This window comes from Stenella coeruleoalba, assembly GCF_951394435.1.
Source record: "Stenella coeruleoalba genome assembly, chromosome: 15".
Taxonomy (NCBI): Eukaryota; Metazoa; Chordata; class Mammalia; order Artiodactyla; family Delphinidae; genus Stenella; species Stenella coeruleoalba.
This window is the reverse complement of record NC_137161.1, coordinates 1,105,095-1,221,210: the sequence shown is the minus strand read 5'-3', so window position 1 is coordinate 1,221,210 and position 116,116 is coordinate 1,105,095. Positions and strand designations below refer to the sequence as shown.

The following is a 116,116-nucleotide window of genomic DNA, read 5'->3' as shown; positions in this document are numbered from 1 at the left end:
TTGGAGGGTGTGGCCAAGCCTGACGAGCAGCCCACAGCTGAACCCAACGGGGAGGGGAGGTTTTAACTGTTTCGGTTAGCTGCATGCTCCCTCCTGGGCTAATTCCCGTCATCTCAAAAGTTCTGAGCTCTCACCTGCAGAAACGAAGCTCATCCTAAAGCAGCGTTTCCCAGGGAGTCCTAAAGCCTCAGACGCCTGAGGCGGGGCTGGGATTCCGGGCATTCAGTGGCTCTGCAGGTGACCTGGATGTTTGAGTGTCCCCGGGGGCTGCCCTTTACCCCGCTGTCCCCATGCGCTCCCGGGGTGAAGCAGAGCGTGCCCAATCTGGCAACCGCTGGGCTGCCAAGGCTTGTGAGAAACGGGAACGGCCCACGCCCGCCTCAGGGCTCCTGCTCGGGCCTCAGGACCACGGTGGGCCTTCCTTCCTCTCTGCAGGGCCCCCGCTTGGCTCTCGGGGGCGGGGCCGGGTGAGAGTCCGGCCTTTGCCACTGCTGGTTCACATGAATGGACCACTCAGTACAGTTAAAGTTTGGGGAGAGGGCCCTGTGGGCAGCGTTCCAGCCTAGCAGGCATGGCCCTAGAGTCTCTTCTGCCCACGGCAGGGCCCCGGAGTGGGAACCGGGGCCGCGGTGGGCCCTGTCTCACCCCTGGCACAGGCGTGTTCACCCTCTCTGGGGGTCTTCCTGGGCCTTGGGCAGCCTGGGTCCCTCTCCGGACCCTGGGGAGGAGTATGGGACTCACCCACCCCGCTGACAGGACTGCCCCTTCTCCAAAGGAGCCCTTCAACGTGGGATTCTCCCTCTCCACACCCTGGTCGAGGACCAAGGGGAGAAAAGAGCCTCTTTCTTGCTTGCTAAAAGGTGCATGTGTGTACCTCACCAGTCCCAGGGTAATTTTAACTCAGAGGCTGGCCAAAAAAACGCCACTGGGTTTCTTTTCTTCCCCGACTGTCTCGGCAGGGAGGCGCGGGGCAGCGCAGAAGCCCCCGCCCACCCAGGTGGGCCCAGCTGAATGGGGGGCTTGTGTGAGGGCCAGTGGGGCGGGAACTGGCGTCCAGCCCACCGGCAGCCCCGCCCGCCGAGCCGAGCTCAGGCCGCTGCCACCCCGCCGGCTCCGCTCAGAGCGTGTGTGCAGCCATGGCCGGAGCCCCCGCTCTGGCCCTGCTCCTGCTTGGGCAGCTGCTGGCCGCCACCGTGACCGTGACCGGGGCGCAGGTGAGCGCGGGACCCCGGTGCGCTGGGTTCGCCTTGGAAGGCGGCTGGGGTGGGGGTCCGTGGCTCTGAGGTCTGCGTTGAGCAGCGCAGCCAGGGGATAAGCTCCCCGCCTCACCCCCGGGGGCAGCGAGGGAGCCGGGGAGCCCGGGGCCCCGGGGACAGCGGGCACAGTCCTGTCGCCCCATAGCTTCCTCGCCATCCCCCGGCTAGCCTCCACGGACGCCAGGACACCTCGGAGATGCGCGCAGGGCCTGCCCCTCCTCACCAGGCAGGGTCCGGTGCCAGCGCTGTGTCTCCACCAGAGAGATACAATGTGGCCTTTGTTGCTTGCGGGGCTCAGCCCCGACGCAGCCCCTCCTGCCCAGGCGAGGTGGCAGGGGACACTGCCAAGGCCCTGGACAGGCCCTAGCTCTCCTCCAACCAGGGGGGACCCCCCCCCCCGCCAGCGGGAGAGGGTGGGGATGCAGCTGCCTGATGACATTTCTCCATTTCAGAAAGTGGGACCTCGAGGCCCCCCCGGCCCCCGAGGACCACCTGGGAAGCCAGGCAAGGACGGCATTGATGTGAGTGTGTGGGCGGGGATGGCCGGGGAGCTTCTGCGGGGTTCTCGCTGCCGCCCCAACCTCCCTGAGCCCCGGTCCTGATGGAGAGAAAGCTAACTGCACCTCCCAGGGCTGGGGCGATGAGCCAGCGCCCCTGTGGGGAGTGAAACGGGACAAAGACGATCCTTGTTCCTTCTCGGGGGTGGACCCCCCGGGGACTGCCTCCCCAGGACGGGGGCGGGTGGCTCCATGGTGCTCTTGGGGCTGGAGGTGTGGGCACTGGGTGTGTGTCTCTGGGTCCCCAGAGGGGTCTGCACTCCTCGTTTCTGGGGGTAAAGGCTGTCCCTCTGGGTGGGTCTCGTTGGCGGCTACTAGAGGCTGGAGCCAGCCTTGGACGGGGCTGGGGCTTGGCTCTGCCCCAGAAGTGGCCTCCTCCAAGGGCGCCCCCGCCTAGGCGTGGCCGAAGCTCTATGGGAGGCAGATGAGACCCTGAAGGCTGCCCCCAGGACCCGGCGGGCTGAGAGCCCCCGACTCAGCCACGTCCGTGAGAGTCAGGGCCCTGCAGGCCTCTCCTCACCAGTATTGTTCCCTGGGTAGAACCTGCCTCCTTCTGGGTCCCCAGGGCCCTGCCTGGCCCTTGATGGTCCTGAGTCTCCCTCCCGCCACCCCAGCCGCAGGGCCGTCGCTCAGTGTGGCTGTATTGGGCCCTGGACCCAGGTGGCCTCCCCTCCTGGTGGGGCTGGGCACTTGGCGCCCCAGGGCTCCCCAGTCGTTCCCTCTGGGGACGTTTCCACTTAAAGCCTGGCCTGAAAGCCTCGGGTGAAAGATGTCAGAGCCAGTGGCCGTCAGGGTGGAGAGGGTGCCAGGGTGCCTTCCCGGTCCTCTGTGTGTCTGGAGGCTGCCACCTCCGACCGGGTTTCTGGAGTTTCTCAGGCAGGCGGAGAGGTGGGGCTTCATGACGCCTCCCACCGTTCCTGGGGTGTCCCTGTGCCCTCAAAGTGGGCTCAAATCCCCAGTCTGTCCAGCTCACCCCTCTCCCCACCACCTGCCTCTGCACCTGGCCCTAGAGGGGAGGTGCCTACAGGTGTGGATGATGGGGTGAGGGGCTCCATCCTGCCTCCTGGGGCCTCCTCTGGGGCCCAGCTCTGCTCCCCTGGGCGGAGCTTCCAGAGGACCCTTGGTCACGTGTGGGCGTCTCCCTCTCTGCAGGGAGAAGTTGGTCCTCCAGGGCTGCCTGGGCCCTTGGTGAGTGTCCTGGCTGCGGGGTGTGGGGGGAGGTGGGGGGAGGAGGCCTCCTTCTAGTCTGGAGGGGACGGGTGGGCCTAGAGCAGGGGGGTCATTGACACCCCTTCCCACCATGCTGGGCCCCGGGTTGCCATAGGGCGGCCTTGGAGCAGGGGCAGAGCGGGAAGAGGTGGGAGGGGTGTGGGTGGGACCCAGTGAGTCTCCGGGCAAGTGCCGGCAGGTCAGGGAAGAGGTCCGTACAGACCTGCACATCCAGCCCGCCAGAGGTCCCACAAGTGAGCCGTCCTAGAGCCGTTCAGGCCCTGGACTTGAGGGTCCCGGGCTCACGGAGGGGCCCACAGAGGGGCCCACTGGCCCTTAGCTGGGGAGGCCAAAGCGTCTGGGTGAGTGTCCTCCAGATGTGACCGAAGGAGAGGAGAGGGGCAGCTGGAGGGGTAAGGCCTCCTGGGGCCAGCAAGGGGAGGGCAGGGCAGCAGGAGGGCTGGGGCTCTGGTGAAGAGGGGCCCATCCAGGGCTGCTAGGTCGTGCCCCGCTGGAGGACACTCTTCTCCTTGGTCAAGGCCAAGGCTCTGGCTGGAGCTTCGCTCACACCTCTGCCCTTTCCCTCCACAGGGACCGAAAGGGGCCCCGGGGAAGCCAGGGAAACCAGGAGAAGCCGGGATGCCGGGACTGCCTGGTGTGGATGTGAGTGTGCCGGCCCCTCCTTCTCCTCCCACGAGCCCCCCACTCCCCTCCCAGCCTGGACGGGTTCCATCCCAGCGCCCAGGAGTCAGATTTAATTGCTGTTTTCCAACTGGGCCAGCTCAAGCAGGAAAGCCAGGCCCAAGAGTGTCTCCGGATGTCCCCCGGCAGGGTCCCTTGGCCTTCATCCCATGCCTGTTAGTGTCTGGCCCCGTCTGCCAGACGCCAGCGCCAGCGCACAGGCGAGGTGAAAGTCCCGCCAGCTCTGGCTTCTCTGGGAACAAAGGCCCATTATCCAGACCCCTCCGAGCCCCAGGGTGCCTGCGTCAGGGGCTCCTCGGGAGCTTAAGGCCTGGCCCCAGGCCTGGGGGCTTCGCACACACTGGAGGGGATGTCAGAGGGGAACTCTCCTGCCCGTTGGGCTTGCCCACTCCGGCAGGTGCTCCAGCCGCTGGCTTCCCACCAGGTGGGTGGTGGGTGGGGCCAGAGGGGAAGGTGCCCGGCCCGAGGGTCTTTCTGGCCTCTCTCAACAGGCTTTAGTTAGGGCGGAGCCCACGCCTGCTTCTTCCCCGAGAGGGCACGTCCTTCCCATGTGACCCCTCCATCCCTCCTTCCACCTCCCTCCCCAGGGTCTGACCGGGCACGATGGACCCCCTGGACCCAAGGGCGCCCCCGGAGAACGGGTAAGGCAGGCACCGCGTCCAGTGGCTTCAGCTCAGGGGCGAGGTCCCAGCCAGGGGCAGCCAGGCTGAGCACCAGCTGTCCACAGGCTGTGGGGTTCTGAGGGCAGCTGCTGTGACTGCACTGGCTGGGCCCCGCCCCTGCCGTGGGGTGGAAGGGGGCTGGAGGGCATGAGGACACAGGGTGATGAGTGCCCCCTCGCCCCCTCTCGTCAGAGCTGTCCCAGCCCTCAGACCGTGCTGCGGGGGCTGGTATGGTTGGGGCGTGAGCGGCCCCACATGCCCTCCTCCTCCTCTGGTGAGCTGCTGCCCCTCTCTCTGTGCCCACCCTAGGGGCCCACGGTCACCCAGCCTGTCCCCCGAGTCTGACCATTGTTCACCAAAACCCCCTTTCTGACCAACCAACTCCTCTCGTGGCTCCAAGTGCAAAGCTGAGACCGACAACTCCCTCCCTGTCCCCCCTTCGAGAAGTGACTGTCCCCCAGCCCTGGGGTGCAGAGGGCAGGGGGGCTGTGATGGGGGGAGGGCGCCAGGACGCAGCCCTGCCTTTGGGAACTGGGCTGTAGGAGTGTTCTGAGTGGGAAACAAGGAAGAGAGTGGCTGCTTTGATGTTTCCAAGGACGTTGGGGGAGTGGGGGAAAGTGGGGGAAGGGAGGAGGGGGGACTAGCTCCAGGCTTTCTGCAGGGAGCCTGGGGCACAGGAGGGGAAGGGCCTCCTGAACAAGGGCCCCATCCTTGGGATGCAAGGCAGCAAGAGGACCAGGAGGGTGCTGGGCGGACGGGCAGGCCACCAGCTGCTGGAGGTTTGGGGCTTCCTACTGTGGACCAAGGAGTCTGGAGGGTTTCCTGGAGGAGCCGGGCATCAGGCTATGCTGTGTGGCTCAGGTCACACCTGGCATGTGCCTTCCTGGTGGCCTGCAGTAGGAGGCTTTTCCTCAGGACTGCTGGTAAAGGACCAGTCCCAGGCCCCTGGGACATCAGAGGTCCCCCCGACCCCCTGTCGGTCTTCTATAAAACAAGAACCCCCTCCTCAGGGGAGATGGACTTGAGAGGGAAGGGGACAGGTTTGCAAACATAGGCGACGGTGCCTGGGCCCAGCCCACCCCTGATGCCCCCTTTCGTTCCGCAGGGAAGTCTGGGACCCCCAGGGCCACCTGGGCTGGGGGTGAGTACTGTCTTCTCCTCCTGGTGGGAGTTTGAGGGACCCCAAAATGCCACGTGTGCTGCCCCTCTGCAGCTTCTCCTGGGGGTTGGCCCCTGGGCTGGGGGCCTGGGTGCTATCTGGGCTGTGCCTTCTCATCCCCAGCAACTCACCTGACAGCTCAGGGGGACGGGGTGGGTGCTGGGCGACCTCCTCCCGTCCCAAGCAAGCTCTGACCCCGTGCTTGGCATTGCAGGGCAAAGGCCTCCCTGGACCCCCCGTGAGTACTGATAACCCTCGTGCCCCCCCCCCCACCCCCGAGCATGCCCGCCACACCCCGAGCCAACATGGCGACCAGGTCCCAGACCAGGACTGGGGCAGGGGGGAGAGGGCAGGCTGGCCCTGTGTAGGGATATGGGAGCCTGGTCTGGACTCCCCGGGGATCCTCAGAGCTCCTTGGGTGCAGACCCCCAACTCTCACTTCTTACCTCCCCCAGGGAGAGGCAGGGGTGAGCGGCGTCCCAGGCGGAATTGGCCTCCGGGGCCCCCCGGTGAGTGTCTGCCAGGACTCCCCAAATGCAACCATGGGGGGGGCCTCCCCGCTTTCCTTCCCTTTTCCCTCCCCTGTCACCGCCTCCCTGTGCCCCTCCTCTCCCTCCCCCTCGCCCTCTTTCTTTTTTAAAATTTATTTATTTATTTCTGGCTGCATTGGGTCTTCGTTGGCTGCGCGCGGCCTTTCTCTAGTTGCGGGGAGCGGGGGCTACTCTTCGTTGCGGTGCGCGGGCTTCTGGCTGCAGTGGCTTCTCTTGTTGCAGAGCACAGGCTCTAGGCGCACAGGCCCAGTAGTTGTGGCGCACGGGCTTTGTTGCTCCGCGGCATGTGGGATCTTCCCGGACCAGGGTTTGAACCCGTGTCCCCCGCATTGGCAGGCGGAGTCTTAACCACTGTGCCAGGGAAGCCCCCCTCGCCCTCTTTCTTGGTGGGCCTTCGTGGCTGACACCCAGGACAGGGCAGCGCAGACCTCAGGACGCGCAGGGCTGGGGCGGGCCAGCACGGCAGCACTGGGGGTGCCCCCATAGGGGCATCTTCTCTCTGGAAGTCGCGGGGCCCCTCACTCAGGTCGGGGCTGGCCCTGCTCCGTCTAAGCCATCATCCCCCCCACAGGGACCCTCTGGACTTCCAGGCCTCCCTGGCCCCCCGGGACCTCCCGGCCCCCCTGTGAGTACTGGGCAGGGTTCTAGAGCCTCTCAGGAGGAGTCCCAGGCATGACGACTGCTTGGTGGGCTTGCCTTCCTGTCCCCAGGGTGCCCGTCCTCGGGCCCCCCATGCCCCCAGCCCCAGCTCCCATGTCCACGTCGAGAGTCCTGGCCACACCCCAGACGTGAGCCAAGTCCAGGCCGGATCCATGTGCCTCAGCTGACCCAGGGCTAGTGAGGCTCAGGCCTAGTGGCCACCCCGCCCCAAGGGCAGGTGGTTTCTGTCATTGTCACATGCCCTGCAAGGGGGGGGACCAGCAGTACCTGGCACTGGCCACGGAGGGATGAAGGGCCCCTGAGTCCCCAGGAGGTCTTGAGTGGGTGGGGGGAGGGAAGGGGGGGCCACGTCAAAACTGGCGTCTCTCTGTTCCAGGGTCGCCCAGGGGTCCTTCCCGAAGGCGTTACTGACCTTCAGGTGGGCACGTGCTGTCTTTGTGAAGCCCTTTGTCGGGGTGCCTGTCTTGGTGGGAGGGGCCCGTCTGGAGAGCACAGGGAGGCAGGGACGGGGGCCCCTAGGGACGGGTTCAGTGCCGGTGGCACCAGCTTTGGGTACAGTTCCCCCGAGCTGCCCCTCCCCGCCTCACCGGTCTACCCCGGCATGCGCAGCAGCACGAACTGAAGTCAATTTAAGCAGAATCACGTGTCGCCCCGCCCCGCCCCTCGGCACGGAGCGTGGCTGCGCTGGGGGCGCGGACGGGAGGTTTCCCCGTCACAAAAGCTTCCAGCCCGGAGTCTGGGGCCCGCTTTTGGTTGTTGAGCTGTGTCTCCCGTCAGAAGAAAACAGCGACTTTGGAGGCCTGGGGCCTGTGGGCTTCGTTTGCACAGCTGTTCGTGGGCCAGGCCAGCACCCGGCCTCCTCCTCGGAGCGGCTGGAAGTTATTAAAGGGAGAGCCTGGCCCAGCCCGTTTGCCCACTGGGGCCCCTGCTGCCCTTCTCTCCCCAGCCCGTGTCCCGAGTGCTTGACGGTTGGCGTTCTGAGGGAGGGTTTGGGGGTCCTCTGGAAAGAGGAGGACAGCTGGGGGAGGTGGATGGCACTGGCTCTGTGCCAGAGCAGCTGTGGAATGATCCAGACACCCCCATGCCGCCCCGGGCTCGCCGAGCCCCCAGGTGTGGAGCATGCGGCCTGTGCCCGAGGACCACGTGTCCCTCCCGGAGGCACCTCTGGCGCCGAGGGGACCCCCGAGCAGAGCTGGCTGCAGAGCCGGGCGCGTGATAAAGGCCCCTTTGTGCAGCCGGCGGCCATGACGCTGAATAGCTGCTTTGAACCTGCGCTGGGGCTGAGACATCGGAGCCGGCTATGAGGGGCCGGCGGCCGCGCTCTGGCTCTGCGGCCCCTCACCGCGCCCCACGGTGGCCCTGAATGAGGCCCTGTCTGGGCTCCCCAGGAGGCCCCCATGTGGCCCGAGCTCCCCTTCACCCACCCCAAATGGCCCATCTCCAGGCCCCTGGGTTCTGACCTCAGCACTGCCCCAGGTTTACTGGGAGGGGTCTGACCATTCTGTTTCCCAACAGTGCCCGGCCATCTGCCCGCCAGGCCCACCGGGGCCCCCAGGAATGCCAGGGTTCAAGGTGAGCGGCCACTGAGGGTTGACTCAGACCCCAGCTCACCTTCACACCCCTAGGAGGCGGCGGGGCCCCCGTGTGGGCGGAGGTCCGGGGGGAGGTGGGCGTCCAGAAAGCCTGCCCTGGTTGCAGGATTGTTGCAGGAAGCAAGGCGGGCTGGCCCCTGCCCTGCTGGGGGACCTCGCTCTGTCCCTGTCCCCCTTCACCGCGGTGACCCGCTGGGGACTGGGGGGGGCATTGAGAGAGGGCATGGGGGAAGGCTGGCCTCAGGCCCCCAGCCCCCTTCCCTGGCCCAGCCCTTCTCCTCCCAACCGGGCCTCTGTTCCCCAGCTGGGCCGGTGGGCCAGGCAGGCCTTAACTGGCTCAGGGCCGCTTGTGGGGTCTGTACCGTCCACCCGCCGCTGTCTTTCAGGGACCCACCGGCTACAAAGGGGAGCAAGGAGAAGTCGGCAAGGATGGCGAGAAGGTGAAGGCGGCTGGCGGCTGGGTGGCGCCCGGGGGTGGCTGGGAGGCACAGGCACTTGGGGGCGTGGGGGCTGGGTCTCGGGCAGGGCTGGGGGTGTGTGAGGACGTGCTGGCGGCATCTCGGTGCCCTCTGACGGAGCAGCTTCTGTGCACGCCTCCCCTCGGGGCCCGGCTCTTAGAGGCGGGTGATTTGGGGCAGGGTCTCTGCACAGAGCCCGCAACACCTGGCCTCACACGGAAGCTCCCTGAGCTTGGGCGGGCCCGCTGCGGGCTGGAGAAGGTGGGCCTCAGCCCGGAGTGGCCCCCAGTAGTCCCTGCCACTGCCCTGGAGGGCATCTGGGCATCCTCACCCACAGGCTGCGGGCGAGGCTGGGTGCCCTCTAGCGCGGCGCGAGCCGCCAGACTGCCGTGTGAGCAGCAGAGGGGCTGGCCGCCGCCAGGAGGAGGTGTCTGGGGAGGGCGGGGGAGGACACGGGGCCACCCCTCTGGGCCTTGGGGGCTCAGCTCTGAAGTGGGGCGACGCCCCGCATGGCAAGGGCTCTGGCAGCGGGGTGGGGCCGTGGGCTCGGAGAGGTGGGGGAGAGCTCGGGGCTGATGCCACCCTCCTCTCCTGCAGGGTGACCCCGGCCCCCCCGGGCCCCCTGGCATCCCAGGCACCGTGGGGCTGCAGGTGAGTAAGGGGAGGTGTTGGACAGGTGAGGATGTGGGGTGGGGACAGTCCACCAACTCCCAGGACGGGAATCGGGTGCGGGTCCTGAGGCAGGGTTTTGGGGGATATACCAGAGCCCTTCAGCAGCTCCTGGGAGGTGTGCGGTCCCGGGGGCTGCCGGCCCAGGCCCTGCAGCTCCAGCTCTCTCCCTGCAGGGTCCACGGGGCCTACAAGGGTTTCCAGGGCCACTCGGACCCCCCGGGGACCGGGTAAGTCCACCAGCGCCCCGCTGCCTGGCCCTTGAGGGGCTGTGGGCCAGCCCGAGGTCAAGAGGTGGCTGGGGGCCACCTCCAGACGTTAGATGGGCCCCTTGAGCGTGGGTCCTCACCAGTGGCCACAGGTGGCCTGTGTGACCGCAGCCCTCTGGGCCTCCACTCACTGGATGTTTCCCAAAACCGGGGCCTGTGAAGGCTTTTGTGGCTTGGGCCCAAAGGGAATGGGAGAGGCAAACGGGACAGCAGGGGAGGCCTTGGCAAATGTGGGAGGGGGAGGGGCTTGGGGACCACTGGGGGGATGACGGGGGAGGGGCCTGCTGGGGGGCTGGGGTGGGGGGCTCCCGGCGGGCCTCTCCAGATGGAGCCGGGTGCTGGGGGATGCTGCCCAGGCTTCAGAGGAGAGGCTCAGGTGCCCCTTCTCCTCCACAGGGTCCCATCGGATTCCGAGGGCCCCCCGGGATCCCAGGAGCCCCTGGGAAAGTGGTACGTGTGTCTGGGGGTGGGGGGTGGTCCCGTGCAGGCCCAGGCTCTCTTCTCTCTTGCTCACTCTGACGCCTCCCCCAGCCCCACTGGGCTGCCCATCCCGTGGGCACACCTGGGGGGAATCACATGTGGCACACCTGGGCAGGTACCAGTGGACACACCTGGGGGGAGGGGGCGAGTCCAGAGTCAGCCCGTCCTTCGTGGGAGATTTGCGTTCTCTCTTTCCAGACATGAGGTGAGGTGCGGTGAGTGTCCCTCTGACCTCTGTGACCCTCAGCATCGTCACCCTGCTCTCCCACCTTCTTGAGCTAACTCTCTCCCCGTCCCCCCTTGTCATTGCAGGGTGACAGAGGCGAGAGGGGCCCAGAGGGGTTGCGCGGCCCCAAGGGCGACCTCGTAAGTGAGAGAGCCTGTGTTCTCTGGGTCCTTCCTTGGGAGAACCTGATCCACAGGGCGGGTGGGTGGTGGGGGATGGACGGTAAGTCCAGGGAGGCGAGGGGCAGCTGCCCTCTCCTGCGGGTGGGGGGGAGCCGCTGGACAGTGCCAAGCTGGGCCTGGGGGTCCCAGCCCTCCCCCTGCCCAGGCAGCTCCCCCAGGAGTCCCCCGGCCTTGTTGCCCCCGTGGCTCCTTGAAGCTACTGTCACCTCGGCAACCCCTCTCCGGAGCAGCAGGGCAGGGTCCGGAGGACCACACTTCTGAGTGCGCACCCTGGCCCCTGGCATCCGTCAAGAGGCCCCGGGCGGTGGGGCCTGACCTTGGGCCGAGGATGCCCAGCTGTGAGATGCAGTAACAGAGCCAACGACTCTCGGGTTGAGCAGAACATAAGTGAAGCCGAGAGATAATTCAGCATCTCACGGAATGAAGTGACCGTCTCTGAACCATCCCATCTTCCCCCCGCCTGAGCCTAGCGGCCGGAGGTCCAGGAGGCGGCCATGTGATGCTGCCGCATCCACGGGACCCTCAGCTCCCGGGGTGACGGGCCTTTTCCCCTGGGGGTCGGACCCGGCCGACACAGCTGTCCCCGGCCCAAGCTCAACACCTAGAAAGTGGGGCGCACGGCGCGTCTAAGGCTCCCGGCCTACCTCCCCCGCCCCCCTCCCCTGGACCTAGTGAGGTATCTGGAAGGAGCAGTCCCGATGGGCCTAACTGCGGTCCCTTGCCTGTCTTTCAGGGCAGGCCTGGTCCTAAAGGCGTCCCTGGCATGTCCGGGCTGGTCGGAGAGCCGGTGAGTGCCCGTGGATGCCAGCATAGGGGCGGAGGGGGCTCTGCCGGCCCCTTGCTCCCTGCCCTTTGCACCCGCTTCCCCGGGAGAGTCGTTCTCCTCCCACGGCCCTGGGCTATACTTGGGCCAGCTGCGCGGGCCACCGGCCCTCCCTCGTTTCGCTCTGCTGTCGCCTTCTGGAAATGCCTAATTTGTGGGTGAAGGGCCCGCACACTTGCGTTTTGCCGGAGGCCACGGAATCTTTTGCCGTCTAGACCACACAGAGGTAGAGGGTCTCGGGCTGAGCTCATCTGCATTCCAGGGGCACGTGAGGGTGGTGGGGGACCGGGTGGCACAGGTGGGGGGCATTCTGAGGGTCCTGAGTACTGGCCCTCCCCACCTGTGCCCCCTCATCCCTGCTATGTGCCCATACCCAGCCCAGACCCCCACTTCCTCCTGGCCCCCTCCCCATCCTGGCCCTAGAGGATGGGCCCCTGGGAGGCCACCTGGGGTAGCACAGCCTGGCAGTGGGAGGCTGAAGGAGGGGAGGGAGGGACCCCAGCTGCTCTCCTGGCACCTTCCCAGCACACGGCTGTGTCTGAGATTCCAAAATTAGTCAAGCCTCTAGGATTCGGCAGGCCTGAGCCCAAATCCTGGCTCCCAAGCCTCAGTTTCCCCGTCCGTAAAGTGGGCACAGCAGAACTTCCCTGGGGCGCATGAAGAGTCTGGGCGGACGCGGGACGCGGGGGGCAGCGTGTGGTCTGGGTGCATCCTCACCGCCCTCATCTGTGCGATCGGAGGGCAGCACAGGTTACTACCTGCCCCCTGCGCCCAGGAGGGCAGACCTAGTGCAGGGGGCTGGGGAAGGGAGGGGCTGGGGAAGGGGGGGGCTGGTGGGCGTGGTCTGGAGGGTGACCAGGCTGATTGCCCACTGGGCCTCACACCATCCGCTGTCCCCAGGGCATGCCGGGCAAGGATGGCCGGGACGGTGTGCTGGGACTCGATGGCGAGAAGGTTGGTACTGGCTGGCGCTCTGCAGGGGAGGAGGGGTCTGCAGGGAGTTCAGCCTCCAGGGCCTCAGCACCCCATGTCCCCCCAAACTCCCACAGGGAGAAGCTGGTCGCAATGGTGCCCCGGGAGAGAAGGGTCCCAATGGGCTGCCGGTGAGTGCATGGGGCTCCTGCCATGGCCCCAGGGACAATGCCAGTGGTCTCCTCCCGTGGGTTCCTGAGTGGGGGCGCCTGCAGGGGGCTGTGCATCAAGGCCGGGGAGGCTGCAGGAGCCCCTCACCCTTGGGGGGTGCTCTGCCTCTGGTCTTGTATGCTGACCTCTGACCTCTGACCTGCAGGGTCTCCCTGGACGAGCAGGGTCCAAGGGTGAGAAAGGAGAACCGGTAGGTGGCTTCTTTCTTCTGGGGAGGGGAGCGGGGAGGGGAGGGGAGCGGGGAGGGGAGGGGAGGGGGAGGGGGAAAGGGGGAAGCGGGTAGGCCGCAGCCTGGATCCTGGGCAGAGGGATGTGGGCAGAGCTCACGCAGGGCTCCCCCCTCCCCTGCAGGGCAGAGCTGGAGAGCTGGGCGAGGCTGGCCCCTCAGGAGAGCCCGGTGTCCCCGTGAGTATCTGCAGCCCTCACCCCCCACCCAAGTGTGCGCGGACCCCGCTGACACCCTCTGTCCCCCTCCCCGAGTGTAGGGAGACGTTGGCGTGCCCGGGGAGCGTGGCGAGGCTGGCCACAGGGGCTCAGCGGTGAGTCGGGGGAATGAAGCCTGGGGTGGGGGTGGGCCTGGAGCCACAGCCGAGGGGCCCCCTTTTCTGTGTGGGCTGCGGTGGCATTCTGGGTGCATGAAGGGGCTGAGCCTGTGAAAGCTGGGACACGGTGGTGGCCAGGCTCGAGCTGTCCTGTCCTTGAGACCTCTGTGCTGAGGAAGCAAAGTCCCAGCACCCAGCCGGCCGAGGGAGCACCCACCTGGGGCCTGGGAGGTGTGGTGGAAGCACCCCGCCTCTCAGCCCCACCATAGACCAAGATAAGGAAGACATCGGCATCGGTGCCCCACGCCAAGTCCGACTGACGCACGGGGCCCGAGGGCATGCCTGACCTCTGCGACCCCCAGCTGCCCCCCAGGATCCCTCCCACCTCTTTCCCCAGTAACTGGGCCAGATGGCTGGGGACCAGCTCCTGTGTCTGCCCAGCCCCTGCGGGGGAGGCGGAGCTGGATTCACACTCTCTGTCTGTCTTTCAGGGGGCTCTGGGCCCGCAAGGCCCCCCCGGAGCCCCTGGTGTCCGCGGTTTCCAGGTGGGTGAGGTCTGCGCCCAGGGAGCCCAGGTGGGCCAGCCGGGCTGGGGAGGGGCCTCCACTGGGCTCCCTGTGGGGGCTGACGCGCTGCGTCCTTGTCTGTAGGGCCGGAAGGGCAGCATGGGAGACCCTGGCCTGCCCGGCCCCCAAGGCCTCCGAGGTGGCATGGGCGACCGGGTAAGTGGCTGTCCTAGCAGGGGTGTCCTGCTCCTGCACCCCACCCACAGTCCCACGGGACACACAGCGGCGCCACGTCAGCGGCCCCCAGAGGCACCTCACACCATGGGTGCGCAGTAGTCGGGCACTGTGGGTGTCCCTATTGTCCCATGATATTTGGGACACAGAGGGCCCCAGTCTGGGTGACCGGGGGCCCCGGGAGGAGGCTGTGGGCTGTGTCTGGGCTCCGGCCTAGCCGCGCTACACCAGGTCCCAGGGGAACCTCAGGTGCCTTCCTTGGCCGTCCGTCCACCTGCTGGCAGTGACAGGACCCAGGAGCTGCCATCTCTGGCGCCCCTTCATCCCGGGCTTGGTGGGCCACAGAAACCACGGCCTGGGGCTGGGACAGTGGGCCCTTCCTCAGCCTTCAGGCCAGAAACGCCAGGGGTCAGGGGCATGCCAAGGGCACCAGGGCCTCCAAGAGGTAGCGAGAGAGGCCCTGGACACTGCGCCCGTCCCCGTGGGGGCGAGGGGCCGGTTACTGTATCCCCTGCCACCCCGGTCACCCTCGCCTGCACTTTGAGGTCACAGGGAAGTTTCCCTCTCTGGACCCTTTGGGCGGGTTCTTCCTCGCGCTGCCATCTGCGCCGATGGACAGTTTTTATTTTAGCATTTTAGGGGCGATTGTGGCAGTTCCCAGACAGGCCCCGATCCCGCAGCCCCCCGGGAAGGTGATCCCCGATCCCGCAGCCCCCCGGGAAGGTGATACCTAACCTGCAGTCCCCCGGGAAGGTGATCCCCAATCCCGCAGCCCCCCGGGAAGGTGATCTCCGATCCCGCAGCCCCCCGGGAAGGTAATCCCCGATCCCGCAGCCCCCCGGGAAGGTGATCCCCGATCCCGCAGCCCCCCGGGAAGGGGATCCCCGATCCCGCAGCCCCCCGGGAAGGTGATCCCCGATCCCGCAGCCCCCCTGGGAAGGTGATCCCCGATCCCGCAGCCCCCCGGGAAGGTGATACCTAACCTGCAGTCCCCCGGGAAGGTGATCCCCGATCCCGCAGCCCCCCGGGAAGGTGATCCCTAACCCGCAGTCCCCCGGGAAGGTGATCCCTAACCCGCAGTCCCCCGGGAAGGTGATCCCTAACCCGCAGCCCCCCGGGAAGGTGATCCCTAACCCGCAGCCCCCCGGGAAGGTGATCCCCGATCCCGCAGCCCCCCGGGAAGGTGATCCCCGATCCCGCAGCCCCCCTGGGAAGGTGATCCCTGATCCCGCAGCCCCCCGGGAAGGTGATCCCCGATCCCGCAGCCCCCCGGGAAGGTGATCCCCGATCCCGCAGCCCCCCGGGAAGGTGATCCCCGATCCCGCAGCCCCTGGGAAGGTGATCCCTAACCCGCAGCCCCCCGGGAAGGTGATCCCCAATCCGGCAGCCCCCCGGGAAGGTGATCCCCGATCCCGCAGCCCCCCTGGGAAGGTGATCCCCAATCCCGCAGTCCCCCGGGAAGGGGATCCACACGAGCTTGGGCTCTGACTCGGCAGCTCGCGGCGGGAAGCTGCCCTGGGATCGTGTGAGTGCAAACACCGCACGATCCAATATTCTCCGGTGGCGCCGAGCCCAGAGGCCTTGCTGTCCGGCAGCAGGGCCCGTGAAACAAGCGTGCACCCCACGTGGGGCGAGGCTTCGAGCCCCTAAAAAGATGAGGGCTCCACAGGAGGATCCAGCACACGTAGGGGCCAGGATGCCAAACGTCCGGGAAGGAGGCTGTTTCCACAGCAGCCCGGGTGCCCCCAGCTCGTCCTGGCTCCACAGCGGGTACGGGTCGCCCAGGGATCCCTGTGGTTTCTTTAACGCTGAGCCTTTCTCTGCCCAGGGCTCGGGAGGAGCTGCAGGCCCGAAGGGCGACCAGGTGAGCGACCGGTGGTCAGGTCAGCTGTGGGCTGCCCGCTGTCTTCAGGGCTGGGGGGCATCCTTCTCATCTCTCCCATCTCCCTCCCTCTCCCGCCGCGCCCCCCAGGCTGACAACTCTGGGCACCCAGCCGGACCCGGGACCAGTTGGCTCCTGGGTACAACGGGGGACGCCTGTGGCCTGGGCGGCTCCTCTGGGACCCTCAGAGTGGGGCGTGTTCCCTGCTGGCCATCTGGGTTCCAGGAGCAGATTAGAAGTGTTTGTTCTCCAGGCGGCACCTTCTCTCTGGGGGGCCCAGGAGCAGGGGCGGGGGCGGTGGCGCAGCTCTGCTTCTGACCCCCCGGGAGCAGCAGGAGGACCTAGAAGAGGCTAAACCCACCCGAGGCTCTGCTGACTGTCTGCTTGGTGCCTGGGCCGGGGTCGGGGTCTTGGGCACCGGCTCCCACCACGGTTGGAGGACGGCAGCGTGGACAGTTCTGCAGCCTTGAGCTGTGTCGTTTCAGGGCATCGCGGGCGCCGACGGCCTTCCTGGGGATAAAGGAGAACTGGTGAGTATGACTAAGTCGGCCTCACTTTCGACGACAGAACTCACCACGTTCGGGGTGGGGGCTGGGCAAGGGAAGCGTCTGCAGGTCCAGGCTGGGGTGGGCCGAGCTGAGGACCGAGGCGCAGGGGACGTCCTGGCTGCTGACTGGCCCCTAAGGCAGGAGGTGGCCCCAGGCCCGGCTCTGGGGTTTTCTACCCCCTCCTGTGCTCCATCTGTGTCTCCAGCATGAACTAGCCAGCGTTGAGACTGAGCTACAGAAAACGCTGCTTCCACAGAGCTAAACCTCAGGTCGAGTTTAGAATAAAAGCCTGACGGAGTTCGTCGACAGAGCCACACCTCGGGGGCTGAATGAAACGGAACAGTCAGGGGGTTTGGGGATGAAGATCTTCGTGGCTCCCAGTGGTGAGGGTCTCCAGTTCTGTGACTGAGCCCTCCTCTGAGTCTAGAGGAGACGGAAAGGGCTCAGCCCCAGGGACCCTCGTCTCCAGCACAACCTTGTAGCCCAGAGCCAACTTTTCCCAGCTTGAGCTGAGACGGTCTCAGTCGTGTGCGCGAGTGTCCTTCATCTGGTGAATTCCTAGATGACCTTGACACACGGGACCCTGGGAACAGCCCCCCGACCTGCTCCATCCCTGCCTGCGAGGCGGGCAGTGCCCCTCACACTGTGCTCTCAGCGACTTACCACTCAGGCTGTCTGAGCTGAAAAGCCTGGCCCCTCCATCTCCCTCCGGCTTCGAGGGGGGCCACCAGCTGTGGCCTGGGCGGAGGCCGGTGGCATGGATGGATGAGTGGTCCTGGGCCGTCTGCTGTCTGGTTGGGGCCCAGTCCCTGTCCCCGTCCTGCCAGGCAGCCTCTTGAGGTCACAGCTGGAGAAGGGGAGCCTTAGGCACAGAGACCCTCAGCTCTGCAGGAGGGAGGAGATATGGGGACATATGTGTATGTATAACTGATTCACTTTGTTATAAAGCAGAGACTAACACACCACTGTAAAGCAATTATACCCCAATAAAGATGTTAAAAAAGATAAAGAATGGGAACAAAGTACACATGGATGAGAAAAAGGACTATGCCGCTGGAGCGCCCTTTAGGGAAAATAAGGTTAAAAACTCAGTAGCTATAATACAACCTCAGCCACATAAAACGAAACCGAGAATAAGAGGAGTGACCACTGTGGCCATCGTGACACCATCAGAGGCAGCTCCAGGGAATGACTTGCTTTTCTCTTCCGTCCCCAACTAATAACCGGCTAGGCTGGTTCCTGGGGAAGTAATTCCCACCAACTAACAACACGCAAGTAATTAAAACGCACATCTTCCCTTCTGCTCTTTTGCAGGGTCCCAGTGGCCCTGTCGGACCCAAAGGAGAGGTGAGTGCCCGGTAGAGGCTGGCTCCTCGGGGCCCCCGGGCCAGCCCCGGGGCCCTGACGGCCGTGCAGATCTCAGAGGCCTGCTCTGGTCAGAAGTCAGGAAACTGTCGGCCCTTCTTCTCCCAGAGGGAGAAGCCCATGCCCTGACCCACCCCTTCCTGCTGTTTCCCTCTAGTCCGGCAGTCGAGGGGAGCTGGGTCCCAAGGGCATCCAGGGCCCCAATGGCACCGGCGGCATAGACGGCGTCCCGGGCCACCCTGGCCCCATGGGCCTCCAGGGCGTGCGAGGAGTGCCCGGCATCACTGGGAAACCCGGAGTCCCGGTACGTGTCCCTCTCTGGGGCCAGCACTCACTGGTGTCGGGCTTTTCCTGGATTTAGATCAACTCTCTTCTAGATGATCAAGGTTACTTTGCAGAGTGTGATAGTGGGGGTGCCTCAAGGAGATGCCAGCGTGCCCCCAATACGATGATGGATTTTGGGGTGAATTCCAGGGCAAAGAAGCCAGCGAGCAGCACATCAGAGAGCTGTGTGTGGGGATGGTCAGCGGTGAGTGCCCTCTGTCCCGTCCCATCCCGCCCACGGCCCCGCCCCTGGAGCTGCAGCCCCTCCCACCCCCAGCCCCATCCTCGCCTTCACCCCATCCCCACACAGCCTCACCCTCCACCACCTTCCAGCCAAGCCACGCTCCGGGCTGGCCTACCGCCCGCGGTCCTCGGGGTCTGCACTGGAGGGGGGCCCCTCCCCGCAGGGTTCACCGCGGTGCCTGGTGCACGGGGCATGGTCTAAATGTCTGCTCAATGAAGTGGTCACAAGGGTCAAATAATCGTGCCCTTTCAGCTCTTTTGGCCTCTCCGAGTCATGAGCTCTTTAAGGAGCTCTAGGGCTGTGATTCACTCTTTGGGTCACCGAGGACTGGACAGCATTTAACATGTCTCCAAAGCGGTTAAAGCCCTTTTCAATCCATGAACAAACTTCCTTTGAAAGGCAGTATATTCGCGCTTTACGTAACACCCTTCTGATGAACAGATGTCTGATCTCTGTTTTCCAAAAGAGCAAATCGCACAGCTAGCCGCGCACTTGAGGAAGCCCTTAGCACCAGGGTCCATCGGTCGGCCGGGTCCCGCTGGCCCCCCCGGCCCCCCGGGGCCCCCAGGCTCCATTGGTCACCCCGGGGCTCGAGGGCCCCCTGGATACCGCGGTCCCACCGGAGAGCTGGGAGACCCCGGACCCAGAGGTGAGTGCAGTCCACCCACCACGCGGCCACATGCCAGAGCCCCCAGCCAGTACCCCAACCATGAAATCTACCCCCACCACGCAGAGAGGCTCCCCTGCGGGGACAGGGCGGGGGAAGAGACCCAGAGGGGAAATGGGCCCAGAGTCACCTGGCCTTCAGCCAGGGTCCTTCTGGCCTTGCCGATCCATGTCTGACACACACGTCTGAGCTGCCTGGGGGGGGCCCACTCCCCTCGCCTCCCCTCCCCTCCCTCTGGGTCCACGGGCTCATCTAGAAAAGCCCTGGGAGGTTGAGCCGTTGCTAGAAGCCGCCTCGGGTACAGCCCTTCATGCTTTCAGGCCCAGCTCAGTTAATTCCTTATTAAACCCACGGGTGTGACAACGTTTTTCAAAAAGTGATGGTTTTCTCAAATACCGTTAGAATAACATTTGGGGGAGGAGGGTTGAGAAGAATGTGAGGAATGAACGCACAGGAGCCCCATTTGTACGTAACAGCACTTCCCTTCATGAAAACTGGCATGTGTGACCATTTCTGTGGCAAAAGGCAAAAATTATAAATCAAAAATCCATTTTAAGGACTGTAACGAACTCGGGACGAGTTGAAACGAGGTGAGAATCTTGATCCCACGCAGGGGTGCCATTGTAGGGCTGCCTGGTGCCCAGACAGGGAGCTGTTGGCCACTAACCTTTTCCAACAAGGCCTTTAACACTTAGTTCATTTTACATTCTAACCGTTTGCCCCTGCAGCCGGCCTGCCCCCAGGCAGCTAGCCTCACGGCCCCCATTCAGGATTTAAAGTTCGCGATTGCAATTTGTTCCAAACTTATTGACCAAATAATTTTCTGTTTCTGAAAAACAGCTTAAGAGAAAAGTTTCCAAGGGAAACTTACTTCTGTGAGCTCCTTTTGTCCTCTGTGAGGTTAAGTTAAAATACCTCAGCAGACGAAAATGCTTCCAGAATTAGAGGTATCATTTCATTACTGTTAAGACGCCGGGAGATTGAATAGTTTCAACACTAGAGGGCAAACGTGTCCAAGGCACCTTCTCACCCCGTCCCAAGTTTACCATCAGACATCTCCCTGTTGTCTTGGAGACGTGTCTGAGTTCTGCCCGTCCCTGGGCCATCTACGCCAGTACAGTCTGCGGGGGGGACGGCTGTCCTCAGAGAAAGACCAAACAAGGTTTTCCCTAAATAGGGATCTGAATGCCTTTAAGACTTTTGAAAATAAAATTCAAAAATAGCATTGATCACTTTAGGGGGTCTCAGAAAAACGGCCCAGAATTCAGGGGAGGCCACCGCACGGCGCGGGGTCAGCGTGTTCCCTGGGGCGCCTGCCTCGGGGTGGGGATGACCGAAGGTTATTGTTTGAATTAAACGAGAATATATACTGTAGGTCTTCAGGCAGAAGCCACTGTCAGGGCTGGGCTTCCATCTCCCCCCGGGGACCCAGCAGATGGGGGACCTGCTCTGGAGGCTAGGAAAGCCCAGGCCCCACGGGAGGCCCCGACTGCCCGGCCCGGGGGCTCCTGATCCTTTGTAGAAGGTGTGTTACCCTCTGCGATGGGAAAAGTGACAAACACCAACGGAAAGGAAACTGGTGTCACTGCTTTTACCATCAGGCAGGACAGACCGCGCCCAACAGTGCTGCTCGCCTCACTGAGCGTCACTATGTTGACAAGAGGCTCAATTTTCCAAGAACATCACTCAGGATAAGCTGTCTGCGGCCAGCATCACACAAAGCACAGGCCGACAAGCGGGCCCTCGTAGCAGGGCCTCGGCTCCCCTCCCAGAGACCAAAACCAGCTGCAGGTGGAGGAGGAGAGAACACAATTCAGGGGACGTTTCAAAACACCTTAGATAATTTGTCAAAAATCACGTTGAACATAGGGCTACAGGACAAACACTCAGCTGTTTCACAGGCATAAATATTGTGAACAAACTAAAGGTCCAAAAGTGCAGCTCTGAGGCTGGCGAGTCACGCGGGTGGGTGCACTCTGTCAAATCCATCCAGCCCGACGCTGCTGGGTGTCCTTTTCTCAACGTTTTTGATCCGGTAGACAGCTTAGGAAGCAGGCGCCCAGCTTGCAGAAAGGCAGGACCGCACACTCGCCGGCAGCGGAAGTCTGTCTCTGAACCTGAATCGGGGCTTCCAAGCAAATGCGTGTGTCACTTGCCCTTGACAGGAAACCAGGGGGACAGAGGAGACAAAGGCCCAGCTGGCGAGGGCCTGGACGGGCCTGACGGAGACCAAGGGCTCCAAGGTATGAGGCCGCTGTCACCTATGTTACACAGGCACCTCTGGGTGCCGAGCACGTCTCCCCTCTTCTGAGGGAACTTTTCTCCTGACGATGCACCCTTAAAGGCCAGGTTAGGGACTGTTTTAACGACCCTTTAATCAGATCGCCCTGTGTCTGTTTTAGTTCAGGAGTTTCAGTTAAATTCTATCCAACTAAAGCCATCGAGTATCTATTTCAGTTAAATTCGAACAGAATTTTCTCTTAAGTGACCCACACGTACCCTGGATATTGGCACTTTTCATGCTGAATATAAACACTTTGCCGAGAGGGAGGACGGCAGCCCCAGCCGCGTTCCATCCCGAGCCTTCTCGGGGGCTGCCCCGGGGCCGCCGCATCCGCACACACGTCCCGGGAGCAAACACACACCTGTCGGCACAGCTCCTCGCTCACTCCACCCCTCCCCGCACCCCCAGCTCCTGGTTTCTCCTCTGCCGTCCACCTGCCCAGGTGCCCACCACCTGGGGGGGCGGGGCTTTCTGTCTCACACCTAGTCCATTCCCACGCTTACCACCAGCACCGTCAGCATCCCCCTCACTCACCCCAGACCCATTCCTCACATGGCGCCAGCTGACTCTTCTCAAGTCTGAGCTGCCCTGCTTAGGACAGAACCCAGACTCCTGCGCCCTGGCCTCTGCCCTCGTCCTTCTCCGGCCTGAGCGCGCCTCCCCTGGGCCCCTCCCAGAGTTAAGAAACGAGCTACAGAAACACAAGACTTGGGTTGGCTGAACGGACACACCACTGATGTCCTCTCTCTGTGTCTCCACTCACCTTCCTGGTGTGTCTCAAGGACCGCAAGGCGTGCCCGGTGTTGGCAAAGATGGCCGCGACGGGGCCCACGGAGAGCCTGGGCTCCCTGGCGATCCTGGCCTTCCCGGTGCTGTTGGCGCTCAGGGGACCCCCGGCATTTGCGACACCTCCGCCTGCCAAGGAGCCGTGATGGGAGGGGGCGGGGAAAAATCAGGTTCCAGGAGCTCCTAAAACACAACTTCAGGAAGCGAGTGAGGAAGCGATGCCGACTGAAGCAGCCAGCTGTGCCAGGGCCCCGCGGGGAGCAGCAGTGTCCTGGCATCAATGGTCGGAGACCGCCGTGCCGTCCAGCGAGGCCTGCCCCTCCTGTCCTCAGCGGCAGCGACTGGACACTTGGTCCCCGAGAGCGTCCTTCATCGAGCTGCTGTCAAAGCGTTCTGTCTCTACGTGTATTTACAATGGTCCATTCGGCTGTAACATCATACCTCAGACCCAGGCCTATGTAATAAAATCATCAACCCAACGTTTCAGACGGATCTCGGGTGCACATAGAGAAAGGTTTGTGCAATTTCACGAGAGAAAAAAATACTCAGCAACTTGTTTACATGGCATTTGTGTAAAGGCTAAGATATCATTTCAATAAAATGATATACGAAATCTTCAGATTAATGACTGGCCACAGTATTACAAAAAAAATAAAGAATTTAATGTACAGTATCCCTTCCATACAAAGGTCTCGTCTGACTTACCCGCCTCCTTCGTGTACAAACGTTTAACTATCTCCCATTGACAGTATTTATTGCAAGTGACTGTACTGCGCTAAGGTCTATTGGTTTATCTATTGTAACAAATAAAGCCACTCATTTGAAAACCTCAGTTCCAAACACTACAGTTTATTACACAGAAAGTAATGACTCTCAATACGAAAATGAGGGCATTGAAGCAGTCTAATATCCAGCAAGTATTTCATTTACGGACACAAGTACCTTTAAAGGAGATCTCTGGAAAATTTCTAGCAAAAAGGTTTAAAATAGGACTGCATTTTGCAATACAGTTCTATGCAGCTAGAAATCATTACAAGGGGAAGCGACAGACAAATGAAATAAAATGTCTTACTTACAGTTAAGAACAATTTAACTTGTTCTAGTTGCTAAGGGGGCATATTTAAAATGTAAATAAAATAAGTAAAAAGCAATGTACCTTCTAAGACTAAAGAAATTACAAAGGATGTTAATTTTTCAAGTTATCATGTTAAGAAAACATGATGGAATCAGACAGATAATTGAAAAATTACTTACTAATTGTCAAGATGTCTTCATCCCCAAATGGTCTAAGAGGACGTTAATCGGTAAGCATTTTGTTTTAGATAAATATTTTTACAGAATGTGCTTTCAAAGTCCCCATTGGAGTCCCATCAGCTGAATCATGTCCCTTTAGAGTCAGACTATCAGAGCTGAGTTCCAGGGTCCTAGGAAATGTTTATGGGTCACGAAGGAACAGCCGTTTGCTTCCCAGACATCAGTGCTCACATCCCACAGTCACTTGGTCTCCATAGCTGGGCTACTCTGTACTCTCCTGTGTGGGACACGTCACCAAGGAGTCTGGTCTGGTCAACTTTAGCCTTCTGCCAGTTTTACCGCAAAACACACTCTCAAATTCCTAAAGTTGAGAAATGACCATTAACGTACAATATACACAGACATGAAAACTGTTATCTTCAAAAACACAAATGAAAAAAAAAAACAAAAAAATCCACAAATGGTTGAAATTAAGAGCTAAACCACCTCAAAATATATAGTTAAGGTGTCACTCACAAACGTATGTCACATCCTGTAAGGGGATACAGATGATAAAAATGGGGATTCAAACATTTGTCTCAAATAGTTACCTTTACGTGTATTTTTATTTAGTTTTCCAATAGATTCTCAAAATGCCTGACCATATTGTAAACCCTTCTGATATTTTTTTAGAAGCAGCCATATTTTTTTGTTATTTTCGTTGTGGTAACACAGACATAAACTTTACCATTTTGCCCATTTGTAAGTTTGCAATTCAGTGGCATTAAGTATGTTCACACTCTTGTGCAACCATCACCACCATCCATTTCCAGAGCTTTCCACCACCCCACACAGACACGCTGTACCGTGACACACCCCTCCTGCCATGGGCATTTGCTGTCCCCTGCGCCTGCCCCACTGACTGCTCGTGTTAGGCGTGGCAACGGGGCCAGACCAAGAGCTAACTCCCCAACACCCTGCCGGCCGCGGGTCAAGTTCATGGCACTACGCCTCTAGACACTTTGTGAAAGGCCTCAATTTTAATGGCTGAGTCAGTCTCAAGCTCACAGAAAGAGAAGGCAGGTGCACTCAAACCACCCGAAGCTCATCGGCCTCCAGGAAACAAAAGACACGGGTCTGCAAGATGCAGAAGGTGGGATGTCCTGCAGGACACAGTAGTCACGTTACTGACCCCAGCTTGGGTCCGCTCGCCCACGTGCAGCATTACATGTCATGATTAGTTATACTCCGTGACAACTTCAGCAGAGAAGTTTTTTCCATATAATGTTTTTTGTGTCATTTAATATACTACATAATCTTCATTAGTTTAATATTTCTCTCTGAGATGCCTCAGGAGCCCTTTGGAAAACTCAAAGTCAGCTAGAGAAGGAAACTTACAACTGTTGTCGAAAGCAGCTCAATATACCAGGAAAACTTTGCTGTCTTAACGGAGAGAGAAAACCACTTCCAGTCTGCACCAGCTTACTTTTAATAGCGAAGTTCATTTAGTTAATTAAATTCAATCTAATATGAGCCAGTCTTGACCCCATGCAAAACTCTTTCCTTAAGGTTCCTTTTCCACAAACCTCCCATCACTTTCTGTATGCATATTAGTTTGTCCCTTATTTTTTCCCTAGCCAGAAACAACCAGCTCTGGGACAAAATTAGTCTCCCTTTTTCCCTTTAACAAAGATATTTCCATTCTTTTTTGGCTACACCACACGACATGCGGGATCTTAGTTCCCTGACCAGGGACCAAACCCTTGCCCCCTGCAGTGGAAGCGCAGAGTCTTAACCACTGGACCGCTGGGGAAGCCCCTAGCCCACTTTCTTTACACACTGAAATTCTTCCCTTATTACTTTTAGTAACTTAATTACATATGTATTACAATTTTTAATCCTTAAAAACTTTAATCTCTATTGAAAACCAAGAAGCAAGTAATTGAACTGTTCTTTATTCAGCATGTTTTGATTGGCAAACTTATGAGCACATTCTGTAACCTCTAGAAGCACACGTTTTCCTATAGTACAATTTTTCTCTTTAATGTGGTACAAGACATGTATCTAATGAGCCCAAACATCTTTAGTTTTTTCTCTCTCATAAGCAGACAAGAGAAGATAAACTTAGACTTCTCCAGCAATCAATGTTCCAGTATTTTACCTTAATGAAAAATGACTTAGACCTTTAATGAATTTCCGTCATATAACTTAATTTAGCAAAACTAAAGTTTCAAGTTACCAAAAATCCGGAAAAACTAATACACGACTATTCCTAAAGAGTTCACCTGAAAGCTTTCATCCCATTTATCTCTATTTTATTACTTATGACAATATTATATAAAGACATCCATCCATCCATCCATCCGGAGATCTCATAGCTTATATTTCAATAAAGAACTTATTAGTTTATAAATTTGATCCCATTTTCCCTCTCTATTGTAAAACAGCCCTAACTGCATAATAGTAGCATAATTTAAGGATCCATTAACAGGCCACTTTTTTCCTGAATCTATGGAGTATCATGGCCAGGCCATGTTACAAAGGAAAATCATTTTTTTACATTTTATTTGTTTGTGACTGAAAGTGGTCCAGTTCTGGAGAATGCACCCCAAGGGGCTGCATTCAGGAAATAAGCTTGCGTTTCCCATACCAGCACATTTACACACGAGACACATGCGCGTGCACGCACACACACGCACACACACGCACACACACGCATGAAGAACAAAATCTATTTCCTGCAGGACAAAAACAAAGAGTGAAGTCCAACAATTCCCTCAAGTTCCCAAATGAGGGTTCCTGTTTTAATAACAAACAAAATGCAAATGAAAAGATAGGAAATCATGACCTCACGTGTCATGGCAACTCACCCAGCAAACGTAAAACTTTGTCACAGTTGGAACAAGTTAAATTTACCTACTTGAGTTTAAAAAGCCTCTTTCCCTTTTTCTCCTTTTGATTTGAAGTTCTACTAATTAACCCAGGCTGAAGTCTCAGGCAATGTGGGTTGTGTTTGCATTTCAAAGACATGGTAAGAGTTATGGCTTCAAGCTTTCTCCTAGAAATATTTTTGTTCTCTGAGGGTCAGAATTCTGAGAAAATATTTAAGCCAGCTTTCTCAAACTGCATAGGCAAAAAAGAACCAGGTTTGGAATTTCAAAAGAGTCTCATCTTAACCAATTTTCTCCAGAGTCTGAAGAAAGTTGTGGCCATGTGGTGTCAGAAAAAACATTTTTCTTTTTATAGGAGCACAGCTGAACATTTACCAGTTTAGTAAAATATACCCTAGACTACAAGATGGAACAGAGCTCTGATCACTCATTTCTTAGTTATTCATGGCCGCTGTTGTCAAATATCAAGCAAACAAACCAACCGATGCAATGGAAAACAGTCCCTCAGGGTCGAGGTTCCCTAGTCCCGAAAAGGGAAACTCCCAACCAATGCCCCATCAGAGACAAAGCCAAGTCACCAGGCTTCCCTGGTGGTTAAGAATCTGCCTGCCAATACAAGGGACACGGGTTCAAGCCCTGGTCTGGGAAGATCCCACAGGCCGCGGAGCAGCTAAGCCCATGTGCCACAACTACTGAGCCTGCGCTCTAGAGCCCGCGAGCCACAACTACTGAGCCCACATGCCACAACTTCTGAAGCCCACGTGCCTAAAGCCCGAGCTCCTCAACGAGAGAAGCCGCTGCAACGAGAAGCTCGCGCACCACAACGAAGAGCAGCCCCCGCTCACCGCAACTAGAGAAAGCCACGTGCAGCAATGAAGACCCAATGCAGCCAAAAATAAATAAATAAATTTGTTTTAAAAAAAAAAAAAGCCAAATGACCAAGCCTTAGTCCAAAAGGGAAAATCCCAACCAATATTCTGCTATAGAAGTCAATGTGATAGGGAAGAACACTCTGGTGTCACCACACGTGAGTTCCATTACTTACCAAAGACATCTCAACCTGCCAGTGCAAGTGCCTTGTTTCTTTTATCACAAAAATCAAAAGCGCTGTGGGCCGAGGATGGCTGGTTGGCGGCAAGGTCTTGGGGCTGCCCCTGAGACAAAGGTGCTCAGACAGCTGCTGAACAGGACCCACCTCAATCAACAACACTGTCCCTAAACCAGATTGGGTCCACTCGCCACACACAGTAAAGACAACCTGCTGACGCCAGGTTGTGGTGAAGGAAAGTGCGACGTTTATTGCAGGCACCAAACAAGGAGTTCAGGTCTTTTGCGCGTTAACACCGATTACTAGACAAGTCTAAGTTCACCTCCTGCCTTCTTATGAGAGAGAAAAACAGCTAGAGATGTTTGAGTTTATTAGATACATGTCTTGTACTACATTAAAGAGAAAAACTGTGCTATAGGAAAACGTATGTTTTTAGAGGTGTGTTCATAAGTTTGCCAATCAAAACATGCTGATATAAAGAAAAGTCCAATTACTCGCTTCTTGGTTTTCAGTAAAGATTAAAGTTTTTAAGGGTTAAAAATTGTAATACGTGTGTAATTAAACTACTAAAAGTAATAAGGGAAGCATTTCAGTGTGTACAGAAAGTAGGATATACATCGCCAGTGCGAGAAGGTATAAAGAATGGAAATATCTCTGTTAAGGGAAAAAAGGGAGAATAATTTCGTCCCAGGGCTGGTTGTTTCTGGATAGGGAAAAAATAATGGACAAACTAATACAGATACAGAAAGTGATGAAAGGTTTGTGGAAAAGGAACTTTAAGGAAAGAGTTTTGCATGGGGTCAAGACTGGCTCATATTAGATTGAATTTCATTAACTAAATGAACTTCGCTATTAAAAGTAAGCTGGTGCAGACTGGAAGTGGTTTTCTCTCTCCGTTAAGACAGCAAAGTTTTCCTGGAATATCGAGCTGCTTTCGACAACAGTTGTAAGTTTCCTTCTCTAGCTGACTTTGAGTTTTCCAAAGGGCTCCTGAGGCATCTCAGAGAGAAATATTAAACTAATGAAGATTATGTAGTATATTAAATGACACAAAAAACATTATATGGAAAAAACTTCTCTGCTGAAGTCGTCACAGAGTATAGCTAATCATGATGTGTAATACTGTGCGTGGGCGAGCGGACCCAAGTTCAGTTCAGTAACAATTTTTGGCATCCCAGATGGGCTGGAAATCCCATCTGGGTCACCAAAAATTGTTACTGAACTGAATTTGGGTCCGCTCACCCGCGCACAGTAAGGCCAATCTACTGACCCTGGGTTGCAGTGAAAGAAAGTGCAGCGTTGATTGCGGGTGCCAAACAAGAAGTTCAGGTCTTTTGAGCATTAGCTGCCCAGACTCCTTGTTTGGCACCTGCAGTAAACGCTGCACTTGTTTTCACCGCAACTGGTGTCAGCAAAGCTGGTGTCAGCTTTACTGTGTGCAGGCAAGTGGACCCAAATTTGGTTCAGTAACGTTCAGCCTCATCAATAAACAAACAGCAAGGAAAACAGGAAAGGGGAGCCAGAACAGATTAAAAGGTGCATAAGAGCTACGAACCAAACGCAGTGTTCGGATACCGATTTAAGTAAGTCGACAGTAAAAAGACAGTTGTGAGCCAATCAGAGAAACCTGGACAGGGAGGGAGATTAAGGAAGCTGATGATGACGTGGTTGTGCTTTTAAACAGCCCTTTTCTTTTTAGAGATACATTTGTGAATGAAAATGATATGACAATTGGTAGTGCTTTAAAATAATTCAGTGACGGTGGGAGGATGGGGATGTATAGGTGAAACAAAGTTATGCCTGAAGCTGAGTTACTGGACACGGGCGTTCATTATTCTAGTCTCTCCGTTTTTGTGCGTGTATACATTTCTGTAAGTTTTTTTTTTTTAAAGCATAGCATTCTTACACAATTAGGTCTAAATGTTTTTATTGTGGTAAAATATACATAACATAAAATTTGCCATTTTTTACCATTTGTAAGTGTACAATTCAGTGGCTTAAGTACGTTCACAATGTTGTGTAAACATCACCGTTATCTATTTGCAGCACTTTCTCATCTCCCCAAACTGAACCTCTGTCCCTGTTAAACATGTACCCTCCATCCAACCACCTCCCCCAGTCTCTGGCACCCGTCATTCTACTTTTTGACTTTATGAATCTGATGACTCTAGGTACTTCATGTAAGTGGAATCATACGGTACTTGTCTTTTTGTGTCTGCCTTTTCCCGGTCAGCATCCTGTTTTGGAGGTCCATCCATATTGTGAGGCATGTGTCAGAACTTCATTCCTTTTCATGGCTGACTAGTAATCCATTGGCTGTACAGACATTCTGCTTCTCCATTCGTCTGTTGATTGGATTGTTTCCACCACTTGGATTGTTTCCACCTTTTGGTGACTGTGAATAATGCGGCTATGAACACTGGTATACAAATATCTGTTTAAGTCCCTGCTTTCTATTCTTTTGGGTAACTGTTTAACTTTTTTTTTTTTTTTTTTGGTGGTACATGGACCTCTCACTGCTGTGGCCTCTCCCGTTGCGGAGCACAGGCTCCGGACATGCAGCCTCAGCAGCCAAGGCTCACGGGCCCAGCTGTTCCGTGGCATGTGGGATCCTCCCGGACCGGGGCATGAACCCGCGTCCCCTGTATCGGCAGGCGGACTCCCAACCACTGCGCCACCAGGGAAGCCCCTATGTTTAACTTTTTGAGGAACCACCAGCTGCACCATTTTACATTCCCACCAGCAATCCCAAGGGTTGCAATTTCTCCACATCCTCACCAACACTTGTTATTTTGTTTTGCAATAGCCACAGCTAATGGGTGTGAACTGGTATCTCACATCCATTAAAGTGCTTTTGATTTGCATTTCCCTGATCATTAGTGATGTTGAGCATCTTTAAATGTGCTTATTGGCCATTTGCTTATCTTCTGTGGACAAACGTCTATTCAAGTCCTTTGCCCATTTTTGAATTGTGCTGTCTCTTTGTTGCTGGACTATAATAGGTTTCTATTTAATTTGTGTCCAGGAAGGGAAGTATAAGCGCTCTCTCTGCTGCCACTGCTCTGACTTTTGAGTCATCTGGAACGGCTGGCGCCCTCCACCTGTCCACACGCTACGTGGCATCCCAGCCACGGCCATCTGCCATTTGCAACAACTGTCTATGCTCAGAAGCTATATCTGCACAGAAACACATTCTAATTTCCTTCCCAAAGTTTAAAAGGTTTTCAACGGGTCTTAATGCAATGTAAGATGAACCATGGTTTGATACATTGGTTTCTATATTCTGACACCCAAAGCCCAGCTATAAAATATTTGCCTGTACTTGAGAAGGCAGAATTGACCTTTGAGAATACCTAAGTAGAAGTCAGAGGAAGAAAACAATCACCTCTCAGATGCAAGAAAGTACTTCAAGAGATTTTTCTAAACAATCATCATAAAATGAGGAGCCCTGGGCACCCGTCTTTATTTTGAATAGTTCTGCCAGCAGTGGGGTTAAGGTGTAGCTCGATCTAGACTCTCACGAGGTCCCTGGGACTCAGTTCATGGGAACTTGGGGTGACCGTGAAAGAGGGAGACAAGTGGACACCTCCCGCCCTTGACTGCGTCAAAGGTAAGCTAGTAATTGTTACCCTGCTCTCTCAATTAGCGTCTATTTCAATGAAACTTAAGTGAAATAGCTGAGTTTTAAGGGATTTTTACAACTCATCAGACACCTTGAGATGACGTCTGGTCAAAGTTGGATATTCACATTAAATTTGTAAATAGGAGAAGGCCAATAATAAAAACTATTTTTAGTGGGAAAAAGAAAGATCGTTCCAATTACATGTCGAGAAATTATACCAAGAAGTCAGGAAGAGGAAGAAGACAGGTGTCATCTGTACAGAGAGACGAGAGAATTAAAGGAAAAGGGTTAATGAAACCAAGAGGGGTGACAGACCTGGGGCCCAGGTGGGAGGGTGCGCCCCCGACACTTAGCCACGCTGAGAGCCCCACAGAGATGGGACGAGGCCAGTCACGGTGGGAGATGCCACGGGGGCTCTGAGAACAACAGGTCTGACAGACAAGAGAGGACAGGAAAGGCCTGAACCACAATTCGTAACCTCAACCTAATAAACATACAGAATTCGCCGAACCGAGAATGCACGTCCTTTCCAAATAAACACAGGATTTTAAAAAACTGACCACATAAGAGGTCACAATGGAAAAGCCCCAACACGTTTTTAAAACTGCCATCTGCACTGATCAGAACGTGAGAAATAAATGTGAGAAACAGATAAAATGCTGTGTCTTATCTACAAAACAGAAACAGACTCGCAGACAGAGAACAGACTGGTGGGTGCCAAGGGGGTGGGGGTGGGGCATTGATGGAGTGGGAGCTTGGGGTGAGCAGATGCAAACTATTATATACAGGATGGACACACAAGGTCCTAACCCTGTAGAGCGTTACAGTTCCCTGTGCAGCACAGGGAACCATGCTCAGTATCCTGTGATAAACCATAATGGAAAAGAATATGAAAAAGAATGTATGTATATATATACGTGTGTGTGTGTATATATATATATATATATATATATGTACACACACACACACACAACTGAGTCACTTGGCTCTACACCAGAAACTAACACAACACTGTAAATCAACCACACTGCAATAAACTAAATTTAAAATAAAAAGGACAGAATTCCTACTGCACAGGAAAGGGAGAAGTAACAGTACGGCTGCACCTGATAACTGGGGCTGGTGCGCAAGGACACGTGGGTGCGGGCCGGGCCCCCAGCCCAACTTCAGGTGGAGGAGGGAAGACAAAGCAGGGGGGCAGCGCCACCGTCCTGCCCAACGACTGTGATGGTGACAGGACAGAGGAGAGGGAAGCACAGGGTGACAGACTGCCCCGCAGCCCCAGAGCCTGGCTAGGGTTCAAGGTCACGACCCCAAAATGTCACCTCACAACAACTGCGTCACCAGCGATCCTGGATTGGGGCTGGACCGGGGAAAATGGTGTAGAGGATGTTATTGGGACAAGAGGCAAAATTTGAATTAGATAAGAGTATTACACCAATGTTAAGTGTCCTGATTTTGGCCATTGTATTCTGGTTATGTAAGATAATGTAATATTCGTTAAAAGCACCGATTGAAGTGTTTGGGTATCAAGGCACATGGTGCCCACAGTTTACCATCAAATGGTTTAGACTGCAAGAGACAGAACAAATGGGGCAAAATGTGAACAACTGGGGGTTCTGGGTAAACCTGGGTGGGCACACAAGGAGCTCTTAGCACTCACCTTGGAACTTTCCTGCAAGTTTAAAATTATATAAAAATTTTTAATGACCATAAATAAATACAACGAATCATCTAAATCCAGGGTTCTACAGGCACCTGTCTGGCCCGATCTCTTCAAAATCTCAGTGCCGTAATAGAAACTGGGGGGTAGGGAGGACTGCTATAGCTCAGAGACAGAAAAACGTCACTGAATGCAACACAGAAGCATGGCTGGGTGCTGGTTTGGGAAAAAATGCAGCCATAAAAGTCACCTTTAGAACATCTGGGGGACATGAGAATACGGACTGGGTAGTAGATGGTAGAAGAGAATGACTATCGACCTTGTGAGGTGTGAAAACGGCACTGGCGTTACATGGGAGACACAGGCGTAAATATTTAGAGGTGAAGGGTCATGATACGTCATTGTCTTTGAAATTGTGCTCTGCGTGTGCACGTGTGTGTTAAACATGGTAAATGTTGACGGCTCAGACTAGGTGAGGGGAGGGCAGGTGTTCAGTGAACTCTGTGCTCAGTAGAAAAATAAAACAAAGGGAACCACCTGCTTGCAGACTCATTTACCTTCTCAACGCCTCCACCTGACGCCTCCTGGGCACTGAAAACCTAGCCCGTCGGACACAGAACGTGGATTCCGCCCCACCCCATCCTGCTTCTCCACACGTCTTCCCATCTCAGGAAACAGCGCCACCCGCCCAGCTGCTCCAGCCAGACACCCCACCGTGGACCCCAATTCCTCTGCCCAGCAGCCCTACATCCAGCACCGCGGGCCCTGGCCAGTCTCAGCAGAGCCGCTGCGGCCTCTGACCAGGGTCTGTGTCTCCACTCCTGCCCACCCCTAATCTCTCCTCCTGGAGTCCAGTCTCCCTGCTGCGCAGCAGGGAGAGTCATCTTTGCAGCATGTCAACCAGACCCCACACCGGGATGGAGGTGGTCCATTCACCCTCAACCTGTTAGCCGCTTCCCTCCAGCCCACGGGGTCTCTGTCTTATTCAAGGTGCCCCCAGTGTCTCGGACAGAAGCCTGGTTAGAGTCGGAACAGACCTGTGGGATGAGATGTGTACTGAAATAATTTAGGAAAATCACTGAAGACTTTCGTGTATCACATCTTTCAAAATGCAAAATGTTCATGCAAGTAAGAGGGGGAAAGTCACTGAGGAAACAGGAAGGACACAAGGGTTTAAGCTGCCTACATTCTAATTCCCCCCAAATTGCTACTGACGTCACTTCGGCCTGTTTCTTCATGGGTCTTGTAATCCGACCCAGAAACAATCTACAAATTCAATGTAACTACATTTCAGAAATATTCAGGAAGCCTAATATACATAAAAATTAATGTCCATAAGTTTCTAACCTATTTAATCTTTGAGTACAGATAGTGACAGTTAAGTTTTTTTATTGTTGCAAACACCTTCATCATATTTGAATGGATCATATAAATAATAATTTACCACTATTAGGTACACAGAGCCAACCATTAAATCATTTTTTTAAATATAAAAGCTTTATTTTATTACAATAAACCAAGTCTATCGCTAAAAAATAATGTTAAAGAGTAACCACATTATAAATAACCATAAATGATCCAATCAGCACAAACTTGACGCAGGTATTGCTTTAAAAGGCAATTAAATATACAATGAAAATAAGGAACTTGACGGAATTACGAAACACACAAGATGGAAATGCACGTGGGCACAGAAAAGGGAAACGGAGAAGACAAACTCTTAGCACTCAGCCCAAGGGGCCTCATTCCAGGCAGCCTGGGGCGCTCGGCCGGCCGCTCCCCCAGGATCTAGATACGGAAGGCTCTTTTTCAAAACGCTGCACGTTTATAGTGCCAACCTCAGCTCGGTTCTCTAATCAGACCCGTGCTGCCGTCAACGGCAGCGACTACACGACAGCAGGGACCAGCAGCAAAACCAGGCCGCTCTTCACTAAGGCCTCATCCCACGCGCCCTGATCCCCAGAGAAATGAGGCCGGTACCTGGACCCAAGGTCCCCCCAAGGCAGAGCACAGAAGCCAATGCAGGGAATGTTCTCTCATCTGAACCCCCAAGGAGGGGGCAGGTGGGACCCTCACTCACACCCAGCATCCGCTCCCACCTGGAGGGCTTGCAGGGAATCAATGGCTCCTCGGCCCAGACAGACAGGGTCAAGGTCGAGCTGGCTGCCCTAAGGAACGGAGATGCTCGAGCCCCTGAGCGCCCACCCCGATCCCCCAGGCCACAGTGTTTCTCTTCTCTGCCTTCTGAACATGTTTGAAATCCAGATTATTTATTTGACATTTAATTGCCTCTTTTTTTTTCCTATTTGTGCTTTATCCCTTTCACAACATCTTCTGAGGGGGAAAAAAAAAATCATACCCTACAGGCAGGTCTCTGAAACCCCTTTAAGCCCCCAAACAATCCACTGCACAGAGCAGGGGCCTAACTGCCAGCTGACCACACATCCAGGCTGTGGCTAGCACCTTGGTAAGTGACGAGCAGGGCATTATTCACACTGGACTCAGCATCGGACGTTTGGTTCCAGGAAACAAAGGACAGTTTGGGACATCTTAGAGGAAAAAGGATAAATAACAACACTGATACATTTACAGGATTCTGAAAATATCCTGGCCTAGATACTAACCTTTTTGAAAGAATCCCCATGTCTTTCTTGAATATACTTCAGGAACGCTGTGGTCCACTGCAGCGTCGTCGCCTTATCCGTCTCGGCGTTGCAGAACGGGACTAAAAGATTCAACTCATCACAACAAATGCGGATTCTGCGCCTACAGTCAAAACCCAAAGTGATCACATAGAGAAGCTGAAGCAGAACAAAGGAATAAAGCAGGTGTCTGTATGTCTTGAGGAATCAGCTCGCGGCCTGGCCACTGAGAGCGTAGGAAGGGCAGGCCCTCACCTCGGGGCTCCCCTCTACAGCGGCCAGCCCACCCTCAGCTGCCCACTAAGCCCAGCCACGCTCCCTGGAAAGTTTCCCGTTTACTTCTCCTGGGCCAGGAGCAAGGACCAGGTCCAAGTCTCTAGACCAAGGATGGACCCAAACCCCCTGAAACTGGAAGCAAAATTGTGTGTGTGTTTCTTCTGGGCAGGACATTCTTTCACTCACCTGCCCCCCAGGTGCCAAGGAAGTCACAGAAGCTAGGATTCACAGCTTTGATTCTCCAAGGCGCCCCGGTTCATAAAGGACCACAGACCACCAGCCTGTGAATATCCCCAAATCCAGTCCTTTTAGGGATGACTTACATCCCACCTGGAGTCTTAGACCATTTTTAACTTTCACGTATTACATTCAGGTAATACGGCCCTTGTTCCTATTTCCCCACCTGTACACTCAGAACTCCAGAGCAACTTTGTAAGGTAACAACAACAGCAGGAACTCACTAGATGCTCTGCAACTGCAGGCACTGAGCCAGACACTACATTCCAGCTCGTTTAATTCCTGTGTCCCGTCTACGCAGTAGGTGATATGCCTATTTTATAGATGAGAGACTCAGGTGGAGAGGTAAAGAGTGTGTAGGAAGTTGTTAAACTAGGAAATGGCAGAGTAAGGATGAAAACTTTTACCGTCAACACGTAGTACGTATAAGGCTTTTTTTCAGATGGTAGGTATTCAGTAAATGTTTATTAAATAAATATAAACAATGCCCATTATAATTCGCGGTGAGCTCAGCGATGCCCATCGCTTGGCCTGTATGTGCGGACACATTCTTAGGAAAGGTATCTAGCTGCCTAGCTTTCATATATCCCTTTAAATAAATAAATTTCCACTGCTCAACACTGTAGGTTCAGAGATGAATATCTGTCTTGCTCAATGCTCTATTTCCTGAGCCTAAAACAGAAACTGGTACAAAGCACTCAACAGATGACGAAGTTAGGGATTCATCCCATACCCAGCTATAACAGAAAAATTAACCACCTTTTGCTTCTCCACAGAGCAGCACAAATAAAATCCACAGATAAAACAACTTACATAAGCTGTACCTTCCTCCTTCTTCAATATCCTTAAAAGAGCCAAGCAAAACTGAGTAGGCCAGTACGCAGGCGGCCCCCCTCCCAGGAAGGCTGCCCCGGTCAGCACCTGGGAACTTAGATTTCGGGGGGGTTCCCACCACCGTTGGCCACTGGCTTATAAACACCAGCTTTCCTTCTGGGTGTCTGGGACTTGGCCGCGTGCCAGGTAGGGAATGCCCCCCCCCCACCCCGACCAGCCCCCAGTAGGATCCAGGGCCCTGAGTCTCTAAGGAGCTTTGCTGTCCGGGAACATGTCACCAGTGCTGGGGGGTGACAGGCATCCTGAGTGGCTCCGCTGAGAGGTGTTCTGGGGAGCTGGCGCCTGGGGCCCCTAGACCTCTCCCCATGCGCCTCTGCCGACTTTGCTGGGTTCTTCGTCCAAAATAAATCAAAGCCATGAGTCCTCCTAATGAATCATCAGACCTGGGGGTGGTCTCGGGTACCCCCATCCACCTAGCAAAGCACGGTGACCACTGACTCTAGCCAGCTTTCCCTCCCTTGAACACAGAAATGGCTACACCATTGTTTTCCACAAAAAGGCGCCCGTCACCACCACCGACTGTCATCAGCTCGGCGTCTAAGACAACTGCACGCCACCGACGCCACGCATTACCTTCTGTCTCTTTCCATGCGGTTGTGCCTCTCCCTGCGCTGGGACCGGCCCCGCTGGGGCCCGCTCTGGGTCTGCTCCCCGAAGGTGGCCTGGGACAACTCCACCGACTGCCAGGCACCCTGCGCTGCTGCGGAGCCTTCACCCACATTCTGGAGCTCTCCCAGGGCTCTTCGTTCTAGGTTTGTGTCCAGCTGACGTATCCTACTCCGACTTCTCTTGCTTATTGCTTGCTTACACAGCGCTTCTTCTTTGCAAAAGAAGGAAAAAGTGGTATTTTCATTTTTCTGTTCTTCTAAACCTACCCTCGTGAATGCTGAATATATTTTTTGGTATTTTCGATCCAAGATATAAACACCCCAGGTATTCCGTAATCAATACAGCTTATACAGCAATACAGTCAAAAGTCCCCCTTTTAAATCAACAGGCATTTTAACTGTCATCTATGAATAAAAAAACCAAGAAGTTGTTTGATTTTTCTGATATTCAGAATGGGGAAAAAAACACTTGAAATATTTTCTCCAAGAGATTTTCTTGATGTGCAATTATCCTAATAGACAACTGATATTCTAACTGCAATGCTCAGAAGAGGACAAAACCTAAGTGGTTTAGGATTAAACATGCCCTCACCTTACAAGTGAGATTCCCCCCCACAAAAGGAGTAATCACATCATAGCTTTGACCTGTGCTACAGAAATATGTCAAATTTCTATCAAAGTACAGCAGGCGTCTAATTAGTACCTGCGGTGATGTGCATTCCCCAGGTACCGTACAAAGCCAAACCCTCTACGGTGAAAGAACCCCTTAACACACATTTCAGAATGGTGAGAACTTTTCAAAAGACATAGAGAGGAATTCGCAAGTATCGGTAATACTCTTCAGCTGAGTAGTCAGTACAGGGACTATTTTAACATTAACCTTTCTACCTTACAAATGTTAACGTATACTTTCCCGAGCAATGTCATAAGAACAATGGAAAACTAATCACTGGCGTGGGAGAAAGAAGGAGAGCTGCATCCCTACCCTGTCTTTATCAGCTCTCGAAGAGCTGAGTGTAAGCTGTGTTATTGTTGGATAGCTCGAAAAAGAATGTTTTCCAGGAAAAACGGATTGAGGGTTAACGTCAGGGGTAAGCAAAGTTTGCCTTCAGAAGTTTATTTCTAAAACTTTCTGTATCACCTTATGGCCTCTCGCTCCCAACTCAATCCTCTGCCCATCTGCAGATCGTCCTCTAAAGGTCTGAGCGGATTTCAGACTCCTGCCTCACTCATGAAGTATGAAATAAGAGAAAAAAAAAAAAACCTGGAAGTGCTGTCAGTAACTTGAAGGTAACGAAAATGTACCTAAGTCTATCATTTTTCTGTTTAAGGAGGTTACTGTTAAGAAAAAGCAGCCCCTAAACTCAACGTTTCCAGGCCAAGTATAAACGTGATGTTCAAAATTCGCAAGGATGTTCAAAGTGAGGTGACTGGGCAGAGGGACGGAAGGATTTCTAAGATGCAAGCAGGCTTCCGAGATCATTTCATTTGTTTATAAACCACCTCTCTCCCCTCTCCCACCCATGGCCAAAAAAAAAAGGGGGGGCAAAGACATCAGGCAGGAGGAGAAAGCACCTGCCAGCTTCTGTTTTATCGCTTACCTCCTACTTTAATCCAAACCTGCTCAGGCAAAGCTTTGTTTCTACTACCCAAAGTCTGTTTAGTGGATTCAATTTCTTGCTGATAGCAGAAAGAAAATGCTCTCGGCAATCCAATATCCTGATGCTTGGTAGCTTCAAGTACAGAACATGAGTTACTAGAACTCTGGAAAAAAATGAAGCAACAGGAACTTTATCAACAGGTGACAATCTCCTCTCTACGTACAAATAAAATGCACTTTAATAGAAGTAACGTCAAAGCTATTCACATGAACTTGAAGAACTTTAGGTGCACTAAGGATTTTTAAATATCCCCGAACCACATAAATACTCTCGATTTAAAAAAGTTATTGAGCTCAATGAAAGAAAAAAAAATCCTTGGGGCCTAACTAAAATACAATTTATCCATTTAATACAGAAGAGCAAAGCTTCGCAAATCATTTTCCCTACCTGTGTTTGTGAAAGATTAGAATTTCCACTAGCAGAGCAACTATTTGCAGTAAACAGAGGGTATGTAAATTGCAGAGCAGTGGCTGCAGCAGCAGTTTTATTTTTCACTAATGTTGTACATTTGTTTTGTTGCTGATGGAGAGGAACATTCATTAATTCGGATGGATGGCGAATAAGAGTTACCAAACTGCCAAGACAAAAGAAACCCAGAAACACATGAAGAGCATGTGGCAGGTAAGTTTCCTGAAACACCACAATCACTAACTATCACACTCTAAAGGCTAACATTTGATTTTCTAGATAGGAACTTGAATCTGTTACCATGAATGCCCCCCATCATGGAAATCTCTACAGACAATTATCAGCTAGTGTTGTAGGGGACAAGTTCAAACTTTCTTCCTCACATTGGAAGGTGTGGCTGTGTGTCATCTTTTAGTTACACCTCCCTTCCCATCACACTTCTGACACCAATCTGTTTTTTTGGCCATCCTCCAAAATCTGACGACTATGGGCAAAATGGGGAAAACTACAGGGTGGGGACAGACAGGAAGCTGAGGAGACACCCTAGCAGACAGGCGACTCCTCTCCGATAGTTGTTGCTGCGAGATCACTTATGGGCTGGCAGTCTGGCTGAAGGATGAAGCTGCATTTTACACTCAGAACCTCACAACATGACGTCTTTCCTCCCAGGGGATGCATCTGTGCAAGATGAGGTCAGCCTCAACCTGAGTCAACAGAGGGGGAAGCAGAGGTCTCTCCTGACATTTAGGTGAGTGATTTGGGGACAAAACCTTTGTTCCTCAGGAACATGTGTGCACTTATCTCAACTCATCTCTCTTCCGCATGCAGATGCTGAGTGCACACTGCAAAGGTGATGCTGCAGGCTGTGTACTTAATATCTGCTTGCTGTGCTTCACAGACCACACAAACTTTCAGCTCAGCCTCCAGACCCACTGAGGTCTGCTCCCTGTTAAGATGCGAGCTGCAGTGAGGCCGCTGGCCTCTGCAGAGAACCCTGGTCTACGTCCAGACCCAGGCTGGTGCTTCTCTGCACAGGACCCTGGTCTACACCCGGACCCAGGCTAGTGCCTCCCTGCAGAGGACCCTGGTTACACCCGGATCCAGGCTGGTGGCCTCTGCAGAGGACCCTGGTCTATACCCGGACCCAGCCTGGTGCTTCCCTGCACAGAACCCTGGTTTACACCCGGACCCAGGCTGGTGCCTCTCTGCAGAGGACCCTAGTTACACCCGGCCCGCTCCCTGGGGGATGCACCCACTTGTTGAGCGCCATGCCGGGCTCGGGGGGATCCGCGCCGCGCGGGGCTGGCGGGGACTCGGCTGGGATGCTGTTGAAGCGGTCCTCCAGGCGGACGCGCACGGCCGACTTGGCCCGCGCCTCGGGCGCGCCCTCCACGTTCTCCTTGCCGGCGCCGTCGGGCGCCTTGGGCCGGGGTGCGCCGGCGCCCGGGCCGTCGGCGCACGGCGTCTTCTCGGCGGCGGGGGGCGCGCCCGCCTCGCCCAGCAGCATCATGCGCAGCTCCTGGAAGTCAATGTGACCCAGGCACTGGTTGGCGCCCGCGAAGCCGCCATCGGCCAGCGCAGGCGGGCACAGCATCGGGTACACGGGCGGCGCGCCCCCCGCCGCCGCGCCCCCGGCCGCCGCGAAGCCCCCCGCCGCCGCGCCCGGCGCCGCCGCCGCCAGGAAGGCCGAGTTGAGGCGCGTCTCGAGCTCGCCGTCGGCCGCCGCCGCCTCCATGTGCGAGTAGAGGATGTGCTGCAGCTGCGTGTACTCGATCTCGGTCATCTCCACAAGGCTCAGGTCGGTGGTCGTGAAACTCAGCCCCGCCTCGCCCAGCGCCGCGTCCGCGCCCTCGGGGCCCGCCGGCCCGCCCGCCTGAGGCGGCTCCGGTTGCCCGGGGCCCGACATGCCGGCGCCAACGGCGTAGGGTGCGCGGGCAGGCCGGCGGGGCCAGGCCGGGCGGGCGGGGTCGCGGAAACCGCCGGCCGCAGCGCGCCTGCGCCGCCCGCCCGCAACGGCAGCCCCTCCCCGGCGCGGCCCTGCCCCCGCCCCGCGGCCCCGCCCCACGGCCCGGCCACACCAACCGCCCGCCGCGCCTCCGCCGCGGCGCCCAGTCCCAAGCTACGCGCGCAGGTCTGGGGCGTGGGGTTCGGGCGGCGAGGCTGCGGCGCGCGGGGCCAGGCCGTCCAAGTCCAGTGCCTGAGGGGCCAGACCACCCGGGTCGAGTGTCCGCAGGGCCGGGCCGCCCGGATCCCAATGTCCAAGGGGCCAAACGCCCGAGTCCGGTGTCCGAGGGTCAGACACCTGGGTCGAGTGTCCGCGGGGCCTCCCAGGGCCTGGCCGGGTATCAGGGCGCATGCAAGAGGCGCCTCTCCAGGTAACGCTTCACCACGAGTCCACGTATCCACGGGGTGCCGCGCGGTCCCCCCCTTCTCGGGACACGAGGCCTACAGTAAGCCCGAACAGTAGACAGGTGAGACAGCGCCCCCAAATACAGGTGTGACAAGGCAGGCTGTACGTAGGTGAAAACTCAGTCAGATAAATAAATACACGTGGTGCACCGTTCCTCCTAGAACCGGCAGGGCTCGTGTAATCAATGCACTCGACAAACACTGGCCAGTGATGAGCTAGAATGCACATGCCGTGTGGGTTCATCCTTTTCAAGTGTGCTCTTCAGTGGTAGTGTATTCACATCCTATCACCACAATCAGTTTTCGAACATTTTCATCACCCCAAGGAACCCCATACCCATTAGCACTCCCTACCCACTAACCTTCTTTCTGTCCCTATGGGTTTGCCAACCCTGGGTACGTCCTAGAAATGGTATCATAGAATAGGTGGTCTTTAGAAGAATTATTTTTGCGGGCTCAAAATAATTACTGTACCCACCTCTCACCCTTACCCCCATCTCAACCAGTGGTTGTTTTCTGTATAGGAACCACGTGGTTTAAAGAAAGGCCTGTGATTTAGGCAGTTTTCTTCCATCAGGCTCTGAATTGCTCATTCTGTCAGAGCTCAGACATCTATGGAGTGCTAGTCATTTCTTCTGCAGTATCTTTTCTTTGAACAATATAAGATCATCCTGCACTTCCCTGGAGGTCCAGTGGTTAAGACTCCGTGCTTCCGCTTCAGGGGGTGCAGGTTCAATCCCTGGTAGGGGAACGAAGATCCCACGTGCCACGTGGCACAGCCAAAAAACTTTAAAAAAAAAGTAAAAAAAAAAAAATATATATATATATATATTTGCTTTTCTTTTTGTCCACTTAATATGTCCCCAGTAGGAAAATGATGGACCGCTTACTCAATAAAATGTATCAGATGTGGGGGAAAAAACAAGAGCACTTTTTCTCACACCTAACATAAAAATTAGTTTCAGATCATCAAAATACCTAAATTTAAAAAGAAAATTATATAACTACTAAATATATAGGATGATATCGATAAAATCTTTGAGAAGATTCTAAGCGTGACATCAACACAGACCATAATGTGCACAGGCTCGCCCTGGGGATCTTGTTTAAAAGCAGATTCTAATTCAACAGGCCTAGGTGGGACCCGGAATGCCACCTTTCTAAGGAGCCCGCAGCTGATGTGTGTGCCGCTGATCAGTTGACCCCACTTTGAGCAGCAAAATCACGGAGTATGGTGAAATTTACAATGTTTAAAAAAGAAAATAAAATCAAGATTATATGCGACTTGGTTTTTCGCTTATTGGAAATAAAGACCATTGACACCTACGTTGTTTTTTGTGTTTCTTGATTTGGGCGGGTTCCTTGCAGATAACAGTTTTGAGCCCTCTTTTATTTAGACATGAAACGTGAGAATGATCTGGCTTTAGTGGGACTTATTTTATAAATAAAATGTGAAGAAAATAGAAAACATGTTTTTTTCAAACTCTAAACGTGGCTCCAAGTGGTTCTGGTCTAGGCCTCCAGGGATAGCCCTCCTCAGCTGAGGACCCTAGCTGAAGAGTCAGGCAGAGCCCGGCGGAGCAGGTCAGGGTGGGAGAAAGGCCCCACCTGGGCTCCCCTGAGCTAAGAAGTAAACATGCAAAAAGATAAATAAATGAATAAGTAAACAGCATCATGGACCGATGCGAAGGGCTGGCTTTCGAGAACAGGAGGAGCTGCTCTGTGGACAGGCCATCGTGCAGGGGGAGACCCCCGGTGGGTGGCAGAGTCAGTTTAGTGGCTCCGGACTAACGGCCGGAGACCCAAGCACAGCATCCACATGAGCCTCAAGGAACGCGGGCGAGCATCGGACGTGACGCCGTTGTACAAACATATGGATTCGGTGAAAGCAGCAGGGCTGGAGAGCAAAACCAGCAGGGCTGGGTAGCAAAATGCAGACATTACAGGAAAAGAAAACTACAGAGCAATACTGGACAGGAACAGATAGGCAGACATTCTTAACAAAAGCTTAGCAAATTGAATCCAACAAGATTTTTTAAAAAGAATAACTCATCGTAACCAAGTAGTGTTTTTTCCAGGGATGCAAGTTTTGTTTACATTTGAAAATCAACCAATGTAAATTACTATATTCATAGAGCAAAGTGAAAAGCCATATGATTACCTCAAAAATGCAAAAAAAAAAAAAAGTGGCTGGCAAATCTAACATCCATTCCCAATCAAAATTCGGCACCAAGCACAGAGGGCAAGTTCCTCGACCTGATAAAGGGCGTGTATGAAACGACCACACTTCACATCATACTTAAATGGCAAAAGACGGAATGCTTTCCCTCTCGATGAGGAAAAAGGAAAGATGCCCACTGTCGCCACTTCTGTTCAGCATGTGCTGGAGGGTCTACTCGGCGTGACAGGGCAAGAGAAAGGAGCGTGCAGGTGGGAGGGCGAGAGGTGGAACTGTCTTCTTTCTCCCTAGGCAGCACGATGACCTAGGGAGAAAATCCTACAGAACCTACAAAAAAGCCAGTGAGTTCAGCGAGGTCGGAGAACACAACAACATACTAATACCAGTCGCGTTCCTATACCCTAGCGGTGGACATGCAGGCCCCGCAATTAGAGTACACTAGCGCCTAAATCACTCAGCACACACCGAGGTGTGAGTTCAACAGGATACGTGTGGGACATGCATGTTGAATAGCATACAGGGTGGTTTCACTGCCCTAAAAGTCCCCTGTGCTCTGCCTACCCATCCCTCTGCCCCTTTGCCCCCTGGCAGCTGCCCATCCTCTTACTGTCTCCATAGTTCTGCCTTTTCCAGGGTGTCATAGAGGTGGCTTCATACAGCCTTTTCTGATGGCTTCTTTCACTAGTTTAATGCATTTCAGGTTCCTCTGTGTCTTTTCACGGTTTGATAGCTCATTTCAGTTAGTGCTGAATAATATTCCATTGTCTGTGTGGGACACCGTTTATTTATCCGTCACCTGCTGATGGGCATCCTGGTTGCTTCCAAGTTTCAGCAACTATGAATACAGCTGCTGTAAACACCCGTGTGCAGGCTTTTGTGTGGACCTGAGTTTTCAGCTCCTTTGGGTGAGTACCAAGGAGTGTGCTCCTGGAGCGTATGGTAAGCGGATGCTTAGTTTTGTAGGAAATAATCAAACCATCTTCCAAAGTGGCTGCGCCACATTCTGAATTCCCACTGGCGTGAGCGAGAGCTCCTGTCACCCCACATCCTCAGCCCCATCTGCTGTTGTCGGCGTTGCATGCTTTGGGCAGTCTAAGAGGTGTGCTTGACGGCCTTCTGAAGACTCAGTTACCGTGCCAGCTAGGTGGCAACCCCACGCGGGGCAGGGCGGGGGCGATGTCTCCCGGGACACGGTCTGGGCTCCGCAACCCGCGTTGCTCTCGCTCCAGGATTGCTGGATCTGGAATCAAGGGGTGCGAATGGGGTGGCCCCTCTCCCTATTACCTCTCGTGATGCCCCGCAGAGTCTGTGCTTCCCGTTCTGTGACTCTCGGTTCTAGAGGGCTCAGTCCCGAGGGGAAGAGAGCTTCCTCGCGGGGACGCAGTGAGGCTTCCTGGGGCCGTCGGTGGAGGCTGTGGCCTGGCCACTTGGGACTCTTCAGGCCCAAAGCAGGGGTGGCAGAGCCCGACTCTCACGGGTGAGGAACTAGAGAACCCAGGTCCTCTTCGTCCTCCAAGCCGGTGGACAGCCACAGCAATGCCCTCGGGCCCGACGGCTGAGGCTCAGACCAGGCAGGAGCGAAGGTTTGGGTCACCCACCAGGCCACGAACCCCCAGCAGCTGCTCGAGGGCCCAGGGAGCGTGGACGGGGTCATGGAGGAGGGTCTTTGTCGGTACCAGCGCCGCGGCTGCCACCAGGAGTGACGGCTGTGACAGCCGCGCCTCGTCCTGCTTTTGATGGAAACGTGCCTGCGTGTTTATCCACCGCACGCTTCTGTTTTCTCCTCCTTGCTCGTCCCTGATCGCGTAGGATGCGACGAGAATGGCCGGCCTTATTCCCATGGTCTGCAGGACCGGGAAGCCCTCCCAGAAGCGACGGGAGGTCCGGTCCCCTCTCCTGGGGGCGGGGACAGTGGCGATGGGGGCGTCGTGTTGGGCGGGAGGTGAGTTTGTGCCTGTCTTCCTTTGGGAATTTGGCTCAAAGGGCGGCTGTAAGCAAGGCATGGAGGCGCGCAGGGGGCCGAGATGATGGGCAGGGGGTAGCTAGCCAGGCCCTTTTTCTTAGAAGCCCCTCTGCTGCGTGTTCGCGGTTGAGGGGATCAGCAGAGACAGTTCTGCATGACATCTGGAGACCAGAAGAGAAGCGACAGCCGCACTGATTTTTCAACCCAGAGGTCGACCTGGGGTCACGTGCGGGGCTGTCGCCTTGTTGGGGGCAGTGTCCCCACTGGCCACGCCGCCTCCCGGGATCCCTCGGGCCAGGTGTGCCTCTAACCTTTATGACAAAGTGCGCCAGCTTCTCAGGCCGGATGTCCGCACCGTCCAGGCTGGAGGTAGAGAGAAACACGTGAGAGAGGCTAGTCCATCCTCGTGGGGCCCGGCCTGGCCTCACCTCGCCCTCCACACCCTCCCGTCTGCCCGTCCTTCCCGTCCAGCTCTGGCCGCAGCAGCTCCCACAGCCGGGGCTAAGCCTGCAGACCAAGCCCTGATGCATCCCCCATCCCTGTCTCCCTCTTCTCTCCCTCCCGCCCTCTCTGTCTCTCTCTGACCCAGATAACGAAGAGACGGTGAGACCCACGGCGCCGGCGTCTGTCAACCATTTGCTGAGCATCTCATTGCTGTGATTTGTGAGTTTTGTTCGCTCCTTAAGGAGTAAAAGAATCGGAGAAGCCTTTGTTAGAGATGTGATTTCAACCAGCGGCTTAGGGGCATTCGGTTAAGTACCTTTGTGACCGATTTCTAAATATTTGGAAAAACTGTTCAGTATTTAATTTGGTGTTTAAGTGTTTGATATTGTGTTTAAATATCTCTAAAAATATTGTTTAATAGATGAGAAATAGGACATTGAAGAAAATACGAGTTTCCTTCTGCTTGCTCGAAAGTTCCTCAGCTATTAAAGTATTGATTAATCACACACGCACACGCACACGCACACGCACACGCACGCACAGAAGGAAAGACAAACCAAAGGAAAGTTTAAGGCAACTGCTTTTGAACTTCCAAGGAAATGAACGTGAGTTTGAACTCGCGGGGTCAAGAGATGAACACTCGAGTGACGAGGGGCAGGGCGGCAGGAGTCAGAGGCCAGCAGAGGCGGGGAAGGGCCGAGTCTTCAGTTAAAACCGCAAAATCACAACACAGTAAAAGCAGCAAGTGGTGGACCCGGTGCTGGAGAGAATCGGGTCCGAATACCCAGCAGGGTGGAGGGATTCCAGGACTGGCCTAGAAAAAGGCACGATGCAGCAGGACGCCAGAGCCAGGGATGCACAGGGCCGTCCTGACGGGGGTGATAGCGCGGCCGAGAAAAGCAGCACAGAGGGACCCGAGGCTGCTGCACGGGGCTCCTCCCCCTCCCTCTGCCCTCCTCCTCCCTCCCCACTCCTTGTTTTCTAAACAAAAGGAAAGCGTTCCTTTACTACTTGATTACACGGGTGGGGATCTTTCCTGAAAACCAAGAGCGCGCCACTCCAGATGAAAGGATGCACGTCGTCCAGGGAGAGAAGCGTGACTGCGGCCGGTTCGCCTTCCGGACGTGAGCTGCTTTCTTTTCGGTCCTGACACGTGTGTGCGTGTGTGCCAGTGTGTGCGCATGTGTGTGCGTATCCGTGTGCATGTGTGCGCGCGGGAGCTGGGGCTTATCCCTGGGAGCTGCCAGCCTACCACTTGGTCTCCCTGTGCGTCTGGGTGTTGCTCACGGTCAAAGTCACAAGTGCAAACAGCCGTGCCTGCAGCGCTGCCATCGGACAGGACGCCCCCGTCCCCCAGATGCCTCCCTCGTGCTGCCCCTTAGAGGCCCCCCGCCCCACCCTGTCTGCAACCTGCCCCCTCCAGCATGTCCCTCAGGGGGGCCTGCGGCCAGTGGCCTTGGTCTGGGGCCTCTCTCACTGGATGCACTTCCCTCCTCCCCGTGGCTCAGCCACTATCCACCCCCGTGTTGACTGAAGGGCACCTGGGTGGTTTCCTGGCTTAGGCAACTGTGAATAAATCACTATAAGTACTTGGGTTCTCATCCCCTTGGGGTGACATTGCCCTCACTGATGACGCGTGCTTTGGGGTGAATGTCTAGCGGGGGGTGGCCGGCTTGTGTGGAATTTAATGAAAAGTCACTGATTGGAAACCCAGAGCTCTTCTCCAGGGCGGTGCCACCTTCCCTCCCCGCCACCCCGCATCCTCGCCAGCACTTGCTACAGTCAGTTTTCTGACCCTTTACATAAAGGGACACCCTGGGGTGGTGTCCACAGTGGCTGAATTCCTCTTCTTTTTCTCTGGCAGACCCTGATACCCTGATTTGCTGCCTTGCAGCCAGAGGTGGCCGGGTGCCAACCTGGCCAATGAGGTCAAACCAGACATTTGAAAGGGGAACAGAGGCTCTGTTGCTCCTGCTGGTTCCCTCCTGTAACAGTGAGGTGATGACATGACGGCTGCAGGGGCAGGCTTCTTGCAAACATGAGGACAAGAGTCATGAGCTGAGGATGCAGAGCACGGGGGACCCTCAGTGACATTGCAAGCCACCAGGGCTGCCTGCCCCACCCTCGTGTGAAGCTCAACGATGGAAAAAGTCTCTGTGCTTCCTTGGTGACCCCCCACCTGAACACCAGCAACATGGGTACAGGAAAATTGGGCCAGAAACACCATTAAGAACACTTGTCTCCAGACGGCAGCATTTGGGAGATCTTGATTTTCTTGGTACACCGCTTTCATTTCCCACATTCTGGGAACACACAGGACCCCACAAATCTCCAGGGAGCCCACATTCTCTGGAAAGTAGAAGTTAGAAAATTTTGAACAACGTGAAAAATGTAAATGATGCTTTCTTTTTTAATAAATATATTTATATTTTTTAATTTTTGGCTGCGCTGGGTCTTCGTTGCTGCGCGCGAGCTTTCTCTAGTTGCGGCGAGCGGGGGCTGCTCTGCGTTGCGGCGCGCGGACTTCTCATTGCGGTGGCTCCTCTTGTTGCGGAGCACGGGCCCTAGGCGCACGGGCTTCAGTAGTTGTGGCTCGCGGGCTTCGTTGCTCCGCAGCATGTGGGATCTTCCCGGACTGGGGCACGAACCCGTGTCCCCTGCATCGGCTGGCGGACTCTCAACCACTGCGCCACCAGGGAAGCCCGGCAGGCGGATTCTTAACCACTGAGCCACCAGGGAAGTCCTAAATGACGCTTTTGATGAATACTTGATACCTTTGGGAATTGCCCAGGTTATAAGAAGTGAAGAAAAGATACAAGAATGTATAGAATCCCAATTTTGTAAAAAAAAATAGAGGGAAAAACAGATTAAGGGAAAAGATACAGATGGCTGCCCGTGGTGACCACTGGGTAGAAAGTGTGGGTGGTGTTGGAGGGCCTCCCCTTTCCTAAATGTCTGATGGGAAGCAGGCGTCAGAGCCATCCCAAGCCAGGAGCTCCCATCCCCACCCTGAGGGGCCTGGGTTGGAGGCTGGGGCTCCTACCCTGGGGCACCTGCCTCCTCAACCCTTGCTCAGGCCCCTTCAAGGGCACAGCCAGATGGTCCCCGTCGCTGTGCCTCGCCCTGCTGTCTCCCTGGCCCTGGACCTGCTGGTGCGGGGGTGGGGAGGGTCCGGCCCCTGGGGTGTGATCCTCCCTTGGAGGCTGCTTTCATCCTCCCTGACAGTTGCCTCTGCGGAACTGGATGGGATACGGGGCCCCACCAGGCACCGCGGCCCTCGAGGCCTCAAGCGGGAGGGAGTCCTCATGCCAGGTTTCCGGAGAGCCAAGCGCTGCACGGCGCACCTGATTGTGTGTGAGTGACTTTGGCTAAACGGGGTCACGGGTTGGAGCCGTCAGGTCTGGTCCTGGAGGAGAGCAGGGGTAGTTGGCAGGGTAAGGGCGGAGCAGCGGCCGCCACGGGAGTATTCTGTGGAGCAGACAAAGCAGGGCTTGGGGAGGATGCAAACATCCCAGCTGTACTCGAGGGACTGAGGATTTCAAAACTTGCGCGTATTTTCCCCGACGTTTTGGGGAAACTGCTTGGACAGCAGCCTGCAGGCCAGAGGGACTCACACGTTTTGGAGCCGGGCCCCGTGCCCAGCCCTGCTCGCGTCTATCCTGCAGGATTCGGGATTTCCTCTTTGGCAGGACCTAGCCGTAGGGCGGTCTTCCCCAAGGTCAGGCTAGCGCTGTGGGCTCTCCGTAGACGAGCGGCCACCCTCCTGGCCTCGCCTGGCCCGACACCTTTCTGAGGCGGCAGTGATGGCGGCGTCCCCTCGCGGGACCCCCGCTTTGCGGCACTCAGCCGGGAAACCAGACGTTAGGTTACTGACTCTCCAGCCCACAGGGGTAGAGCCTGTCCTGCCCAAGGGATGTTTTCTGCGTGTCTCGGCTCATGGCGGGAGATGGGTGCACAAACTTGTTGAGAAGCTAAATGCTGGCACAAGGGCCACCAGGATGGGGCCAGTCACTGGTGGCCCTGAAGTTCAAGGGCAAGGCCGACACCTTTGTCTTCTCCTCCCAGCCGCGGCCGCTTCCCTGACCTGAAGGCTCCGCATCTGCTGGTACAGCCCCTGCCACTTATTCCACCCGGCAAGGTGCCTGGGCCACCAGCTCCGCCTCACCACACGCTCGTGACCAGCCCGGTGCTCCTTTAAGGCCCGAGTCAGCGGCTGGGGACTTTTGGGTGCCTGCCGACCCTGCCGGTACCGCCTGCCCCACGTCTCTGTCATCCCGACCGTGCGCTTCTCTGTCCTTCCCTTGGTGGCCTCGGGCTTCCTGCTCGACATGGGGTCCTGTGCTGGAACCATCCCGGGAACGGGGTGCATCCGGCAGGGGTCTTCAGGCCAAAGGGCACCGCTGCCCACACCACGCCGACTGCCAAGAAGCGGGAGCTGAGGCATCCCTCTGCAGACCCGACTTTCCAACGCGATGCCACACGAGACAGAAAACCTTCTGTAGATGTTTATTCTACTTCAAGTAACAAAGCTATGAAGTTCCATGTTTTAATGTACAGTGATATAATACTTTGCAATATAAAATACAATTTACAGAAATTTCTATCAAGTAAACCTAAAGAAACACACTTGATTTTTTACATTTGTTGTATTTAAATTAGAAAAATTTTTTTTGTTTTACACGTAAAAAAACCTTCACATCTCGTTAGATGTTGGAACTCGTCGCCACTTTAACGTAACCTACTGACAGGGTCTCTAACACCAATCACTCCAAATTGCTAAGTTCTCGGTGTTCTCATAACTTAAACGTTTGTGCTAGAAAGTGAAAGATCTGTAGTGATGTGCAATGGAACAGACTCCAAAGGACAAATGAAATCCTCCAATTTTATATTTGCAAAAGTAAGTTTATGAAAATATAAAAAAATTATCAAAGTTTATTTGTACAGTCAAATAAATTAGCAAGTTTTTTCTCTTTCGCACTTCAGAAGTACTTGGAAAATACATGACAAGAAGCAGTATACTGTGTCTCACAGTGAAAAGCTTTCTAGTTTGTAGTTCTTAAGCTAATATCACTATTTTCATCTCAGGCTTTACACAAATATTGTTCCGTTTCAATGACAAACGTCGAGATTTTGTCACAAGTATGTATCACAGTGCGGAGCTAGTGCACTTTTCCCGGGACAGAGAACCGCTCAGATGGTAAAGTTCAACAAACAAAACGTTCCTGATTATTCAAATCAAAGAAACCTATTCCCTCCACCCGCCCCGCCTTTTAAAGTACACTTAATTGCTTTACTTTCTCACATTCTTTAGGCTGGTAAAATTTAAACATTTTAAAATAAATTGTTATTTAAAATTCCACAATTTCTACTCAGATGTTGCTTTTAATCATGTTTGGGGGTGGGGGGGAACATGTAAGGGGATACCTAAACACTGAGCAAAACAAAGAAGTGTGTTTTTGTTTCCTGGTTGGAATTTGTAATTCAAATTTCTTCATGACAAGAGAAAGATGCACCTGTAGTTAAGTCTGGTGTTTCTCAACATTCCAGAGACAGCTGACACAGCCATGCACAGAAACACGTGGCCGCCTGCCCCGAACCCTGTGAAGTCAGCTTCTGGAAACAGGTATCACAGATGAGATGTCAGGAAAGGTATGGCTCTGAGGTCCACTAAACTCCCTTAAAATTTACAATAGTCAAGTTATTAGAAAAGATAACTTTATAATCTGAAAAAGCAATATGCTTTCGTAGGTACTTTCCCATTTCAGTACATTCAAATGGAAATGTTAAAGAGTTCTTAGTTTCTTGTTTATATTTAAAAAGCATCAGAATTGTAAAGGTGTGAAATTTTATAAGAAACCATCATACACAAAATTACAGTAATTTCTCAAGTCCAGAAGGTTCTGTCCTGTGCATGAGCACCCAGCTCTTTCCAAGACCACCTGCTTAGCACGTGAGCGCGGCTTCACGGGCGGCCCTAGGTCTGGGCGGTGGGGGCGGCGGCCCGCGGGGCCTCGGCCTTGGGGTCCCGGGGTCGCTCCGGGCTCCGACTACGGTCCCTGCGGCGCTCCCGCTCGCGGGCCTTGTCGCGGTCACGGTCCCTGCTGCGGGACCTCTCCCGGTCACGTCTACGGTCGCGGTCGCGGTCGCGGTTGCGGCTCCGCTCTCGGGCCCGGTCCCACTCGCGCCCCTTGTCCCTGCCCGCGTTGCGCTCGCGGCCCCGGTCCCACTCGCGGCCAGCGTCCTTGTCGCGGTGTCGGTCCCACTCGCGGCCTCGGTCCCAGTCCCGCTCGCGACTCCAGGTCCGGCCGCGTTCCCGCTCCCAGGGCTTCCCACGCTCCCGCTCGCGCCGGCGGTCCTCAAGGGCCCGGCCCGGGCGGCTGTCGGGCGGCGGAGCCTCGGGCTCCTCCGGGGCCTTGTCCCGGGGCCGCCCCTCGAAGCCTGGGCCTCTGTACTCGTGGCCCCTGCCCTCGCGGAATTCGGCCTCGGGGCCTGGGGCCGGCGCGGCGGGTGGCGCAGGCGGGTGGCTGGGCAGCTCCAGCAGTGGCCGGGGCGCCGGCTTGGGTCCGGGGGCGGCCGGGCCCTGGAAGTGGAAGCGTGGAGGCGCCGACTCGCTCTTCTCGGGGAAGGGAGCGGCGCCCCGGGGCCCCCCAAAGGGCAAGGGCGCCGGTGCCCTCTGGCCGGTGAACCTGGGCGGTGAGTGGACCCTCTGCTCTTCGAACTGCTGAGGCTGCATCCCCCTGGGTCCCGGCACGAATCCAGGAGCTTGGCCCCTGGGGCCTTCAAACTGCCCAGGGTGCGGCCCCCTCGGGCCCACAAAGTGGCCGGCAGGGGGGCCTCTCTGACCTCCGAACTGAGAAGGAGGAGGGCCACCTCGGGGTCCTTTAAACTGCGACAGCAGAGGCCTCCTCTGGCCCCCGAACTGGAAAGGCGTGGCGCCCCTGTTTCCCAGGAACGGGGCCTGCTCGGGCCCCTCGCACTGGCCAGGGGGGCCCGAGGCCTCACCGTAAGGGGCCTCCGGGAACTCCCTCTTCTCCCCGTGGGGGTCCTTGCGGTCTTCAAACGGAGGCGGCCCTGCTCCCCTGGGCCCGCCCAGGTGGGAAGGGGATGGGCCCCTCCCGTCCCCATAGGGAGGTGGCCCGTGTGGCCCTGAGAACAAGGAAGGGATGGGCCCCTTTTGGGGCCCGAATCTGGCTGGTGGAGGCCCCCCTCTCGGCCCGTCGTTATTAGAATTCTCTTCCGAGAACGGAGGGACTGGCCCCCGTGGGCCTGTGTAATTGGGGCCGTGAAGGCCCGACATCCCGAAAGCACGCGGTGCAGGCTCCCGCTGGCCTTGGAACTGGGGTGGAGGCCCCCCTTTCTGTGCTGCGGCAGGGAACGTGCCGGCCCCCTCACCTGGCCTGGGCTGTGGCTCTCTGTCTCCTTCGGTTTCAGCTGCCAGAGAGTCACTTTTTTCGGGAAACTGAGCATTTCTCTGATCGTCGTACTGGCAAGAGCCCAGAGGTTTTTCCTGAGAGTACCCTGGACCCGAGAAAGGATCCCTTCCTCCGGGAGGGTGGAAGGTCTGGCCCTCGTGCTGCGAAGGGAAGAGGGGCTGGAAGGAGGCACCCGGCGGCGTGGGCAGCAGCACCTTCCGGGCAGGCCTGGCCGCGCCGTCCCCGCCGGTCGCGCCCTCAGGCCCCGGGCTTTCCATGGGCTCCCGCAGAGGGCCGTCCTGCTTGGCCGGCAGTGGGGCCTCTTCGCCCGGAGCCCACGGTGGAGGGGCTGACTCTGGCTCCTCCTGGGCTGGGAGTGGCCCCGGGCCGGCAGCGGCCCCTCCGGGCGCTTCTCTGGCCAGCGGGGGCCTCGGGGCGGCCTCGCTCTCGTTGCTCTCCGCGGCCAACCGCCGGGCCTGCCGGGGGTCCCGGCTCAGCCGCGCCTCGGCGCTCGGGCCCGGAGCCTGGCTGCCAGCGGGGGGCGCGGCCGGCTTGGCCGCAGCCTGTGGCTCTGGCGGCAGGAGCGCAGCCTTGGGCGGTGGCGACATGAGCGCGTCCGACACGGAGAAGTGGGCCATGGAGGCCCCGACGGCCGCCCTCTGCTGCCTGAGCGCCTCCTCCTGCTCCTCCACCTGCCTCTGCTGCTCCTCGATCTGCTTGGTGAGCTCCTCTATCATCTGCTGCTGTTCGGCCAAGGAGGGCGCCGGCAGGCCCGGCCCGCCGTGCGCGTCCGCACACATTCTGGTGGGCAGGTCGTCGACGGTCACTTTGGCTTCTTCGAGGATCGTCTCGTCCTCCGGGTCATAGGCCACCTCCTCCCGCTCAGCTGCCTCCGCAGCCTTCTCCGCGTCCTGGCGTCGCCCGCGGTCTCCAAGCTGAGTGTCGAAGGCTCTCTCAGGCCCGTACTCTTCCTCGGGGTCATACGGCCTGTCGTCTTCCTCCTCCTCCAGAGCTCTGTCTTTTGAGAACTGACCAAACTGCTGGACAATTGGGTCCAGCAGAGGTGCTGCCGGCAGCCCGCCGCCGGCTTTGGCTCTCGAGTCCTGGTGGGGGGCTGGGGCCGACTCGGCAGGCTCTTTGGTGGGGGGGTCAAACGCCTTCTTCTTCCCAAAGAGAGTCTGCAGGATATGTTCTAGGGGCGAAGCTGTTTTTGAAGAAGAGGAAGTGACAGAGGAAGCGGCCACCGTCACTGATGCGGGTGATGCTGTGACAGTGTTCGTGGCTCCTGGTTTGAGCGACGACAGTATCTGTAACACGGAAGACGAGGCCGGCGCGCCTGGTGCTTCTGGAGGAGGGGGTGGGGGTGGGGGAGACCCCGGGGGTGTGGTGCTGACAGCCGCGTCCCCTGGGCACAGCGGGTACTTGGGCGGCTTCTTCTCAGGGAGCGGGGCTGCTGGCACTCTGGGGTGGACGGGATCCACTTCTTCTTGAGTCTGAGTACGGGGCCGCTTCTCCTCTGTCTTGTCTAATTCGCCGGCATTTGAAGGACGCTTTATTTTTTGACAGATTACTAACCCCAGGATTATGTTTGGACGCGGTGACTCAAGACCTAGAAAACAAAACAGTTGTGCAAATTTTAGAATCGAATTGTAGCTTTTGTCCTTCAGGGGTAAACTCTAGGTGTGAAGGGCAGTGGGGGGATGGTTTCCAGAGGGAGGAGGAGGAAATTCTGTGGCAAAACAGAACCAAGTGTTTGAAGACCAGCTGCAAAAGATGCAAACTGCACCGCGCACCTGCCCGGCCTGACGGGCCCACAAACCACAAAACCAAGGGCCCAATGCACACGCTCATTCGCCCAGTGCTAAAATTATTACAGATTTTCAATTATACGCAACGCTAGGGTAGAGGTGTGCTGGGGGAGGTGGGGAAGGCCAGCACGCACACACTCCAGGACGTTCACCTACTGGGAATGAAGCCTGTATGTACCAGGATGTTTTCTAAACGAACTCTTAGCTGTGTTCCTTTATTTGACTCTTGCTACAAATCAGGAAGGCAGCACCCCCTTTCGACTTTAACTTATGAGCTGCAATAAGTAAATTAAGCTATTCATACTAAAATTAAAGGTTCAATTAAGGACCAATTCTACAACTCAATTATAATGATCAACAAAATTATACTGATCGATATAGCACACACCATTCGATAAGTTCATCGGTCACTGGTGTCAAAATTTACAACTGACGGGAAAAGTGACGCTGACCAAAATGCCTAAAACAAATGTTCTTGCAGGTTTAGAAAGACGTTCAACGACCAGTAGCTTATCAAAAGCTACCGAACGCTCAGGTCTCTGTCAACACAAGACGTGCGGCTTAAAGCCCAACGGTGTTCGGACAGGGGCAACAAAGGACAGACCACGTGGAGAACACGCTGGGAATTTCAGAACATTGCACAGTTCTTAAAAAATAATTATTTCTTTAAAAAGTCTTCATCCAAACATTGTGGATCGTGGTGCACTGTCCCAGGGATGCTACTGTCTCTGTACGGCTCCTCTACCCTCACACTAATAACAAACCCGGAACACCAACAGGGGAACAGAAAAGCCCGAGTCACAGATCGGTAAGTTAGGGAGAAATGATAAACATGGGACCAAAATTTTGTTTCAACAGCATATTTAAAATTAATCAAATTGTATAAACTCAATTTACACATAAATCACTATTGTGTAAAAGATATTCATGCTATATATTTTTTGTTTAATCACTAAAAAAGAAAATCAGCGCTGTTTTTCCTACTCTTTCTGTGATTTTAAGTTGATCACAGATCAAATAGTTGTCTCTGGACACCCACTGTGTAGTTCTGAGCGCCTGTCACCCTTCCTAAATTCCAACAGAGGTGGGTTGACATGCCGAGCACGAGGGTGGCGGATGTCCCACCCCGCCCCCGAGGAGGAAGACCCGGCATGCCAGAGTGAGCTGGGCTGGCCCAGCATCCACATGGATCGGCGAGGTACCGCCGGCCCCCCTCCCCACTGTGCTCAGCGCCTCGTTTCACAGGCTGACATTCAAGGGCTGAGGTGCCCATGAAGACACCCACTCATGATAAGAGGAACGGCTTCTTCCAGAATGTCCTCTGCCTGCCCTTCTGATGACACTGGTGACTCAGGGGAAGGAGGAGCTGGGCAAAGGAGGGCGTGGAGACAGGAAGGCCAGGCCCACTGCACTGAGCATGGCATCCAGATGGTTCTGCTCAGATGTGAAAGATACTCTATCAAGTTTGCTTTCTAATCAAAATGAATTATTTTAACTTAAAATAGTAAATCTCTCACTCACTATAACAGCCACTTACTGAATAATTTACAGCTCACTAATATCCAGTTTGGGGCACAGTCAATAGCTCAACTGGCTCTCGTGGCCCTTTCTGGACCGACTGTCACTGACACGGCCCCAGAGCTGGCAGAGCAGGTCCCCAGCCGAGCCACAAGCTGGAGCCTTGGCCAGCTCTGTGAGCAGCAGCAGAGGAGGAATGTGCTCGGCCACGCGGGCGGGGGTGGGGAGGGCTGGGGAGCCCCGGCCAGGGGCGTCCTCTCAGCAGCCCAGGGCCCACGACTGTCCTCTGTCCTCAGTGCGGATGGGCTATGCTACCTCTGAAGAGCTAAACTTCTAAGGTGCCAACACCAGGGCCTGCGGCATGAATCGCGTTTCAGGTCAAAGACGCTGTGTGTGGAGGCTAAGTCACTGCGTTAAATCCAGGGAGATGGGGTCCTGTCCTCGGGAGGTGCGCCAGCCCTACAACTTGCAGCAGCTTTATATGCTTCCTAACAAAACTGATATATCCCAGACGTGGCAAAATTCTCTAGACTCTACCCTTTGTGGGCACAGGCGCCACAGGTGAGGTTATAATTAAATTACTTAACATTTACATTTGTTTCGAAAACAGCTAACTCCCTGGAGACCAGCACCTAACTAAGCAGCTAGTATTGTTAAATGCTTTCAGCTCAACTACTCGTCTACACACACCCGTAAGCGATCTACCAAAGCTCGAGCTGGAGGAGTGTTAGTTTTGAATTTCCCCACTGATCTTCCCCAGGACTTTACACTTAAATTGGGCTGTTTCTGAAGCAGTCAAATCTCATCTGCTTCACCTGTGCACGTTATGGCTGCATGAGACTTGAAATGTAACCAGCACCGTGGAGATGACTTACTCGTGGAAGAGTATGATTCACTGTGCTACCGGGGCCTCGGCAGTGACCGTCAGGGAGGTGAGGGCACGTCTGGCTCCACCCCGCTCCGCACCCTCACAACAGGCGCCTGGCAAGGGCACGCTGGACACAAAGGGCTACTACCACTGGGGCGGGGCAGGGGCAGCCTTCGCCTGAAGGCCCCATTTTCTGCCTGGGGCCCCTGTGGGCGCGCCCACTGTTGAGTGTGAGCCCTGGAGAGGAGAGGGCGCCCCGCTGGCTGCGTGCAGAGACAGGGCTCCCGCTGGGGCCCGGGGCGCCTCCCCGGCTCCGCACAGGGCCTCTGTCCCATGGTCACAAGAGGGGCGCTTACTTACCGACCTCCCTTTGAGGGTAGTGGTGAGGCTTATGACTCATCAAGTAGATGAGAACTAGGTGGGAGGCCACTGAACTATCATTTCCAGACACGGGGTACTGATCAGACTGAGCACCGGGGTGTCGGCACCCCTGCCCGACCCCCTCCAAATTGCGGGAGAAACGTGTCCACAATGTCCGGTGTGGATGAAACAAGCCTTCTTAGCTGCATGTAGGTCCCCGAGTCTTCACGGTGAAAGGGTCAGCCCCAGACCACCCGTACAGGGAAAGAAGTGGACAAACCCAGGGACGAGGGACAGCTGAAAAGGTGTGTGTGGATTTCCTGAGCCAAGACCCAAACCAGGATCTGTGTCCAGGTGTGTCAGCAACAGGGCCGCGGGGGAAGCAGCGCCCATGCACCTTGGATGTGGCGCAGCGGGGGGACAAGGTTTAGTTTTAATAAACCAGATGAAAGCTGTCCAACTATCAAATGAGGCGTTTACCCCTAAATCTACCTGGAATGCTCCACTATTCAGTGTTTAAAGTGAACACCTTCTTGTGGTCTGAGTCCGACAAGACAAAACGTCCACACCTGCGGGAACAGAAACTGTGCTGGAGTTAGCCGCAACCGTCCTCGAAGAGGACTTGGGCAGAGACGCAGCAAATACGAGGAGAAGCAGCTGCCCGCCCGCCACACTCGGCTCCCATGCAGACTTCGCCCGCTCCCACTCTTGGGTCCCTAAGACCTGTGCAAAGCCAGGGCTCCGCGTCCCAGTGAGGAGAGCGTCGTCCATCCGTCCGCCCGCCCGTGTCCAGGCGCCCCCAGCACAGCACCGCCACCTGCACAGCCAGAAGCACACTGGCGTCGGCTGAGGCAAAGCAAGGTGGAGACAGTCCTCCGTCACAGTGCACCTGGATGGGCACCAAGAGCTACCAAATGGTTCAAATTCAGACAAACAATGACCAGTTTCCATGAAATATTTTTATTGATTTCAAAGGAGAGAAAAGCACTTTCCATTCAGCACGTTTTGCCGTTGATTACAGCATCTGTACACAGCTATGCACGCAGAAACTGAAGACGTGCTTACCTGACAATATTGCAAGTCACGGAAACGGTCTGCTCATTTAGGAAGCAGTTAAGCGTGAGGACAGAAGGCAGACACCACGGATGGAGCCAGCCTGCTAAGAGAATGGCCCTCGCCCTGCAATGCCTCGGAAGGCAGGTCCCTGTCCTCTGCTCAGGGTGGTCTACACCTTAGATGCCTGAGGGCCCTCGACAGGCGCCCCCCACCCCCTCGGGAGGGCCGGGCGCCCTGGCCTAGGCCCAGCATCCCATCTGACTGGTCTTCCTTCTGTGAATAAAGCCCCTAGACGCGCGGACCAGCTGAGACCCGAGTCCCCAGGGGTGGAGCCCCGTCAGCGTGTGTGGGACTGAGCTGAGCCGTGTCCACAGTGGAAGGACTGTCCGCTGGCTCAGAGAGACGCGGGCCTCCCAGCCGTCCTCCAGGCTGTGTGACGTGGCGACGGCCTGGCGCCTCTGGGACAAGTCGAGGGAGCCCGGGAGGACAAAAGGCCCTGGAGGCAGACTGGGCTCGGATGGGCTCTGTTGCCATGCAGGGACTGGGCTGTGGGTTCTGCGTGGAGACCACCCCGTGTCCACCATCCAAGCGTGGGGCAGAGAGGACGCTGACCACAAGCAGGCCGCGCAGGCCTCCCCGGCACCGCACATGGATTCAACACCTCGTGTCCTCGCCTGCTTCTCCAGTGAGCCATACTGTCAAAACCTACGGGGCTCCCAAGTCCAGAGACGGACGTGCCGAGTCGGCACTCTCCACCCCCACAGACCTGCCCTCCTCCTCCCAGAGGCCCGCCCGCTGGCGGGCTGCCCGAAGTGGGAGGCCTGTGCCCCACCGAGGCCTTGGGATGGAGATGCGGCCGGGTCGGACCCTGACTCCACGCTTACTGGCCCTGCGAGCTCAGGCAGCAACAACCCTGGGCAGTGCGGGCGCTCCCTGCTGAGGGGCTGACATGGGGGGTCAAGGGTGCTCCCCTCAGGGTGCGGGGCCAGCGCTGCCAGGCAGCATGTGCTCAAGCCCACTGGCTGCTCCATCGACGGACACGGCAGCCCCTCAGACTGGACCTGTGCCGTCAAAGGATGCTGTGCAGAGACGGGAGGAACACCCCCGGCCCACCTTCCAACACTCATGCACACACACAACACGCACATGACGCACACACCGCGAGCCTGGGACACACGGACGTCTGTACCCAGGGAGTGCCAAGTCACGCTACAAACGTGCGAAGCAGCTCAGGCAGGTAACGTGGCCTCTGGGGCCAAGGGAGTCTGGCTGATGTGCAGGTGTACAGAACACACACGGATGTTAACGTCAAACAAAGGTAGCAGGAGAATTAAAAATACATATACTAAATTGAGCGAGCTGAGATTTAGAAGCTCTTCGATTAAAAGTCTTTAAAAGTTTATGGTAAAATTTCCCATACAATCACATTTCGAAAGCCCCTCTTCCTACTTGATTTTAATGAAACCTTCGTTCTCTATTGTGGATGAAAACCCGCAGGCCTTTGAGCATCCCCTTCAGGAAGTGACAGCCTTGGGAATGCAGGTGGAGGAGTGATGTCCACTCCGCTGGTCATCAAGTGTGGTCACTTAGCAGATGAGGTGAGCGCCCTGCCCAGCCTTCCTTGTCCCCGTGTCACCCCGGAACACCCAGCGCGGCCCCCTCCCTCTGCCAGCCAGGCCCCAACCCAGCACTGCACCAGCTCCCACCGCGGCTCCAACTAGGGGTCCCCTCGGTGGCCCCTGCGCCCCTGCCTCCTCACCACGCCTGACCTCAACCACCTCTGCTCCACTCAGGGTCTGTCTGTGGCCCCGAACCTGGCAGCCCCCTGCTCGTGTGACAAGGTGCACCGGGACGGAGTCAGGCAAGACCCCACCGCAGGCTCTGCAGGTGGAGCCGTGAGGGGGGCTCCAACGCGGGTGAAACAGGGCTTTGTCACCTCCCAGGTCCCGCTGCTACAGACGCGCAGAGTGTGCATGTCACGGGATCTACGCTCACACTAGGCCCCGCTTAGGCTTCCACCCTTGTGACTGACCGGAGGCTCCTCATGGTATCGGGAAGTCGGCTTCACCACCGTCACCGCTGTGTCAGGAACACGGCGTCCAGGGAGCCGGCCAGCGCCCCAGGAGCTGCCCGCCAAGAACCTCGGCCACGGCCCTCCCTGCTGCCCATCAGGCAGCACCGCTTTAGCACGAGGAGTGGGACAGCCCCCCGGAGAGCTTGGCTTCTAACGTGTTTGGCACTGAGACAGTTCCGTGTGTTATGTCAGGGAACACGAGCCCTGCGGTCACGGGGACCGACCAGGAAGCTGGGCCCAGCCGCAGAGCCGCCGGGGCGCTGGCCATGGACACGGAGGCAGAGGGCGCGGGCGTGGCCACCGCCTGTAGAAGCAAGTGCTTCAAGAGCGCTGACCGCGGTTACGCTCAGCATCTTCTAGGCTTAGCCGTTTTGGGGGGCGCCACGGCCAAGGAGACACTCCCATTCAGGCACCTTTCTGCGAGACTTAAGTCCCGTCAACTTCTCAGGGTTAAGAGGAGTTGGGTCCCCAGAGACCACGTCCCCCTTGGAATCGCCCTTAGCTCCCTTGGCAAGCCTGAACTTTCTTTCTGGTCAGCCTGTAAGTAATTCTTTAGAAGCAGCACTTTCTAAGGAATGAGTGAACAGAAAGTGGTCTGCCAAAGGTACGAATTCGAGCAGCAGATTTCAAAGTGACTATTTCTAGAACTAGTTCCTGTCTCAACGCTATTTCTCGTTTCTCCTCAAAACGAATGCCTGTAGCGAAGAGGCTTGGCCTGACGCCTGCAAGGAGGCAAGCCCGCAGGCCAGGCCCAGGCCCCGCCCTCCCGGCACTGCCCAGCTCCCGCCGCCAACACCCTGCTCACACGAGGCGGGCGGGCTCCGGACAGGTTTGTCCCTCTTCACAGGACTTTTCTAAGACAATTCACACCTTCCTCAGGGGACCTCCGGTGCCACCCTCCACTACCCAGGAAGTCCCATAGCTCGACGCTACTTCACCCCTGCTCCCAAGTTCCGCTGCCAAAGGCCGGGTCTGGGTGAGGCACGCAGCTCGCTGGGACTGACTCCGCAGGGCGTGGGGGGGACGTGTGGGCAGAAGGCTGGGGCCTACCTGGTCCCTCAAAGGGCAGGAGTTTGGAGGGCACAGGGTCCGCGGCGCTCAGCGGGATCAGGTAGAGGTCCTTGACGTGCCTACTGTTGTTTGCCACGACGCCGAAGCGGCCGCGGCTGCTGAAATAGGAGTACAGAGAGATGTAGGCCACCTCCTCCTCCTCCGTCGCGGGGTGGAAGCGGATCAGACACAGCTCCTGCAACAAACAGAGGGCGGGGAGCATTGACCTGCGGCCTCTCGGAAAGGCAGCCGCTTCACCTTGCACCTAAGCCCCAAAAGCAGGAGGGAAGCGAGGACAGGAGCAACCAGCTCTGATTCTGACCGTCACAGCCCTGCTGCCCAACACATCCGAACAACGAGCTAGTGAAGAGGACACAGGCCCGAGTCTCAAGACTGCTGGGTTTGGTCTTGGTTTCGGAGGGACCGCTTTAAAACTACTCAGCCCCACTGTCCTCAACACAGAGCCCACCTCCTGGGGCGCTCGTACTGATGGGGTACTCTGTGTGCAGGGCCAGCCTGGGGCAGTGTCTGACACAGAGCTAAGTGACCACTAAGCGTGTGATGAGCTGCCCGCAGCTCCGAAACGGGAGGGCTGAACTAGACCAGGGTTGTAACCCTTCTGTGACCCCAGTGAAAACAAGAGCCCCTCCCCCAAAGAGCACTGCACACGCAGACACACAGCTGCGTCCGCATTTCAGGGGTTCAGACTCCAGCCCAGCCGCCTCCCCCCACCTCTACTCCATCAGCTCAGACAAGAAAGGGACAGAGCATCTGTATTCCTAGCTCTGAACTGCACATGCGCTTTCACAAAGCTTCCATCGTCATGCTACTCAGACACCCCTTCACAGGTTAGCCAGCTATCAACTTAAACGTTCACCTGCAAGTATCTCACGAACTAGAGACATTTCAGGTATTAACGCGCAAGACGAGAGTCAAAGAAAGAGCCGTGTGTAAACAAACCCCTTCCTCCTCGGGTGCAGAGGTCAGACTGTGGGCAGGTACCTTAGACACTGAAGATCGGAGCTTGCCGACGTAATCCCAGACTGTCTTTGGGGCAATCCTTCCGCCGATGTGAATTGTGTCGGGCAGGTCCTAAGTGAAATGAACTCTGATTAAATGGCCGGTGGAACCGTGGCGGTCACAGAGAGACCCCAAACTACCCGAGATTCACAACTAAGAAAACTGCAACTATCCCAAACAAAGCAGCAATAACGGTGTCAAATGTTGCTTAGCTGACTAACATCCGGGATTATGAGTGACCACACCCAAGGGTGGCAGGAGGAGAAGCTTCTGCTCAATAGGGTGACAGTCAGCAATATGTTTTACTGTTGTCTTTTAGGAACATAACGCATAAAGATCCAGGTATGTCTCAGAAATGACTGAGCACTCTTTGTTAAGTCTGAAATGCTAGTGCTGTTTTGCTAATTTTGAAAAATGAAAGACCTGTCACGTGTGCCCCTCCACACCAAGGCAGGTCGTGCGTGTCTGGCCACACCTGCAGTGGGCACATGCACACCCAGGTTGGTTTTGCACAAGCTCTAGTGAACAGAGGGAGAAGGAAGACAAGCTTCAGCTTCTTCAGAAAAGATGGAGGGTCTGATTTCTCATTTGAATTTTCGCCACTGTGCAAACCACGTAACCTGCTGACTCGGCCCGGCAACCCCTATTCTGCCTTCAGAGGTGCTCGCGTGTCCAGACACTCAGCAGGAAGGTGGTCACACGCCTGACTCCAGCGCGGGACCAGAGTGCCCGTGGAAAACGCGTGCACGCACACACACACGCACACACACACTTCTCTCCCTCCTGGTTCTAACCTCACTGAGATAATCAAAACATCCAGAGACAGGATACGCCTTAGTGACAAACTTCGCTACACTCTGCATGTTAATAAATCCTTTCCAAATGGTGCCGAGTCGAGACAAAAAGAGGGTGGTATCGCCTTCTGGAGGGGAGCGGGACTCTGAGATGCTGCAAAACAAAACCACAGAAGATACGTGAATCTTCCTCTCTGCCCAAAGAATCCCCAATAGTTATTTATTTATTTAACGTGTTTACAAAAGCAAAGTGAATTCTTGCAAGTTTTGATAGCTTACTTTTTCAAATTAATTACTTTAATCATAATGATATAAACACATTCTGGTCAAAGAAATATAAACTATATAGGCAATAAACTGGATGGCTGTAAATTTAAATTCCAGTTTTCAAGAACTATATTTCTAAGGTGATAATTAGTCATCCTAAAACTGAAGCCTTAAAAAAACGCCTTTTTAAAATAGAAAATTGAGGAGAGTTGTATTTCTGGGTGGATTTCAGAGCCGAAAGACTGAATCACTCATTACTGCTCCTGTTCATCTGAAAGAAAGGCCACAGCTCAGCTGCTCAGACCACACACGGGGGCCGCACCTGATGCTTGGTGACGGTGGGACCGACAGGAGGTATCTGGGCTCGGGCGACGCGGACGGCTTGGCCAGGATGGACTTGGGCACCGTCACGGAGGTCGGCACAGGCTTCGGGACGTCCTGTCGGGGCTCCGCTGGGTGGGCGCTGTCTGGGCGGGCTGCCGAGGGAGCCGTGCCCGTGCTCGGCCCGCCTGGTGCAGTCCTGGGGTCTCGGCCAGACACCGTGACTGTGGTGAGCACTCCGCCGCCCCCAGGGGCCGGGCAGGGGGCGCCTTCCAGGGCGGAGGGCTCGGGGTGGCCGTCCTCTGGAGGCACCGGGAGGGACCTTCCCTCCAAATGGGCGCGCGCAGCGCTTTCCAGGTCTGGCTCCGAGGCGTTTTCAGGCAGAGTTTCTGGTGCCGCATGATCGGCTGAGCTGAGAGCGGGCTCAGAGGCAGAGCTGTCATGCTTGGACTTTGAGTCCTCCTTCTTGGCAGAAGTTGACCACTTTTGCTTTTGCGGAGCTGGCTCATCTTCCGACGATGGAACCTGACCTGGAGAACAGAAGGAAGGCCTTCGTGAGAAATCCCACACGTTTGAGAGCAAAGCCTGCCCGTGGGTAGACAGACGATCACTGCTTTAAAACACCACCACTATAAAGGCAGGGGCTCACTTCCTAAGCTTGAAGAAATGATTCTACCCTTTCCACTGTGTAACCTGGTTTGAATGCAGCTGTCCCGAGAAGGGTCTCCACAGTCTCCCCCAAGATCTGCTCACCTGTGCAGATCTTACAATTCAGGTCAAAGAGGTGCGCCCGGTGCTGCCCGGTCGTGTCCTGCAGCATGCTGCCGACAAGGTCCAGCAGCGGGGCTGCGCTCCTCTCGGGGGCCGCCCGCACCGATTCTTGCTGTTCCTAAAGCACAAGAAGCAGAGAAGGTCATTTCTCTGCCACCCCCTCTCCACATCAGCAGCACCCATGGAAGAAACATCTCACGTGATTAAGAACCACTGAAAAAAGAGCAAAAGGACTACTGAATACAAGTACTTGAGAAGCAATACAACTACACACACTTGTGTCAGCTCAGTGTCTTGCCCAGTAATTCAGGCACCTAACAACGTCTGGAACGGGATCATCTTAGTCAATTCTCGTGAGCACTGGAAATCCTAAACGCTTACATCAGAATCTGATACTGGCGGAGAATCTTCCATATCGGGAATAGTTTCCTGTTTAACAGTTGGCTTCTTAGTCTCATTATGCAATTTAGTTCTGGACTCCATCACCTAAGATGAAAAAGACAGACAAACGTGAAAACTTAGCCCTTCTTTCCCAAAGGGACTCTCTCATGCCAACGGGCTATTAATTCACTCTGGGGTGGGGGGGGCGCTGGTGTCAGGCTTCTGGCACCCGCAGCCTCCTCTCCCGTCGGCACTCACAGGCTTTGACGATCTCTCTTTCCACATGGAAAGCTCTTTGGAGACAAGTTCTTCTGGCTTCATTCTCACAAGTTTTGCCAAAGAGATTTCTTCACGCAGAACACGATGGAAGAGCCCCTGTAAACAAACATCTCTTGTTCACTCGTTCCCTCTAAGAGGGCTTCCCTCTAAGAGGGCTTCCCTGGTGGTGCAGTGGTTGAGAGTCCGCCTGCCGATGCAGGGGACACGGGTTCGTGCCCCGGTCTGGGAAGATCCCACAGGCTGCGGAGCGGCTGGGCCCGTGAGCCATGGCTGCTGAGCCTGCACGTCCGGAGCCTGTGCTCCACAACGGGAGAGGCCACAACAGTGAGAGGCCCGCGTACCGCAAAAACAAAAAAACAACAAAAAACAAAAAAAACCCTCTAAGATACTAGAGAGGATGTGGAGATGGGCAGCAAGGCAAGCCCCTGCCCCGCAGCAGGACGAGGGCCCGGAGCATCCCATCGATGCTCGGAGAACAAGGGCCCTGAGGTCAGGCAGCTGATCTCGAGTATCCCGCCGCACTGACCCTGCTACAAAGACCACTTCACAGAAAACACAATCGACTGAAGAAGGTACAGTGTCAGGGACAAAGGTAGAAGAAATCCCTTCTGCCAGGGGCTTAACAAGGCGAAATGGAAAGTCAGAGTATGTGCCCTGCTTCTAAACACAGGTAAGAGGTCAAGAGGCCGATCCAGACAGCGTGGGCCCCGGCAGGCACAGGCGTGCGGGTGGCAAGAACCTCAGCGGGCGAGCGCCTGGCCCCACGGGAACAGCATGCCACTCACCCACAGCTGCAGGGGGACCCACTGCCCTAACCCAGGCCTGGGCAGCACCTGGCCGGGACTGCCCCCTCTCCTGACGGTCGGACACGCACCTGGTTTTTGGGGTCCTTGAGGTTGAACATGAGGCTGCGGTACTTGCTCTTGTACCGATTGTCTGTGACTCGGAACAAGTTAAACATCTCCTTCTCGATGTGCAGTGCAATTTTTCCTACTTCATTTTCTGTCATGATTAAGTCATCGCTGTCAGTGACTCTAGATGGAATGAAAAAAACCCCACGGTAACTGCTGCATTTACATGCCATGTGGGATCTCAGCTCCCCAACCAGGGATGGAACCCCAGTGCCCCCTGCAGTGGAAGCGCGGAGTCTTAACCACCGGACCACCAGGGAAGTCCCACATGTGACATTTTTCTTAAACAGCGGAGCCATCGCGAAACAACCACCCTTTACGTGGCAAACTTTCCACTTTAACATTTAAGAAACAAAGTGGAACAGCCCACCTTTTCCACAAGATCTCCTTCAAGGAGCGTCTTATGTTTTGCCGAATTTGAGAATTTGGCTGTGACGAGGCGGGGCTCGCGGGGCCCAGGCGTCCCGGGGCTGGAGAGGCCAGGGGAACCGAGGTGGTCCCAGGCTTCCTGATGGCGCCCACCGAAGCAGCAGAGCTGGGAAACTTTCTGGAAGCAGACGTGGCAGCAACAGGTGCCAGCCCTGCCTGCTTGGCCGAGGGAGCGCTGCCCGAGGGGGAGGGGGCAGCCGAGAGCCACGGCCTCTTGGGGATGGTGCCCTTGAAACCCGGTGGCGTCTTTTTGATGGCCGGTTTGGCTGCTGCCGCGTTTGCAAAAGGAGGCGACTTCTTTGGAAGGAGATTTCTGGGCGAGGGTTGCTTGCTGCCTCCCGAGGAGCCTGGAGGAGCCGCCTTCTTCGGCACCGCCGCCACCGCCACCTTTGCCTCTGCGCGTCTGTCCTCCTTCACAGCTGCAAAGGAGAGGGGCCCGCTTAGTGAGGTAGGGGTGCAGGGGACCCCACACAGCACGTGCACCCGAAACCAGCAAAGCTAATAACCCGGCATCACTGAGACAGATTTAAAGTAACTGTTAAATTCAGAAAAGGAGTGTAAAAAGGGCTACCAGCAACATTTATGATAGCGAGTATACTTTGTTTCAGAGATAAATGCTTTATTATTAAAACTTTGACTTCAACCGATAAACCAGTAAGCTATCAAAGGCTTGATTTAAACCGTTAGCTTAGCTTGGAACTCGAAGGGCAAATTTTGCTGTATCAAGAGAAGGTATAGATTTCAAAGACCACTCTCATGGAGAGTCCCAGTGCAGTTTTTGGTGAACAGGAGCTTAGAAAATCTTTCCAGCGTGGATCAGACACATTCTCTTCGAATGCATATCCAAGCCCCACCTCGGGGGCCCATGGGGCACTGGAAGGACTAGTGAGAGTCCACCCTGGGGTTAGCGGCTCACAGGTGTTCACCGTCCTCTTGGACAAAAGGCAACTGGACGTGGTGATGTTAATAAAATATAGAATGTTGGCAGAAAACTGCAACATGGGGGGAGACCAGTTATTTTTACACTAGGAGCTGGGTGGCAGGAACGCCACCTGCTGTCATTCACACCCCTCTAGCTGCAGCTCGCTATTGGGTAAGACAGTAGGTTAGCACTTTCAATGCAAACAAGGATTACAGCCAAAAGCTAAAATGAGAATCTTTATGCCAGTACTTCGCATGGACTGATTACACTTAATCCCGTATCAGACCATCAGAATTACAGTCAGAGGCAAGCAAGGAGATTCATCCTAAGACCAGTTCCTCAGTCTTAGGGGCATGCGGCCCAGCAGAGGTACGTGGGGAGCCGTGACTGAGAGCAGGGGCGTGTTTCCAGATGGCCCCGCTCAGGCCCACCGCCCAGAACGTCTGGGACCCAGGGCAGAATGGGGTGGGGGTGGGGGTGGGGGCAGGCAGGTCCAGGGAGCAAGCCAGGAGAGCACAGGGACACCACCTAGGGCCACGTCACACAGGACCGACGGAGAAGCCGCCTCCCCAGGCGCAGGCTTTTCTCAACTACCCACAGCGCAGTGAGCCCCTAGATTCTAAACGGGAGACTTCGAGATGCTCTAGCAGCCTTCCAATTTTACGCAGGGGTTGAAGACCCACCAATTCCAGTCAGCTGCCGGGGCTTCCTGCAACTGTCCTAGTGAAGCAGGGAGAAATCTGAAGTCTGGGGAGAGAGGCGAGAGCCTGTCTACAAATAAGGCCTGACCCCACAAGAGCCCCCAAGGCGTTCACAGCCTACACCCTGCGTGACCATCCTGGCAAAGGGCCGGAGTGCTGCCCTCAGGACTGCCTTCCTCCAGCACTGGTCAGGCCAGTTCAGCCACAGGTGTTAAAAGCCCAGGGACCGCAAGATTTTTCCATTTCATAGTACAGGCGAAATTACCTAATTTTACAGTTTGCAACAGCGCTACACACATCCAAAACTTAGAACCGTGTTAGAAGTACCTCATTGTCATCAAGCAACAACCCTGACTGCAAATCTATTTTCATCTCACAGAGCACCCCCCGACCTCATGTCCCCTTGTCCACGGTGTCCCAATCACTGGCCCCACATGTGCCGGCACCCCCGGGCTATGCTGTCCAGGCTTTCCCAAGACCACCCACTCCCTGCCGAGCAGCCCTTTCCCAAGACCACCCTGCTGGCTGTCACCCATGCCCCGTCAGCAAGTCACAGCTAACAAAGTAGGAACTGGGGACGTCATAGGCACTAAGACTAAGTACTATGATTCTACGTATATTATTTCATCAGCTCAAATCCATATTCCTAAGGCGCTACCATACCTCAGTACATGGAAACTTATCTTTACCAGCTCAGCCTTGGCTAACAGGGTCCACAGCACCTAATCTGGGCGGGGGGGGGGGGGGGGGGGGGGAACATGACTGCTAGAGCTTAGGTTAAATGAAATGGACAGAGGCCCCTCTTCTTGGGGGAAGGAACGAGAGTGGAGTGGAGCAGGACGCGGTGCCAGCTGTGACTGCCAGCAGGGGATGAAGGAACAAGCCCGTCAGGGTTAAAATCGAGTCCTAAGAGCAGCTCAGTCACTGACGTTTTACAAACTTTGCTGAGATTTTAGCGGCACGCTTTTAAACAACCATAAAAAGCTGGCCTAAGGCGCTTCCAGAACCCTCAGTGAGGCACCCACGATGGGGCCTCAAACAAATCTTATCATGTGACATTTACATTGTTTCAAGTGACAATTCCTATTGACTTCGAAAACATTCACTCCCTAAGATCAACGCTTCCACTGGTCTAACCACTGGTCTAACCGGTGTTTTCTCTCATTCAGGGAAAACAGAAGCCAGGAGCTTATTTTTAGGACATTCACAGTACAGGTGATTAAAGTGACCTGCTATCCAAGAGTGGCAACAGTAAATGAACGTAATCTATTTAAAAAGCAGGGGATGGCTTTCCTTAACCATTATGCTGCTCTTCTATAAATTAGCTGCTTCTGGCTTTCAAAAGTCAACTTTCATCATCCCTCACCTGCATCTCAGAGCGTATGTAAGTGTAATTACATAAATAAGAAGTTGGTAAGATGTGGGAACTGGTGGACCCCAACAGCAAGTCAGTTCTATCCCTCTCCTACTCTGAGGAAAAATGCTCAGAACAGAAAACAGTTGCACCTGGCCCCACCGTCAGCTGGATGTGGGTTAGCTGCTGCTGGAATGGCGGTGACGCGGTGTAGTGCCAAAGCGTCTGACAGTGACAGAAGCATTACTTCTGAGTAGAGCTAAAATCAGATTTGCAACTTCATCCAAATTCCCTTTTAACTGTATTAGGTGTATACATTCACAGAAGAGCAAGGCGTAACCAACCAACCACGAAGCACCAGTTCTAGAACAGGAAAGCAGCACACCCCCATGGTAGAGTGGCTCCAGCAGTGGCAGGCCCCCAGTGCTGCCAGCTCGAGGCAGCGTGACCACCTGCCCATGTGCCGGACAGAGACGGCCTCCTGGGAGTGTACACCCAGTCTGGGCCATCCCGGGGTCTGCCTATGGGGAAAAGAGTGGCCCAAGCTCCAGGGCAGGTGCTGTCTTGGGGAACAGATACAGGAGGAAATGCTGGCCGGTGGCCAGGCCACTGCCCCAGATGACGTCGTTTCTGCTGGGTCTGGCCATTGGTTTATACTGGAAACGAGTTGTTTGTGGTGAAGCCCGGTAGGAACCAGGCAGGCCGGTGCGCTCAGGGACCAGCAACAATCTAATTGGCTAACTTCCCAATAAGCATGAAACTGGGGGCCTTGCCACACGGCAAGGTGGGCCGTGGTGCTGTGGCATCGCTGGCCACTGGGTGGCACTGGTGGGCCTTGGTGGGGACAGGAGGAAACGGGAGTGGAAGCTGTGTTACTCCGAGCAGCCAGTGCTGTGCAGCAGGACGAGGAGCCAGCGCCGGGCAGGAGCCCGAGTCGCACAGCATCGCGCGGCCCCCGCCCAGTGACAGCCGTTGTCGGGGTGGCCCCTCACAGGGACCAGTGAGAAACCCTGAGGGACGGTCACTGCTTTATACCTTTTGTCCTGCCCCAAAGAGGTGCCAATTTACCCTAAAAATCCCCAGATATGAGGCTTTCAGTCACACTGACACGGTGGGGGGCAGGAGGAGAGACACTACTCAGAATGATTGGCTGTAAACGCCAAAGAAATCAAAGAGCTTCTTATGTGACCAGGCGCCAAGCAAGCCCACGTGGTGCAGGTCGGAACGTCCCCTCCCCCCCCATTCCCACAGGGCCCCAGATCCACCCAGGCTCAGTGGTGAGGCCGAGGCAAGGCAGCTACCGCCACAAGGCCCGGGTAACGTAACGGGACCAGCCAAGGCTCAGAGGACACAGTGGAGCAGCAGGGGCTGGGGGGAGTGGGCTCTGCTCACGGTGACATCAGCTCTATTTTCAGCTCAGCCTGACACGTGTACGAAGACGTTTCTCATTTCGACTTTGTTTCTTGGCTGTCAAGACGTTTCCTAGTGTGAAAATTCAAGTAGCAAGAGAGAACATTCTGCTTTTGTGCCTTTGCTTAAATATTCTGCAGTGCATTATTCCTGGAGAATTAAAAGTTGTGCTTACACAGAAACAGAGAGACTCCCCACTGAAGACTTGGGAGGCCTGATCGCCATCTCTGGGGCCCTCGCGCCAGCTGCTCTCCATCGCTAGGGGTCTGTATGTGGGTCCACAGCCAAACTGCCACGATCTGGGGCTACACAAAGCTTGTCCAGATTGACTTTTTTCTTACTGATGTGCAGTATCTGAGCGACTTACACCTCAAGAGAGGTGCAGAGAACTGGCCATAACAAGCTTGCAAAAAAACCAAGTACACCTCCGGAGGCAAATGGACCCTTCCTTGTTTTCAGAGTTTCACAGATTTTGAAAACCAAAACCCAATTCATGTTGGACTGGTAATATATGAAAAAAAATGGTCACATCATCCCTCAGCATGAACCACGAGAAGGAAACGGGGCCGAGGCTGTGTGTGAGGCAGGCGTTCCACTCTCCTGTCTACGCCAACTGGACTGGTGGGGACTGGCCGCCAGACCTGAGACTCAGCTGGAAGTAGAGCTGCTGCTTTCCCTCACTTCCAAAACCCGCCAACAGGCACTTTCACCACTTTGACAAGGCTCAACTTTAACCGTTATCTGTGCCTGCATCACCTGCTACTTCAAGCAACATGATGGGGCCGGGGGCGTGGTGAGACTCTGGGGCACATAGCCCGCGGCACCTGCTGACCCCGGCGGGTTAAGCGGCCGTTACCTTTGTGCTCGTCTCGCTGACGCCTCCAGGTGCATGGCAACGCCCCGACCTTCGTTGACAGAAATCAAAGTGGAAACCCTTCTTATCGATCTTCCAGGTTTACTTCTTTAACTTTCAGAAGGTAAGACTATGACTACGTGCACAGTGACGTGCAACACGCAAAAAATCAAAAACATTACTTCACAGCTTCAAATATGCCTGAGACTCCTACACCGTGTGGGAGGGTTTACAGCTGCATCTTCAAAAGAACCCTCGGGACTCGATGCCACCTAAGGGACTCTGCCGCGGGACCGTCTGTGAACAGTGCCACAGGAGATGCAGAGCCCCAGAGGCCACATGAAGGCCAAAGGGCAGGTGAGGTGAGCAGGACCACTCCTGCTAGAAACTTCTACCCACCCCCACCCCCGCTAAAGCACAAGAACTAAGGGGGGCAGCCAGGACACATCTGAGGGTCTCTGTCAGAAAAAGTACATGTACATGCGAAACCTCCCCTGCACTGATTTTCTGAAGTTGGCTATTAAAAAAAAAAAACTGTAAAAAGTAAAACACTTAAAAATACGAGAGAATGTCAATGACCAAGAAAATTCCAGCTATTTGGATAACTTTAAAAACAGCTGTCAAGGTAAATCCTTATCAGGACAAGTTTTGGTTCTCTCTCCAAATGGGGGGAGGAGATTGGTGAGATGTACAAGGCTGCTTTGTCCCCACCCACATTTTTTTGCCACTGAAGATCTGGAAGACACAGATAAAAACAGCTCGTGCAGCTGATAAAACATGCCTCTCCCACCGTTCCATTTCTACCAAACACCCCTGGGTCCCAGGCACCCCATCCCCCCCCCATCTATCTCACCGTGGGGACTTGTCTTCTCTTACTACCTGTGAAGCGTGCTCCCGGAACCCACACCAATCCCTGTGAAACCCGCGTCCCCAGATCCACTTCGCCATAGCACGGGGACCGGACATGTGGCACACGGGGACCACGGGGCAACGCTCGCATCCGGGCAGGATGCTAACACATCACTGGACCTGGGTGCACAGGTGCTGCAAGGGGTCCCCATTTCAATTCTCAAAGCTACATGAAACTGCAGAAATCTGATTTTCCAGTCAAAATTTGTTCAGGTCCCCAGAGTTTTAAGTCATCTCAGGGCCATTTAGGGAGCCCCAAACATGGGGAAATGTGCCTATGCCTATCACAATTCCACTTCCAAACCCTAACAAACCAGGGACACTTTCGAAGAACGTTTTCAGCCCTCTTCGTGCCTGTGCCTGGACAGTAATGAGAGGCGACGGAGAGGAAATGAAGAGGAACCATGAGGAGGAGTAAGAAACACAGTGACCTGGGGGGAAAGAAAATGGCAATCGTTTCCATGAGTTACACTGGTTTTGTTCTCAGAAACTCTGAAAAATTATAAAAAAAAAACTCATCAGAGAACAAGTACGTGTTAATCCCACCACCCCGAGGACCTGAAGATCTACTGACTGTCCCATGAGAGAAGCAGGTCAGAGCCTCTGTGTAGCAAGGTCTTGCCCGTGACGCTCATGAAGGGCTGCCCTGAACCCACAACCCAAGGCCAGCGCCAATGGCCTGGGAGAAGGGGGTGGGGGGCAGAGCACCTCCAGGGGCAGCACATTGGCTGCCCAAGGATCTACCCAAGATTTGACCTGAATCCAGGTCAACATGGAAAACGCCCCCTTCCTAAGAGCTGTCCTGGCATCACCTGCACCCAGAAACATATCACGCTCTGCAGCCAGGGAGGCAGGTGGGGGCCCTGGTGGGGATGCAGGGTTCTGCTGAGTGTATGCGAGGGGCCCCCTCCCATTGTGCCTGTGTGTGGGGACCCGGGGAAGGTCCACAGCCACTGCCACTGTCAAGTAATGGTTTGGGGAAGAGGCAGAGGCACAGCTGCTACTCACCGAGGCTGAAGTCGGGTGTTTACCAGCGACCTTTTACACTCCTCCCAATCATCTTTTGGGAAGATGACATTTCTGGGATAACAAAAAATGATCAGAAGCAACTAGCTCAAAACCATGTCCCTTATGCAGGCTAGAAGCTGTGGCTATCCATCCACGTAGTTCTGAGACGTAAATGTGCTGGGAAGGTGATCAGTGAGGAGCTGATGTGCAGAGAGGGAGGGTGGGGCAGAGGGAAGAGAAACCCCCGCCTGTGAGCAGAGCCACCACCTCCTGGGGGCAAGTCTCCCCGCCCCTCCACCCCAGTCTTCCCTCAAAAACCAGGAAGTCAGAACTGGGGATAAGTAAGCACCCACCCCTCCCCCAAACCCCACCAACTTTCCTTTCTCACTGTGCGCCCTACATCTGACTCCACACTCGGAGCCTGGGGGCAGTCTCCCAATTCTGGTCAACAGAGATGGAAATTAACTGAATTGAAACCAATCACCCAGGGTTTTGTGGCTACACCTCGGTTTTCCTTTTATTCTGTCACGTGCCTATAACCAACTGAGAACATTTAGCACAGGATTCCAACGTGACTGCTCCCCACCCCTTCCCAGCTGGGCGATGCTTATATTTAGGTCCATTCGTAACCCCTGTAGAGGCGCTACTGTGTAGAGGTGCTAGAACTTGATGGGTATTTGCGACACGTTGTTAGCATGAAGTTCTTGGTTCAAACAACCTGAGGTGTATTGAGACTCATTTTAATACAGCAACTGGTTAACTCTATATTTAACCACTCACTCCAAAAATCCAAAAATAAATAAAATAGATAAATATGCATATATATATACACACACAGCATTGCTTTGCAGTTCACTTGCAACTCCATTTCTCAGGTCTTGGGTCATTTACATTCTCAAAATGCATCTAGTTATGCAGTTTTCTAGCCACACTACATCCATGAGGCCTTCCCTCAGGCCACTGGCCTAAACAGCCCGCTGAGAGGAGGAAGCAGCACGTGGCTATAATCCTGGGATTTGGGGCCATTTAACCTCTTGTGCTTTTAAAAAAAGTTGCAAGAGTATAAATAAAAGATAGCATAAATAAAAACTGAACACAAAATGACCTTAACCATAGAATAAGAATAAGATGTGCCCCAGAGCAATTTAAATTTCTAAAATTTAATTTTGGAGAATGAGCTGAAAAAAAGAAGAAAGAGAAAAGATTCAAGCTGCATGATCTCATCTGGGATTGCAAAGGTCTGTCTGAACTTGAAGCCTGGGGTGGGATGACCCAGCAGTGCACGCCAAGACTCCTGGTCTGGGTGCTGCTCAGAGTGGAGACACTGTGCTCACTTACCTTCAAGCACAGGAAGCAGGGTAAACGGCCTTCAAGACTGGCATGTGTGTTTATGTTGTGTGTAGTATGTGAATTGGACATAAAAAAAATTCCGGTTCCGTCAAAAATAATATAACTCCTGAAACTCATGCTTCAGTTGAAAATCAGCTACAACACTACTGTGCTAATAGTAATAGGTTCCCACAATATACAAGGAAGTGAGGGTCACGTGTGCTGGGAGCAGACTGTGTGGAAAGACCCCCGCGTGGAGAGCCCACGGCGGTGACGGCGCTGTGGTGAACATCTGGATGACGGCGGACCTTGAGTGCCAGGCAGCGCGCCCCCTTGTCACATTCTGCTGAAGATACTACACATACTTACCAGAGACTGATAGTAAAGAAAAGCGATTAAAGACATCAATCGTCAGAGGTGAGACATTCAGCAACGGGTCTCGTACAGCTTTTTGGAAACACTGACAAGAAGTCCCGACAGACTAAGGATGGGCACGCGGGGCTCAGGAGGCCTCCTGGACTTGGGCAAGGGCTTTGATCTCTGCAGGTGCAGCAGAAAACACGGCTAGAACTCCTAGCTCTGGACAGGCCCGAGTGCACGGCCGTCCAGAAAGACCGGGAAGGGTCCAGAGCTCCCCCCGGGTGATACATACATTTATACAACAGTGGCGGCCAGGGGGCAGCAGTCTTTTCTGGCTTTACTGCATTGTAATTGTGGTCGCTGGCCCAGGACGGCGTGCTGCTCTCACAGGGCGGCTCCTTAGCGAGGACCTCACTCCTTGGAGGGACCAGTGCCACCTTCTTCGCTGCGTTCTCCTTCTTGTCTGGAGCCAGTCTCTTGTGCACAGAAGAGATTTTAATGCCTGCCTGGATAATCAGTAAAGCCCCAATCATTAATGAGGTCAGAAATTAACCTTTGCTCATTTCACTCTGCAGTGAGGGTCACGACTCAATCAGCTCCTGGGCCATCCTAAGCCCAATACACTGCATCTGCTCAGCAGCGGGCTGGCTACTCCCCCACATCCAGCAGGCCCGCATCAACATCCGAGCGATGAGAAGGTCCCTGACAGAATAACCCGTCATCCTAGCATCCTGATGAGGTGCTAGGCCACCAGGATAACCGAGGGGCCGTGGAGTGAGGCAGTGAAGCAAGGCGGAGAGCACGGCTGGCCGGGGCCCTGTGTGAGAACGCGCCCAAATAACACTGACAGGCAGGAGCTGCAGACACAACAGCACGTGGAGAAAGGACAGGCGTCCAAACAACATCCCTGTACCCCACCAGGAACTCAGTGCGGCACCCCCAGAACCCACTTGCCACCCCGCTGCCTGCGCGTCAACTCCCCACACAGACTCCAACGGGGACCGCTCTCCTCCCGGCGGGGCTGGTGTGTGGGTGGAGAGCTATTCCATGCAGCAGCCGGTTCCCACGTTTCTATCAGTTAATCCCTCGGCTAGAGGCGGAGAAGGAAAACATGAGAACACGTGCCTATTTGTAATGCTGACGAGAACACTCGTGGGCAAGGCGGAGGGCAGTGCAAAGGCGCCTGCATCCTGTCTGGGCCTGTGTGCCCTACACTCTCCAAACCAACCCACCGAGCCCGTAACCTCCAGACGCTTTTGGTTTCAACTACACAAATGGTTGGCCTCCGTCAACTCACCTGAACGCTACATTTCTGAAGAATGATTTTTTCCGGCTTTGTCTTGGGTTTCTCTTTAGGTTTTGGTTTCTGCTCTTTCCCTGCGCTCAGGAAGCGCATGGTGGCCGCGGCGTGTTTCAGGATACAGTCGCTGCTGCAGTAGACAGAGTCGGGCTGCGCCACGCTCGAGCACCCGGGGCCAATGCACCTGGCGGCACCAGGCGCCTCTACGACCTGCAGGATCAGACGCGGCTTCAGTGCTCGCCCGCTTTGGTGGCTGTGGCACTTCGTAACACAACTATTCACGGTACCGAGATTACTGCTTTTAATCATGTATGAAGAAATTATGAATAAAGATGTACCTCTGTTTATTCAAAACACACAAATCCACCTCCCCTGAGTAAGGCCCTCAAGTTCTTAACTGCCCTTCATGCCACGCATGAAGGGCAGAACTCTAAGGGGACCCCGGCACTCATGCTGCATACTTCTGAACACAATGGGATTTCACACCACAAGTAGGTTCCCTTATCGGGCAAATGGGCAGGGATTTTACCAACGAAATTAAGATCCCAAGTGAGAGGATTGTGAGTTAGTCCAAAGGGTCCAACTCCATCAACTGAAAACCCTTAAAAGAGGAACTGAGCCTCCAGAAGAGAAAGGATTCCACTGCTGCCTCTGCTGAGAGGGCGCCCAGGCCTAGGCTCGGCGGGCAAGGTTGTGAGACGACACCCAAGACACCCAATTAAACGTGGGTCTCAGAAAACAACATAACTTTTTGGTGTCACCATGCCACAAAAATTGCCCGGGACATATTTTACCTGCTAAATCAAGTCAGAGCTTTTGGAAGTGGATCTTTCCCCAGCCGAGCCTCTGATGAGACCTCAGCCCCCACCGACACCTGGAGGGCAATCTTGTAAGACCCAGAGCAGAGGGGGCCCGGCTAAGCCAGGCCTGGACTTCTGAGCTAATAAATGTGTGTTGTTTAAGCCGCTAAACAAGTCTGTGGCTGCCTGCCGTGCAGTAGGAGCCTGGCTCACAACAAGGGCTGAACACAGCTGTCCACGATCACTAGAACATGTTTTGATGGTCGAGACTAATAAGATACATGAACATACCCCTCAAATGTACTTGAGCAAAATCTTGTATCTCAAATTATGCACTTAATTGTTTTTTCTCCACAGAATCCAAGTTTTACTCAAAAAAATACTTTATGTGTAGTCTCAAACACATCAGCAATAACATGACGTTTCCTACTGACTTACATTTCCATTAATTCTTCTTCCTTACCAGTTATCATCATACTTCCACTCGATGCCTCCTCATACCCCCATGACAGGTAAAATATAAATGGTCCAGCCCTCGAGGCTACGTCAGTGCAAGGGGGAGACGGCGGGGAGCTATGACACGGCCACCGCAAAGTCGTCTGCATGCCCAACACTGGCTAGAGAATGGGCTGTGGGGGCGGCATGGGCCCCCAATTCAAGGAAGGCCTGGGGTGAAAACATGCTCTGAGTAGGACAATCCTGAGAGCCTGAGACAGCTCTCAAGATGCACGGAAACCATGACCAAGAATCACGGCCCTTGGGCAGGAGAAACGAGTGAACAGAGCTAGGGAAGGAGCATATAGAGCTGCACAAGCACTGGGGAGCGGGAGACCACCATAACAGAGGGCGTGCCAGCCGCAGCTGAACTGTCACCCTGGGGAGCCGTGCGGTCACCACCGCTGGCCTTGGCATCTTGCTGCAAGGCAGGGACAAGACCACTGGTTCTCTCAAGGCGGTGACGGGTAATATAGGTGCACACGTGCCCCTGTGACTCAAAAATAATTTTGTTTGTTCACATATGCACTTCAAACTCAGGATCCATTCATGAGAAAACTGAAGGGAAGACTTAAAAAAGTGAGTCCACTTATGGAAGATGTTAAGTCAGTAATAACAGCATAGGAGATAGATATGATTAACAAACATAGAGTAAGAATAGATAGGCCTGCCAGCCTGGAGCAGGTGCATGGACCTGGGAGCTCGCAGAGCCCAGCCCTGCGCACAATGCCACTCCTGGGAAAAGCTAACTTATCTCAGAAGACAAACGCTCCTGTCTTGATGTTTCTGCCAATGGCAGCTGAGGGCTCCACGGTCACCTCTACCGCTGACCTTGGGAGACAGGTACTTACGGGCTGGAATATCTTGAGTTTTTTCTTGCCACTTGGGTTTGCAGCTTTCTCAATTCTACCCTTAATTCCTTGGTCTTCACTCGATTTCTGCTCCACGGTTCCTATACTTGTACAGTCTGTGCCATCGGCGTCCGCAGGTCTCGACCTCGAGTCCTGCGTGCCTGTGGTCTCAGAGCTGGGCTCGTCCTGCACTTGCAGGATGGTGCAGTTTGGGCAGATGTAATCCTCCCCGTTCCTTTCCAAGAGCCTCCCTCGAGCCTCAGAAATGCCCACACAGTCGCCATGAAACCATTCTTCACATCGGTCACAGCAAATCATAAATCTGGAATGATAAAATAAAGAATGGATATTATTAGTATAGGAATGGAAAGTGAGAGACCAACTCAATTTTAAACACAAGTCAAATTTCAACCTTCTATTATGAAAAAAACAAAAATATTACAGAAACGTGGAGAGAATAGAATAAAGAGCATCCACGTGCCCTTCTCAATTTTACTAACATTCAATCAAATTTGCTTCATCTTTTCTTTGAGGGAAGCACTCTGCCCTTGACACCACAGTTCTCGTCCACAGAAGGGCAGCCACGCCTATACCCCCCCCCCACACCCCGAGCTGCCCCAATGTCCACACCACAGCCCAGTCTCAGCCGGTCTGGAGCAGCGTCACCCAGCGAGCTCTCTGGGACAGCAGATCCCCTCTGGTCCAGGCCGCCTTGTCCGTGGCTGGTGGGACCGAGGCAGCCAATGTCCCACGCCAGCCCTCACCTTGGTGGAGGGTGTGGCTCTTGGCAGTGCCCACCCACGCCGTTTTTGTTTTTGTTTTTGTTTTTGGACAATGACTTGTTCGTCTTTCCCAAGAGAACAAGTCCCTCATTCAGGCCACCCTGGGACTCTCTAAACTAAGACGAATGGAAAACGCTCTCTGGCACTTTCCACAGCTCGGACTCCCCCCAGAAGCCTGGGCAGCCACTCCATCCTCCCACGACCCACCTGTTATTATGAGGCTGGCGGCACAGGCAGTACAGGGCATTGGGGTCGTACACCTCACATTCGGGCTTGTGTCGGACTGCGTCTCCGGGTTCCTCTGCATTCCCCCCTGGGGCCGCCCTCCCTTCCAGTTGGCTCTCTCTGTCCATTTTTGCCGCCTGGGACGCAGCCCCCAGGTCGGCCTCCGGCTCCTGCGGGACGGGCAGCGAGCCCTCCACTGCATCGCCTGCCTCAACGTCCATGGTCTCCACCGGGTCCTCCTCCCGATGCTTCTTCCGCAGGCGGCTCTGGACGCCCTTGGGGGGCCTGTCCGTGGGCTCCTGCTCGCGCTTTCTCCGCAGGCGATTCTGGAGTTCTTTCAAAGTCAGCCCATCACTGTCGCTATCGGAGGTGTCATCCTCGTCGCCACGCCCTCTGGCCTTTGCCGAGGCGGCCTTTCGTTCCTTAGCACCCGTGGAGCCAGACCTGGGACCGCTCTTCCCATCCGAGGTGCTCTCCACGCTCCCCTCAGAGGCGCTCTCCGCATCTGTCACTGGACAGGACGCCGGCTCCGCCGAGTCCTCTAGGGACACGGGGGTGCCCCTCCGGCCCCGGCGCCGTACCGTGGTCAGGAACTCCTCCACCCGCTCGGTCCGCTTCGGCTGCCTTCCACTGCGACGCAGCGACGGGCTCTGCTGCTGCCGGGGCAGCGGGTCCAGGGCATCCATCTCCACATCCCCAGCGCCCTCGCGCTTGGCGATGGTGGTCCTCCGGAACCCCCACGTCTTCCTGAACTCTTTGCTGGTGGGCTTGATGGCCTTGGGCGCATCCTCACCACTCGGGTCACCCTTCTCGTCCATACCTAACGGGAAAATGCAATCAAACCACACCAGGAGTCAGCCAGGGCCGCGGTCCAGGACCAGGACAGGCACCCACCAGCCACGAGAGCGCACGAGAAGGGGCAACACCCACACGGAGGAAACCCAGACACAGTGAATCGCAACAATTCTCCACCTACAAAAACCGAAGGTGTTTCCTAAAGTGCGCTGAGAGGATTCAAGGGGGTTCTTGAAGAAAACTGTAACAGTTACGTATCTAATGTTCAGTAGACAAACACAGCTAGCAAACCAAATCTGTGAACTGGTCAACTGCTGAGGACGAGGATTTGTACAAGTGGTAGCAGGGAAAGAGGAAGCGAGCAGCAGTGCTGCCAGGACAGGACAGGGTGGCGGGTGCCTCGGGCTCTCCAGCACAGAGACGCGGGGCCCACCTGGCTCTGCCCGCAGAGCTCGGTGGACAGAGCGCTGTGCTGGCTCTGGGCCTACTGCTTGGAAGCCCCAAGCTGTGTGTGAGACGTCTGACCACGCTGCTGGAGGGATCACATGGAGATGGGGGATTCGGACCCTGAACCCTGCCCAGATTCCCGAGCCACGACTGTTGACACAAGATGGGCCCATTCAGCGCTGCGCGCAGGGTCTGCAGCAGCAGTCGATGGGGACGCTGAGAAAATACTGAGCCACACGGCACCTTTGGTGTGTATTTCTTCTCTCCTCTTTCTAACAGACTGTTTAAAGGGTCATGTTTGTGAAAACTTCACTCCTGTTTAAAATGAAAAAGCCTGAAAAAGATAGTATATACCTTGAGAATTTTTTCCCAAGCTGTGCAGGCTTCAATTACATTTAAATGCTAACGATGACTCAGGTTTTATGCCATGTTCCATCCCAGGGGAAGGACTAATACAGAATGAAAACCTTCAAACAGAAAATACACAAAATTAAACATCACACACAATTGAATTCTCTTTTTGGTTCCCACTAAGTATTGTCACCTCCCATTTCCGTGTCCAGGTCTGTAACTCCCCCACCCTGGGCCTAGGCCCACACTCTCCCAGGCCACTCGGAAGCTTGCAGGAGTAGCTGTGACATCAGCACCTGTGCCACCAAGGACCACGCCACTGTCCTGGTCACCCAAGGCTTTCTGCAGGAAGGACTCTCCTCTACAAAATACAGTTCTCACCAGAGAGAATATAAAACGTCATCGTAAATGCACTAAAAAACCACTCATGTGAAGATAAAGTAGTGCTCTGAATCAGATTCTTAACACACAATTAGACACTCTTCAAGAAATCTCGGGCTAAAGCTTAAACCATTTCAAACAAATACTAATGTTACATTAGTTTCTTTACATATAATGCCACTTTTGAAATAGAAAACATGACATCAAAACTTAAAATTGTGTTGCTGGCGTTTAACACTATTGCCACGTTACCTGCCCCACATGGAAGCTTGGGCGCTTCTTCCGACTTCCTAGAAACAACCAAAACCTGGCCGATGCAACTGCAGGGTCCAAGGGAAGCGCCAAGCCCCGCAACACTGCTGCTGTCGGTCACTATTCACAGATTACAATGCAGATTATCTCGAGACTGTGATCACGGAGTAAGCTCCTAAAAGAAAACAACAAAATAGTTTAAAGATTTAAAGCAACTATAACTAAAATCATGTTTAAGGGAAAAAAAGGCATGAAACTTTCCAAACAATCTCTTATTTGAATGTACATTACGTGACCCACAAAGACATTCAGCGAGTCGACAAAACAAAATCCACAAAACAAAGTCCCCTGCTTCCCTTAAGGACTTTTAAAGAAGGGAAGATACTTTGACTACACTCTGAAAGCAGGGGGCGGGCTGGACAGGCCTCGGCTGGCACACTGGTGGGGAGGAAGCTGGTGGGCAGAGGGCAGAGGCCTCAGTGGCAAGGAGAGTTTGAAAACTGATAATTGGTACCAGATGCTTTCCAATTACAATCTTACTTTTGAGATGGACCAAGGTCAATAAAAACCCAGAGACAAGAGAGAAAGGAACAAAACATGAAAACATGAACAAAAAAATTACACATGAAAAGTCATTATTTAGAAATTTTTTTTTTTTTTTTTTTGCGGTACGCGGGCCTCTCCCTGTTGTGGCCTCTCCCGTTGTGGAGCACAGGCTCCGGACGCGCAGGAGGCTCAGCGGCCATGGCTCACGGGCCCAGCCGCTCCGAGGCATGTGGGATCTTCCCGGACCGGGGCACGAACCCCTGTCCCCTGCATCGGCAGGCAGACTCTCAACCACTGCGCCACCAGGGAAGCCCTAGAAATCCTTTTTTTAAAAAAATCTATTTAATTTTTGGCTGCGTTGGTCTTTGCTGCTGCGCGTGGGTTTTCTCTAGTTGCAGCGAGCGGGGGTCTACTCTTCGTTGTGGTGCGTGGGCTTGTCATTGCGGTGGCTTCTCTTGTTGTGGAGCACAGGCTCTAGGCGCATGGCTTCAGTAGTTGTGGCATGCGGGCTCAGTAGTTGTGGCACGTGGGCTCAGTAGTTGTGGCTACTGAGTGGGCTCTAGAGCGCAGGCTCAGTAGTTGTTGCACATGGACTTAGTTGCTCCGCTGCATGTGGGATCTTAAGTTCCCTGACCAGGGATCGAACCCGTGTCCCCTGCCTTGGCAGGCGGATTCTTAACCACTGTGCCACCAAGGAAGCCCTAGAACACTATACCTATGTCATCCTTTTAGTTAAAAATCTAAGAGAGATTTCAGAGGACTAATGTTATGATTATTGAACATCACCGTGGTACAGCTCATCTACGTGTATTTACATATTTAAAGAACGTTTCTCCTCCTGTGCCCTCGTTCAATCACGATACCTAGTTTGCTCCACAAACGTGTCTCTGTTTCTAGGTAAGTCCTCGATGTTAACATTTTAACACATTTCGCATTCTAGACCCAGGACTCCCTGCCCGAACCTCACCTCTTCCTCACCTCACACCAACTGCCTCCCCTGTAACTGTGGTCTCCTTGGTGACCTCAGAGCAAACATTCCGTCCCACCTCCTTTTAAAGAGATAGCGACCATCTCACTCTGGTCACCCCCGCCCCCCCATGGCCACCACCTCTCTCACATGTGGTCAACCCATCTCAAAACGAGAAACTTCTCAGGAGAAACTGTTCACAACAGTGAACATTTATAAAAGCAAAGAAATTACGATGTTCTCAGGAATTAAAAAGTTTTTTAAATTTATGTTAATATGAATCCCCCCCCAAAAAAAACCCCATGCCTCTGGATTTGAGTTCTGAATAATCAGAAAAGGAAAATCCAGTTATTTCTGTTAAGTGGAATGAAGTACTTTATTCAGAATAGATCATATCATTGTAGATAATCTGGTTCATTTTGGTTCATTTTTTTTTTTGATTTTACATTTGCAAGATCACTTTCATAATTTCTTCCCAGAAATTCTAATGTAAAATTTCAGGTCATGAAACAAAAACAAACCCCTATGATGAAGGCAAAAGTTAAAAAAGAAAAATTGTGTTATGCTCCTAACACAACTTAAAATGTGGGTCCACACACAACAGCAGGTCACCAAACAGTGGTCACACCATACTAGTAACAACGTTTCCCCAGAGGAAAAGAACGGTGGGCGGGCATCCCTGAAACTGGGAAAAAGAAAACCTGGAGGCGAACATAATGCACTGAGATAGTTTTATATCTTTACATTTCTAAGTGCAAATGTCCTCTCAGCTGAAAACTGCTCCATTTCCTAAGCAGACCTACGAATACCAACATGAAACCTTAGGTTCCCCCAGACCACCCAAGGGCAGGAAGCAGCCCACCACCTCCCAGGCAGCTCTCCAACTTTTTGCTGTTGAGGTCCCTTTATACCCTTAAAAACTGAGGACCCCAAAGAGCGGTTGCTTATGTGGGATATGTATTTCCAAAATTAAACCTGAGAAAGGCTTTCAGAATTGTGGATGTTCCCTGATACCACATCAAACCTCGACAGGCCGCATTTACATGAAAAGTAGTTGTGACACGAATCTGCAACCACGTCCATGAATGCTCCACACCTTCCTGGGTCGTAACGCACTCTGAAAACATCTTTTGCCTGTGTGCACGGTGGCCAGCTGGACACATGCAGAGTCCACACGCTGGCACATTTCATTAGACAACATGAGACGCATCTGTTAACGTTAGCGCCCATCTCCTGAAATGTCTTTCATTACTGGGAAGCCATCAAGCTCAGGGTGGCAGATAGAAGCTTTTCAAAATGCTAACTTTCATTTAAAGCTGGAATTTTGTCATCAGTAACAAACATTGTCAGTTACTTTCCTCCAGTCTCACACTGTGCATCTTCGAGAAAATGCCTGCCACACACCACCTGGAAAAATGCAGTCCATCGGTGATGCTCTGCGGCCCCCGGCTGCAGGCCCCTCTGGCCCCTCAGGGGCGCTACCAGGAACCTCTGTGCCAGCAGTGCAAACGCCGACCCGGCAGGGCCGGCTCACGAGGCCGACTGTGACCCTGGACAGGGCTTCTGAGCTCTTAGCCTCCAAAGGGTTTCAAAACACACCGTTTCCGGTAGCTCAAGAACATGCTGGATACACGCCAAGCAGTCACACATATCCGCACTTCAGTGTCAGAGGAGAGGAAACATTTGCTTCCACAAAACTGTTCTAAAACCACCACTTCATTTTCCCTTCAGACTATCCAACCCTTGAAAAACGTTAAGCTGCCAGAAGTGATTTTCTGTAGAGCAAAACCAAAAATACGCTCCCCAAACGTGAGTGATGCCCAACTCTACAACCACGTAAATCTGAAGGCTCCACTTCTACAAAGCTCGTGACGGGTAAGTAACCGCCTCTTACCCATTTGAAGATGTTTAGTTCTATGGCCTGGAGACTAATTTCTCTGAGATACTTTAAAATATAATACATAACCACAATGAAGCTCCTATTTTCACAGCACAACAAACACAAGAAAACAGTTGCAGCTTCTCAAAAAGATAACACACAAGCGCACACCTGTCCTGCCCACCTAGCGGCAAAACAAGGTGGTCCTCCGAATCTCACACCCTCAAAACAATATTCAAAGCTAACAATTTTAATTTTGAAACAATTCTAACCTGCCGGTCACAATTTATATCCAATGCTACAACATAACCTCATTATTTCGGACTCTGCTAACTCAATTTATGGTTCTAACAGGCTGGGCCAAAGTTCACAGTTACTGATATTTCACGTTAAGAGTCTTCCGTCTCATGACGAATCCTTTGCTGGGGATGAGGAGGGACTGAGAAGATGCTGAAAGTTCTATGAAGTACTTAAAAACGCAAGATTTCCCAATTAAAGCCTCTTTCACAATTCCGTTTTTATTAATGGGATAGTCACTAACGAGGGCACGTCCGGGAATTTGAGAGGACACACGACATTCTGCCGACCTGGCAGCGCTCCCTCTCAGCGACCCCACGCTACCCCACGCTCATCCTGACTCGACTGCACAAGTGGCACTGCAGTCCTTTAGGTGGCCAATCCAAAGTATGCTGCTTTCCAAGTAACACTGTCATTATTAAAATTCCACTGAAGCAAAAGGACCCACAGCACGGTGAGCTTCTCAAGCAGTAACTACAGAGAGAAATCTAGGAACCACCTGCTGTTCAAAATTTCTTAGGTGTTTTTGCTTTACAGGTCTGTGCAGACAAAAAGTAAAACTTGTTGCTTAAAAGCTCGCCAGGACTGGTGCCTCGGCCAAGCTCTGGTGAGGCCGGGACCCCAGCTCCCCCATTGCGGGTGGGCAGTGGGCACTCTGGTTTCTCTCTATCCACTTCCTAGTGAAAACACAGGCTTGTGACCTCGGTGGGCAGCTCTCCAAAAGCGCTTCAGGAACAACCAGCAGAGCCACCTGAATGCGTCCAGGTTAAGGTGGAGGAAACGAGGCTCTCCCTGTTCTCTACGAAACCACTTGCTACCTTGGATGGACTCCTGCTGTGGTCTGCACAGTTTGTGCCCCCGGAGCCCTCCTGAATGGGATACCTGCCCTGGAAAAGAGGCCCCAGAGCTCACCTGGCCCTGCCACCGGGACCCAACTGCCCCGGCATCCTGACCTTGGGCCTCCCGCCTTCAGAGCTGCGAGCAATCCAAGTCCACTGTGCAAAAGCTCCCAGTCTGTGGTCCTTGCCACGGCAGCCCGAGGGGACTGAGGCAGCTCCCTCTTGTCTCTCAAGGAACAAGAAAACATGGCTTCAGACACTGGCAAGGGACTATCTGAATCCTACACCCTGGGGTTGGTGCCTGTAAGACAAGCCTCCTGCCAGGGTCTTAGGGCCCCTCTGAACTGCACAGGCTCTTGTCCTCACGGAGTCTGCAAGATGGGGCAGGTCTGGCTAAATATCCAGGACAACACTGGGATGGGCCCCCAAGAGGGAGCCTCCCCTCTCCTTCCCCAACCAAGACAGAGGGTGTGACTGTGAGGCGGGAGGGGGGGAGGGTCACAGACGGGACCCTGGGCACAGTAAGTCGCTCCCCAGGACAGTCAGCCCTGCTGGGCACCTCAGGGGCTGCTTCCTAGGGACCCTGATCCTCCAGCTCCGCCCCCCTAACTGCTCACCCTATCGCTTTCATATCCGCAATGGTCTGTCTGGGCCCCGAGTGCACCAGGGCTGGCTACTCCCTTCCAGCGCCCACGGGGGCACTGCTGCCAGATCCCCGTGTCACCCGTAGCACCCAGTGCAGGCCCGGCGCACCGTGTCTCACTGCAGCAAGAGCTGTTGGTAAGGATCCGGTGAGAGGCTGTGGGTGAGGACAGCCTACGATAAAGGCAAAATGCCACCCACCGTTCCCTCAGGCCGCAAGACCCTTGGGGCCTCCTCACCCAGAGCGCACCCCGGCTGTACTCTAGGGCTCTGGTTCCAGGCGGTCCACTTTGAGGGGGACGTGTGCACTGAACCCTCTTCTCTAGGGACCACAAACTAGCCAGATATTCCACGTTTTTCCCAAAAAGCAAGAACGTGGTTGAGGGCCCCCTGAAAACATTGCCTATCTTAAAAGTAACCCATTTCCCCAGGTGTTACAAGTTCAGAGTCAACTGCCTTTTTAAATTCCCATTTCTCAACAACAAGAGCATTTCTAACCATGACCCAGAGCAGAGGTTCTCAAAGTGTGGCCCCCGGGCCTTTCAGGAGGGCCCCCCCAAGGGCAAACTATTTGCACAACACTAAGGGCACGGATGTGGTGGTTTCTCAGAAGCCAAATGACAGAGATAGGACGAAGGAGACAAGAGAATCTGGCTACTGTCGCTTAAGCCAGACGTTCTGGAGAACTGCAAAACCCTAGGACAACACTACCTTTCTCATTAAATTGTTTTTGTTTTGGAACATAGTTCCCATAAAGTGTCATTTATGTTATTATTTTTAAGTAAGTAAATTTAAATGTCTCTCTTTTTTTTTTCTTTCTGCGGTACACGGGCCTCTCACTGTTGTGGCCTCTCCCGTTGTGGAGCACAGGCTCCGGACGCGCAGGCTCAGCGGCCATGGCTCACGGGCCCAGCCGCTCTGCGGCATGTGGGATCTTCCGGGACCGGGGCACGAACCCACGTCCCCTGCATCGGCAGGCGGACTCTCAACCACTGCGCCACCAGGGAAGCCCCTAAATGTCTCATTTTTAATGCCAAATATGGGAAATATCAATAGATACAACGTAAACAATAGCCCTCTGGGGTCCTTGTTAATTTTAGGTGTAAAGGGGTCAGTCTGAGAATGGCCACCACCACAGACTTGACACTACTGGCAACGTCAAGGGGCTGCTCTTGATGGGCCGTGACAGTGACGCTCCAGGAGGCTGCTCTCCCAGACCCTCCCCACCTCTCCTCGGATGAGAAGGCACCAATTACGAAACTGCAGCATTCAGAGGGACTGCCACCTAAGTCCAAAGAGAAAATGTTGGAGAAAAAAACCAAAGGCCTGCTGCTGCCTCACAAGTATCTGCTTCATGAGTGGAGCTGCATCTCATGCCACAGGCCAAGGGGCAAAAATAATGCTTGGAGACCTTGGAAATGCAGAAGTCAAGAATTAAACCGTATACTTGAGCTGGAATCTTCCTTTCTTTCTCTGAGATTAGAAGAGGCCAATGTCTAGCTTTGGGGGGCAGTGGGGAAGGTCCAAGCTTAAATAAAGCAGTTATTAAATAAAAACAGGATTTTCTGTACTGATTTTTACAGATCCATGCAGAGCTCAACTTGAGGCAGCTTCCTCAACTCCTGCCCACTGCCCGGGTGGGGAAAGTGCAGAAGAAAGCCACCTTACTACTAAAGACACAAATACTGTTTAAATTACAATCTAACAAACCTGAAGAGTCAATGGCTAGCACTGACCTAGCCCTGTGTCCATGGGGCACGGGGGGCATCTCAGGGGTACCACTCCTTGTGCCGGCTCAGCATCCCCAGTCCTGACCAAGGCAGCCACCAGTGTCCTCCTCTGCTGACCACAGCATGACCACACCCACACACTAACAAGTAGGGTAAGTCCTCTGATAAGCAGACAGGGGGCTGAGAGGCTCAAGGGGCAGCACCACGGAAGAAGGCAGGCTTCACACCAGGGTGTCCCTGCCTTCAACCCCAACTGCAAACCTAACAGCTAGGTGTGCTGCCCAGGGAAATGGGGACAACTGTGAAACTCCATCGTGTCAAGTGCCAGTCAGATTATGATAAATAGCCTGTGTCATTTATTAAAATGACAATGTCTGCTGGTGAGTAGTTGGGAAAACAGGCCCTCACAGGAGAATCTGCAAATGTCTACAAAGAGCCCCTTCCATGCTCGGCACAGAGCAGGCAGCACCTCTGTTCCACCCGGCCAGGTGGGACTGCTTCACTGTGATCTGCCAGGGATAACTAGGGAAGTGCAGGTGCGTTTATAAGGGCGCTCCCAGCATGCCTTTTTTTTTTTTTTTAAACTAAGGGACACAAACCAATGTCCATCACCAGGAGACCAGTTTGAGAAAAACCCAGAAACAGCCATGTGATGCAATTCTTTAAGACTGTAATTAAAGGATGATGAACTCTACAGCCCCTGCCATGGAAAGAGCCCCACACCCTTGAGCGAAGCTAGCAGGTAACAGTTCCCAGCACATCCTGACCCCCCCACCCCACCCCAACCAAGTTCACAAACACATCCACAGCTGTAACTGGGCTTCCAAATGGTGCCATTTCTGGGGTTTCTGCTTGCTTTCTATCCTTTCATATTTTATATCCTTTCTTTATATCCTAATTTTCTCTCTCTATAAACTTATTTTTGCAACCCAAACACCGTACAGCTATCTTTACATTGGGGAGGAAACCTCATTTACCTTCCTGTTGTAAAGGTGTATTAAATACCTCTGGAGTGTCTCTATCAGCATATGAAAAACAAAACCATAGCACCTAAGTTTGACACTCAAGAGAGAAACATCTGCTTTACAAATTACAAACAAGATAATCACACCTACTAAGTAGTTTTTACAATCATGGCTACAACAATTCTTATTAAAATGCGTACAATTACCTATTCAACTTCACATAACAACTTACCCTCAAAATTAGAGGTGACCTTTGAACAACGCAGGAACTGGACTCCCATCCAATTCCTGTGTTTAACTTGGCTTCCGTGTACCGCAGATTGTGTAGTACTGTAGTTACTACTGGAAAAAGTCCCTGCGTAAGTGTAACCAGACAGTTCAAACCCATGTTGTTCAAGGGTCAACCATACTACTCAAAAAATAAAATGAAGAGAACAGTATGGAGGTTCCTTAAAACACTAGAGCTGCCACATGATCCAGCAACCCCACTCCTGGGCATGTATCTGGAGAAAACTCTAATTTGAAAAGATACATGCACCGCAATGTTCACTGCAGCACTATTCACAATAGCCAAGACATGGAAGCAATCTAAATGTCCACTGATGGATGAAATGGATAAAGAAGATGTGGTGAATGTATACATCAAAACATTACCCAGCTATAAAAAAGAATGAAACGCCATTTGCAGCAACATAGATGGACCCAGAGATCATTATACTAAATGAAATCAGAGAAAGACTAATATATATCACTTATATGTGGAATCTAAAAAAATTTACATAAATGAACTTACTTATAACAAAACAGAAATAGACTCAGGCGTAGAAAACAAAGTTTATCCCACTGCCCGCATGCTCGGGCAGGGGGATAAAATAGAGTTTGGAATTAAAAAAAAAAAAAAAGGCCTAAGCAAGAGACTCCAGGAAGTGTGGGCACTTAAGATCAAGGGAGCTCAATGTAGACCGTTAGGCCTCCTCCTTCCCAAATAGTACATGTCCATTAACTGTTAATCACAGAGCCTTTGCAGTGGAATTAACACACATCATTTGATGCTGGCCCTAAAGAGAGTAACATTAGGTTTCCACTGTACCTGACGCCACCATTTAAATAAGAAAAAATGCAAAAGGGACTGTTTAAGGAACGTTTTTCTTAAAGGACTTCCTGAAGCCACCAGGTGTATGAGAAATCAGGCCTCTACTGGACGGGACCCAAGGACAACAGTGAGCTGACCTGTAAACATTCAACCTTGGCTCTGTAAGAGCCAAATGCAAGTCACTTGGTAGCTTGCAACACGTGTACAAAAAAGGTAAAACACATCATGTTAACAGAAATAAAAAACAATCAGGACCTGGAACATCTGGGAAACACACACTAAAAAGACCCAGTCCGCGGGCTGCCAGGGAAGGGGCTCCAAGCCAATAAGGCACCCTGTGGTCAGTCACAGAGACTTCCAGCATCAACAGCAGGACCCACAACTCCACCGCCAAAAAGAAAACGGGAGCCAAGTCCCCACTCCAAACCCTCCCTTCCTCACCAAGAAGACAAACCCCATCCACACGAAGGGCCACCTGAAGCACTGGGCGCCCCGTGTCCAAGCCCCAGTGACACAGTTCCTCAACAAGCCATTGTGATGCTCACACACGCATACATGGTCACCGCCGGTAACAGCAGACAATCAGGGGAGCGGCCAACTGCCCAACTTTTCATTCTACCCTTTCTTATCAGAGCATAACTCGCTTCGCCTGAAACAGCCTGAATTTAATCGAATACTAATAGAAGACAGTTCTCGGTGGAAAATCAGTAGTAAATTAAAGATACACCTTAGTCCTAAACTCACTGTTAACGTAAGCCTGCAAGAACATGGGCAGCTAGGAAACAGAAGGTGCTCAGGAAATGCATTAGGCAGAATGCTTCACAACAGGGTTGTGGCTGGGCCTCCCCAGGTGACACCTGAGACGTCTGCCGTGTTAAGATGGGAAGGTAGAGGACTAGACGTGGAGACGTATATGTTCAATACATGCCACCCTCAAGTGCCAAAAAGGGGCCCCAGGCTCCAGGGACATGGCTGCCGACCCTCACAGGTCCCCATTACACACGTCTCCAGGGCTGGGAAGGCCACCTTTCTGGTCCCTGCTACAACCAGGGTGCTTGGCACACAGGATGCAATAAATATTTGTTGAATACAACGAGAAATCGTTCTAAAGGTCACAGATCTTATTTCCTTAAAACCCATGGCTAAGATATGGGGATACGTGCCTGATTCACTTTGTTATAAAGCAGAAACTAACAAACCATCGTACAGCAACTATACTCCAATAAAGATGTTGAAAAAAAAGTCCATGGCTAAAGCACCTTTCTTGGAAACATGAAGCCAGGGACTACGTAGCTCTGGGGAAATCATGGAACATTTGTCTGGGGTTGGCCCAACGGCCCGGTTAGAACGCAGCTCTGCGATCTTGGGCAAGCTCCTTAAAGGTGCTTTGGCTTCTTGGAGGTTAGAACAGGTACAGAAGCATCCTACTCGCTGAGACGAATTAGCACACATCAACTGCCCAGAACAGGGTCAACCTTGGTGGAATGCCCACTGTGAGCTGTTGCTGGTGCCAAGTGGAGGCTCAGCTTCCCGCTTACCAAGCTATGGGTAATGAGCTTATGTGAGCACACTGAAAAGATCTCAATATCCGCCCTTCCCTCCTGCAAAATACCCAAGTACATGAGGTTCAAATCTCATTCCACCAATGTGCAAATTATATGGATATTATCTAAGGCCAAAACACGAATTAAAGAGTATCTTCAACTTAGCTCAGGTGCTGTCGTTCTAAGGTCCTAACTCTAAGCTCACTGACTGAAGTGCTGGATTCAGAGCAGAAAACCTGCCCTGACCTCCAGAGTTTCCCAACCTGGCGGGGGAGCAACCGAGGGGGAAAGAAAAGTGAGCAAATGAGGGCGTGGGATCTGAGCCCCAAAGACGTGAGCCCGTCTTTGGTGAGCCCGGCCGGGCACACCTCCGCTGGAAGGTGAACGTTGCCCCTTTCTACTCTGAGGTTGACCAGAAGATAAGATATAACACAAATTTGTGTCCTACATCAAATCGACACGTCGCACAATAAAAGCTAAAAATCCGTATTTTATGGCTAGGCACACACTCTTTAAAAGAGTGAAACAGATTTTCTGAAGGCCTTTTTTGCTTCCTATAGCATCAAATATCACACAACTATCGAAATGTTATTCTTTACAGGAATAGTCGACCAGAAACCAAAACCATCAAGCGAAATAAAAGCAAAAAGAACCACACTTAAAAAAAAAAAACCAGAATGAAACTTCATCTCCTTTAAGGTGTCCAGAGCAACTAGACACTTGATGAAAAACAAAAAACGGAGGGGGGGATTCAATCCTACGTTACACAGTTACTTGAAACAGAATCACTTCCTCCACGCACCAGCAGCGAGACCAGGAACTTCTAGGAAAAAGCATCGCCCTCCTCCTGCACTGCCGCTGGGGGGTCACCGGGCGGCGTCCTGCTCGCGCACCTCTCAAGTCGTCCACACCGTAACCCAGCCCCCAGGACACGCCCGCGGCGGGCGGACCGGGCCGGACCCCGCGGAGTGGACCCTGCCCGGCAGCCCCGGCGCCCCCCGACACCGCCCCCCCGCTCCTGCCCACGGCCCGCGCGTCCCTCCCCCCTCCCCTCGCCCTCCCCGCGGCCGCCGCCATCTTCTCAGCTCGACAGAGCGCGGCTGGGCGCGGGCCCTGCGGCGCCGGGCGGGCCGGGCCGGGCTCGGGCGCCGCCACCCCCGCCCGTCCCTATGCGGCCTCGCAGCGGCCGACCCTCCGCCCGGCGCCCCGGCCGCTACTCACTGCGCGGGCCGCAGGCCTCCAAGATTTCGCAGCCATTTCCTCCGAGCGCCTCAGAGTGGGCGGGCGGGGTCGACGCCGGCCACCGAGATGCGGGGGGTAGAGGGGCCGCCCGCGCTAAGCGAATAGAAGACGCCGGCCACCGAGACGCGGCGGGTAGAGGAGCCGGCCGCGCCCCGAGAACAGCGTCCCCGCGCGGCTGGCGGAGGAAGGAGCCCGGCCCAGGCCCCGCCCCTGCCCTGCGCCGCGCTGTTCCCGAGCCTTAGGGCCAAAGCTGAGAGCAGAGGCGGCGCGGCTCCAGTCGGCTGGCCACCCCGGGCCCCAAAAGGGGCCGGGAAGAGGATGGAGGAGCAAGGCGCATCGCTCCTTTCCCACCAGACTGCGTTCCCAGCTTCTCTGGGACTCGAGCCCGCTCCCCACGGGCCAAAGAGCTCAGTGCCCGGGCCGCCCCCGCCTACTCAACCGGGCACACCTGCCCACGAGGGCTGCAGGGCACTTGTCCATCCCCAAATACTCAACAAACGGGCTTCAGAGGGGAAACACCTGCTACCTTGGGACAGTGGACAATGGCCCCCGAAGACAGTAACTCCCCGGCCGAGGGCCTTTGTCCCCATCGCTGCCGCTACAGCTCCCTGCTTCCACATCCCTTAGTAGCAGGAACCGCTGGGCAAAAAGCAGAAAAGTGCCCTGTGTGCAGTAAAGCTCCACCCGTGACTCTACAGAGGACTGCCAGGTGCTTCCGTGAGAACCAGGGGCCTGGGAGCAGGTGTGCTTCTAAATAAACATCTCTGAAGATCACACGGCCTGCCAGGTTCGCAGACTGTCCGTTTTCTTCAAAGGAATCCAACACAGCTTGTTTCTGTTGATGTGATTCCATCAGGACTGCTTCCACGGCCTCTCCCAAGTATGAATCTTGCGTTCTTAGCATCTTGATTGTCTCCAGGTTTGCTCCAGATGGGTGTATGAGAAGTTCATAAACCAGACAGAGTTGGAACTGGCTTGAACCAACAGTGTGTAAGTGGGTAAGCTGTGTGTAACATGGGACTCATGCTGGGGTGCAGGGGAAGCTCACAGAAGGCCTCCCTGCAAAGGGCTCCCTAAATGGGAGTCGCAACGGGGAAACCCCACCCAGCCTCTTTAGCTGAAAATCTTTACATGAAGCAAACCCAGCAGTAATGTCTTTCTACAAGGTTTTAACTGGCTTGCAGCTTCGGGCGGGTGCTGGGACGCACGAAAGACACAGAGGACCGGGCTGCCAGTGGAACAGGAGGAAGCTCTGGGTGGAAAGCCCAGTGGACAGAAGGGAGGCCCAGAGGGGAAGATCCGGCTGTATCACTGCAGTACTGGGGGGCTCAGGAGGGCTCTCGGGCAGCAAAGGAAAGGAAACCGTACCCCCACCGGCCCTGCAACTGCGCCTCCCTTTCTGATCTCCCAGCAGGAGCTAGCCCTGACCATGAGCCTCCAGGCTCAGGGGCACCTGCCACCTGTGGGAGGAGTCAGGCCCTCGCCCTTCTCCCACCTCTTCAGGTAACTCCAGCTCACCTGTTGTCACTCCTCACGGGAGCTGCTCTTCCCTGGTAAAAAAGGCATTTCTGGAACTTCAGTTTGGATACTTTTTAGTTGAAGTCTACTAGCTAAGGAATACCTTCTCCTAACAACCTTATACCCAGAGGAACAAACAGATTAAAAAGGAGTCTCCAGTTGTCTCAGATTCTTTCCTAAATACCCCAAATACACAAAGAAAAATCCCAAAGTTCAGGGGACAACACGAGTAGCTCAGAGGGCAGGAGGGAGCAGGGAGCTAAATAGGCTTCCAGGACTCAAGGGGGTTTCAGTCTTTGAGAAAATGTATGATTGGTGCTTGCCCAACGTGTGTGGACACCAGGTCCTGCCACCAATACCCATGGACAATTCGGAGGAAATTTATAAAAGCAGAAAAGCACATCTGGAAAGGTCATCAATCCTTTTACAAGACCGCTTCCTGGCGTTCAGCCTCTTCTCACCCCTGAGTTAAAGCCTACTGGCAAGCTGGGTCCTGAGCAGGGCACCCCTCTCCTTGCAGTCAAGTGCAACCCTGAGAGACAAGGCAAGGTGCGTCTGGGTGAGGTGACAGCCAAGCAGCTTTATTGCTACTCTCATTTGGAATTCAAAGGCAAGCAAGCAAGCCAGCGCCCTCCCAGCAGGCAGGCAGAGAAGGGGCTGGGTAGTCAAGGTCTAGGGTGGGGCCACTGCCTGGCCCTGGGCAAGGTCCCCAGTGAACCTGGACCCAAACTCAGACCCAGACCTGGGGCAGAGGAGAGATGCCAGGGAGGAGAGAAGAAGCCAGGGGGCAAAGTCAAGGTGGGACCCCCCCTTAGCTCCTCCTCCCTAGCCTCGGCCAGCAGTTTGGAGGAAAACCCTCAGGGTTTCTTCAGAATAGCTACGCAGGTGCCCTCTGACCCAGGGGTCATGGGCTGCAGGGCTCAGACGTCAGAACAACGCTTGTTACTCCTGCCTTTCAGGGTGGTTCCTGTAACTCTGAGACATCTACTTCTTCCCGTGAGTTTAGTGAAACGTAAATAAAGTTAACTTCAGAAGAAATACTTTAAAAAGTATAAGGCATAAAAAGTGTATTTCTTTTCTGGTTCGTTTCATCTCTTAGCAGTCTCTAAAGGAACACACCAAATGAAAAAGCCAGAAAAATCAACGCCTTTCACAGATTTTGACAGAAAAGCAGTAAAGCAGAAACACCATTTGGTGTACTGGATCCACCACCGCACTGTGCCCAGATACACCATTTACCCTCATCACACCACAAAGTACGTAACAGGAAAAGGGAGAAACAAGCCCACAGATCTGAACCGAATTCCTAGGGCAGCTGGTGAGCAGGAACCTCCACAGGCTGGGAGAGAACAGTCAACTGAGACGGGAGGGCCCAGGGCAGGGCCGCTGACACCGGTCCTCGGCCCTCACCTGGCCGGCGGGGCCTCAGGGGCACGCACACAGCGACAAATAGCTGTACCGCCTACAATTTAAGAGATTCGTTTTTTCTGAAAGAAAATACTTGAAAAGTGAAAGATAGTTGAAAGTCAGGTCTAACAGTGGCTTTCTGGATTTGTCCAAAAGAGAAAAAAATGTATAAATTCCTGCTCTTGCCTGGGTCACAAAAACAAAATGGTGAAAGAGAGAAAAGAGTATTTGAAAAAAATACCAACAAGAGTAACACAGGTTGAGCTATTAGGAATTTCAAAAGGATACCCAAAAGGTTTTATTCTGGGGTATCCCTGATTTCAATGAAATCAATACCCATAAATTACCCTTTTCAATACCAAAATAGTTTTGAGTTCCAAATTGAACCAACTGCTTCTGAAATTTAGAAACCCAAGGAGAAACAGGATCTCCCAAATCTGTCTACAGAAGGTAGGAGGACAAGAACGTTGCCTTTTACAGCTACACAGAAAAGTGACAAATCTTGGGAGTCTGTCAGACATACAAAATTCCTCTCGTTCAATGGAAAGTAAAAACATTTAAAAGAGTAAATATAAGAGGACTTTAAAGTCAAAAAAGAAAATCAATTTGGCGAGTGTTTTTTAAAAGAACGCGTGGGTATGGATTGAAAAAATGCCTCATCTTCATTCAGTGCTTCCGTCTCCCAAGTCAGACATGTGATGAGAACTGGGCTCACGCAAAAACAAAACCACCAAAACCAACAGAAACCAGAAACCCCTCAAAGCATATACAGATATACAGCTACGCACGGGTACGCTATAGGCGTTTATATATACACGTGCATGTGTCTGTATGGATCTCCGAGGTGTGCATCAAAGCCCTAACCAGCCAGGTGTGAAGGGAAGGGTCAAATTCAGCAGACAGTCTGCGAGCAGCGCACTGACTGGTAGCCTTGTGAGCACGCTGCCTGTGCCCCTCCGTCCGGCCCCCACCCCACCCCAAGCGGTTCAGGTGGCACCGTGCTGGACTCAATTTACGTTACAACCTCTGCAGGAGTTAAAAGGTCAAGAAAACTATTACTCTAAAATATTACTTTACCCATTCAAAGAAACTTATGACGAAACCAGTGCTTTCTGATTTAGTGATATAATCGAGAAAGGGAAATACAATCCCGCAAGGAGGGGGAAGGCGACCACCTCAGACCCCATTACACGTGCTTCACAGGGTCTTGAATACATGCAGCAGAACTAAACAGTAACAACAGTCTTCCTTCTTCCAACAGCTTCACAGAGAAACTGAAGACAAGATACCGTGTGAAGCTAAGGCTATGGGAACTGACTTTTTGGAGTTTACTGCCCACTTGTGGTAACGATTCCCAGCAGCAACAATCGATCAGCTTATACCTTATCCTGAAGAATCAGGGTTGATTTGCCAAATCCCCTGGAAAGCAGAGCTCCAGCATGTAGGGGTTTGATTTTATGCTTTGAGGGTATGAGAATAAGACAGAAACGCCCTCCAAAATACTGCAATTCTGTAAAACATGGCTGATACCCAGGTTGTTGAACAGTCCAGGATTTTATTAAAGGAGCACTGTGTATTTTATTCTCAAAACGCATTTCCTTTTTTTTAATTTTTTTTTTTTTTTGCAGTACGCGGGCCTCTCACTGCTGTGGCCTCTCCCGTTGCGGAGCACAGGCTCCGGACGCGCAGGCTCAGCGGCCATGGCTCACAGGCCCAGCCGCTCCGCAGCATGTGGGATCTTCCCGGACCGGGGCACGAACCCGTGTCCCCTGCATCGGCAGGCGGACTCTCAACCACTGCGCCACCAGGGAAGCCCTGCACTTCCTTTTTTAAAAACTCTTGCCTGCTCTTTTAAAACTAATAAACCTTAACATCTCTCTTTAAAGAACTGCTGATCTGTGAATCACTACCTTGTACATCTGGAACTTATAATATTGTACATCAACTATACCTCAATTAAAAAAAAAAAAGAAAAGAAAACCAATTACAAAGAGAGAGAAAAAAGAACTGTTAATCTGTCAGAATGAAACTCTCCATCAGGGCTTGGAGAAGAGCAGAAGCTCTGGGCCCCTGCCTTCCTATCACGAAGTCAGTCAACCACCCCAAGGGGCTGAAATCTTGGTCAACCTGCTCACTGCCCCAGATGATGACCAACGTGGCCCTGCACCCCCAGCTGCTTCCTGCTCCCCGCTCCCCTGTTGCATGCGGGTGTCTTCAGGGCTCGGCCCAGGCCGTCTCTCTTTTCACTGCGTACTCTTCATCCGGGGCCTCACGCCCTCCTGGCCGTGCGGCTGTCCTTTACTATCCACTAGTCTGTTCCCCTAACCTCTCCACTAGATGCCTCAAACGCACTGCAAAGCCTAACGCATGCGAAACGAGCTCCTGACTTCTGAGCCCCCCGCTGATCCCAGCCCTCCTCTGGTGTCCCCATTCAGTGGCGGCCCGGCCCTGGGAACCCAAAGGCACAAGCCCGAAGCCCAGGGTTCTCTCCGACACACCGGCCTCCCCCTCAGCCATCAAACCCCATGGCTTTAGCATTTCCCGTGACCAAGTCCACCTGCGAGCTCCTCTGCACACATGCTGCAGGGCCCTAGGCGCCTCTCAGTGTTAGACACCCCACCCCATCTCAGCTCACCGCGATCTGACATCTTCCGCCTTCACCGGCTCACCGAACTTCTTGCCCTGTCACAAGGGCAGCTTTTGGTGAACATCAAGTGGCCCGCCCCAGCCAGTGGCTCTGCTGGAAGCTGCGCCCCGAGGCTCCTGGAGAGCCCGGCAGCAGCGCTCCGGCCCTTCCTCCCCGCTCCTCCTCTCCACGGACTTCCTCCAAGTAATACGTTTACGGACTCTCACGGTGTCACCAAGAAACCTGCACTTCCAGCCTCATCGTTCCCTCCAGCGTTCCATGGTCCACCCTGGGCCCCTAACCACCCCTTCCCTCCTCCCATCTCACTCCTCACCCTGCCGGCTCTTCCTCAGTTGGCGCCACCATCGACCCCACCAACCAGGCTACACATCCGAGCGCCATTCTCGACTTCTTCCTCTGCTCTCACTCCACTGGGACTAACTTCCCGTCCTTTGTCCTTTTTTGCTGAGACTGCTTCTAGCGAAGGTCCTCACCCTCACTCATCTATTCCTCCACATTCTCAGCAAGTATCTACAGAACCCCTGCCACATACTAGCCGCTTCAGCTCTTATGAAGGTCATGTGTTGGTGGTGGTGAACTGTGACACACTAACAGGCATCAGTGACATAGAACGGTGTGCTGAAGGCAACGAAGGAATCGTTTAGGGACCACGTGAACATGAAGGGGTGGCACGACATCCTGCTTGTCGGGATGGTGTCCCCACTCCCAGGAGTTGGCCTCAGGAGCGCTGCACGCAGACCCAGCTCCTGAGAGCCCAGAGTCAGGGTAGGAGTGGTGAGTCTTTCAGCTGTGCTCACTCTACACAGGCAACTGGAGAGTTGCCGATGGGTGTGAAGAGGGAGCCAGGGACAAAGAGAGATGATCCTGCCTGAAGTGTGGGTTTCAAAAAGCACCCGGTATCTAGACAGAATTCAGGCTGTGCAGGACCACTTCTGGGGGTGACGGGCCATTAACCTATGACCCGCACAGAAGGTGCAGATGGACCTTCTTTAGAACTCTCTAGCCTCTTAGGGCACCAGATTTTTGCTCCCTTGAAAAGAATTTTTAAAATCTGCACCCCCTCGCCCATTATAAAGTTGACATCTAAAGTTGTTTATAGGATTAAGTACTTGAAGAGGATGTAATTACAGACATATACTGCATTTGCGTCTGCGTTTTAAATAGATTTGGTCAAAGCTCTGGACCTGCAGATTTAGCTCATTTGACTAACCCTAATGGGAAATATCCACAATTAGTCGTCACTGTCAAACCTATTTGCCAAATTCCACTTACTTTCTGCAAGAAGTCCCATACCACTTCCACGTTATTTAGTTCACTCCCCAGCAATCACAGGAAACCAACTAACCCCCGAATTCTAACTCAGGAGGGCACCGGACTTCATCCGATGGAGTAAAGGGCTGCCCCTCAATTTCCTTCCTGAAGGGTTCCAAAATCTTTTAACTTTACTCTCCAGAAACGGGAAAACGAGACCCTGATCTGAAGGAATCTGCACTCTTCTCCAGCAGACGGACAGTAATAACCAAATAAACGCGCAAATGACTTTCTGCGTCTCCGCGACCACCAGGTCCCGGCCGCAGCATCTCGGGGCCCTTGTCGCACAGGCCTGCAGTCCCCGCCCAACCCGAGCGCGGCTTAGGGATCACGGGCTGTAAAGACCACCAGGCCTGGGACTGCAGGGATCACGGGCGGGAAAAACCACTAGGCCCCGCGCCGCAGGGACCACAGGCGGAAAAGGCCCCCGGGTCCCCGGAAGGTTCCCCGAAGGCAGGCCCGTCCGGGTTGACTCAGGCGGCAGCGAGCGGGTGCGCGCTCCCCGCCGCGGTCGCGTGCCCGGGAACCTGCCCCAACCGTCGGAACCGAGAGCTCCCGCCGGCCGAGTTCGAGAGGCTCCTCCCGGGCCTGCGCGAAGGCGAGCACCGGGTTGGCAAGGACCCCACCTCTGGGCTGCGCGGAGCACCGGCGCCTGTCCCCCCTTCCCGCCCCATGCCCTCGGGCTCACACAAACGACTGGAGGGACGCTGGGACCTTAGCCTCCGACTCAGTCCAGATGTCGCCGTCCCGGCTCGAAGTTCCCCCACAACGACGCCTCCACGGCCGCCATCTTATCCAGAGGCGGCCACCGCCTTTTGACTCTCGCGCCAATCCGTAGAGCCTGGGCGCCGTGAGAGGAGTTCTGCGCAAGGACGGAAGCGGGAGTCCCGCGCTTCCGGGCGGCCGCCGCGACCCGCACCCTCGCGAGAGCCCTTGATTGGCTGTCGGCTTGCAATCTCGCGATTTCGCGGGAAGTGGCTGAGGGGGCGGCCGCCGGTGCGTCTGCCCTCCCGTTCCCCGCCTCCGCCGCGGCCCCCGCCTCTGCCTCCCCCTCCCCGGCGCCGCCGCCGCCCCTTTCCCGCCCGGGCCGGCACCCCGAGCGGCCGCGGAGACCGCGCAGCGCGGCAGGCGGGATCCTCACGGTAAGATGGCCGCGGCGGGCCCAGGCGGTCGGGCGGAGCGTCCCCGCGAGAGCGCGGCGAAGCGGGGCGGGGAGGCGGAGGGTCAGGCAGGGGCCGGGGCCAGGGAGGGGTCGAGGCGGCCCGGGAAGGGGACGGGCCAGGCCGCGGGGGTGCGCCGACTGGCCGACCGCGCCGGGGGGCCTTCCGGGGTTGGGGGTCCGAGCAGGTGTCATCGGGCCGCGTTGTCCGGGGAGGCGGCGCCCTCGGGGTTTGCAGGTCCAAATGTCCCCTTCTCCTAAGGCGACGGAGCCCGAGCGCCGAGACTCGGTGTTTGTTGTTGACGAAGCGCGTTTTGAGGGAGGTCTGCACATTCCGAGGCGGCGCCTACTAGGAGGTGATAGTTCTCGACACGTCGCACAGGTGTCTCTGCGACGGGAACCGTTTCCACCCGGAACCGCGTCCGAGCAGAGGCTGAGCTGCAGAGGCCGGACGTTGCTCTTGCGAGCAAGTGTTCCTCGCCGTCCGCAATGGGATGTTAAATTATGTCTGTGGGATTTTTAACTGCTGAGTTCTTCCTGCACAAAACAGAATGAGACAGTTCTCCAAAGCTGTTGCTTTTTCAAACGTCGCTCTGTCGTCCAGGACTGAGAATTTGATCTGAGTGAGTTACACCACTGGCGCGTAGCTTGGAGAGATGGGTCCTTGGGTGAGGGACAGCACATCTTGATTGTCTTAGGACAAGTGTTCTTCTGCGGATTAGAGTTGGGCATGGCATCCCCCCACGGACCGAGAACTTTGTCTTGTACTCCTTTGCTTCCCCACCTACACTCTCTCCCTGGGCGATCTTTGGCGAACTCTTGGCTTTCAGTCATTTTGTGGCGGATGTTTCCCTAATTGTTTCCAGCGCTGAGCTCAGGACCTGTAATCCGGGTGCCTGCTTGACTTCTCCAGCTGTGGGTCTGATAGCCCAAACTTGCCCGGCTCCTCAGACCTGTTCCTCTCCTCATTTGTGGCTCCATCCTGCAAGGTCTCAAGCTTGAAACCCCACCATGGTCCCTGAGTCTTCCGTTCTTTTATCCTTCCACGCTGGGTCCAGCAGCAAGGCGCCCTGGCTCGGTGCACAGAGTCTTGATGGGCTGTGCTCTGTGGCTCTTCTGCTGCCGTCCTCTCTTGTTTGGGTGGCTCCTCACTGGTATTCCTGCTCAGCTCTCACCACCCCACGGTCATCCCATGTCCACTGGGCACCAGAGCTGTCTTTTAATTTTTTTTAATTGGTTTGGCATGTGCTTTGCTATGTATAAAGTAATATCCACAACGTCTATGTCAGTTACAAAGGATAAAACTGACGTGGACGGTGGTGGGCTCACCACCCATCGCGAGAGCCCAGCTGGTGCTCCCAGGGCCCCCTTTCCTTGGTAACCATCTCCTGAGTTTCATGTCTCGTGCCCTTACTTAAAACAGTGGCAAAACGGTTTTGCTACGAACGTATGAGTGTATTTACTGCTAAGCAAGCATTGTACAGCTTGTCTTGCTTTTGTTCTTTACAAACCGCCGCACTGGGGTCTCCGCTGTGACTTGCTCTCTTCGTCCAGCTGGTTTCTAAGTCCCCCATGTGGTCACATTCATTTATTTTACTTGCTTTAGTAAATCCTGTTTCGTGGATACAGTCACAGTCCCTTCTCAGTAGTTCTAAAATCCACATAACTCTGAAAACCGAAAGTTTTTGGTTTTCTTTTTAATCTATTAGATGGCAAAACCTCACCTGCCAAAGGCTGTTTAGTAGCTTCTGTTCCACTTGGTATGAGGCCTCATACGTTTCACTGAAGAAATCATATCTGCTTGTGGGGTGCTGCCCCACACCACAGAGGGGATGGCGTACGATACGTGGTCAAATGTGCAGATAGTCTTTGTGCAGCCTGGACAGTTCTGAAGTCCGAAACCCACCTGCCCCAAGGTTTTGGTCCTATGGGACTGTGGTCCTGTGAACCACAGTCCATTTGTCTGTGCTGCTGTTGGCTGAACATCCGGGTGATGGCTTCCATGTTGTCGCCATCCCGAGCAGTGTCTCTGTGGACAGGCTCGTCTGTGTCTGGGTCTCAGTCTCCAGGAGTAGAAGAGCCGGCTGTGAGGGGCACATGTGCGCAGCCTTGCAAAGCGATGCCAAGTGTTTTTGCTGTGCGGTCCGTTCTGACCGCAGGGTAAAGGGGTTCAGGAGAACTCCACGTCTTTGTGAACACTTGGTGTTGTCAGATCGCTTCATTTTTCTCAGTCTGAAGGGGGTGTGATGTGGGCTTCTCTGGAGAACACACATCGCAGCACGTGATTCTTCAGCCTGTACCTCTCGTGGCTGCCCTTCGTGCTTAGAGGGGAGTCCATCTAGATCCCCCTTGTCCTGTAGGGCCTTAATCGGACCCCAGCCGACCCTTGACCTCCTGGTCCTAAGACCCTTGGCTCTTCCTCTCGTTCATCCTACCTTCCAAACACCCCAACCTTCTCTTTGGTCCCCGAATCTGTGTTTGAGTCTCAGGCCCTTTGCATGTGCTGTTTTCCACATTTTAAGTATCTTCCCACTCCCCCTTTTACTTCCTGCTCTGTCGCCGTGTTTATGTCTGAAGTGATCGCAATTGTCATAGAATTCTTCACCGATTCTTAAAATATTACCTTTTTTCCCTGTAGAAATAAATCAGAATGAGTTATACAGAAAAACCCGATGAAATCACAAAGGATGAGTGGATGGAAAAGCTCAATAACTTACACGTCCAGCGAGCAGACATGAACCGTCTCATCATGAACTACTTGGTCACAGGTAAGGGGTGTGACGAGGGTGCTGCCCCTTGGACATCCTTATCCCTTTCTGTGCACACAGCCAGGACTTACTGAAGTTTTGTGGTGCACTTGTGTTCAGGCGTCGTGAAAATGCAGTGTTCTTTTGATAAACTTGTAGTTACGGATTTAAAGAGATATCCTCTTCCGGAGATGAGATCATGATTCCGGGGCTCTGAGACCTAAGGAAAAAACCTGTTTCTTGGCCTTTGACGTTTTTCCAATTGATCAGCATAATTAAGAAAGTGCTGAAGTACGTTTAAAACCCAAGTAATTAACCTCTTCTGGCCAGTCTGGTAAATGATACTGGACTGTTTCTAGAAGATGTGTCCAACTCAAGAAAGGGGGAAGGGCATATGGAAGGAAACGCACATGCTCTGCGGCTAACACTCAGTCCTCCTTGACACTGGGAAGCAAAAGGGTAACTCTGTACGTGGTGAGAAAACCCACGTGTTTCCAGAAAGTCAGTCTCCTTCCTGTGAGTTCCCAGTGGCCGCCACCCCTCCCATCAGTCTCTGATGTTGAAGAGAATTGTAAACTCACTAAGAGTGGGAGTAGCCAGGGCCTTGCAGGCTGAGAGGGCCTTGCTTCCCCTGGAGCAGGTTGGCAGCTTCTCTGCACTGGGCCTGGACCGCAGCCCTCCACCAGCACCCGTCCTCACCTGGCTGGGAGGTTAGAGCGTTTGGGGTGTGGGGGAAGGAAATGAAGTCCTACGTCTGCATTTCTGGGACATAACTGATAAGTCACAAAGGTATTAAACCCAGATCCCCAAGAAAGTGGGGTTATAGCAGAGGCTTTTTATTCAAGGCGGTGGGCTTTCTGGAGACAAAAGGGCTTTGCGTTGATGTCTTGCTGACCTTCCGAGCAGTGAGGATGGTTTTCATTTCCAGAGGGCTTTAAGGAAGCAGCAGAGAAGTTTCGGATGGAATCTGGGATCGAACCTAGTGTTGATCTAGAAACGCTCGACGAGCGAATCAAAATCCGGGAGATGATACTGGAAGGCCAGATTCCCGAGGCCATCGCACTGGTCAACAGCCTCCACCCGGAGCTTCTGGACACAAACCGCTATCTTTACTTCCACCTACAAGTGAGTCTGGTTTACGGATGCTTGACAAATTAAGGTTCTTTATGGGATTCAGAAGTAACGAGGCTAATTCGCCTTAATAGAACGTTGCTTTAATTGACGTGGGGAAGGGGTTAGAGTTAGCTGCTCTTCTGTGTATCTCAGAAGCTGTTTCTTGCTTTAAAAATGCAAATGTAATAACTCGGAGTTGCTAGACAACTCTGTCCTTTGAGAGGCCCTTTCCATGAGAAGCAGGCGCGACCGCGGGGGTGTCACTGGCCGAGTGGCCAGGCGCCTGGCGCTCACCCCGTCTGCCTGGGCCCCGACCAGCAACAGCACCTGATCGAGCTGATCCGCCAGCGGGAGACGGAGGCGGCGCTGGAGTTCGCACAGACCCAGCTGGCCGAGCAGGGCGAGGAGAGCCGGGAGTGCCTGACCGAGATGGAACGCACGCTGGCCCTGTTGGCCTTCGACAACCCCGAGGACTCGCCCTTCGGAGACCTGCTCAACATGATGCAGAGGCAGAAGGTGGGCGCCAGGCGGGTAGGGGGCTTCCGTCTGCATCCTCCACAGATGTTCACAGGATTTCCAAAGAAACGGGGCGGTGGTGGGTGGTGTCGAACGGGACGGCGTTTCTGGCCGGGACGCTGCTGGGAGGGCCTCGGCTGTTCCCTAGCTGACACTTCCACTGTGTCACACCGGGAGCCCAGGGCGTCGCAGCTGTTACAAAGCAGGCAAGCCTCTTCGCCCATTTTTCTTGTTTATCTGAGCCTTCTTCCTGTATAGCTGGAGACTCGTAGGAAGAGGGGTTTCAAGTACCTTTTGATTAAAAGCCCACACTTGCTTTGGACACTTTTGCGCGCCCTGTCGCAGCCTCTGTGTCCCCGACGGCATGGTGGCTTCCCCGCCACCCTCCGCTCCCCTGGAACGAGGGTGTCCTTGGGGTCCACCTCAGGTGTCGTCCTGGGGCTCGTTAGGCTGGAACCGGTCCCACCCCCACCCTGGTCTGCCCTCTCTGCCAGGCCCCTCGTGCCCAGCTTCTGGCATGTCACTGCCGTCCAGGCCGGATGTGATATCTGCTGACCACACCGCGAGCTCCTCTGGACAAGTAGTGTGCTTTACATCCTCTGGAGTGCCTGACGGTCACAGGCTTTATGTTTGTTAAATAAGTAACCAGCTTCTCACATAAAATTGGTTTCTAGGACGCACGAAATGCATCTTGTGATGGACCCCTTTTGCGGGCGCTCTGCGTGTGTGGTGGTTTTTATTGGCTGCCTTTATTTTCTAGGTGTGGAGTGAAGTGAACCAAGCTGTCCTGGATTATGAAAATCGTGAGTCAACACCCAAGCTGGCAAAGTTACTGAAACTACTCCTTTGGGCTCAGAATGAGCTGGACCAGAAGAAAGTCAAATATCCCAAAATGACAGACCTCAGCAAAGGCGTGATCGAGGAGCCCAAGTAGAGTCTGGGCAGGGGCCCCATTTCACCGCCGGGCCGGCGGAGCACCGTCTGGGACTGAAGATTTTTACGGCAGCAGAGAACTCTTTCCTCCCCCCTTTTACTTTTTTTTTTTTGACCCAGAATCTTTTCAGAAGGGAAAAGTAGCCCTTTTAAGTGCTGGAGAACGTGCGGTGAAAGACACCGTCTCCTCTGGAAGGCTGGTGAGGACCACAGCATGGCCTGACCTCCGTGCTCTGGGCGTCTCGGCTCCCAAGGCGCCGCATCTTAGGGACACTGGTCCACCCCGCGGCCGCCGCCCGGAGCACCGGGGCAGCACTGATGGCCGTCTTGCTCTCTGTTTGTGTCTGGACAGACAGCGCATCCTCATCTTCCCACATCTCGGCTGGCCTTCGTGTAGAAGTATTTCCTTCCCCCCTTGGTTTTTGGTTTGTTTTTGTTTTTTCATAGGAAAGACTATATAAATTTGTAAATCCCAATTCAAAGACTTCTTTCGTGTGCGGGTCCTGAGTTTGATTTTTTTCCCTTTTGGTCGGGGTTGTGTGGCTTTGGGCAAGATAAGTGCGTGCGTGCGTGTGTATATGAGGGGCGGGCTGTGTGTTTTTTAAATTTTTAAATATATATTTTGGTGCTGTACGTGGTGAGAGACTCTTTCCTAGTGGATCAATGAACCATCTCTCCTGGGCAGTTATGTTAAAAATAAAGGTTTCTCTTTAATTTCAAGAATGACCGAAATGGTCTCTCAAAAGTTTTCATCATCTCCAGCACACCTTTTGCTTCTGGGGCTGGCTTCCCCGTGTGACGGCAGTGACACCGTCTAGTATCTGCAGCTGGAGAGACGGGTGACTGCGCCGCGGCGTGTGCCGTACTTCAGCATCTCTCACGCTGTCAGCCAGTGCTGTGCCTGTCCTGCTTCTGTGCCCTCATATCTGTCCCCTGCCCGGCACCCAGTGCGGTCGGTGATACCCAGATGCAGGCTCGGGTGTTGGGCTTTGTGGCAGGTGGCCTGGGGCGCCGGTGCTGGAAGGGGTTCTGTGGATTGTTGCAGAGCTGCCGGCCCCTGGGCGAGGTGGTGGAGGTGGAGGTGGAGGTGGACGGGGCCCCAGCACGCGGAGCTCTTGGGGCTGGGGGCTCCTGTGCACCCTCTGGTGGGAGCGCCCACGTGGCTGAGACTCAGTTCTCCCTCGTCTGAGCCCTTGTGCAGGGTGGGCTGTGCTGGCCTCCGGGCTCGATGGAGAGAAATGCCATCAGCAGCCGAATCTGGGGAGCCCGTGGGCCTGGATGCATAGTGAAGCAGGTCCTCGGGGAGGTCGGGGCTCTGCCTCCGACCCCCCGAGTGTTTGTCCTGAAGCATCTGTGGCACCAGCTCTTCCCTCCACTTACCACCCGCTTTCGACCTGCACTTGAGTCTGCGGGGTCACTGGTCTTCAGTGGGTACAGCTTCAAGCAGGATTTTCCTTCCCCAGGTGGTTGTGTAATTCAGTCACGGGCGCAAAGGCAAATAGACCACTCAGGCCCTAGACTGGCCCTTCATGCTGCCCTTTGGACCTTGTGAGGGTTGGGGGGGTGGGGTGTCCTTTCCTTACCCCCAGAAGTGATGAGTTTCACCTCTCTCGGTCGTCAGCCTCAGGTGTGACCTTTCCGTAGGATCATTTCCTCTGAGGTTTGAGGATAAAAATAAGTTAGGGAGAAAGGGGGTTTTAATCTTCAGGTAATTAAGACTTAATACAGCAGAAGCTGGAAGAAAAATATTAGGGCAGTAGACATAAAACTACATTTTTTCAAAAGCATCCTTTATTATTAGTGTATATAAGATTGTTTATGTGCATAATTAATATATAATCGATTTGAAATATTTTTCAAAGGAGAGGGTTTGAGATGTACAGTAATGGGCAAGGATCATCCATAAACTGTCAGGACTTGAATGGGGTTTGTCACGTGCATGAAATGTTAAATGCTTATGAGAAGTGTTGCTCTTTCATTCCCCAGTTCAGCCAGTGAGTGACTTGATCGGCCAGTGCTAAGACCCGCGTGAGCTGGGTGCTGGCCAGACTCGGAGAATTCAGATGTTACTCTTCAGCTCTTTACCTTTGTTTAAGGGGTTTAGTTCCTTCCCCATGGGCTGGAAATCTTCAAGGGGGTGGCTTTGCAGACGCCTCTGTTTCCTCTTTTTTGCAGTCTCTCTTTTTGCAGCAAGCAGGCTACCTTAAGCCATTTCAAGGTAACGAGCGTCAAGTGTGCTGACTCTGCTTCGTCTCATTTGGATCTCGCTGTTGTGTTTGTCAAAATGTAATGTTCTACCAGGGTAGTTTCTTTCTTCTTTCACACTTTCTGGTGGAAAGTGCCTTGAAATGAATAAAATGTGCGAATATTCTGGTGCTCTGTGTTCCTGGTGTTGTGAAGTCACGTGAGCAATGACCCCTAGTCGGGATTCTTCCGAAGCACAGGGATTATCGCAAAGCAAATGAGATCTAACGTATTTTGCCATTTGAATTAAGTTTTCCAGTTTCTAGAAAAGGCAGCTGTTGGTTGGGACTGGTCCTGGCGTGGACTGAGATGCCAGGAGCAAGCCTGGGGGTCGCAGGGCTGGCTCTGCCGTCCAGCCAGGACGCCCTCTGAAGACAGACATGCAGAGCAAATGTGTGGGGGGCAGCTTTTCTCACGCAGCGTGATGTCTACTTTCCCACTTCTCTCTGCTGCTAGTTTAGGGGACCGTGGCAGAACCAGGAGTTTCGGAGAGAATCGTACACATTCTGTGTTAAAAGACACTGCTGGGGCTTCCCTGGTGGCGCAGTGGTTGAGAGTCCGCCTGCCGATGCAGGGGACACGGGTTCGTGCCCCGGTCTGGGGTCTGGGAATATCCCACATGCCGCGGAGCGGCTGGGCCCGTGGGCCATGGCCGCTGAGCCTGCGCGTCCGGAGCCTGTGCTCCGCAACGGGAGAGGCCACGGCAGTGGGAGGCCCGCGTACCGCAAAAAAAAAAAAAAAAAAAAAGACACTGCCGTCCTCCGGATAACGGGGCAGGACTCCTCTCTGGGTGACTATTGCCAAGTCTCGGTCTGAACAGAAGACCAGATTAAAGGCATCAGGTGCGGTGACTGCAGGCTGGGCTGCCCGTCCCCAGCCCCTGGACACCAAGCGTGTTGTTCTGACGATGGGTGTGTTTCCATTTCAGAAATAGTACCTGCTCTTTCGGGTTTACAGTCAGTTGTACTGTTGGCAGCAGTCGTGTGAGAGCCTGTGTAAAACAGTCACCCGCTAGCACTTGGTGCCCCTCTGATTCTGTCGTTCCAGGCGATTCCTGGGGCGCATGCGTGCAGCACTCACAACATCTTCTGAAAAACGCAGAATAGGTTGCCTTTGCTGCCTGTTCTTAATTTCATAGTAAAAGTTTGCACATTTTTCTCAGAGTGTTCGTCTGAAAGCTCTTCCCCACCGCACCCCCCACCGACAACATTCTAATAAGAAGAGAGTTCCGTGCCGCACTAACACGTTTGTACGTAGACCTGGAAGGGTGGCGGAACTTCGGTTGCCGTGCGTCCGTGCTTTGCTGTGGCTGCATCCCCACCCTGAAGCCTGCCGTCTGCTCTTCTGCACTGGCACCTCGTTTCAGTTTTGTGAAGGAGATGGAGCTAGTCGGGCTCCATGCCCACCGTATGACTTTCAGCTGAATTGGAACACTAAGTAATTTTTTTGTGACAGATGAAATTTCCAAACCTTCAAAGAAGAAGGGCTGCTCCAACAAGCCCGGGGCCGCCGCCGTGGTGCCCGTGCTGGCGTCCAGTGGGGCGGGTTCCCGAGCACCCTCTGTGGAAGGCCAGTGCGGGACCCTGGACGCAGCTGGAGGGCGATGGGCGGGGTGCAGAGTGCAGCCCCGGGCCGGGCAATGCGCAGCGGTGCCGGCGCTGGTGGTGATGGGGACAGGAAAGGAGGGGCCTCCCCCATCGCTGACCCACGGCAGGGACCTCTCCCACCTCACAGGCGCAGCCAGGTGGCCCTTGCCGCTGCCCCCAAGCCCTTGGTTTTGTGCTCACCTCCCGCAGGGTGCTCGGTAGGGGCTGGTCCTGGCACGGGGCCTGCCCACCCTGGAGGCTGTGCCTCAACGCTGAGATGCTGTCAAGGCTCTCCCTTCCTTGTGGTGGTTTACTTACGTAGATGTCGGGCACGGGGTTCGAGTGGGCCTTTGGCACGAGTCGCTGGGGCGGGTGGAGTGTGCTGAGTGGCTTCGTCTTTGCAGGATGCCGGCCACGGCTCCGTGGTGAGCAGACTGGCCCAGCCCCAGCGGTGGGAGGGGGGAGGAGGGGAGGGGTGGTCTGGGGCCACTGATCACGATAACCCTGCGCTGACAGCATGGAGGTGTTTCCCGTTGTGGGGATTGGGGGGTGGAGTTAGATAGGAACACGGGGCCCGGGTTGTCTGCGGTTTGGAAGCCTCCCAGCTGGAAGGCCAGGTTCACGGTCACATCCGACCGTGGCACAGAAGGAAGTCTCCCGGGCTCGTTTACCCCCAGCTCTGACCAGTGGAGCAGCGACTGGAGGTGAGCAGATTTTGCCCACGTGAAGCTTCTGAGCGGCTGCGTTCTCTCCATGTCAGATGCCCGTGGAGCAGCAGGCTCACTGCGGCACGAGGCTGAGACCCCGACGCGCCTCTGGAGCTGGGGGTGGGATGCGCCTGGCCGCTGGGACCCCAAGGCACTCTGCGTGTTTGGGCTGCACGTAAGCTTAGTCACCGGAGAGGACGGAGGGACGTCTCCTCCTCCGGTCGTGGCTCCCGCTCTCCGCAGACTCAGCCGCGGGCCCTGTCACATGAGGTTTTCTCTCCCACGGGTCGTGGTGTCTTACAGTCACACTAATTTTACCATCTGGCTTCTGCAAGTGAAGCCAGCCCAGCCGTCACGGAGGATGCCACGCCGGGGCTGGAGGGGCGGGAAGGGAGGTGGTGGGCGGTCAGCCGGAAGCCTGGAAGGCCGTCGACCACCCTGGCCAGGGTGAGGGGACGGGGCACTGGCCCCTGCTTGGCCACAGACTCGTGGGACTGATGAGTCCTTAATCTCCGGGTGTTCTGTTGTATCCTGAGCGTAAAACAGAAGTGTTGAACAGCAGTGTTTGTGAGGTTCAAGTAATGACCTCACCAGCACTTTGTCCCCACCTCCTGTCTCCCCCTCCTCAGCCCGGCTGGGCTCCCTGCGGTCCTGGAGCTGGCCCTGGGCCTCCGCCCGCCCCGCCCGCACGGCCTCCTCCTTCCCTGCTCTCAGACTTGACGCGTATGTCTTTCTGGGAGCACCTCTCAGCCCGTCCCACGGCAGAAGCCACCCTTCCCTGCCCCACTTGGTCTCCTTTTTGTGTTTCGTCTACACGCCCTGGAACATCAGCTCCAGAAGGAGAGGGACTTTGGGCAAATGACAAATGCCCCCCACAGTGTGGCTCTAGGTCTGTACGTAAAATCATCATCAAAGAGCCCCAGGCAGTGGGTGAGGGTGAGCTGCCAGGAGCAGGGTGGGGTACTGTCGTAGCTGAGCTGAACACTTTTCCGAGTCACAGGCTCTCTGGGGGCACACACCTCTCTCCAGCCCCATCCTTCTGCCCCGTTGAGCGTCGCGTGGATGGAAGAACAGCAGTTTGTTCAGCAGGCACACATGGAGCAGGGTGGGATGTGGCCACGTTCGCCAGGCTGCCGTGTGGAAGATGGATTGAGGGGGTAGCAGGTGGAGGGGGCATTGCAGGGTGAAGAGGGGGCAGCTGGCGGAAGCAGAATCGCCCAGAAATCCACCTGCTTCCAATGTGTCCCCACCGTCACAGCGCTGGCTGTGCGCAGCACGTGGGTGTGAAGCCTTCTGAGGTCAGGTGGAGCCCTGAGACTGAGGATCCACAGGGCTCAGCGTGGGGCCCGGCACGTGTCCGTACTCAGAACACTCAGCCCCCGCCCCCACCCCCACCCCACCCCCACCCCCCGCAAGCGCTGGGCTGCCCAGGGCTCCCAGGCTGGTCCAGGGTCACAGGGCTGGAGCCCACCTTCAAAGATCCATTTTAAAAATTGGTTCCCCTTGAGTCTTGCTGTCCTTGCACAGGTGAGACTACCCCGAGCTGTCAACGGATGCGTAGGCAGCCCTGCGAGGTGAGGACCACCCCACCACACCTCCATTTGTGTGTGTGCGCGGAGGCTGCCCTGCCAGCAATGTGTCCGGCCGGGATCACGCCGGCTCAGCCCCTCCAAAGCCCCATCCTTCCTGCCGCCTGCAGGGGAAGTGCCCGCGCCATCCCGAACTTCCGCGACCGGCAGCGAGGAGGCCCCGGCGCGCGAGGGTCTGACCCGCCCGCCCGCGGGAGCGCCAGGTCTGGCCTTTCCGACGGAGTGAGCAGGGCGGAGACCCAAGTTGCGCGCCCCGCCCCGCCCGCCGCGGTGGCCGTCCGGGGGCGACACGTCCTGGGAGTACGCCGGTCGGAAGCGCAGCTGGGACTGACACGTGGACTTGGGCGGCGCTGCCCGGTGGGTCGGCTGGGCGGGAACGGACCCGGACACCCTGTGCCCACGCCGTCCGCGCCCGATGCAGCCGCTCCCGGATGAGGCCCGCAGGGAAGCGGCCGAGGACGCCCAGTGGTCCAGGTGGGGCCTCGCGGCGGGGGGTGGGGGCGGGGCGGCGGTCAGGGGAGGGAGCGGGCGTCCTGGGCAGAGATGGCTCCCTGCCGCCCCGCACCTTTGCTCTGCCTGGGGGGCCTTGCACCTCCACGCCTCCCATCCAGGGCCAGTGCCACCCCCCACCCACCCAGAGCCCCCTGCACTCTCTCCAGGCCGCCCCGGTCCTGGGGGTGGTGTGCGCAGTGTCTTGTCCCGGGAGGCCTGCCTGGCTGGGCAGGGTGGCTCCCAGGCACGGCCTCCCCACCCCCAGGACCGCACCTGTGACCACCCACTGAGTGCCACCTGCGCAGGCAGGCAGTGGGCTGGGGGGCGTTGGGGGGACCACACCGGCACCTGCAGCAGTTGGCTGAGCCCTGCTGTCGTCGTGTGCCAGAGACGTGACGCCAACAGGGTCCCCACGGGGGTGTCGGTTGTGAGGGAGGAAGAGCCCAGGCAGGCCGCCCTCTTCTGCTGCCGGGTGCAGAAGGCCCTGGGACAGGGATCTGCTCACCAGCATGACTCACAGGGCGACCAGGACCGAGAGGCGAGCCCTCAGAGCAGCCCCCAGGCTGCCCGCCGCTCAGAGCTCCCTCAGGTCCTCCAGTGGACCCCAGGCCCAGAGTCAGGCCCTGCGCTTCCAGGCCCGTCCACCTCCAGCTCTGAGTCCCCGGGGCCTGCCCTGCTGCCTGCGGGACCCGCCTCCCACAGCTGGTCACAGGAAGGCCTCAGAAGCCAGAAGGCTCCCTTGGGACAGGGCCTGGTGAGGGCGGGAGCCCCAAAGCCCAAATTGCAGCACGGGGTCTCCTTGCCAGGTGCCCAGGAGGGCGGCAGGCATGCGGGGTGTGCCCGGCTGGGGAGCGCCCTGCGGCCGCCTCTGCTCCCTCACTCTCTCCCCGCCCTTGTCGAGGCGAGGCCCCGCCGACCCAGGTGGCAGGCAGCTCCGCAGCCAGCTGGGCAGAGGGCCGGGACCTCTGAAGAATGTTTTGAAACCTCCCCCTCGGTTACGCTTTAACGGATCTAGACCTGGCCGGCTTTGCCTTCACCGCCTCCCTCCCCGCCCAGTTTAGAAAGGAGCACCTGCAGGTGGGGTAGCGGGGGTCCTGGGTGGAGTGGGGCTCAGCGGGAAAAGGTGGTTCGCACCCCTGAGTGGCTAAAGGTGATGAGAATCGTGACAAGGGCGACCGTGGGCGGCTGCCGCCATGTGGATGACCCCCGAGGCAGGGCGGCTCCCCAGGGACGTCCCAGCCGGGCGCCGGCAGCCTTGGGCCTGCACGCTCCGGCGGTTGCCCTCTGCCCCTGCTTGCCCCCTGCCCCCAGCGCCGACTCATTTCCCTTTTCTGAATCGAGGGTCCACGTGACCTTGTGTTTGCTCAGCCGTGGGTGCTTCTCATGCACAGGGGCCATTTG

General features: G+C 54.7%; 5 protein-coding genes across 8 annotated transcripts in view; 3 read left to right on the top strand and 2 right to left on the bottom strand.

Moving 5' to 3' along the window:
- Positions 1–359: 359 nt before the first annotated feature.
- On the top strand, positions 360–22,802 carry COL9A3 (collagen type IX alpha 3 chain). Of its 3 annotated transcripts, XM_079945786.1 has the most exons (32): positions 360–1,214; positions 1,709–1,777; positions 2,966–3,001; positions 3,614–3,685; positions 4,312–4,365; positions 5,492–5,527; positions 5,760–5,783; positions 6,001–6,054; positions 6,668–6,721; positions 7,133–7,174; positions 8,272–8,328; positions 8,735–8,788; positions 9,404–9,457; positions 9,652–9,705; positions 10,141–10,194; positions 10,537–10,590; positions 11,366–11,419; positions 12,356–12,409; positions 12,505–12,558; positions 12,744–12,788; positions 12,950–13,003; positions 13,084–13,137; positions 13,632–13,685; positions 13,791–13,862; positions 15,709–15,744; positions 16,248–16,292; positions 17,625–17,657; positions 17,833–17,979; positions 18,150–18,204; positions 18,710–18,892; positions 21,076–21,153; positions 21,977–22,802. In XM_079945786.1, the coding sequence occupies exons 1-32, from the start codon at positions 1,137–1,139 to the stop codon at positions 22,165–22,167; spliced, it is 2,055 nt and encodes a 684-aa protein (XP_079801912.1). In that variant the 5' UTR covers positions 360–1,136; the 3' UTR covers positions 22,168–22,802. The 3 variants fall into 3 exon arrangements, with proteins under 3 accessions (XP_079801912.1, XP_079801911.1, XP_079801913.1); XM_079945785.1 differs by lacking the exon at positions 360–1,214 and having other exon boundaries at positions 1,245–1,777; XM_079945787.1 differs by lacking the exons at positions 360–1,214; positions 18,710–18,892; positions 21,076–21,153; positions 21,977–22,802 and having other exon boundaries at positions 1,245–1,777; positions 18,053–18,166.
- Positions 22,803–22,954: 152 nt separating this feature from the next.
- On the bottom strand, positions 22,955–41,110 carry TCFL5 (transcription factor like 5). The gene is given in 7 exon segments (XM_079944852.1): positions 22,955–23,505; positions 23,507–23,595; positions 35,062–35,203; positions 37,060–37,306; positions 38,696–38,858; positions 39,143–39,329; positions 40,420–41,110. Coding segments are annotated over 7 exon segments (1,509 nt in total). The 5' UTR covers positions 41,070–41,110; the 3' UTR covers positions 22,955–23,474.
- Positions 41,111–50,601: 9,491 nt separating this feature from the next.
- On the bottom strand, positions 50,602–102,516 carry DIDO1 (death inducer-obliterator 1). Of its 2 annotated transcripts, XM_079946440.1 has the most exons (17): positions 102,318–102,516; positions 83,003–83,177; positions 82,373–82,485; positions 80,759–81,596; positions 79,770–80,091; positions 77,621–77,833; positions 76,616–76,829; positions 67,419–67,896; positions 67,012–67,171; positions 66,117–66,233; positions 65,859–65,963; positions 65,460–65,595; positions 64,708–65,236; positions 64,119–64,272; positions 63,307–63,396; positions 62,305–62,500; positions 50,602–55,179 (listed from the first exon to the last, which is right to left on the bottom strand). In XM_079946440.1, the coding sequence occupies exons 4-17, from the start codon at positions 81,592–81,594 to the stop codon at positions 52,133–52,135; spliced, it is 6,597 nt and encodes a 2,198-aa protein (XP_079802566.1). In that variant the 5' UTR covers positions 81,595–81,596; positions 82,373–82,485; positions 83,003–83,177; positions 102,318–102,516; the 3' UTR covers positions 50,602–52,132. The 2 variants fall into 2 exon arrangements, with proteins under 2 accessions (XP_079802566.1, XP_079802565.1); XM_079946439.1 differs by lacking the exons at positions 50,602–55,179; positions 102,318–102,516 and adding an exon at positions 94,726–95,887 and having other exon boundaries at positions 61,489–62,500.
- A 34-nt stretch (positions 102,517–102,550) lies between these two features.
- On the top strand, positions 102,551–110,471 carry GID8 (GID complex subunit 8 homolog). The gene is made up of 5 exons (XM_079946443.1): positions 102,551–102,771; positions 105,427–105,556; positions 106,464–106,660; positions 106,967–107,164; positions 107,925–110,471. The coding sequence occupies exons 2-5, from the start codon at positions 105,439–105,441 to the stop codon at positions 108,096–108,098; spliced, it is 687 nt and encodes a 228-aa protein (XP_079802569.1). The 5' UTR covers positions 102,551–102,771; positions 105,427–105,438; the 3' UTR covers positions 108,099–110,471.
- A 4,167-nt stretch (positions 110,472–114,638) lies between these two features.
- The window catches only part of SLC17A9 (solute carrier family 17 member 9), a gene marked incomplete at its 5' end in the record, with an annotated part of 14,833 nt that continues 13,355 nt past the window's right edge, over positions 114,639–116,116 (top strand). Inside the window, one exon of the mRNA XM_079945117.1 lies at positions 114,639–114,697. Coding sequence (XP_079801243.1) covers positions 114,639–114,697 — 59 coding nt within the window. The remainder of the gene's footprint in view (positions 114,698–116,116) is intronic.

What these genes read in the sequence shown, in the direction of transcription:
- COL9A3 (XM_079945785.1), top strand. Translation starts at nt 1,526, where the DNA reads ATGTGGCCTTTGTTGCTTGCGGGGCTCAGCCCCGACGCAGCCCCTCCT. An exon ending in CTGGGGATAAAGGAGAACTG is followed by an intron (nt 16,293 to 17,624) that starts GTGAGTATGACT and finishes GCTCTTTTGCAG; the next exon opens with GGTCCCAGTGGCCCTGTCGG. An exon ending in CGGAGACCAAGGGCTCCAAG is followed by an intron (nt 21,154 to 21,976) that starts GTATGAGGCCGC and finishes GTGTGTCTCAAG; the next exon opens with GACCGCAAGGCGTGCCCGGT.
- GID8 (XM_079946443.1), top strand. Translation starts at nt 105,439, where the DNA reads ATGAGTTATACAGAAAAACCCGATGAAATCACAAAGGATGAGTGGATG. An exon ending in CATGAACTACTTGGTCACAG is followed by an intron (nt 105,557 to 106,463) that starts GTAAGGGGTGTG and finishes TTTCATTTCCAG; the next exon opens with AGGGCTTTAAGGAAGCAGCA. An exon ending in ACATGATGCAGAGGCAGAAG is followed by an intron (nt 107,165 to 107,924) that starts GTGGGCGCCAGG and finishes TTTATTTTCTAG; the next exon opens with GTGTGGAGTGAAGTGAACCA.
- DIDO1 (XM_079946440.1), bottom strand. Translation starts at nt 81,594, where the DNA reads ATGGACGAGAAGGGTGACCCGAGTGGTGAGGATGCGCCCAAGGCCATC. An exon ending in CGCCAGTATCAGATTCTGAT is followed by an intron (nt 65,596 to 65,858) that starts GTAAGCGTTTAG and finishes CTTGTGCTTTAG; the next exon opens with GAACAGCAAGAATCGGTGCG. An exon ending in TCCGATCTTCAGTGTCTAAG is followed by an intron (nt 62,501 to 63,306) that starts GTACCTGCCCAC and finishes TGTTTGTTGCAG; the next exon opens with GAGCTGTGTCTGATCCGCTT.